This window comes from Uloborus diversus, chromosome 3 (genome assembly GCF_026930045.1).
Source record: "Uloborus diversus isolate 005 chromosome 3, Udiv.v.3.1, whole genome shotgun sequence".
Lineage (NCBI taxonomy): Eukaryota > Metazoa > Arthropoda > Arachnida > Araneae > Uloboridae > Uloborus > Uloborus diversus.
The window spans coordinates 80,659,129-80,781,024 of NC_072733.1; the positions used below are offsets into that span (position 1 = coordinate 80,659,129).

The following is a 121,896-nucleotide window of genomic DNA, read 5'->3' on the forward strand; positions in this document are numbered from 1 at the left end:
TCCATATTGTTTACTTCTATAGTTCACTCCTAGTTTTAAAAATAGTGGGCCCCCTCCTGTGCACGCCCGTGTGTACAGGTGTCTTCGAGTATTTATAGAACATTGTACAAAGAAAAACCTAATCCGTCGAGTTCAGAACCTCCTCCTCTTCTTGAAGCCTGCTAATTAGTATAACACAAATTTCAAATTAAACTGGCGGCATTGTGAAACAGTAAATCCAGAATACTGGTCCAGCTTGAGAAATTAGATACCAGTTACAACATATTATTAAAGAATATAAATTAAATCATCGGAGGAGGGGTGTTCTGTATTCATTTCTCCTTGGATTGAACGCAAAATATGTTTAAAAATTGAAATATATATATATATATATATATATATATATATATATATATATATATATATATATATATATATATATATATATATATATTAGGATGTCCCAAAAAAAATGAAAATCGTTTTTTTTTAAACGCATACCCTCTTATTCTTTTCCTTTTATATCAAAACCGTTGTGAAAAAAGTTTCATACAATTTGAAGCACGGTAACCCGTGCCGACTTGGGCCTAAAGGCCTAAACGTGTACATAGCACGTGTATTCATAAGCAAGCGAACGCTGGCGACGCGATACTTTGCGAAGCTCAAAACAGCTGTAAATAGTGCACAGAAAACAAATGAAAACAGAAAAACATATGTTGTGGGGGGGGGGGGACTTATCCATGGCAATTTGCAAACCGTCAAACGTGTCAGTACGAATACATTCCGGTCAGCGAGCGAAGTATAGTCGTTCCATAGGGAACGAAACATGGCAGTGGAATTGCAAAGTTCGAAAAAAGAGATATTTTCAACAGTTGTCGTGGAACACACCAAATTGCGGACTTGAAACTTCCGTCTAATATTCTAACGGAAAAGTTATGTCTGTTTTGTTTTATAACATTTGAGAAATAAATTTAACCATCAGTGAAAGTGCAAATCTCGCTATTCCGGAATGTATCATCTTTTGAGAAAAAGCACGCACTCCCACCAAATCGTTGCCAAATTGTGTGAATAAACTTAAAAACCTGTATCAAATTTGGAGAGACTTACAAAAAAATGCAAAGAAACTGCAAGAAGTATTCAGGCAGCGCCAACAAGAATTTGAGAGTAATTTAAGCAATTAATTGAATATTGCACATGCTGATGCACTTTGGTTAATCAAAATAGAGGAAGATGGGATTTTCTTGCAACTCCAAAGAGAGCCCGGCCGACGTGGTCACTTTAAGTGGAGTGGATAAAAAACTGACCGACAAATAGGAAAGGGCTCGACTTAGCTGTCAAAGAAGAAACAAGGCGCTTCGAATACGATCCCGCTTCAACATCTTCGGAATTGTATGATACTGTACAAGAAGATTCTTCTTCGAGCTGTAGTGAAAATATTAATTCAGAAGATTTCCTTGCAACATATAAACCAGTACCTGGAACAAGTATTCCAGAACTTGGAACAAGTATTATCAGAATCTGGAACAAGTAAATATGTAATGAGGAGCGATTTTATTACTCCAAAGTCAGTTGCTGAATTGTACAGGTGTCCAAGTATACGAGATTACGTCTTTATTCTTGAAGCTACTATTGACGCACTTGGGTGTAACATTGATGAATTTCATATAGATAAATCTTCAATTCAAAGAATTCGAACCGAAAAACGGAAGGAGCACGAGGAAAGAAAAAAAATTGGTTTTCAGTACGAGGGACCATATGTAGTGAATTTACCTTGGGATATGAAACTGTTGCCTGCTTTGAGTGCTCAAAAATCCAAAGAATATCGCTTATCTATAGCTATTTCATAAGGATGTGAGGAACAACTCATTGCTGAGTCTAAACTGGATAATTCTACTGGAAAAGAACAAATACAGGCTGTTTGAAAGGTAGTTTTAAATTGGAATCTCGAAGACAAAGTTCGAGACTCGAAGACAAAGTTCAAAACTCTCTGTTGTGATACTACAGCTTCCAAAACAGGTCCTTTAAGTGGTTCTTGCGCTATTCTTAAGCAAATATGTGATAGATAAATGCTTTCCTTTGCTTGCCGCCATCTATATAAGAACTGATCTGACCCACTGAAATACAGTGCTACTGAGGAGCTACGGAGTTGTTCCGAACTGTATCCTAACTTGGAAAATTTACTGGATTTTTACCGTGCTGAACTCACTAATATTACGGTCAGGAATGACTATCAAGAGTTGATAGAAATGCCTATCACAATTTTAGGTGGAGATACAGAAATTGAATTTAAAATAAGACCACCGGGAGCCATGCACCAAGGTCGATGGATGGCTCGAACGATTTACTCCCTAAAACTATTACTATTTAGTTCACAACTAAAATTAGATACGAAGGAAAATGAAACATTGTTTGATGTATGCTTAATTGTAGTAACGATATACGTGAAACCATGGCTTCAATGCATTTTGGCAGTCAAAGCACCCAGCAAAGATTTATGCTTTTTGAAAAAAAGTGTACGAAAAAGTGGACCCAATTATCTCAAAAGCTGCTCTACAAAAATTCATCCAGCTTTTATGGTATGATTAATAATATTTCATTCTTTGCTGTGAAAAACTGTCTCAATACTTAGAGCAGTAAACGATGCAGCTGAAAGAGCTGTAAAAATGATGCAGGACTTTCATGGTTTGCTTACAAATGATGAGGAATAAAAACAATTTGTGTTACGTTGCGTTCAAAAGCACCGAAAGCTCTATCCTGACTGCAAAAAGCAAATATTGAAATAAAAATATGTACAGTAATGTTTCTTGTAGTCTAATAGTGTTGTTAATATCTGCTTTAAATAAATTGATGTCGCGTGTAGTAAGGAATTATACAGTTAGTAATCTTTCCACTGTAGTCGCCGTACAGGATTTCAGGTCCAAATTTGACCTCAAGTCGGCACGGGTTCCCGTTATTTTATTGCAATAAAACTTTTTTCTCATGTTACTGAGGTGAAATGGAAAAAATTTGGAGGGTATGCGTATTCGATTTCACAATTTTTTTTTTCGCCATTATATCTTGGGACACCCTAATATATATATATATATATATATATATATATATATATATATATATATATATATATATATATATATATATATATATATATATATATATATATATATATATATATATATATATACACTGGTGTGCAAAAATTAAGGACGAAGTCGAAAAATTAGCATATCAGCTGAACGAAGAGGCAGAGCGGACAGAAAGACCAATCAGGAGATTAAGTAAGGTGATTTACGGTAGCACATGCGCAGATATGCAGGCAGACGTAATGGGGGAGTGTCTGAGTAGTATAAAGCATGTTGTCGGTGTAAGATCAGTATTTCTGGCAAAGAGATTGCATGCCGTATAGCAGTTAAAATCACACCGAGTTGCTGCCTCCGCGAGAAATGGCGAATAATCAATCTGTTAGACGACATGTGGATGCTTTTTCCCGAGATCGAATCATTGGGAAGTTGGAGGAAGGCCGCAGTGTGACAAGTGTGGCTGCAGAGTGCGGAATTGCTCATAGCATCGTTTCACGACTTTGGAGACAATTTCAAACTACAGGAACAGCTATCCGGGGGTTCAGTAGTGGTTGTCCACGAGGAACCACACCCGCAGATGACCGGTATATTGTCTTACAGGCCAGAAGAAACAGGCGGCAGACAGCGGGAGAAATCGCTAGACACAGGCGACTGGACGACCGATATCGCTTTTTACCGTGGGCACAAGACAGCACGGTGGTTTTCTGTTTGCACGACGCCCGGGGTAGGTATACGGTGTATACCTCTAACGCCTGCCCATCGACGAAGGCGTTCTCTGTGGTGCCGGGAACACCGGAATCGGAGAGACAATGAATGGGGACGAGTACTCTTTACAGATGAGAGCAGATTCAGTCTGAGTAGCGATTCTCATCGCCTACTCATCTGGAAAGAACGGGGAAGCCGCAATCATCCCTCGAACATCACCTGACCCACATCAAGGGTCAGGTATGGAAGTCGCGGTGTTCTCGTTTGGGGAGATATCATGCTTGGTAGTCGTACAGACCTTCACATCTTCGACGCAGGTTCAGTCAACGGGACCCGTTATTGTAACGAGATTCTTCTTCCATATGTGCGTCTTTTTAGTGGCGCTATGGGTCCGCTGTTCCTTTTCATGGACTGCAATGCACCATGTCATCGCACAGTAGCTGCAGAACAGCTCTTAGAGAGTGAGGATATTGAACGTATGGATTGGCCGGCACGATCTTCGGATCTCAATCCCAACGAGCATGTATGGGATTTTCTAGGCATACGCTTGGCAGCTCGTACCTTACCACCAGTAACGATTCGGGAGCTTCGATTGGCGCTGCAAGACGAATGGGCAGCAATGCTTCAACAACTCATTGACACCCTCATTCTCAGCATGGGCAGACGCTGTCAAACCTGCCTAGCAGTCGAAGGAGATCATATCCCCTACTAAATACCGGATGTTTCTTGCTGGACACCCATCACAGCGATGTTTCGGCCTTCAGTCGCATTGCGCTCCATGCTACTTTTTCAATAAAGCTTCTTTTTATCCCTCTGATTTCTCTTTTAGTAAGTGTTGCTTACATTACACATGTCCTTACGTATTGGGGATCTTACGGAATTAAATGTGTTGATTTGGAAAGCTTTTGTATAAAGTTATATTGAAAAAACCGTCTCGTCCTTAATTTTTGCACATCAGTGTATATATATACATATATATATTAGGGTGGTCCTTATTTATATGGGAAAAAAATTATTAATTCAGCAAGTGACGCCCCCTAGTTTTGCGACACTATAATAAAAAGTAACGCGTGCAAAATTTGAACTCGATCGGTCAATAATAACACGTGCCCCTAGGCTGTTGAACTTTAACACTTTTGATAATTTTCTCACAAATCTTCCGAGTTTTTACTTCAGACCAGTACATCGTTTTTCCTAGTTTTGCAGAATATTTTTACAGTGAGGTAGCACTAAAATTAATCTTTTTAATTACTTTATATCATCTAAAGATTTTACCTTGAATAAGAATGAAATAATGCTTTAGAAACTTTCCTTAATCGTACGCTTTTCTCAATGTATCTCGATAGTGCGTATTTTTTTTCGATAGTCTTGGACGGTCTGTAAAATAAGTTGCTTTGTGACTCTTTTTTGGTAAATTAGTTGTGAAATTCTTCCATTAATATTGTGCTTCTCTTTCAGTTGAATCATTCACAATTTTTAGTATTTTAACAATCTCTCTTCCCTTTAAAAAGCTTAAACATTTTGCCGTGAATCAGGATCAAATAGGAAAAAACCTTTTAGTATTTGCAACTTATCAAACAATTTTATTGACTCGTAATTGATTCTATAAAGAGGAAGATCTTTACTAAAAAAGTATTCCAAATCATCTACTGTTATCTGAAATTTGTTAAACAGTCATCAGACACGTCTTCCTTATCACAAGCAGTTTTTGGACTAGTCTTTTCCTATCTTTAAATTAATTCCTTCATCCAATACGGACAAAGCTACTAGTTTATCCCCTAAATACCATAAGTGATTTATGAAGTTTCCAACACTGCTTCTGCTGCATGTTTGTCGTCATTTTTTACGCTGCTAGTTTTTCAGACACATTATATTATTCAAAGGAGCCTCGATTGGGTTGCTGCGAAAAACCATATCTTCATACAGCATTTAATTGTAAAACAACTTTGTAAAACAGCATTGAAGGACTTTCTTTTCATGTAAGGTCATCTTAAATTGTTTCCTAAATGTAAAAATTTTCAAACAAAAATTCCTTTTGCCACCCATGTGGCTCATGGATAAGCTCCAGGTTGCCGAAAACATATCCCTGTAGGAGGAAATTCACCAGGAAATATTATTACAAGTTATGAGAATTCTCTGTAATCTTTCTAAATTCCGCTTTTTACGAACAATAATATGTCATAAACTTCGTCTTTTAGAATTTAAGTGGTGTGTACTTGTTTGAAATGTTATAAGTTCTGAATGATGGAGATCTTTCCACAAAATTTTGAAACGTTTAAATAATTGAATATCTGATCTAGAACTAAGAAAGGTAAGAACTTCTTTAAGGACACACTCTGCAGTACGATTTCAAGTGCATGATTATGGCAATCCAAATGTAATATATCACCGTTCAGTTTTTGCTCTAAAAAATTGCATGCACAATTTATTAGGTTGGTATTGCAAGTCGTTGTATCAAACACTACAGCTAGAAAAGTTAGCATTAAAGAGCTCATCTAAGATATCATATACAACTGAAGAAATATCTAAGCCATTCCGAGTAGCTGTTCAATATTAGAACCTGAAGCCATCACGGTAATATTGTCGGCATTCTTTTTAAAGTTACATCTGGATGTAGCTTCGTATCCCATTGAATAACTACAAAATCTAAGTTTAAATTCATGAAATTTAATTTTACCTCTCGAAGATTTTCTTTTGCTCTCTTAAGGAATGTACGATTGATCACTGGGTCATTTGGATTTAAATTTAATGCCTCTTCATAGGCTGTAAATAAATGAACAACATCTTTATCCCTAATATGGCATTTGTCTAACAGTGATGAAAGGCGAGCAGATATTAATAGTTGTCAAACTTTTTTGCATTGTGGTAGATCAGCTGTAGAAAACAAAAGTTCAACAGGTTAGGATAAATACCCAATTCGGTTTCTAAATCTTGTGAATTGCAAGAATATTATGATAATAAAGGACTGTATACTGAAATAGAAGAAAATTAATTTCAAGCATAGATTTCTACATTGCTCCGATCTGGATATTTTTTTTAAATTTATATTTTAGCTACGGAAAATACAGTTTATTTTTATGTTAGGTGTTATCGAGGATTTTTCGAAATTTATATTTTAAAAATTAAAAATTTCATAAGCATTTAGGTATGTTTATAACTAAAGAACAGCGAAGTAAAATGTAATTGCAATTACGTATATTTATAGCATTGAAACCTTGCGACTCTATTTTCCACACCTATTACATACACAGGGAATTTTACAAATCAACACCCCCAAAGCCTGGAGGAGGCAACTTGTTGTTGTCAAAGATCGTTCATTAATGGCATATAGAATCCCTTGTGTCCATCTTGATGGAAAGAAACGTTCCCCTGCCGCTTGGTTGGAACAAGCGCAGCAGAGCGGACCCAAGTGCGCTTGACCCAAGGCCATTGGTGTACATTTTATTCTCTGTAACATGTTAAATTTTACAGAATGAAAGTGAGAGAATGTTCGGTCTGGAAGTAGTAGCACCTTTTGAGGTTCAAAATTACTTTAAATATAAAACGTTAGAATATTTTTACATAAAAATGAGAAAATCCGCAATTTTTTCTTCCAAACTCAAAGAAGGGGGCCCTAGGGGCACGTGTTAATATTCATGGATTGACTTTAAAATTTGCAACGATCATTTATTTGTACAATTGGAACAAATTGAGGGGGCATCGTGTAAAATATCTGCAACTTCAAAAATAAGGACCACCCAAATATATATACTCTCTTAAAAAACTCCAGCGATTTTAACTCAGACTGAGTAAATTTTCACTCCTTTCCAGTGTCGAAAACGCACTTTCCTTATAGGAGTGAATTTCATTCCTTTTGCGGAGCGGTTATTTTCACTCCTTTTGGATAAGCTAATTTCACTCCCTTTTGATATGTGTTTTTCACTCTTTTTAAGACTAAATTAATATCTTAAATGAGTGGTTGCTTTCCGTTTTGGAAAGCCGCTATTTCACTCATTTTTAGAATAAAATAGGTAAAATCATTTCACTCTCATTTGGTGAAATTATTTTTAAACGTGTTTTCATGGTGCTTATGCTGTGTATTTGAATTTAAAACTGTTTTTAAAACTGTTATTTCATTTGAAAAAAAAATTAGTTTTTTAAGTTAAAAAATGAAAAGAAACAATGTTTTTAGTGTTTCCGAAGAGGATGCACAAGAACTGTATGGTAAGTACGAAGAATTTTCTTTTTTATTAAAACTTTAACTGGTAATATTTCTTGAACTACTCGTATATCGTTACAAATCACCCACGTGCAATATTACGTACATTTACGAATCTAAAGATTGAAATAAAATTAAAAAACCCACGCAGTTCCAAATAAATAGATTTAAAATTTTGTAACTCTAGATTGATATTCTCGGTGTGCCTTTTAACATTAATAATGTTTTAAAAGTTACATCAGTTCAAATTAATTTAAAAAGTCACTCATAAATTGTGACAAGATACGTTTGAATTCAATTTTGTTTCTTCGAGGCCATTCATTAATTACGTAAGGACAATTTTGGCAATTTTCGACCTTCCCTTCTCCCTATGTAAGGGTATGTAAGACTCCCCCCCCCCCCCATCTTACGTAAGATTCCTTTTTTTCTTCACAATGATAAAATAACAAATATTACATCACTGGGATCGTTCTTAAATTAACCATCATTTTTTTTTTTTAATTTTTTTAAAAACATTTTTGGGTAAAGAAATCTTTACTGTAAGGAATCTAGACCGAATGTTTTTCGACAAATAATTTTTGTATATGATGCGATAATAATTAAAAATAAGACATGCAAAACACAGTGCGATTCTTTTATTGTATTTTACACGTTTCATTCTTTGGAACACAAGTAAAAAACAGCTCATCCTATAATACATACTTTTACCTTCCTGAAGCAAATGAAATATAATATTTGCCAAACCCGTTGACCGCGGATTTCTAATATAAAATATCGGCTTGGAAAATATTACGTAAGAATGAATCTACCCCCCCCCCCTCTAAGCAAAGGTATGTAGAGAATTTTCCAACCCCTCCATCAGGACCCGGAATTAATGAATGGCCCGTTACACATATGAATGAGTGTATTATACAAAGTTTATGATACTCTTTAGAGTTTATTATACACAAAAACAATGTTTGATTAATTTAAAATATACGCAGTGGTTGGATATCCGACCATCGGGAGCGGATTCGGTATCCGACCTATAGATTTGCGCATGGTCGGATCTGTAACACCTGCCTAAAATATATATACAGTACACACACACCAAAGATGGTAACGACTGTTTCAAATGTCATATTTTTGATTCGATAAGCGAAATAAAATTGTTGATGAACGTTTCATTAATTTGGAAGAAAAAGTTACAAAAAGTTCGCCGTAACATTGCACGTGGGTGATTTGTAACGATATAGCAGTTCAAGAAATATTAACAGTTACAAGTTTTAATAAAAAAGAAAATTCTTCGCACTTACCATTCAGTTTTTGTGCATTTTCTTCAGAAACCTCATTCGGCAACAAATAGTGTTTTAATTCATTAAATGAAGACATTTAGATAGCGACATCTAATTGGTATTCGCGACCAACGTTAGTTAAGCCGAATGTGGAGGTATAGAAGATTCTCCCTAAATAAAATCACGTGACAGAATCGAACCAATGAAAATGTTTTTGAGTCCTTCTTTTAAAGAATGTTTTTATTTTTCGCTCTTCAAAAGGAGTGTTTCCGAATTTCACGCCAATAAGGAAAAGTTTTAGTCTTGGTTTTTTTCGTAAAGCGTCTTTTTTCGATAAAGCTAGCACTCAGAAAGAATGAATGCACCCGCAATAGATTTCACTCTTTTTAAGAGTTATTTTTTCGTTCTTTTGAATTAAGAGTGTACACGGGTATGCAAAAATTAAGGACGAGACGGTTTTTTCAATATAACTTTGTACAAAAGCTTTCCAAATCAACACATTTAACACCGTAAGATCCCCAATACGTAAGGACATGTGTAATGTAAGCAACACTTACTAAAAGAGAAATCAGAGGGATAAAAAGAAGCTTTATTGGAAAAGTAGCATGGAGCGCAATGCGACTGAAGGCCGAAACATCCCTGTGATGGGTGTCCAGCAAGAAACATCCAGTATTTAGTAGGGGATATGATCTCCTTTGACTGCTAGGCAGGTTTGACAGTGTCTGCCCATGCTGAGAATGAGGGTGTCAATGAGTTGTTGAAGCATTGCTGCCCATTCGTCTTGCAGCGCCAATCGAAGCTCCCGAATCGTTACTGGTGGTAAGGTACGAGCTGCCAAGCGTATGCCTAAAAAAACCCATACATGCTAGATGGGATTGAGATCCAGAGATCTTGCCGGCCAATTCATACGTTCAATATTCTCACTCTCTAAGAGCTGTTCGGCAGCTACTGTGCGATGACATGGTGCATTGTCGTCCATGAAAAGGAACTGCGGACTCATAGCGCCTCTAAAAAGATGCACATATGGAAGAAGAATCTCGTTACAATAACGGGTCCCGTTCACTGAACCTGCGTCGAAGATGTGAAGGTCTGTACGACTACCAAGCATGATGCCTCCCCAAACGAGAACACCGCTACCTCCACACCTGTCCCTTTCAATGATGTTCGAGGGATGATTGCGGCTTCTCCGCTCTCACCAGATGAGTATGCGATGAGAATCGCTACTCAGACTGAATCTGGTCTCATCTGTCAAGAGTACTCGTCCCCATTCATTGTCTCTCCGATTATGGTGTTCCCGGCACCACAGAGAACGTCTTCTCCGATGGGCAAGCGTTAGAGGTACACACCGTATAGGGCGTCATGCAAACAGACCACCACCGTGTAGTCTTCTGCCCACGGTAAAAAGCGATATCGGTCGTCCAGTCGCCTGTGTCGTGTGTCTAGCGATTTCTCCCGCTGTCTGCCGCCTGTTTCTTCTGGCCTGTAAGACTATATACCGGTCATCTGAGGGTGTGGTTTCTCGTGAACGACCACTACTGAACCCCCGGATAGCTGTTCCTGTAGTTTGAAATTGTCTCAAAAGTCGTGAAACGATGCTGTGAGCAATTCCAAACTCTGCAGGCACACTTGTCACACTGCGGCCTTCCTCCAACTTCCCAATGATTCGACCTCGGGTAAAAGCATCCAGATGTCGTCTAACAGATTGATAATTCGCCATTTCTCGCTGAGGCAGCAACTCGGTGTGATTTTAACTGCTATACGGCGTGCAATCTCTTTGCCAGAAGTACTGATCTTACACCAACAACATGCTTCATACTACTCCCCCATTACGTCTGCCTGCATATCTGCGAATGTGCTACCGTACATCACCTTACTTAATCTCTTGATTGATCTTTCTGTCCGCTCTGCCTCTTCGTTCAGCTGATATGCTAATATTTCGACTTCGTCCTTAGTTTTTGTACACCAGTATATATATATATATATATATATATATATATATATATATATATATATATATATATATATATATATATATATATATAAACATTTTATTGATTAAATAAAGTTATTTTAGTTTAAAATAACATTAAAGTAATATATTCAGCTATTAAAGTAGCGAAATATATTTAATTTACTGCTTTGCTAGGTAGTAAAACATTAGTAACACCAATAAATAAAAATTAACAGGCGGCAAAAATTAATCATCCATATGAAGCGAGAATTACCGTTCAAGACGAAAGCAAAACCTATGCTTTGAAAATACACCGGTCATGGAAAAACCTTGTGACCTGTGACGTATTCCGGCCGCTGTCGTAAAGCTGGATTACGTATCCACAACATGTGAAATTCAAAATTTCTTGGATTTCTCCGGGACCATCAATCAGATCCTGACCAAATTACCATGGGACCATCTGGGAAGTATACCCTTCCAAACAAAAAAAGAACTTTTCAAATCGGTCCAGAAATCTTTGAATTATCCGAAAACATACATAAAAAGCCGCAAGCCAAAATTATAACCTCCTTTTTTGAAGTCGGTTATTAAAGAAAGAAAGTCGGTTAATATTTTTCGCAGAATAGCCCTGAAGGGCTCTAGCGCCATTAAAATCAAATAAACCAACCAACTAACCATATTCTTTCTACTGTTCCAAGGTCATAAAGCTCCTATACAGCTGCATTTGGCTTCGTTTTTGCTCAATTGTATTTTACTACAAGTGTATTCTCTATTTTATGCCCGTGCAAATCTATTTTGCAGCGGTTTCTTCGCCATTTAATCCCCTGTTGTTTTGAGCAGGGTATGATATGTATCTTTCTAATTCAAAGAAAACATTTTTTTAGATTTGAATAACACCATAGATTATACAATAGACTCAAATAAGGTCAATTACGAGTCTGTAAATAAAACTATTGCATAAAATGGATATTAAATTACTGCGGGGATCAAAAATTAATATCGTTTCCCCCCACCCCCTTCAAAAACATGAATTTTTAAACGCTTTCTTTTTTAACCAAAGATGTAATTACCCTCGTTATGAACACCCTTTTGCCGTGTCGTTCACAAATTTTCAATCCTGGATAGATAGAAATTTATCGATTTTTGAGCATAATATCTGGAGATGAAAATTTGTCGGATATTCAAAATACCGTTTTTTTGTTACATAGATCAGAATAAAGAGAAATCAGATGGTGTGATATCAGATGAGTATGGTGAAATGAACTGCGTGGTCGTGCATTATCATGTTTTAGAATCACTCCATTTCCGCTGATAATAGTGGATATATTCTAATTTCCTTTTCTTCCACTTTCTGTGACAAACAACTCGGAAAATTTGACTTGCATCAAAGATGTCATTTTCAGATATTTTACTCCAAAATCAATTGTTTTTAATGCATTTGGGATGTTTTAAACTGTCATTCTAGAAGGCAAAATACTGTTGATAAAGAGGGTGATTACCTCGTGGATTAAAAATAAAAACCTTTCAAAATTTATTTGTTTGAAAAAAAACATTACTTTTCTGTCCCCTAAATATTTTCTACGGTCACTTCTTTTCGTACAAACTATGCGAAGTACAAAAGAGACGAAGTTAAAAATTGTGACACATGTTTAGCAAAGCTCTTCTGATTTTCTTCTAAGTCAGAAGTATCACATCCCCCCTCTGCCCCAACTATTGAAAAATGGGTACTTCCGGAGGGCGCTTACCTATACTGAATATCCATCTCTTTAGGCAGGCATAATTTATACTTAGCAGTTATAGGTGGCACTGTGCGTAAAAATTTAGTCGTCCTCCTCGTTTGAAGCCTGATGTCAAAAAATAAATTCAAAAGTTTTCTCGATTGCATTTTATTTGTTTTAAATTAATCGAAATCAACTTCACAAAAAACAATTAACCAGTATGCACTTAATGACAAGAAAAAATATCACTTTTCTCTGATAAGGATTTTTCTCAAAACCGAAGGAAAATAATATCTCTAATCGGAGGAATAAGTCACCGACAAACTTTAGACTCCATTACAGTAAACACCGTATTATCCCCGGAATAGGTTGGCACGGTAACCGCGGATAAGCGAAAACCGCTGATAATCCGAATAATAGTTTAAAAACGATACTACTGTATACACACACACACAATAGCTGAAAGTTATGAATAACACTCACGCATACAATTTAAATTTTTGCTAAAAACATTGCTATATTCCACCTATTAACATTGAATGTGAAAAATATACATATGTAAAAGCTAAAAAAGAACAATAACACAATCATAAGTTTAAAAAACATTTAATGACCGTTAAAAAAAATAGTGAAAAGACCTGCGGATAATCCGAACCGCGGATAAACCGACCGCCGATAGTCGGGAGTTTACTGTATTCACTTTGTCTATGAAATTGTAACTGTCTCTTTCTAATTTTCCCTGCAATCTTCGTGGAACTGGCACCGATTGCGGATTGCTTAAATAATAAACATCAACTGTTTCTTCATAACGAAAAAAGCAGACGTCCTTCCATGGAATAATTTCACAGTCATAATCGGGAACAAACGTAAACGAAAAACATGTATGCCTAAGGTAAGTTTTTGTATCTGATTCAAAAAAACTTCATACTTTCATATTAATGACATCTTTCTCGAAAAACAAAACCAACGTACTGTGTAACTCTACTATCACCTCTAGAGAGGCCCTGCTAGTATTATTTTCAAAAATAGTTACAGCAATAATATTTTTTTTTTACTTTCTGCACCAAATGATAGTTTTTCATAATGTTAGGAATTTCTTAAAATTCTAGAAATTTAGTGCAAAACGTCGGAAACATATCCTTTCTTTTTTGCTCCTACAACTAGCTAAAAAAATGGATTTATTTTGTTCTCAGTAATTTATTATATTTAAAATGTTGAATTTCATTTCAAAAAGTGCTAAATAAATTGTCCAAGATAATGTAGAGCTCATTGCTCATGTTTTTTCCCGGGAGGGGGAGGGTCTAGCTTTTGAAGATACTATGAAGTTGAGCCTTAGAGGAAGGCTTCACATTTTCAGAAAATACTAAATTAAATTTTCTGGACTCTAAAAAAATTGTATAAGTAGTAAAATAATTCGATTCAACTTAACCGAAAACTTTTTTTTTTCAAAGCAGGGACAAAAAGAAGAGAAACCAAGGTTCATACTTGAAAAGCAAGTGTGTTTCTCTGTATAATTACCATTCACATTAATACAGTTATCTAAGCTCTTGATGAGTTTTCTAGTACCAGTTGGGTCCAAGTCTCGGAATTTACTGTCTCGGTCATTTATGCACCTCACTTTCAGCATCTACAAAAGTCGCTCGAGGTGCAATTTTAACGAACTAAGCAGAAGGTAATCACATGAGGTAAACTCTACGTTGTAAGGTGGGTGGTAAAAAAAGGTATCATTGAAACTTTCTTTTTTCATGTGGTTCAAGCTGATGCGGAATGGCTTAACCGAAAGTAACATTTTTTAAATTATTATTTAAAACTGGGGACCGGTATTAATATGGGCACCCCTCTCTAGTGGCTACGAGAGGTGCTGAGGACCAGCGATGAGGACAGTAAATAATGCCATTTACTAATTTAAGATAGCGGAGAGCAGTAGAAAACATTTTTGCATGTAGTGTGGATTTAGCATGAGTTATTATGCAAATTGTTGTTTATTCAGAACTAAAAACTTTTAAAGGTTATGTGAAATTATTTTCTTTTCATGTTGTTTTGTTTAGTTAAAACTAATTTCAGAGTGATATCCGGAAAATGGAGATAGTAAGCTACTCTTTGAAGCACAACTTTAGTTACGCACGCTGTTACATTACACGAGATAGTGGCCATCTTTCTTAGGTGTAGTTGGTGTAAGTATGGGCCCCAATTTAAAGGATGCCCATAAATATTCCAACATTTTTTTTTAAAAAACAAAAATTATTTCTCAAGCGATGTAACTTGCATCTTTTGTGATGGAAAGTTCTCTGAAGACACTCGGGGAGAAATGTCGGAGAAATACGTTATGTGCCAAATGTGGCACACTTAGATTTTGCCAGAGTTTAAAGAGGAAGTTATGTTTGCGACTTCTGTTAATATTTTTTTCCTTGTAAAATAAATGAATTCTCCACCATTTTGCATAGTTTTATTCTGTTTTTAACTATTTTAGTGGCTTTTTTGAGAGGGTCCATACTTACACCCAACTTTTTCGGGTGCTTTTTTAAAACTGTCGTTTTTTAAATGAAATAATTGATGTTTATCATTGTTTTACCTTCTCGAGCTTAGGAAAGTTGTTACAGTTTTTAATTAAAGACAAAAATGTAGAAATTTTTGAATTGAAAGTATCTTTTAATCAAAAACCAAAAGAGGGTACTCATATTCACATATTTTCCTCTATAAATTTACTGAATCATTTTTTTTGTATCAAATAGAGAGAAACTATATTAAATTTAATGATTAACTAATATACAAGTTGATGTATCTGTATATCCAATAAAACAAAGTATTTCATGTGTTTGAGAAACAAAAGGTGCACTGCAAATAAACCTGCACAATTTGGAACACTTTGTTTCTGAAAAAGTGATCCTAATATGTGAATGTGCGCTATGAAGTGTTCTGAATAAGCTCCGTCAGAAGGAAAGTGTTCCGAATGTGTTCTGGATACTGAACCTCGAGTGCCAACACACGAGTCCAGACAGCAGATGGTTTGTCAACACATTTGAAAACATGTTTGGTCACATTTGGGCACACTTGTAAAATCATTGCTTTCTTTGCTGAAATGAGAATGGCTAGATAAAGATTGGTTGGTTGTACTATATACTGTATGTATACACTATTAAATTAAAAAACGTTATTTTTACTGTAAATTTTGTTACATTTTTTCAATATCCTCACTCATACACTTAATTGAAAGAACTTGTGCTTCAGAGGATGAAATATGTGACGTATTTCATCATGTGTGCCAAATTCTGCGAAGCTACGCAAAAAGTATTAGTAAACGTTCATGTCGATTTCAGAATTTTCATCTGTAACTGTTTTCGTCTGGTTTGGAATAATACAATGCAAGTTACTTATTTCCATTACTATTCATTACATTATGCTTAAACATTTGAAAATTGACTTGCACTCGCAGATCGTTGAGCTCCATATTTTGTGTACATTATGCGTTAGCATTTGTACATTAAGCACTTGTACATCTCTGAGCATTTACATTTTGTTTTAAATAAACTTTTATTCATCATACTGTTAAAGTTGAAAAAGAATCTAAATAACTAAATTTAAAAAGTATACAATTGTAATCCAGATGTTTGACCATCGATTATGCTTGGAACAAGGATCCCTAACCTTTATTGTTATTTGTTACACTTTATAAATTTATGAAATTTGAGTCTCACAATTTAAATTTAACACAAATGCATAGTAAAGCAAAAAATAAAAATGATGTTTGAATTTCTACTCTGAGCTTGAAATATATGCAGAAAGTTTTATCAGCTATCTTGATCTGATTTCTGAAACTAAAGCTTATATAGGCTTGTATAAATGCATGTGTGTCTCAGTACATATATCGGGCCTGGAATTGTTCAAAAATGGGACTGGGAAATAAAAAGTTTAAACCCACTGGGTTAGAACATAATTCTGAGAAATGTACCTTTTTTTGGCGTTATTTAAATCAATTTTTCAATTTGCTGTTCGACACGTTAATAAAAAATTTTATTTTTGTAAAATGACCATGTCCTATTTAAGAAAAATGTACAACTAGATGAACTAAAATTAAATAACATATGATGAACATTTTGACGAAAAATGTGTAATTATTGGATAAGTAAAAAGTTCATTCTGTTGCAGATATTAAAGAAATATTTCAATATTATACATATATTTCATGCAAACTATTTAACACTATAAAAGAGAGGTTCAGGGGGCCACAGACTGGAATACTCGCAATTTTCAGGGCTTTTAATTAAAAAATTCTAGTTTTAGCTTTAATAACGCAATTTTAGGCCATATTTTTAATGTTCATGCAAACGTGTAGGGATACCTTCATGAGATATTTGTTGAAACTGATGTTTTGAAAATAACGTTTAATCTGTCTTTGGGTGATGTAAAGGTGAGAAAACGATGGGGGGGGGGGGGGTCTAGAAAAATGAATTAAACTGGAGTTTTAAAATTGCAATTTTAGATTGGTCTTAAATAAACTATAAGGAGTTTCCATGAATGATCCCCTCCGAAAACGATTCAGAGGTGAAGAATTAAGAACATTTTTAGGGGACTTAACGGGATATCCAACCTCGATGTTTCAAAATTTAATTTTGAAAGTATTGTTTTAAGCTGAACTTGAAGACGTTAGAGGAAGGAGACTCGGAGAATCTCGCCGTAAATTTAAAAAAATAATAAACTGATATCTTAAAAACATTTCAGCTATATTTGATGATAAAAGGGAAGGGAGGAGGGGGGGGGGAATCTAATTCTAGAAAAAATATTATCAAAGATAATTTAGTGCTAAAGGGGACATATATTATTTGTGTTCAACTGATAAAGTTTATAAATGTAAAAAGAGCTTTTATAAATTACATTTTTATGGAATTTTACAATAGAACAGACTTGCATGTAAAAACAAGGATTCTGCAATACAACTACCCAGCAATGTGATGTAAATTTTAAAATCTGTGCATGCCTCAAATAAATTAATTAAAAAAATGTAGAGTTAAATGACTGTGAAATAGTAAAACTGTAAACGATTTCTGCAGATGCGTTTCAAGATTTCCTTTTATTAAAAATAAATGAACATACTTATGTTCAAGGTCGAGTTATGTAAGACTTTTTTGTGACGTCGTTTATATTTAAATTTCCAGACATTTGGAACTGAAATTCATTTTTTTCGTATTTTGAAAAGCTTTGAAACAATAAACCCACCATACACTAAATGTAATTAAACGTTCGATTGAAACAAAATAAGTCAAAGTTGACCAACACTCAATTAATTAAACTTTTGCCCAAAGACGATGAGGATTCCGCAATACTACTTTCAGCAATGTGATGTAAGTTTTAAAATGTGTATTTTTGTCAATTAGGTTAATTAAAAAAATATTTTGTTTCACCGCAAGATGTGTTTAGTAAACTGCAAAATAGGAGATCAGAGGTTCTAAGTGCATCAGTTTAAAATGTAAATTAAATACGTGTTTTAATTTTTAGCTGCATTAGGGAACTTATTTCTCCCTTGAGACAATTTAACTTTTTAAACAGCACTCTGTATTTCAAAATATAACTAAGCCAGTTTGACAAGGAATTTCTGTGAACTCGTGTTTTTATTTAAAGAAAATCGCACTATTGAAAAGATTCAAGGACAACTGATTTTTTTTTAAGTTGAAGTGACCCATTCAACTCAAACATAATTCGATCCAATCGAATAAGATTGTATCTCCCAATAGCACAGCCAAAAATTTGCATTGCCTCATCCAGTTGAAATTTCTCACTACTCTACTGGTAGGTAGCATTCCATCGAATTGAACACAATCGAGTTGAATGTGCTATTAAAAAAAAAGCAAGTTACGTTTAATAACTTTTGATCAACCTAATAATCGGATTTTCACAAAATTTTATTCCAGAAGTAATTCTTCAAAAAAATCATACTGAAATAACAATTTAGAAACTGAACCTAGTAAAATATTTGTCGCTCAATTTTTCACCAAGTGGACGTCCATTCATAACATCATTTCAAGGGCATATTAAACCTAACATAATTGATGATTCGATTCGAACGAATTCTATCAACCAAAAGTGAAGCCAGAAATTTTCTTTACTCCACCCAGAAGAAAACGTCTCGCTACGTGTCTGGTAGATAGAATTCGATCTAATCGAACATAATCGAGAAAAATATGCTTCTTAGTCGTCATTGAAAACAACACCGATTTGGCTCAAAAAAGAAAAAGTGTAAACGCTTCTTTTGGAACCTCTGTGCACACCAAAAACGGAGATGCACAACCAGACTCCACTCAGTCTACATACAAAATTTTAACTTATTACGGCATACAGTTTTTCAGTTATGCGAGATACATTAAAACCAGGTGTGAATTCGTGATTGGTTTTACTCGAACACCGTTACTTTTCAAGAAGTCCGCTTCCCCACAAAACTGGCCAAAAATCGTTATTCAATCATTTATCATTAGCGTTTCTAGTACTGGAACATTTACGGATTCACCTCTGATACATACGTACTTCCTGACGTCACGAGAAAACTTGTCATAATGAATTCAGTAATTATCGAAAGTGGGCATTTTGATTGCCCGTACATTCATATGCACTTGCAGACGGGTCGAAAACACTAAAAAATATCACACAAAAATAAGACACTAAATAACCCATCTGGGAATTAGTTGAATGTAATTTTTTGGCATTATTCAAATGAAATCGGTTTTTTTATTTTAATGCATTTACTCCTGTACTTTGCACAAGGAAGAAAAACTAAATACTAACTAATTGGTAATTCCATCTTTGCAGTGAAGTTTCACAGGAATGATTAATTATTAAAGAATTTAATTGCATTTTAATGGTATAAAAGATTACTACTTTCTTTAATGATCATTAAACATAAACCGAGCAGTAGACTACTGAGTAGCTAAGTAGTATTAACGTAAACAAATTAGATTTATAGACAGTAGTAAAAGAGTTTTTGTTTTTGAGGAATTATTTTTTTTTTAAATTACATAACCATTTGTTTTTGACACATTTTTGTTTATTTTCTAGATTAATGATTGGCTTTGAAAACATACTTATGGAAATTTATATTTCAAATTTAGTTGTCATTTCAGTAGTAAGTATAATTTTGTACTACAATTTCCTGCTACTTTTTTTGCTCGTTTGTCATTTTGCTGTAAACTATTCAATAGGTTTAGAGATGCCATTAGATTTTAAATTTTCATACTAATAATGCAGATTAATAATCATATTCACTCAAAGCCTAAACCCATCATCATGCCTGCAGTCTCAACAAAAATGAATTTCGTATTTTTTCTTTTTATAAGCTTCTTTTATACTTGGGTAGCACACATTCCGGGAGGATATTAGTGATCGGTAATTGTTCCGAAACATATCCTAAAAACTGTACTAAAACGTGTGTCACAAAATGTTTAGCGCTAGTGTTCAAAAACCATTCTTTTACACTATCCATGAAATGTCTCAAAAGTGCGCTAAAAAGGATATACATGTTCCGAACAGTGTTTCTAGAAGTGTTTTGAAAACTGACCGGAAAAAGTTCTAAAAAAGAGGACAAGTGTACGTGTTCAAAAAGTATTATGGCATGTGTTCATAAAACGGTTCTGATAACTATTACAAAAATAGTGTTCTCAAAAAGGAGACAAGTGTACGTGTGCAAATAGTGTTCAAAAAGTGTTTGATTATTTGCAGTGTGCATGTTGTCAGGGAATATTTTCTTGAGTTAATCATTATTAGTTAGAGGAAAACTATCAAACAATCAAACATCCGTTCCTTTTCAAAATCATAGCTATGCTTGACACTAACATATATTTTAATAGTAACGATTAAATCTCAAAACTTTAACTTAAAAATGTAATTATTCTGGGAAGTTTGTTAAAGTCGATATAGAAGTTGGAGACTTAAACGTTCAGTCTTTTTACGTAAAAGATAATTCAACGAGAATAAAAACATTGAAATATAAATATTTTAACATTAACCGTTTCTAATATTTATAAAAATCTTAAATATTTAGCTAACTCTAGCTCTTTTCACTCTTTCAATTAAATGGGAGGCATTCAGTTTTGCAAGTGCATTAAGAATTCTCTTTGGGACAGCCCTTTCCATAACATACTAAGCCTCCTCTCTTAAGTAATGGTCTTCCATTTGATCGCTTTGAAACTGATTATCTGCTATTCCCCGAGTTGGATTAGCAAGAAATTAGATTTTCTGATAACATATGACATAGAGAGAGAGAGAAAGAATAATATTTTGAGTTTAAAGATAGTAATAATTTCTTCACCTCTTCAACGATAGCATGTTTTTGAATTTCTATTACTCAAATAGATCAGAAAATGAGATATAAATACAAAATTAATTTTAAATTTCAGACATCATTAAGTTTATCCTATTTAGAAAATATGAGGTATCAGTGTGTTGACATTGTGTCATAACTAAAAATAATTCTTAATAAAATGAAACTGATGCAATGATTTAAGACTGGTAGTGAGGCAAAATCAAGCGACTGCATAAACATTTAGATTTCGACATTTGTATAGATATAATTTTGTTGATGCAATCAATACTAACTTTGACCAATTCATTACTATCCGTTTAATATATTTGCATTTGGAACTATGTTTTCGCTATTTCATAGAAGCTTGAAAATCATCTAGCGTACCACAACAGCTGTGGAACATACGGTAAGCTCTACCTCAGCAGCAAATTGCAGTTTTTCCGACCGTGGCGGGTCTCAATCAATTTTTGTAATCCCAACATCCCCCACATGGAGGAGGTTAGAAGGTACAAACGCAATAGGGCATGTTGCATGAAGTTTGCTGCATATGCATTTAATCCATCTTGATTAAGTTTGATTTGTTACTCGAGTTTGTTTTTTCTAAAAGATATAATACTTAGATCCATTACTAGGGAGGCATTACTTTGCAAGTTCAAATTAACTCCACGCATATGGTAGAAGAGTACTTATGATATATCACCACGGCAGTTTAGAACCGGTGTCTAGTTTATTCGTTCAAGCAACAAAAATAAAAATTGATTTGTTTGCATTGTCGCGAAAATATAACGTCAAAAGTAACATTTAAATCAGTTACGACTTCGTCACATCATTGTCATATTGATAACTAAACGTCTATTAATCGCCAGCTAAATCCTCTGGTGCATAGTCTGTAGCATTTTGCGGAATAAATGGAAAATTTAACGGAAAAACGGAGAGAGGAGTAGGTCAAGAGGGGAAGGAAGGGCAGGGTTTTTTTTTTTTTTTTTTGCACTTTTGCCAACTATTAGACTTTGACTTTATTGGACAAGCTTGCTTATTTGGTTTCAGTTGAAAATCAAGGGCGAAAACAGCGTTCAATTCCAACACTTCCCTATTTTGAGTATCGAATCCGAAACGAGTTGCTTCAACTATCCAGAAAAATCATTTCTGCAGACAATGCCCTTTAACTTATTACGGCAGTATAGTACCTCTACACCGAAGTTTAAGGTTAATTTAGCATGTGTAAAAACCAGATTTTATTGTAAAAATGCGAAATCCCAAAGTTATTATTTTTTTCTTTTTTTAAGGTATTTTTAAAAAGTAATAGTCTCTAATTGCACGGATTAATGTTCATGGACTGAGTTAAAACTTTGAAAATATCATTAGTATAGGTATGATGGATCAAATTAAGGTGGCGTCTCATAAATTAACTATAACTTCGAAAATAAGGACCACAATTCTGTACAATATATATTAATATATACAAACAGAGAAAATGAGATACATTGCGAGAAACATTACATTATTTTCCAGCTTTGCTGAAACAAAGGCTCACACATCTAAAAGCGTTCTAACAAATACTAAGTACTTTCAGTGGGAATGAAATGAAAAGTTGGGTATTTACCAAGTTCAATTATACACTGGCCTCAAATAGTTAAGGTACAACACGTTTTTCGAAGCTCACCATAAAAAAATGGCAGTAACAATAAAATGTATACTTTGCATGAATGATAATAACGAACTTTAAAACTATTTATGAAAAAAAAGTTGCTACAAGTTTTATTTTATAGAAGAGAGCATATTTTTACGAGTGGAAAAAAATATGCAAATGTCAAGTTTTCGTACTTTTGTGTAAGTTGTGTTGATTTCCAACTGTTTTTGGCAATAATGGTGACAATAGTCAATAGAGTTTAGAAAATGTCTCAGAGACGTCGTTTATCGATTCGTTAAGGTGGAGGGCAGTTAGATGAATGGAAATGGGATTGTCGCAGGCTGATGCTGCTAGGCGCTTCAATGTGTGTCTTAGTGTTGTTCAGTGACTTTAGGATCGATACCAATCCAAAGATTCTGTGTCTAGAAGACTATTTCAGGCCGACTCTACGAGCTATAACATCTGCAGAAGACCGTTTTCTATGTCTTTTGTCCCTAAGCAGAAGAACCACCACTGTGCCACAACTCTTTTCAAACCAATTTGTAGCGTTAGGAAGTAGAATCTCTGCTCCTACGGTGCGAAATCGTCTTCACAATGCAGGTATCTATGCAAGACGACCACTTGTGAGTGTTCCTCTCAGCGGACCACGGTGAATGATCCGCTTATGCTGGGTAAGAGAACATGTTTCCCGGAACCAGCAGCAATGGGCTTCTTTGTTCACAGACGAGTCCAGATTTACATTGGAGGGTGATTCAGAGCGTCTACTGATCTGGAAGGAACAGCGCACACTGCAAAAAGTAAACTGTTGTTTTTACAGTATAATACTGGCAGCTCACATTCCAAAGAAAAACTGTAAAATTTACAGTTCTAAACTGTAAAATTTGCAGTAATATACTGTCTTATATTAGACTTTTATTGCGAAATTGACAGCGATAAACTGTAAAATTAGCAGTAATATACTGTCTTTTAATGGAAATGCCCTGTGAAATTAACAATGACTTACTGTAAAATCAGCAGTAATATACTGTTTTTTCATGAAACTGCCCTGTAAAATTTACAGTATCAAACTGTAAAATTAGCAGTAATATACTGTTTTAGAAATGAATTGGCCTGTAAATTGAACAGAGATAGTATGTAAAATTAACAGTAATACACTGCTTTTTAATGAAATTGCCCTGCAAAATTAACAGTAACAAACTGTAAAGTTAGCAGTAATATGCTGCGAAATCAGCTTCACTGCTCCGTAAAAGCAGTAGTATACGGTTTTATAAATGATTTGTATAGTAAAATTAACAGCAGTAAACCATAAATTAAATAGTTATATATTTTTATGCAAAAGAGTTTTCTCCCCTATTGTTGTCTCTTTTCATAGCCGAAATCACTGCTTTTATAGCTGAAGAACAATATAGAAAAGTAAAGCAATTGATTCTGTAAGTATGTTGTAGAAATCAGCCTACATACGAAATCTGTTCCTTTTCTAAAGTTTTTCAACAACAAAAATGTTTTAGGCTATGAAAAGCAACAAGTAGAGAAATATAAAAGCATTTTACATAAAAATAATTAACTGCTGCTAAATATATGTTTTATTGATATTAATTACAGTGTACACAAAATAAATCAATGCCCGTCTTTATATTTTATAAACACCTGTTAAAGGAGGAAAAATGGTGCTTTTTCATTTCAACAAAAAACTTTTAGCTTTTATTGCCAACTTAAAAATTTACAAATAGAAGGAAATTGCAAGATATGGTCTGAAGCTTTATCTTAAGAACAATTATAGCTTTTTCATAAAACAAAACTTTTTGATCCATGAAGGTAGTAAAAATGAGAAGTTTTTTTATACATAGAACTGAAAACACTACATCGTATCTTCACTGAAAGTACTTTTTTCACTTTCAGCATTATTGTAATGCTAAAATGAGCAGCATAACGTGGGAAATGTTTTACAGTATGCAATCCATTATACTTTTAAGTTTATTTTTAACTTCATACATACAATTCCCTGTATTTATTTCCCTTTTCTGAAAAAACAGATTATTTTCATGGTTTTCTTCTTTTTTAATGTTATAAGTTGCACTTGTACCTACTTTATTTGAGAAATACTACTAACAAACGTTATTTCACACCATATGTGCAGTAATCAGCATTTAGACTGCACAGAATGGTTTTTATTGTAAACTGAATAATGTTATAGATTAGATAATACTTGATATTATTAACCTTTTAAAGTTTACATGGATGAAAACAATAAATATGTGACAGTTCAGAATTCCAGAGCTACTAAACAAAAACAATTTTTCACTCGGTATAGTAAAATCTGTCAATTTTATATAAAGTTTAACTTTATATTCTGTTATACTGTTTTCATGAGAAAAAACGAAACATTCACACCATTAAAAATCGCCAAATTATTTTATTTCGTATACATTACCTATAAATACAGATTATTACAGTGAAATTGCAGAAATTCATTTAAAATCGAATGCAAATGCTTTCAAGGTCAACATTTTTACATCACGAACTTGATTCTTCTTTATGACATCTTTGCCGACTTTGGAGCCATCATTAGGCCTTATATTATGAAAGCATCTGTCAAAATAAAAATTGTTAGAATCTCATAAAACTTGTAGACACCAAAAAACATGCATGGAAAAATCAAATTACGTAGGTATAAAAATACGCCCTAAAATGATTAAAATTATGACTCTGAATGATCTGAAATTAAGGTTGCCTTGAGAGTTGTTTTTATTTTGAAACTGCCAACATATACCTAAATTGTAATTGAACCGTTTATTTCAGGAACCAGTTAAGCGTAAATATGTTGTTTTAAGGAGAAAAAAAACTGTTTGGCAGCAATTTGCAAATTACGCATTCGTAACGGAGGTTATTAATGTTTAGTTAAAGTAGACCTAATCTGGATACTTTACATAAGAACTCAAAAAAGAAAAAAATAAAGAAAATAATATCTTACATTTTATCTTCCATGTAAAGAAATGCACTTATACTGGTTTTTGAAGTACAATTAAAAAAAATCCAATTATTAAAAAGTATATAGATGGTTTTTCTTTCTTTTTTTTTGGTAACCCATATTCCTTTTCAACACTTGTTAAACAGCTCAAACTATGTTCAACAGATACCAGCTTCATCTTTTTCTTTGACAGCTTCCCATCGTTAGAAATCTGAATGTAAAACAAAGTGTGACTTAAAGTAATTTTACGTTTAATTACTTAAAACTCTGTATGTAATTAATATGAAATATTTTACATACTTATAATTTTTCAAAATATTTTTTTTCATACATTTTATTCCACAAATGTGCTATTATATTGTTAAAATTTAATTTTTTGGAGCTTTTTTCTTAAGTACTAAGGAATCACATAAAAGAGTCATTTGAGTTGAAATAAAATAATACCGTAAGAACATTCTATTTTATGCCTCCATATTTAATCAAATATAAGATGTTTCATTTATATTCTGTGTCTTTCAAAATGGGGACGCCCTTCCCCCCCTCCCCCAATTTGAACAGCTATCGATGTCCCCATATAAACCATCAGTGACTTTTTTTTTTAAGTGGCACTTCTTTTGAGAGGATTTACACAATTTATCTTAAAGTTTTTCAGAATTTTCCTGAAATCTGGAAGAAACAATTCTATATTCCCAAAACCAAGATGGCTTAGTTCAAGGCAATTCAGTAAAAAATGAAAATCGGTCAGAAAAGTTGAAAGTTTTTAACAAAAGAATAAATCGTCAAACATATCAAAAAATTGAGTAAATCTGGTAGTGCCAGTTCCAATCATTAAGAAATTGTAAGTCCACATTTGGCCCGCCGTCTTTGTTGTAAACAATGCTACCCTTCTTGAAAATACTTTGCCAGAAGACCGCACCACTTTTTAACTGTAGATTTAAACATACTCTATTTGCAAAATAACTGCTTTTTATTCACATTGCAGTAAAAATAATAATTTTGTTTGATAAGTGTCACACATGTCTGAATATGCGAAGAAATACGCTGTAATATATCGTACTTTAAACTTTAATCTTTAGTGTTGCTCTCATTATGAAGTTGGCTTTTAATTTTGTTCCCTTAATTTTTACAAAAATATGTACAATAAACAATAAAGTACTTAACATTCTGTTTTGGTTCCTTCGATTTTAATAACATGTAAAAACAAAGAATCAGTGTTCCAAAATTTACTGAAAAATTTAAAAAAATAAATAAATAAATAAATGTACGTCTAATTTCGCTCTAGCAACAGAAATTTCTATATTCCGGTGATTCTTGATGTGATAATATTCAACTACCCGTAAAAACTAATATTGAACTACAAATTTAAAAAACTCAGACTTAAATGAATAGTATGCCAGATCCCATTTCAAACAAAACAAAATAAAATTCAGTTTATCTTGTTCCAATCCATAGTTCTTGATTGTAACATAGAACCTGACAAAGGTTCACAAAAATCAGCTTCAAGGGACCCAATATGGCACGCAGACCGTAGGATAGGCTTCAGTGGCTAAGAACGCTCTAAAACTCAAAAGAATTTGCGATTACAAATTACATCCGAAAACACAAAAATATAAATTAAAAAGGTACTTATAAACTTCCATTGCCGGCATTCATGTCACTAAGTGAATCATCGCAGCATCGTTCAGACTAGGGTCCTCCTTGAAATTCCAAGCGGAACACAACCGCGAACTGCCATCTTGATAAAATGACACAAACCATTATTCCATTCAGTTCTGGTCACAAGTTAAGAAGTTCTTTACATTTGCATACCACTAAACTCAAAAAATATTATTGCATTAGTAAATAAATTGAAATGAAAAATTCAAGCGGCTAGAATGAAATTTGTAGTTTAAATTTTTTTTTTTGAAATACCAAACCGCAACCATATAACCGGGCGCAAATTCAAAATGAAATCAATTGCAATGTTTTTTCCTCCGTGCGCTGGAGGGAGAGGAACAAAATATTCGCTATCAAATTCCTCCCTTCTTGGCACGGCAGCACACGGAAAAAAAGAAATACTTTAATACATGAATAAAAAATATATTACAGGCCATCCGTTTGTGTGCGCAAATTATAACTTAGACATAATGGAATAATTGAAACATTAAAAAAAATCTAAAAATATGTCATTGCAATTCTGAAGTCATTGCAATTCAAGCTTTACGTAAATTTTCCCTAAAAAAAGGTTTTGTGAAACAATCAGCTAAATTATTTTTAGTTTCAACAGATTTTATTCCAAATTCAATTCCATCAATCGAATTCCTTAGGAAATGGTACCCCACATCATTCTGCTTAGTTCTGCAATTTTCTATTGCAAATCTATAGAAATCGATCGCAACTAGAATGTCACAGTACAGAGTACTATTAATCAATTTAAAATTCTGAACTCTTTTCGTGGCCAATTCATTTAAAATTCTTTTGATCCATATAACTTCCTTAGATTGTTCACTAATTGAAATATACTCCGCTTCCATCGTTGACAGTGCTACGCATTTTTGTTTGAATGTACACCATATTATTTGAACCTATACAAAAACACTAGACCCCCTCTCCCTCCCTCCGCCATTGAAATGCGGTCGTCGATATTCGAGGCGTACTCTGTATCAGAATGACAATAATTTATTCAATTTACAGAAAAACTTAGATTTCAGGGATCCACAAACCCTTTAGCTTGTCCTACAAATCTCCTTTTTTAAACCCGCATATACAGTGGCTCCCAAAAGTCTTCGTACACCTATGACTTTCAACGAAATAGGCCCCAATCCATTGGTTAGAATTAATATTTCGGAATGGGTATTTAATTATAAGATCTATGATCAATTTTTAACAAAACTACATGAAAAGTTTTTTTAAAATATTGAAACTTAATTTTTTTTAAATCAAAAGCCAAAAAGTGCTGGAAATTTTATCTCACAAAAGTCTTCGTACACTTTATAAAATGTCTATATATTATTGAATAATCTAACTTTTGATTAAGTTGTTAATTAGTAGAATATCATACAGTATTCATAACACCTTTTAAACGTCTGGGAATAGATTTCATTCTTTTTCTTTCTTTTTTTTTTTTTTTTTTTTTTTTTTTTTGCGTAATTTCTGAGTAAGTGTTCAACCACACTTCGAGTCTTACTGTTTCTAGCTCTATTTTCGTTTTAAAGCCCTATTTTCGTAATCTAGCCTCCAGATATCTCTAAATACGTTACATTAAGTTAAAATCTGGAGATTGAGGGGGTATTTTCTAAACTTTAGGACAAGTTTCGAGGCGCTAGACGCAAACGTTGAAAACCGTGTGCTTCTTATCGTTATCTTGATGAAAAACAAAGTTGTTTCCAATAACTAAATTTTTGGCTAAGAGTTCAAAATTGGTTTTTAAAATATTTAAAGGAACATCATGATTCATTATTTCATCAAAAAATTACAAACTACCAAGTCCTGATGCTGATATGCACCCTCACACTAAAACACCTCCACTGTCTTGATTAACTGATCCAAATAAGTTCTTAAGAGTAAGTTCCTAATTTTTTCTTCTACTTACAGTTATACAACAATTTAACCAAAAATGTTGAATTTATTTTTATCTGTAAGTAAGACGTGATTCTAAAACTTTTTTAGCTTATTTATCATTGATTTTGCGACGAAAACGTAAGCTTTCTGTTTTTCGCACGACCAAGAAAATTTCTGCGGGAAGACGTCCCATTTAATCCAGCTAATCAGAGAACTTGGCGAACAATTTTAGGTGAAAATTAAATGTAAAATGTTTCATTTAACTCTACAGAAACTTTTACAGCACTCAAATGTGTATTTTTCATAAATTTTTTTAACTTTAAATCTCCGATCACGTTTTGTCAACTTTGCCGGTTGACCTTTTCTTACCTTGTTTTCGGTCCGATTCCGAAAGGAAGCATTTTATCAAGCACTTTACTATACAAACAAATAAATTAACTAATTTAGAGATATTTCAAACCAATTTACCACTACTGTGGGAAAAAAATTCAAATTTTGAATGGTGTTTGCGGTTTTTTACGAATACCAGCCATTTTACAGTAATAAACACAATATTAAGGAATAAATAAACAAAAAATTAAAGCCAAATGACTTGTAAGGGTCAACACAATGCAAAAATATCAATAAAACGGCATATGATAACTTTAATCATGAATTTATTCGAAAATATTTGAGTGTACGATGACTTTTGTGGCGTTTTATTTATCTGTCTCTTCGTTTTCTGACCCATTTCAAAAAGAAGATCCATCAATATTTTGAAAAAACCAATGGGTTGTATTTGGAATGACATAGGAATGATGTGAAAAAAATATTGAACTTCATATTCGAATTCATTTTCGAGTTATTTTGGTTTTTCTAAAAAATTTCAAAGTGTACGAACACTTTTGGGAGCCACTGTAGATACCCATTGCAAACATTAGTTTGGAAATGGACCCAATGTAGCTTATACACAAAAATTGAAAAGAAAGCATCAATAAAAAAAAGGAAATTGCTGGAGAGAATACTTGCGAAAAGTATCCCCCCCCCCCCTCCCCATACCTGGTGGTTACCTAAAATAACCAGTCTGGCCTTGAAGCGCATTATTTCGTTCTGCTTATCTGTTCTGCTGTGTTTTGCTAATCTTCACTTTCTGGCATTCTCAAACTTTGTTTCAAATTCGAAGGAATTACATCTTCGGAAATGTTAGTTTCTAGTTTACTTGAATTATCCCCCCTATCTTCATCAGAATCTGATACTTTTCTTGAATTATCATCAGAAATGAAATCAAAATATTTTGGGTCATATTCAATGTTATTTTCAGAACAATTAACCTCGGTTTCACGATTCGGACTTTAGAATCGTCGTGTCAATATATGCTTTGCCTTGGTATTTCTTCAACCAATTTAATTCTCACAACATGCTATTTCATGATTTTCAGGATATTCTTCTTCTACTTCAGATTTACTCAGAAGTGAAATAAAACGGTATACCTCTGTTTCCCGTTCCTATTTTTTTTCCCGCCCAGAATTTATTTTCATCGAATTTAACATTCAGCATTTCTGTCACTTCACTACTTTCGGGATCCCAAATTCTATAACCTTTCATATAAAACGCATATCCTACCATGACTCCCTGTTTAGCTTTCATATCCAATTTGCTTATTTTCTGTTTTAGAAGTGCAATATACGAAATACAGCCAAAAAACACGGGAGTGTTTAATAGATGGCTTTCTTCCCTCAAATAGTTTAAAAAAGGTTTTGGTTCTTCCTTTTAAAACCGCTCTAGTCCGTAAGTAGTGGAAGCACATAGCTGATTCGGCTCAAAACTGCTGAGGCAAACCCGATTCATTTAAAAGTGTTCTAATTCCATTCATTAATGTTTAGTTATAATGTTCTATGACGCTACTTTGTTAAATGGAGGATTTGTTGGTTTTTTCGATTCTTATGCTTTGGTCGCTAATTTAAATTTCAAACCGGGTGTTCAGAAGTTTCTTTTTGAAATCGAATTTTTCCCGTAATTTTCTCTGTTCTCTTTCGAAACCTGACAAAGTATTCGAAAACCTCACTTTTTTGAAAAATCGTCTATTATTGTGAAAATAATCCCCCCCCCCTAAAGAACTCAACTGCTAAGGAACCCATCGCATTTAAATGCAAAAGATCTTACCCGGCTTTGGCTTGAATCTCCGTTACAGGTTTAAACGAAATTCTGCAATTTTTCTTTTTACGGGGATAACAATCTGACATATTTTTACTTTTTATATGCAGTGAAAGACAGTGAAGTACAGAATCACATTTTTCAGTATTTTTAATATAGTTTTTTGTCTTCATCATAAACGCATTGATACCAAACTTTAAGACTCAAAGGATTCTTAAAGTTAAAACATAAGGAAACTGACGATTTCAAGGTTAAAACAGTTTCAAATTCTACTGTAGTTCTAGGTATCTACTTTTCTAAATGAGCATGTCCTTCAAGGCGAAGAAAATATGACAAATCTCAATTTGTCGAACGGAACTTACATATTTGCCGATTAATAAAATACTGGTGCATGCACAAATTAAGTACGCACAATTAAGTACAATATCTAATGAAATTTGGACATTCGAGAATTCAAAAATTTGAATCGTTACAATTATGTCCCCAAATTTTCCGAATCGGCAGACAAAGTGTTCCCAATATGGCAGTTTTGGGGAGGTCATAGTGACTTCCCGTGACCTCCCATCGAGTGCCATTGAATATGGTTTCTAAAATTATTTTTAAGTTCACAAGTTTCAATGCTATTAGTGCATTTTTCCAGAAGTAAAACTTTAATTTCTTACTGACCCGAATATAAAACTTTTAAAACACAAGGGTTTCGTGTTTGTATCTAAAGATGCTTATTTTTATTTATTTTTTATTTTTTTGGAGTGCTTCATTGATGATTTTTTTTAATTATAATTATTTTAGTTTTGTTAGATAAGTATGAAAGCTGGCTCCAGAGTTCAGAGAATTTTGAGTCTTTCAGAGTGGCAAATTCTTCAACAAAAATATCATTAAACTTGATACTGTTTGCATGTCTCTCGGTCACGTTGTTATTTTATTTATTTACATTGCTATAACGTAAAGTTTATCAATAAAATGGTTAAATGCAAACTGTTAAAGAATTTAAAACTGAACATAAGAAAGAAAAAAAAACAGAAGGAAGAAGTCAATCGCGATTCGCTAAAAATTTACTAGAAGACATAAGAATTTAAATTTTAAGTACTCACATGCTATATAACACAAAATATTATCGTAAACAAAATCTAATGTTCTAATAACTTTAAAAACGATAAAGAAAGGAACTGATTTATTTTTAAATCAAATTTGAGTTTCAGAAAATGTTTAAAAACTATCATACGGGCAGTAAAATATTCAGAATCACAACAACTACTCGGATTTTTGCTATAAACTTTGTTATATTTTTGTTCTCAAACTTTGTTTCAAATTCGAAGGAATTACATCTTAGGAACTGCTGGCTTCTAGCTTACTTGAACTATCCCCCCCCCCCATCTTCATCAGAATCTGATACTTTTCGTGAATTATCATCACAAGTGAAATCGAAATATTTTGGGTCACATTCAATGTTAATTTCAGAACAATAAACCTCGGCTTCGCGATTCGGACTTTAGAACCATCGTGTCAATTATTCCTTTGTTTCCCGTTCCTGCCCCCCCCCCCCCCCCACCTAGAATTTATTTTCATCGAATTTAACATTCAGCGTTTCTGTCACTTCGCGATTTTCGGAATCCCAAATTCTATAACCTTTCGTATGAAACGCATATCCTACCATGACTCCCTGTTTAGCTCTCATATCCAATTTGTTTATTTTCTGTTTTGGGTCCAATATAAGAAATACAGCAAAAAAAAAAAAAAAAAAAAAGTGAGTTTTTAATAGATGGCTTTCTTCCCCGAAATAGCTCAAAAAAGGTTTTGATTTTTCCTTTTAAAACCGCTCTAGTCCGTAAGTAGTGGAAGCACATAGCTGCTTCGGCTCAAAACTGCTGCGGCAAACCCGTTTCATTTAAAAGTGTCCTAATTCCATTCATTAATGTTGAGTTATGGTGTTCTATGACGCTACTTTGTCAACTGGAGGATTTGTTAGTTTTTTCGATTCTTATGCTTTGGTCGCTAAGGTAAATTTCAAACCCGGGGGTTCAGGAATTCCGTTATCGGATCTTTTCCGCAAATATCTCTGTTCTCTTAAAACCCGACAAAGTATTCGAAAACCTCATTTTTCTTCTTTAAGAAATAAACCGAAGACTTTCTTGAAAAATCGTCTATTATTGTGAAAATAACCCCCCCCCCCCTCTAAAGAGCTCAACTGCTAAGGATCCCATCGCATTTAAATGCAAAAGATTTTAACGGGCTTTGGCTTGAATCTCCGTTGCAGGTTTAAACAAAATTCTCCGATTTTTTTCATTTTACATGAATAACAATCTGACATATTTTTACTTTTTATATGCAGTGAAAAACAGTGAATTATAGAATCACACTTTTCAGTATTTATGATATAGTTTTTGCCTTCATCATAAACACGTTGATGCCAAACTTTAAGACTCAAAGGGTTCTAAAAGTTAAAATGTAAGGAAACTGATGAGTTCAAGGTTACAAGAGTCTCAAATTCTTTTGTAGTTCTCGATTCATCTACTTTTCAAAATGAGCATGTCCTTCAAGGCGACTAAAATATGACAAACATTGCATAATAATGCAAATATTCTACTTTAAATTAAAAAGCAGTAATTTAGACGAGAACGCAACACTGCCAGATCAGAAATGAAAAGCTGAAAATTTTAAGAATATAGCCAGGCACTGCCTGAACTTAATTAAATATGTTGGGAAGGCGTATAATCTCAATTTGTCGAATGGAACTTACATATTTGCAGATTAATAAAATAATGGTGCATGCATACGTTAAGTACGCACAATTAAGTACAATATCTAATGAAATTTGGACATTCGAGAATTCAAAAATTGCAACATTACAATTATGTCCGAAAATTTGCCAAATCGTGAGATAAAATTTTTCCAATACGGCAATTTTGGGGAGGTCATAGAGACTTCCCGTGACCTCCCATCGAGTGTTTTTGGATATAGTTTCTAAAATTATTTTTATGTTCACAAGTTTCAATGGTACTAGTGCATTTTTCCTGAAGTAAAATTTTAATTTCCTGCCGACGCAAATGTAAAACTTTTAAAACACAAGGATTTCGTGTTTGTATCTAAAGATGCTTAATTTTTATTATTATTATTATTATTTTTTTTTTTTTTTTTGAGTGCTTTATTGATGATTCTTTTTAATTATTATTATTTTAGTTTTGATCGATAAGTATGAAAGCTGGCTCTAGATTTTAGAGAATTTTGAGTCGTTCAGACATCAGAGTATTGTATTTCTAGAGTGGCAAATTCTTTAAAAAAAAAAAAAATCAGTAAATTTGATACTGTTTGCATGTGTCTCGGTCACGTTGTTATTTTATTTATTTACATTTTATTCATCGAATTATGTACAGGTTATAAAAGTTACTGACGCTATAACGTAAAGTTTATCAATAAAATGGTTAAATGCAAACTGTTAAACAATTTAAAACAGAATATAAAAAAGAAAAATCAGAAGAAAGAAGTCAATCGCGATACGATAAAAATTTACTAGAAAACATAAGAATTTAAATTTTAAGTACTCCCATCCTATATAACACAAAATATAATCGTAAACAAAGTCTAATGTTCTAATAACTATAAATACGATCAAAGAGGGAATTGATTTCTTTTTAAATCAAAGTTGAGTTTCAGAAAATGTTTAAAAACTCTCATACGTGCAGTAAAATATTCAGAATCACAACAACTACTCAGATTTTTGCTATAAAGCCATCGCTACAACTTAACAACTAAAAGAAATTGCAAAGTCAACATCAACGAATATTGGGTTACGAATTACGATTTCTAAATAAACACTGTTATTTTACATACATTCTCGCTGATAAAGAAAACTACATTTTGAGGAAAAGGGAATGAATAATATAACTAGCACTTACCTTTAACTTGGATTACAAATGAGCAATCCTGCCTCAGCACAGCCGAAATATCAACAAAAATGGCTGTCGATACCTTGAATTCATTAGTTTATAACCTTTTGCGCATCGTTTTGCGCAATCTAAAACATTTTTACAGTTTTTCTCCGTTATTTAGCAGAGCAGTATTAAACTGTAGGAAAAAACAGTATATTACTATGAAAACAACAATTATTTTTTTGCAGTACAATAGATACCATCAATCCAACACTGTTGAAAGATCACAGTTATAGAGATGGTGGAATCATGGTTTGTGTGGGCAGGGATCTCGCTCGGTGGTCACACTGACCTGCATGTGTTCCATGGAGGAACTCTGACTGATCTGAGATATCATGATAAGATCCTTGATCCATATGTCCGCTTATACGCTGATGCTATTGGTAATGACTTCATTCTGATGGATTATAATTCACGACTTCACCGAGTTCGGACTGTTGAGGAGTATCTTGCGGATTACAGTATGGGACGAATGGAATGGCCACCTCGATCTCCAAAACCTGAATCCGATAGAACGTCTTTGAGACTATCTTGGCAGACAGGTTGATTCTTTAAATCCTCCTCCAAGGTCGTTACATGAGCTAGAACAAGGCATCATCTGTGTCTGGTCTTTGCTTCCTATTCCGGTGTGCGACTTAATAAACAGCATGGAAAACCGATGTCGCCAATGAATTCAAGTTTGGAGGGACACATTCCTTATTAGAACCCAATTTTGTTTTGATTATACGGCCTTTTTCTCCATAACACTGTGACGTTCTGTTTATTTCAAGAATTGACTTTTCCCCAAAGATTGCTTTTTTTGTTGTAAATCGTTTTTTGCAATACACTTATACAAATTTCCATGACGCATTCAATAAAAAACTATTTAATGCACATATCCTCCGAATTTTTTGTTTCTACATTCATTCATTTGCAAATTAAACGCAAAAAACTGGTTGTACCTTAACTTTTTGAGGCCATTGTATCACAATTTTCTAAATGACTTGATGTTGTATTGGACCGATTTATTTTAATTAGACTTGACTAAGAATGAGACACAATTCTGTAAAGTGGGAAAAGTTTAAAATGTTTTAAGTTTAATAAATTCTCAGAGAAATTTTCGAAGAACGAGGCATTTTCCGAGTAGATCGATATGGTAAAATATTATTTTTACGTTTTGCGAAGTAATTAGAAACTTGCATTTTCGGGCTCATTTTGAGAACTGACAGTGTCTGTTTTTTTTTTTTTTTTTTTTTTTTTTAATGTTTGAAAACTTTGTTTAACTTATTCAATTTACTTCTTTGGGAAAGTAACTTAAAACACAATTACAAATTTACAGCAAAAGGAAGATTCGAAAAGTCATCATTAGTGAAATCTAATATAATTTTTTGTTTCGAACACGATCATTCAACTAAAAGTTGAAACTTTGTGAAGAGACAAATACATTTTAAGGGTTGCATGACCCAAAAAGTTTGCAAGGAAAGTTTTAAATTGCAGAGAGCTAAAATTAAGGGGTGACATGGAAATTATGCATAACAGTGTGTGTAAACTGTAACGTACAGGTTTCTAGATTTTAAAACTGGAGCTTTCTGTTTGTGGAGAGAAATATATGTATTAATATTGTAAAATTAAAAAAACAACTTGACTTTTCAATTAATGACCTTCAGCATTCGTTTGGAATTTGTTTAGGTAATATTTTCTAAAAATTAGTAAGTTGTTATACTATTCCGTAACTCAGCCGTACCGTAAAAGTGTTGATTAGAAAATGATGCTAAGTGCAATTTACGGTATGGTAGGAGTTTTGCTTGATGCGTCAGTCGATAATGCCGTTAAAGTGTTTATTTTAATGTCAAAATATTTTATTCAAAAAATCTTTAGTCCCACATTCAGAAAGATTGCTGGTTCTCTCTAAGCACAATTTATTTTTCATTTAACCAAAAACGTTTTATTATGCTTTTAAAGTGAACTAAAAATCATTAACCAATTCCTCAAATCATCATATAGATTTAAAGCCTAATTCAGGTTCAGAATTTCTTACAGACTGTACAGAAAAGTTTTGACTGTGAATTTTTATTCGTTATTAACATATGTACTTGTAAGTTTTAAAAGTAAAAACGTGGGACACACGCAACAGATAACTGACGAAATTACAATTTAATAATTTTATAATATTAACTTTTGTGCAATTTTTTTCATTGATAGACATTTTTTACATTTATAGTTATGAAGTAGGGGAGAGGGAGATCAGAGGAACGCGAGGTATAGTGGGATAAATGTAATTTTTCCTATAGTTTACTTAAAATTAAAATAGTATGTCATATTTTAGTTAACTTGTATGACAACGCCGTATAGACTAGCCACTGCTACATTTCATCTTGTCCGGAAGCTGTAACTCTTGTTATTTTTGCTAAGTTTAATTTTTTTAAAAGCGTATTTTTTTCATTTTTTGAGACTTAAATTGTGATTTAAGAAGCAATATAAATGCATTAATTTAAAAATCAAACTTTCTTAATTGCATACATGAATGTTCTTCATTTTATTAATAAAAAATGTACAATATTTGACTCTTGATTTAAATATACTGTTTAGACGGTACGATGGGTCGTGTTGATGAGGAAACAGTAGGAAAAAGTTTTATTTTACATCCAACATTCCCCACTATAAATGAAAAGTTTTAAAAGAATACAAAGTAGATATATTTTATATTATTCTGTATTTTGAGCGTGAAGATGCAAAATTAAATAATGAATGGACATTGATTTTAATTACGTTTTCGTTAAACTATTTTCAATAGTATTTACGTACGCGTAAAGATTGTAACTACTGGACTTTTATCTGCTGATACTATCATATTGTATTATTTGGTTCAATGTTTAAAATAGAGAACGTGTGGTTCAATGTTACCTCGGATGACTGTACGTGAAACAAATATGTGATATATCTAAATATATTTGTGCTGTCTCGCAATTTCAAAAAAAAGTAGCTACTTACTCTATAAGAAAACAGCAATCAGTGTTCCAACATTCTTTTTCAAAATATTTCTTACAGAAAATGTACCTAATCTTGCGTAATAAAACTATATCTCATTTTATGTAGAAGGATAAATGTAAAATAAGATTTTTCATCCGCATTTTATGAGCAGTGAACCCTTTTTCCGTACTCTTGAACGAAGGATTTCATGATTCTCTTCTAAACTTTGAACTTTACTCTTAGAACTAAATGAATTTCTTCTACATCTTTGTTCCCACTCTGATATCAAAAATCATTTTACTCTTTCTCCCCTTTGGGATTAAAGACAGAAATGCACGTGCATACTTGAGTGCGTAATATATTCAGCAAACACAGTTAAGTAGAAAAGACATGAATTGGTTAAAACGCATTTTGTAAAAGAAATAACATATCAGTGAACAGGGAATAGTTTCATTGTTACATAAGAGGTAGCAACTATTTGCCCGAATGTTTTCTTGGAGATCATGTGTTACATTGTTGGATGAGTTTGAAAAGAGAATGGTTGGCTCTAAAACGTACTGTGAATCATAATAAAATTAATTTTTTATTATTATATTTTTATCACCAGTACTTGCTTGCGCAATAAATGTACTACGTGTTTTCAAATTAGATAAGTAAAAGCCCTACACTAAGGAGCTTTACAGAGAAATTGAAACCATGTCTTCCCGGCAACAAAACCGGCCCAACCTGCGACATGCGTCACAGGTTTTGAGAAAGTCTGCAGACTATTTCTTAGTTGGGGGAGAGAAAACCGAAAATTTGTCAAGAAAAAACTAATAATTTCAGCTAACGAAGATTCGCACCTTATTTTCTGAGATATAATCCACAGGTAGCAGGCACTTGCAAAAGTATATTCTTTCTTAATATTTCTTGGTGCCCGTTCAGATTTTACGATTAACCTGTCGTTTTATCTTGCAGATTATTTTCTGATTTTCGATCTGAGTCGCAGACTGCAGAAGCAAATACGGTTACTGGGCATTTCATAAAGCTTGTTTTGAGTTCTCTGTTAAAATCATATTGTTAGCATCGATCCATTAGCAATGTAAAGTTAAACATGGTAAATCCTCTACTACAATGAAATAATTAGGATCAGTTGCGTTAAAAGGAAACATACTTTCAGTGTATTAACGTAAGATCCCATTCTTTCTTTTGGATCAATTGAGATATAAAGTTTTGTGCATTGTGTCCAGGGCTGCGGAGTCGGAAGAAAAATGGCCGACTCCGACCCCGACTCCGACTCCTAAATTTTGAAACGCCCGACTCCGACTCCAACTCCGACTCCGACTCCGGATTTTTTTAATTGTATTTTTCAATTCCCTCTCTCCCTTCAGGAGAAGGGGGGAAACCTTTAAACAGAGATTAAAATATTAATTCCTTTTTATGAAAAGTTCGCTTTTTTTTTTGTAAACCCAAGATGCATACAACGTTAGAAATTCAATTTAAAAATCAAATTTTCCAACAGTTACGAGTTTAAAAATGAAATGACTTAAAAATTCCTTTAAAAAAATTGAAAAGGAATACCTTGCCCCCTTTAATATTTAACAAATAGATATTGATCAAATCGTGTGTTTTCAATTTTTGAAAGCTGTAATTTGAGAGGAAAAAAGCTTTTTTTTTTCTAAGTCCAAGTTCTTGAGAGGGTGTGGTTTGCCCCGGGTGACACCCATGTGGTAGGTGACACCTAAAGTTAATTTCAGAGTTTATGAAAGGCATAAATACTTTAATTCTGAAAATTCTCCCGATTATATTTTAAATTATATTTCATCAATAAAATTTCAACGAAAATAGGGCACATATACGTCAGGAGCAAATTTTACACAAAATGCGGCGGTATACAGATTTATACGAATAGTTTTTACTATACCTATATTTCTTCTTCGCTAAATTTTTAATTTCAATTTTATTGGCTGCTTTAGAATTAACCTTAATGTGAAGATTTTAAGATTAACTGCAATTATTTAGTATTGTAATCAAGAAATCATTTATACTTATTTTGCTCCAAATTTTTTAGTGAGAACCAAACTTATAGAAATAGTCTTAATAAAGAAAAAAAAACATTAGATTATTTCATCGGATCTTTTGTATTCGTGTTTTCGCGCAAGAACTTATTTGAATTTGTCGATCACTCTCAAAAGTTTCCACCTGAGGTACCATTCAATTTTTACGGGGTTCTTTGAATCAGAAAGGAATGGGCCCCGACTGTTGATCCTTCTATTCTGCTTTTGAATTTATGATTTGCCTTATCTGTGTACGGTTATAAAACTATTTCAACGGTGTAGTTATTCAGTAGTACTTAATAACATTCTAAACTACTGGATTTATACATTTTTCTTTTTAGTTTTTTTGGTTTTTACGCAGTCGGGTTTTTTGTTTTTATTTAATAATTTTTTATTCGTTCAGTATTGAACAGTTCAAATCCTCTTAACCAAAGTTCCTGCGGAGAAAATTAAGGTTACTATAGATCCCGTACTTAAAGGCGGATTTGCTTCAAGGGTCATTCTACAGAAAACGTAACTTTTGAACGCAAATATTTTTCAATTTTGAAATCTTTTGTTTCCTTTTTTTTTTTTGGTTCTTACACGCAAGTGTTACTGGAACTAACTATAAACAATGGTCCAGCTATGTTCCAATTATTTTACTCATTAATAAAATAATAAAAATAATGCCCTGTTCACGGGAATAAAAAAAAACTTAATATTTAAAAATCAAAGCCAATTTCATATCAAAACAGTAATTTTGTTCATTGTACAAACTATCAGCTATTTTAATGATTAGTGGAAATATAATATTAAGCTATCTTAATTAAAGTACGGCTTAATTAGTAGTTTCAAATGTATGTTAAAAAATAGTATTTAGTAAATTTAAGGATATACTGGCAATTTATAATTTTGGTAGAATGCCTATTATTGATGTATTTCCCCTCCATCATTTATTTTCACCTCAGAAATAATAGCATTGATAAAATCTGTCATGGAGGTAAGGAATTTTTCATTAATATATGTCTAATAGATACATTTTTCAGGGAATTTTTTTCTTCGTTGATACAATCTGCACGTGCTAAGCATATGAAAACATGTTCACTTCTTTTTTTATAAATTAATTTACATCCCTGAAATTCAAGTTCACGGAGGGGTTAGATGTCAGAATAACCACACTAAGTTTTTGAAACACAATCTATATCGTCTTCTTTTTCGACAAAAATTTCACAACTTCAACAATGGCTGAAAATAAACAAGGGGCTCCCTCGTATCATGGGAAATAAAATTTGATGTCATTACTACCACGTGTTAATGAGGAATGGAATTTTGTGTTTAGGTAACGGAGGTGAGAATTTATTGTGTGACATGACTCCTTCTCCTACTAAAACAAACGAAAACACAATATAAAATATATATATATATATATATATATATATATATATATATATATATATATATATATATATATATATATATATATATATATATATATATATATATATATATATATATATATATATATATATACTTATACAGTAAGCAAACGTTTTTACGCTTTCCTGAAAAGTAGTGAAATTGTGACTTACATTAATCCGACTTTGAGGTACGGATATTTATTGAAACACTTCAATGTTTGTCGTCATTCCTTGACGAGTTATTTTCTAGTTAGATAATATTAACTAAGACGAAAATACAGCTTAGAATTTGATTTAAAATAAATAAACAAATAAGTAAAAGAAAAATTAATTAGGGGATGGTGCTGTACCCACGGACGGTCGTACCTACGGACGTTGGTCGGGAAATTCCGGGTATCGTCGAGAGGGATCCTAGTTGGGATTCAACGTGTGTCACAGCCCTCTCCAATACCCCAGAAAGATTCACCCCATCAAACGAACATTTAAGATTCTATCACATTTTTTCGGTTTTAATAGGATCTAAATAAAAAAAAAGTGAGCATTTTTTTTTCGTCCGTCGTGGATTGTATTATTCATTCTTGTTGCAGGTATCATGATTCCCTATATTTTAAAGGTTTTGTTTCTGACTTTTAATAAGTTACAGGATCCAGTTCAGCCTTCTCAAAATAAAGCATTTCCCTGCCTTTCAAACCATGACCAAACTTAATTCGATTCGCTTATTAGCGCCAACTAGTGGGACCATGGTCAAACATTACCAAAAATATTATAAAATTATCATGCCGTAGCACGATTTTCATTGTTCGTGACGTCAGGAACGTTACTCGATCAGTGAATTCGCTATTATATATATGAGGATTTCTATTTATTTGTTTCTCCGTAAAGCTGATAGGAAAAGAAAAAGCAACATTGTATTATCTAGTCTGTTCGAATTGTAAATTTAGTTTGTACTTCATATGATGTTTTATTATGCACTTTTTAGTTTCCTGGTATGTGAAGAAGCGTGATTGCTGTATAAATTTTGTATTTATTGTTACAAAAAAGCTGTTATCTAAATATTTTGTTCCCTAGAATTTCATGCTTTAACACCTACTGTAAATTTAATGTAATTGAATTTCTGAGTGCTTTCTTTTGGTCAATAAAAATAAATTATCTTTTAACTAGAGCGAAAGACAAGAACTGTTTACATTGAATATTTATTTGACCTTTTTATTTGATATACATATAAAAGACTTAGTACTTGCAAAATTGTTGAGCGTTTGATAGGGATAAGCTGATATTTCCAATGTAGATATTTATATAACTTTCTGCTGTTGATTTTATAAGACTTTATTTTCATAATTATTATTATTATTATTTGAAATGAAGTGTATGAAACTATTTCCTACTCTCCTAAAATTAAGTTAATTTTTTTTACAGCTAGATTTTAAAAGTGATACATAGAAGTGTTTGATATTTATATAGTGCATAGGAATGAAAAGTTTGACATTGTATAAAATTTGACTGGTGTGTGAAGTTTATTCCCAAATTTCTTAATGTATTCTTGAATACTAATGAAATGGTTTTGTATCCCTAAAGGGTATGAAAAAGTATCTGGATTATCTAGTGCATCTGAAGTGTAAATTTTAAGTCTTTATTTCAAAATAGCATGTTATGAACTTGCAAATTTTCTATGCAGATGTTAATAAACCTGATTTTAAAATGACTGTTGAGTTAATTAACTGAAATAATATATATTTCATGTTTCACCACCTGCAAAAAGTTGGATGTAATCTAAATAACTGTGTTACTTTGATTAATCCAAAAAAAAAAAAGTTCCAATATTAGATTATCGACATACAAGAAAAAAAATTTTGTGGTTATTCGTTTAATTAAAATTACACATTTGTACAAGCTTTTATTTGGTTGATAGGGAAAGAATTTTTGTTCCAAAGAAGTTAATGTCATCAATAAAGTAGCGCCCTCAATTAGTATATTCTACCCTTGATGAATTTCTCTTTCATGTAGCATTTTCTTTCTGACTCAAAAACGCCGCACGTCTCGAAACCGTCAATGATTTAGTGTAGTTTGTTTCACCTCAAAAAAATAATATCCTACTATTTTAAAACTATGAAAACTGACGTTCTGTGCATAAAAGAACATATCCATACATGTGCCCTAAGCAAGCAAGAACAAATCCACTTCAGCCAATGAGAAGCTGTAGTTTGGTCGTGTTACTCCTACAATGCATACATTGATTCAATGTGAACTACAGCATTTACAACTGCAACGGAAAAGTAATTGTAGTGTTTAAAAATATTTTTATGCACCTTACTCAATTGACACCAACCAGGTTAAGTAACAAGTTAATTACAAATCGAACTCTTAACGAGAATTCTGGTGGCATTCGAACTAGTAGAAAATCTGTAGGGGAAAAATTATGTTCAAGAGTTTTTGAGGAATCTAAAAGGACGAGAAAGTCACTGTAATTGCAAAAAATCGAAGAAAATTTATTTGCATTGGGATTTGAATATAACAAAACTTTTCAAGTTATGCAACAACTCTGTAGCTGTAACATTGCAAGTATAAAAGCCTGTTTTGTAGAGTATTTTTCGAGTTTAACATCTGCTTTAAATCACCATCTAGTGATATTTGCAGCTGTTGCAACAGATTAAGATTTGAAATTGAAACTACCAGGTTGTACATTACTTTGTTATTTTTTTTTGGGGGGGGGGAGTTTATTTAATAAATTGAAAAAACAAATTGTCCAAGCAAAGGAGAACGTATTCCAAACAAGTTCATGCAAAAAAAAAAAAAAAAAACACGCTTATCCACCCAGCAAAAAAGAACACTTCGAATATGTAACGTTAAATCTCATCAAAAACAACCCTGTTGTAAAAATTTCCCAGCGAAGAAAACCTTTAACTTTTCCGCACAAAAAAGAAAGCCTGCATCCTAAACCCAAAAACCCTCAAACATAAAAAGTTATGATATCTAGTTGCCAGACTATCATCCTCCCTCTTCTCCTTTTTCATCAGAGCTACTTCCATTAGAACCTCCTCCCACCTTCAACTCCTCAGAAATATGGATAGATCTTTTAAATTGTTTATCTTGTTTGGCGGGAAGCTTTTTGCTCACCAAGCAACCACTTCACTTTGAAAAACTTCCCGCCAAACAAGATAAACAATTTAAAAGATCTATCCATATTTCTGAGGAGTTGAAGGTGGGAGGAGGTTCTAATGGAAGTAGCTATGATGAAAAAGGAGAAGAGGGAGGATGATAGTTTGGCAACTAGATATCATAACTTTTTATGGTTGAGGGTTTTTGGGTTTAGGATGCAGGTTTTCTTTTTTGTGCGGAAAAGTTAAAGGTTTTCTAGGCGGGGAAATTTTTACAACAGGGTTGTTTTTGATGAGATATCACAACTTTTTGCATTGATATTATTACTTTGTCTGTATTTTTAGAATTGAGAACTTCAAGTCAGAATATTTTCAATAGAAACAACGCTCTTTTGTGTTTTTAAGGAACAATAACGGCTAGCCTAATTTTACGTCAAGTTATTTTCTGACTATTAAGATTCTATGTTCATTTTGCGAGAATTGGGCGGTTTAAATTTTATTGCAATCCTTGTATCCTCTCTGTTGCAAAGAAAACTTCTTGGATAATAAAATACTATATTTTAAATTATATTGTTTTCGAGTATTTTACAACTTCGCAATAAATTCAATCACAGTTTCTTTATTTGACAGATTATTCAACATTTTCATGAAGGTTTCTTAAAATGTTTTACAGCTTGAGGGCTTTTTTAATATAGCTTTTCACTTTTTGTTTAATTACATTTTTCTTAAATCCAGGATTATTTTACGTCTAATGAGATAATTTTAATTGTTTGGTGATTTATCTTTTTCTTGATAGAAGTCTTTGTCTTGTTTAATACCTAGTTTTGTTTAAAAGTTCATTTAAAAAACGAAACAACGCATGTTATCACAAAGCAAAAAAAAAAAAATAAGCCATTAAATATTTTAAATTTGAATGTGTCAGAAGATCTATACAACTTTACTCGATCTCAAATCGCGGATATCCCAAATTTGCCATATCGAATGCGCATATTGCGCGCGAACTAAGCTCTTTAAAAGTCTTGCTTAAATTAATTGCAAAATTTTTTTCAGGTAACAAATTACTGCAAAGCACGGTTATCCACACACGTATTTCATATATTTTCTATTCATTATGTGTTGTTTGTGAAAAATCCATTAATTTAGAAAGTAAGCAAACCAATAAAAAAAAGTGCTATTTTTCGCTTTCAATCAAAAAGTTATACGTATTCATATGCGTACAGTTTCATATAATTTGTCACGTAAAATATTGTAATGGTTTAACCCCAGTTTCGCGCCGACATTTAAAATTTCTTCCCTCCATAAATATATCGAAACTGAAAAACAGGGGGAAGGAAATTTCGTATCGGCAAAACTTTGGGGGGAGAGGACAGCATTCTAATCTTATTCATTAATTTGTTTCTCTGCTTAAGTATAAACAAACAACATAGAATCTGAAAACAGAAAGCCCAATCAGCTGAGTCTGCACGCATGCGCAGTCGCTGTGGCAAATTTTTGATATCCGCGATTTAACATCTAGTTACAACTGTTGGATATGTTTCAGTCTTGATTGAATTTCATTTCCTAAGACAACTTTGGAATAACTGTTAGATCTGTTCTAACCTTGCAATTGCAGTCTGAGATAAACAAACCCTATGAGCTGAGAGTAAGTACATAAGAATTTAGGGAAAATTAGAGAGTTTCAAACTTCAATTACTCCGGCCCATGATGTCCCTGGGGGTTGAATTTTTGTATATGTACTCAATGGCCCCCCAAGAATTTGTATACAAAAAATCATTACCGTAGCCCCCCGGGGGGCAGTGATAGAACCCCGGGAAGGTACAATTTGGGGGGTAAAAACGAGGGGGGAGGGGAGGGGGTGAAATGGCACTAAAGGCACATCAGTAGGGCACAACGAATGTGTGTGCGAAATTTCAGCTTGTTTTCTTTTTTCGTCTGGGCTGTAGCCCTGTCAAAGAAAGCGAAAACTTTTTTGAACAGCGATTTTATAACTTTAATACCTCCTCCCCCTGATCGTCCAGGGGATTGTATTTTGGTTTACGGCGTCAGGGGCCACTAGAGATTGAGTGTACCAAAAATCAATTCCGGGGGTCGTCATGGAGCTGAGAAACAGAAGGGTGAAAAACCCAAAAAACCCCAACTTGTTCTGTCGTGTAATCTTGTTCTTGGTCGCTTTTATTTTCTTTCGTCTTTGGCGGTGGATTTGCTTCTGTTGGCTGCTGATGTTTGGTTTCCTTGGCGGGGCGGGACGCTCCCGCGTCACGGGCGTTATCACGGGACGCTCCCGCGTCCCGTGATAACTCAATCAGTTGCAGATTTCTATCAAAACATGAAGTAAAATATTAACAAATTGAACAATATTAACAACTTTTTGTTGTTGTAAAGTCCACCATTAATTAAATAATAGTTTTATAAATAATAACTGTTTTCTTTTACATGGCACTTAATCAACTTTAGAAACTAAATGCAGCTTAAAAAATGACCCTGATTCCGGATCACGTTTTTCAGTTGTGAATTTTTTTCTCAAAATTGGTTATCAAGCTTGTTCTTTGTTCATTTGTGATAATTTAATACAATACTTTTGATATGGTTTCTCGCATTTATTTATCGATGTTCTGGCATCAAAATTCTTATCTTTAACATGTGAAGAAAGTGATAAGCATCTGCTATTCCCTCAAGAATTTCACTTGGAAAAATAAACATTAAAGTTAGACTGAGAAATAGTTCTTTTATTTGGTTTTGGAGTAAGGTTTTTGGAAATATATTAAAAATTTTATTTCTAAATTCATCAATGTAAATAGTTATGGTTCTTGGGAAAACAGAAAAAGAAAATGTTTTTATGCCACATCTATGTTGCTTACGTAATTAATGAGTGGCCACCTAAGTAATTTCCCTTCTGGATCACTGTGGTCACCATTTAAACTGTAGAAGCAGAATTATTCTTGCATTTCTATTACTTCTTCTCCCCTTTCCCAAAACCCATTAGTAAATTTCTGGAACACTTAGTATTTCAATTTTTTAAAAACACTGTTGAATTCGAAAGCATTAGAGCTGAAAATTAAGTATTTCCATGTAAGTATTTTTTTTTTTTTTTTCATTGCGTATTCATGCTTAAAGTGAAGCACACACACAAAAATAAAGAAGTTAACTGAATTAAAGATAACACAGATAGTTAGAAGCAAGATGACAATTTAGACCAATTTTATCCAACCCAGAATCATCTAAAACATTCTATCTCACTCCCAAACAAATGCGCTAGATGTCATTACTGTGTATCAAGATGACATGAAATGTACCTTGCCATAGGCAATAACTCATGCCAAAACTAAACGCCAACAATCATTTCTAATTTTCCAGCTAAATTTAGATTCTTTCATAGCTCGCTATTTCAAAAAATATGTGTCTCACTTACTAGGATAAGTGAGGCAAATTGCATTTATTCTTTCCTTCCAGGTTAAAGAAGGTTTAACGTGAAGGTTAACCTGAAAATATTCAGGTTAAATCTTCTTTCAGTTATGATATTCCACTTGGTCGGAGAATTTATAACTGTAATACTCTTTGTAACGAGCTGATGTGTGAATCACATGACTTCCTTTTACTCCAATTTAATGTCATTTCCCCATTACTGGCAATTTCAATGTGATTCAATATCTTACGCTCTAAATATCACCAACAGTGACCAAATTAATACAGATTTTTAAAAAACTCGCCAAATTTATCGCCAAGTTGGCGACAAAACTTGGCGACCAAAAGTCTGGCGATATATCGCCGTGTCCGCCAAATTATAACACCACTTGATTTCACATCAAAATTAACAATGATTACCCCCCCCCAAAAGGGGCGGAAGATCCCTTTAGAAACACCCGAATGCAACAAAAGGGAGAGGTGCACAACTAGACCCCACTAGGAGTGTACGTACTTTCTAGGACATACCGTTCTTCAGTTATGCGACATACATACGCACATCCGCACATATATACGTACATACAGACGTCACGAGGAAACTCGTTGTAACTAACTCGGGAATCGTCAAAATGGTTATTTCTCGTGTTTATACATTCTTAGGCACTTATCTACGTGTGGTCGAGTCGAAAAAAAAAACTCAATATTCAATCGGGGGTAAGTAAAATGGAAGTTAAGGTCGATTTTTGAGTGAAAATTTTTTCGTAATACAATTTGCACCACAAAAGAGGAATTGAAAAAAAAAAAAAAATCGTCGCCAAGTTGCCGAAAAAACTTGGCGACCAAAAGCTTGGCGATACGTCACCAAGTGTTTACCAAATTATAACACCACTTAAGTTTGCATTGATATTAACAATGATTTCCCCCCAAAAAGGTGCAAAAGACCCCCTTAGGAACATCCAAAAGCAACCAAAAGGGGAGGTGCACAACTAGACCCCACTACGAGTCTATGTACCAAATTTCAACTTTCTAGGACATACCATTTTTGAGTTATGCGAGATACATACGCACATACGCACATACGCACATACGCACATACACACATACGCACATACATACAGACGTCACGAGAAAAGTCGTTGTAATTACCTCGGTGATGGTCAAAATGGATATTTCGCGTGTCTATACATTCTTAGGCACTTTTCCGCATGTGGTCGAATCGAAAAAAAAACTCAACATTCATTTGGGGGTGAGCAAAATGGAAATTAAGGGCGATTTTTGAGTGAAAATTTTTTCGCGAATACAATACTTCCTTTTTTGTAAAAGGAAGTAAAAATATCAATCTGGTCCGTGATAATGTTCAATGTTTTTGCCAAAAAGAAGTTTTTTCTCCTGAATTAGAACTTATTCACATCAATGATAATATCAAACAATCTGATTTCCATGATCTTAATATTTCTCTTTCAGACAATTCAGTTCATATTGATCTTTTTGATAAAAGACTTTCCTTTCAATTCCATGTTAATCGTTTGATTTCATGGAATTCAAATATTTCTATTAAAGTTTTTCGTAACACTTTATTAATGAAATCAATAGAATTAAAACTATCTGCAACAGAAATGATTTTATCTCTAAAAATCTTGATTTATTGAAAAGTACTTTAGACTATAATAAAGTTCCCCAATCTTTTTATTTAAGTTACATTAGAAAAGTAAGGATTTGCCCCGCAGACTGAAGTATAGCGCAATTGTATTATTGCAGTAAGGCCACCTAAGCTATAAAGGTCTGTTGGGATCTATCCTGAAAATTTCTGATGTAATTTCCGATCCAGAATTTTTATTTCCTCTCCAGGTTTTTTCAACTCCAGGTTTTTTTTTCAACTTCATTTTTTTCAATTCCATGCTCTACTGCTGCCGTGTCTTAACTGCATTTTTGCCTGGCATTTGCAAGTCATTTCTTTTTCAGGGTCTAAATTCTGATTGCTACTTTCTTTTGAAGGTTCGCCCGAATACTCTTTCGTTCTTTAATTTTCAGGTATGTTTTCAGGTTTTATTTTCCTCCAAGGCTCTCGGGGAGGGTAGCAAGTTATTGGGGCCTTCCCTCTTGCTGAACAGAAAGAGCCTTGTGAACTTAGGGTTCCGGTCCTCCCCTTGAGAAAATGTCGGTCCGTGGTTCACCTTTTTACATTTTGGTGTTGTTTTTGTGTTCTTGATTTTTGCATTTTTCGATTTATTTTGATTGTTTATTCATGAATATGTTTGTACTGTTTTTTATTCCAGCAGCTTTGCGCTGGCATTACAGTACACTTTAGTATTTCTTCTTTCATTTTTCTTTCAATGTCTTTGAATTTATAATGTTCTTAAAATGTATCTCATCTTACTGATAAGGGAGAGAATATGCGTAAGGATAAATTAAATTAAAAGTTCTTACAATGTAGTCGTTTGGAGGACATTTATTTTTTGGATCACATTAATGCGCTTCATACGGAATACAACAGCTGTGTTGACATTAATAATGAGCAGCTTCCGATGAACTGTTTTAGAAATGTAAGATGAATTACATAATTATAAGGAAAGGTAAATCTTTCTGTATAAACGAAGATCTGAAGATAAGGTATCTGACGAAGTTGGTTTTGGTTTTCTGTTTGCATTGGTTTTCTTTTCTGTTTACAAAATTTTCACTAAAGAAAGAATAAAATCAATAAATTTCATTAAAGATTAAATTGCGTATATAAAAAGGACATTTATGAAAATCATGAAAATTATTATTTAACGTTACTTGCAAGTTATATTCTTCTGAGATTCTATTATTAACAGCCTGTATAAACCCTATACTAATTCATCTCAAGAAACGTTTTTAAAGTTAACTGCTGCTCAAATCATGTATGAATGTTTAGCAATGTTGAGTTTTGAGACATTAATTTACTTCTGCATTTCTTTATTTTTGTAGACTTAAGGCTGTTCATATAACGGTATCTAGAACGGTAAAAGATGCTTTGAAAACTATGTAAATTAGCTTGCTCATTTATTGGTGCTTCCACTGTGCTTTTATTTTTTGATAAAGTTTTAACTTAATTCTTGAGATGGCAACAGTCTTCCAATAATAGCATTAACACCGTTGCTATTTTGCAGCTTATTTCTGCTTAGCATTAACTTCCAAAAGTAGACTCAAATTTTTATAATAAATTTTACATTGTCTCTCGTACTGCCATACCAAATTACTTTTATTTAACTACTCGTATCCCTGCAGCAACGCAGTAATTTTATTTACTTTAAAAGCAGTCGGTTTCACAAAATAAGAACTGTATGAAACTATCGCTTTAATTTTCATAACTTGCAATAAATTGCAAATTATTATTTTTCACCAGGAAACGTTGAAACAGTATTTATTTCCTCGTGATCATTACAAAAATTTTGACATAAATTTCTTCTACAACAGAATGTACTTTATCCTACGAGGTATTTTTTGAGAAAGTATATGAACAACACGATGTGAAGAAAGATTCATTTTGCTACAATAAGGAGAAAGAATGACTAGAGTCGGATGTGACGGCAGTTTATCATCAGTTTCGAAATAATAACTTTAATTCAAGTCTTAAAATATATTAGTATTCTTCGGCTAAAATTAATTAATTTTTTAGAGGCATCTTCCTACTGAGTTCGGTGCAAAATCTTTTATTTAATAACGGAAATTAACTCCATGTCTATAATAACAACACACGCATATGTTTGAAATAATTACCTGATTATAGCTTTTAATATGGGTTATCAATTTCCGGAATGATAAAATAGTTAATTAAACGATAAATCTTGCTCTGTGACAATTTCTGTGACATTTGTTTTCGATTTGCCCAAATAATCATCCTTTTCTAAACTTCTAATATATCTTTTATAAATAAATCAAAACTCTGATACATTTTCTTTCAACAAAAAACAACAAAATTGAAATAAACCTTCTAATAAAACTCAGAGAAACTTGAAGTAGAATTCGAAGCTTTTGCAGATCATTATTCGCAAATGAAAAATTAATTTTATTTTTTTTTAAATGCATGCACATTTTATTAATTTAAGATATCTTTATTAATGATTAGAAAATGTGTTTTTTTTTAACGAAGTAAGTTTTTTAAATCGGATGTTTTCAAAATCTAACCTCCTTTAATCTTTTGTGTGCATAGAGTTTACAATGCTCTAGAGTGGAGGCTCCCAAATTTTAAAACTCTACATCAGTGTTCACAAGCCCTGTGTCTAGCGCGAGCTTTTCTCCAACAACTCTCTACTTTTCACAGCAAAGCCTTAGGATTTACATAATAGAGGGAAGAAGAGGTGAGTAATTCCCAAAGACACGTGTTTCTGTTCCTCAAAGAACCTATTTCTCAAGAGCAATTCTTCATAATGTAACGTGTCTGTAATCATTTGCAAATTTTTGACGTTCTTTTCATAAACACATTTTGTTGACGTGTCACGGTACCACTTTTTCGAAGTAACACTTTCAAACTATCTTAGCTGACACTTCATGCTTAAGTGTCTACATCTGTGTAGTTAGATAAGATACATGTCAGACGTCTTGTAGTGATATTATCAAATGTTTCCACGAGAAGTATGAATGTTATCTACTATTTCTTATCACAAATTCATACTGAACTGCAAAGAGTTAAAATAGTTTTCGGAGCTCTTTGCCCATCACTCAAACATGGATCTGAAAAATATTGGATGTTTTTTACTGTTGGTCTGTTTGTCACAAATCTATATAATCAAAGGAAGTGCCATCCCATTAAATGCTTCTATAGCAGATGCCAGAAGTAAGTTGAATTATAAATAAACTTAAAATGTAAATGCTGTGTATTCATCGCATGATGTTTAGAGGAAATTGTGTTGGAGGGAATTGTCTGGTAATTTGTGTACCAGAAGTCTTCGAAAAAAATAATTTATTTTTGACTGACACGTTTTCAAAATGTACACAATTATGAAATTTAATTATAAAAGCATTACCTATCTAAATTAAATTCCATTTTCGTTTCAAAAACTTATCCCCAAGTTAAGTAAAATGCTATGTAAACAGAAACTTAAAAGTCTTATACTTTGCCAATTGCTTGAAAAATATACTGAACTTATCTTAACATGACGATCTTAAGAATACATTACGTAATTTAACTGTTTTTCGAACAGTCTTCGAGCATTCTGTCCTTGTATAGGCTTTACTTCATCAAAGCAGTTGTTTGCTGGGTGTTGTAACTACAAAAAGAGAATCTTTCCTACGTAGAGAATGCTAAATTCTATTATAACTTGAATGTTTGCATTTATTTTCTTTCCTTCGGGTATTGCTTATAACATTATATTCATTATGTCCTTGTTAATAAATTCTATACTGACAAAGAAATAGCCACTGCACTGTAAAAAACAAATCCGAAACCTTACTGACTACTTTCGGGTAACGTTACTGGATCTTATGAATTTGCACCAATTTACAGGGAAAAACAAGTATTTTGGAGAAAACGTTTCACGAGTCACTGAAATGTCTCAATAAAAGCCGATTTCACACAGTGGGGAAAACTTTTTTCAACAACCAGTGTAAAAGTATATTCAGCTTCGTTATTGTTCCACCTTCTGCTTAGTTACGGTTCTTCTGGATTGACTGTGTTCTAAACAAGAGTAACATGCAGTCTGTGGATGTTGTAACTTAAAAGTAATTGCACGCAATAAACTGTACGGCATTTACTTGCAATTCCGTCTTAGCTTCGGCTATAATTCCTTTAAGAATTTCCCAGGTAAATCAAGAAGATGCCAAGCTATTACTATAAACATTAAAAAGTTTTCACTGAAGGTTTCTGAGAAATATGACTGGCTTTAACTAGGAAAGTTTCTGAATTCTTCCGAAAAATTCCAAGTTAATTGCAGGAAGGTTACTGACTTTTTAAGGGAAACTTTCTTGTGTTTCGCCAGATATAATACTGGTAGAAATTAGGCACATTAGATGCCCATTATTTTCCAGGAACGTTTCGGAATTTTTTTATGGTGTGCGGCAAAAATGTTTGTAGTCAATATCACTTTTTTTTTTTAAATACGAAACCCTTTTAGCAAGCAAAAGTAAGTTTAAGAAAATTTAACTTATCAACAACGGCGAGTGAAACAGTCATCACATACAATAGTTCCACTGTTAATTCAAAAATAAGGTTTATAAAATCGAATAGTCTTATACGGGGTGTTTCAGAACTCTTGGGCAAATCTTAAAGGGGTGATAGTAAACATCACGACAAAAAATATAATGGCAAAAATAAGTGTCTCAAACGTCTTCCGAATTAGAAAGGGGCCATTAAAGTTTATGGCCCAAAATTTCAAATGATCATAAAAAACGGAAAAATTGGTCGATTTGTTTGGGGTTTTCGCTAAAATTATTCCTTTTATCAGTGTTTTCTTGAAAATAAATTTTGAAGATGCAGTTTAAAAAATACCGATAGAGGGCGCGTTAGACTTTGGAGTAACGGAAAAATATTTTTTAACCGCTATTTTTGAACCTCATTAGATTTTTTCTAATGCTTGGACTTAAACTTAAATTTTCAACTCAAAATCAGAATCATTGGGCATGATTAAGTTGCGCAAACTAAACTGTGTCCACAAGTTGAAATACACTCTGTCACGAAAAAAATACATTAACATAGAAGGAAACGAGCGATCTTCACGAAAATTAAAATGGGTGTGGCCTATGACAAGATAAGGACATGATTACAAATTCAGAACAAAAGATTGTTTTATTAAGAAGTTATGACACAATAAAAGTTACAAAACCGTAAGTTGTATATCCTCCTCTAGCAGCTATATAAGACAAAACACGGCGTAATATCGAGTGAAATAGGTTACCTATGACCACTGGAAGTAAATCGGGATTTATCGTTGAAGATAACATTCCTCCTATCTGTCACAGCCCAGCTAATCAAGTGCAGCGAAAATCCAATCGAAGAAAATGCAACCCATCGCAATGGACAACGTTTCGAGATATCAGCGTCTTTCAGTATACTCTTGATACCATCAGTTTCTTGGAAAGTTTTAAACAGCATGGAACTAATGTTAGTTACCTTGTTGATACGGTAGTGGCCGCTTTTATGATGTGCCATCTGTGCGCTCATTTATGTTTCTAGAATGCCTTAACCAACCGCGATGGAGTGATTCATTTATTTCATATTGTTAAGCGTCCGTAGCAACTTCAAACTTTCTTTGAATGACGACACAGTTCTTGAGAAAAGTACAGGAGATTTATTTACAGCTATGTACAGGAAGTGTAGTTACAGCTGCTAAATCAACCATAGCAATTAGGCAAATATCAATTAACAACATAAACTCAACGGTTACACACGTATTTACTTCCAAATACACGAAAACACAGCGCAAAGGCTAATAACAGAGCTAACGGCTCAGACAGTTTAATAAGCAAAACTAACTTTCCCATTCAAATGACCCACGGCTTTTATACTGCTTTGGAAAGTTCGACAAAATTCTAAAACTTTCTACCAATTTCTCATAGCTCCTTTTTATTCATTTACGAATCTTATCATTCAGAAATAGAGAGACCGTATACATTAGTCGAATGTTAGGGGGTTGTATGTATTTTTACCAGAAACTATTTACAGGTTACGAAGACTATTTTAGATGAAAAATAATGGAATAAACGCCAAATTTAGCCAGATTATAACAAATTAATCATGAAAATAATTACTAGTTACAGAATTTGTTACATTGCCCCCTTCCTAAGGACTGCACATTCCGGGCAGTACAATCCCTAGAAAGGGTGCCAAATTTATATCACAAGTTTACAAATACACACATTAAATAATTACTAATCAGACAAAAAAAAATAATAGCAAGAAATATTACTAAACATTAAAAGCAAAAATTATCTACAACTTTCATGTTATCAACTATGGTTGTTTACATAAACACTCATGAGCAATGGCCCTAAAATGGGGCTAACCGATAATAATGTACAACCCTAGGTTTTGCATTAGGTGCTTTTTTGGATCCTCACTACAACGTCATTCATAGGGCCATGGTAGCCCGATCGGTAGAGTGTCGGATTCGGGGCCGGAAGGTCCTGAGTTCGAACCTCGATGGTCGAAGATCCACCGTCGTCATTAAAGGGGACTGGGCGACGTTAAATATGCTCGTGGTCTCAATGTCCTCCAAGTGAAACGATACCTCTGGGGGTGCTAGCACCAGGTAGCTATTAGCTCCTGGTCTAGTTCTAAATTCTCATTAACTGTTTGATCCGGTGATGGTGCTGCCATCTATCGGTATAAAAAATAATGGAGGCAAGGCACTTAGTATGCAGTCCTCGACATAAATACAGTTGTAGTCAGTTGTGACTCGGAATCGGAATCGGAATGTCATTCAGTCGGTTAAGGACTTTATAGGGTCAATCCCAATGCGACTGCAATTTGGCTGAAAACCTTTCCGTCAGATGGGATTCCTTAACCGCACCTTGTCACCTTCGTTACAACTGACTACAACTGTATTTATGTCGAGGACTGCATGCTAAGTGCCTTGCCTCCATTATTTTTTTATACCGATAGATGGCAGCACCATCACCGGATCGAACAGTTAATGAGAATTTAGAACTAGACCAGGAGCTAATAGCTACCTGGTGCTAGCACCCCCAGAGGTATCGTTTCACTTGGAGGACATTGAGACCACGAGCATATTTAACGTCTCCCAGTCCCCTTTAATGACGCCGGTGGGTCTCCGACCATCGAGGTTCGAACTCAGGACCCTCCGGCCCTGAATCCGACACTCTACCGATCGGGCTACCACGGCCCCGTCACCTTCGTTGAATTCATGTCCAGTGGACCTTTTGTCGTATCGGGTCTTCCTCTTCTTCGCTGCGATGTTAATTCGCTTCCGTGCGAAGTTATGAACGTCTTCCATTCGGGCCTAGAGATCCTGGATGTACTCCTCAGGCAATGAAGGCGCATCCGGAGGACGACCGAAGACGAGATCACAAGGTAGTCGAAGCTCTCGTCCGAAGCGCATCTGAGATGCTTCATATCCCGTAGTCTCCTGGACAGCACTGTGATAGTCCAGCAAGAAAGTAGCTTCTTGTCCCAATCCTGTTGATTTCTGGAGACCATAAGCGAGAGATTTTTCAGGATTGTGCGGTTAAATCTCTCCACCATGCCGTTCGATTGTGGGTGTAGTGGTGTTGTCCTAGTTTTCTCAATTCCGAGAATTTGACATATTCCCTTAAACACAGCAGAGATGAAATTCCTCCCTTGATCGGAATGAATCTGCAAAGGTGTTCCATATCTCGAGATCCAATGTTGGACTAGAGTCTCTGCTACGGTGGTAGCCTCTTGATCTGGAATGGGATACGCTTCGGGCCATTTGGTGAAATAGTCGATGGAAACAAGAATGTATTTGTTGCCATCAGCAGTTCTTGGTAGAGGACCCAGGATGTCGATCCCAATTCGTTCGAAGGGAGCTCCAACGTTGTACAGATGTAGCTTCCCTCTGCTTCTTTTCTTCGGTCCTTTACGAGCAGCACAGGCGTCACAAGAATGGCACCACTTCTCCACATCATGCTTCGCCTTGCTCCAGAAGAAGCGCTCCCGAAATTTATTGAGGGTTTTCAAGACACCAAAATGTCCTCCAGTCGCACTACTATGTATTTCTTTCAGAACATCTGAAATCCTTGATCGGGGAAGTAGTAACTGCCACCTAGATGTTTTGCCGTCATCAGATTCCCATTTTCGGTACAGTACGCCGTTCCGTAAATAGAGTGAGTTCATCTGGCTCTTCGTTCAGCTGATATGCTAATTTTTCGACTTCGTCCTTAATTTTTGCACACCAGTGTAAATTACATCTATGATCATTTAACGCATAAAGATGTTTTAAAACAAACTACTTTTAAACATTTATACGGTTATTGATTGTATCAGTGCAACGTTAAAATTATTTTTTGGATTTCTATTGGTAAAAAAAATCAGAAACAACTTTGAACCTTTAGGGGCGCTTCTAGGAATACTTAATTTTGAGCTTTAACTCCATTTTTTAGTAGAAAAATATTCTCTGGCATGATTTATTTCACTTCTCTTAGACGTAAAAAAGTATTGACTAATTGCATACAGTCAAGTAATTTTAGACACGAGCAATTTTTAAATCTGCCGGGAAGTTATTTTCCATCGCCATTTAGAGGGTTAAATAAAAACTTCCTCAAAATTGACACTAAAAAAATGATCACTTCCTGTTAATCTTTAATTTCGAGCAACTGCACCTTAAAATATTTAACCTAGAATGTGCATATACATAAGCTTAAAATCAGCTCATTCGAACTATTTCTACTTTATTTGCGAAGCTGATAGCCTTCGTGTCCTGAAAACATGTTAAAGCTAAGTGAAATATTGCTTAAGACGAAAGGATTTTCTGTTGATATAATAATCATATTATAACCATAAAAGAGTTACCTTAATTTATGCACAAGTTATTCGCTAGTACAAATTAATTTAAAGTAAAACTACGCTAATTTTCCAGCATACTTCTGATTACTATATTCGATTGACTAAATCAAGGTAACATTGTAGAAGTTTTTTCAAGAACCATAAGCAATGCGTTTAGAATAGTCTTATTTTGTGCAAAAGAAAAACTTATTGATGAATTATTGAGAAAAAAAGTATTATTACCGATGCTTATTTTGATTAGATCATGTATTGACACTCAAAGTATTTAACTGAAATTCCTCGTCAAGCAAACGTTTGAAGTATTGTATACAGCCAATAACACAACAAAGTGAGACGGCAAGTAGACAAGACGAATTCGCAATGTGATCAAATGAAAGGAAAGCTAATGAAATAAAATTGAAGCTCAATTATGAATTACATTTTTGAAGAAAAGCACCATTCGAAACTAGTTGGAATTTTTATTCAGACAATTTTGCTTCGGAATTATGCACAGCAAGCCTTCTTGTTTTATGCGATTGCAGCCGATATGAAATTCTTTCAAAATATGTCTAAAAAATAAGCCATAAGTAATATGTATAGTATAATAAAATGTAAGTAAAGATACTTTGGACTGCATGAACTTGGTTCTTATATACCGTGTTTTGTACATACACTGTTGAAAATTTTCCGGAAAATTTACGGTAATTCTTACTGGCATCCATGTTGCCAGTAACTATTTCCGTAAAAATCAAATGTTACTGTGAAATTTTATGGTTTCCTCGGTAGCCCACAGCAACCAATTGGAGCTGAAATCGCTTATTTCTCCGGTATAAATTACCGTAAAAATCAGCGATGCTGTAAGTCCGCCATTTTACAGTAACAATTACCAGAAAATCTTTTTGAATTTTTAACAGTGTAACTAAAAAAGGGATGTGACGGAAAACATGACACAAAAATAAATCTGTAGAGTAATGCTGCATTGGCATTAAAAGCTATCCAAACTTGCGATTTTTGTTGCTTTAGTTCTCGGAATACAACTGTCTGCTTTTATATTTAAACAAATTTCTGCATAAGCAGTTTGTCATATGATTATATGTTTTCTCACAGGTAACGAAATATGCATGAAAGAGCTAGGATGCTTTTCAATAACAGATGATTTTAAAAGTATCCTGCACAGACCAATAAATGTGCTTCCTCATGATAGGGTGACAATAAACGCAAGATGTCTCTTATACACCAGAAAGAATGCCAAAGAGGCTCATCATCTCATTGCTGGAGATAAGGACAGCATTCTTGAATCAGACTTAGATCCGGAAAACCCCGTCATTTTTATTGTACATGGATTTATGGATAGTGAGCTTTATGGGCCATGGATGGTGGTGAGTAAATTGCCAAAGGTTGACTTGGAGTGTTATGAAAAAAATTAAATCTCCTTTTTTGTTTTGAAACCATTGCAATACGTCACATAACTATTTTCAAGGCTTTTTTAATTCATTTTAATAGACATTTTAAAAGCGTTTTCTTTAATTAAAGTTTTTAAACAATGGATATGTTACATTATAATTATTTACATGTTAAAGTATAAAATGCAGTTATTTTATAGAATACCTAGTTATTCCATGAAAATAAATGATCGTGTAAATTAAAGTGTGTAATGTGTTATTAATTTGACACTTTAACTAGTTATTCTATGAAATAACTAGGTATTCTATAAATTAACTAATGAGAGACAGTTAAAGTGTAAAGTAAATAATTTATCTAAAATGAAATAACTAAGTATTATATAAATAAACTAATGATAAACAATTAAAAAGAAAAAGAAGCAATTCATCTAATTTATGCAGCGTATAAATAGTATTTATGGAAAGTTACCATAAAATCATTCGTTACAACAAGGATTACTAAAATGACCCTTGGAATCACAAAGAACATTATTTCTTAAACAAAAACATACTTACTCACACACTGTGTTTTACATGAACATTTTTTTAAATCCCTGACCAGTACCTAAACATAGCTGTAGCAACCGACCGGAGCGATATTTCTACATCCGGTACTTCTTCGATTTTAATTAATTTTTGTTCGTAGGCACTGAACTGGGATCGGGAATATAATTGTTTTATGCGGCCGATTCTTGTGTCCAATTAGAAAAATCCTTCTTTGGTTATTTTTATGATGATAGCTAAATTAGATATCGCATCACCTTTTCCTCTGTCAACTTCATGCACTAGGATACGGACAGTAAACCCCACACTGGCTTCAAAATGAGATTTATTCGACATTAATTTCATCTTTTTCGCTTGAATTTCTAAACGTTTTTCAGACTTTTCTCTTTCTCTTTGAAAATTAAGTTCATTAAAACACAATTTGCAGATTTTCTGCTCAACTTCATCTTCTGAAACATAATCTTTCGAACAAGATATATGGACAGGCTCCATACATTTGAAGTAAACTATATTTTCACTGCATTCTTTTAAACAGACAACACATACTTTCGCAATGGGATTATTTAATACTGTTTGTTCAACTACTTTTTCATTATCAGGTTGAGAAGAAACATTCATTGCAGTCAAAGTATTTTGTAATTGATCTTCGTCGACCAACGAATTAAGTGTGCTTCCTTCGGAATGGCAGTTGTTGATAGTTCAACTCTAGCTGCGCAACCAAACCATAGCCTCGTCGGTGGACCTTTTAATACCAGAATGGAACGCTCTGTTCTTCATAAACTGGATAAATTTTAACCCGTTACTCCACGAAGTTGACTGGTTGTCTTGCATCCAAGTCGTTAACATATTTTCTATGTTCTGATTGGCTCTCTCAACACTGCCTTGACTTTGGCTATGTCTTTGTTTGCCATGCATGATCTTAAGCTTTGGCCAAGTTACTTTTAAGTCATCAATAAGTTTGTTACAAAATTCTCTTCCATTGTCCGACTGCAATATAGTACATTGGCTCCCAAAAACAGGAATATATCAAGCAACTGTCCTACAACTTCTTCTTTTCTCTTTGTTTGAAGAGGTCTTAAAACCACAAACTTTGTAAGGTGATCTTGATAAACTGAAATAAATTTATAGTTTCCATCAGGTTGTGATTGAAAATCTATGAGGTCAATCTGACATCTTAAATTCATATGTGAAAAAATCACGGGTTTAACAATAACACCTTTTCTGCCCGCTTTGCGTTTTTGTTGACAAGATTCACAAAAATTCAGAAAAATCTTAATATAATTTTGCGTAATATTTTTGTAACGACGATTAAGTTCTTTTATCATTCGGTCTCTACCACCGTGCCCAATAGATAAATCCGTTTCGTACAAAATGTCAAACAAAGAATCACTTGAGCAATAAAACATTACGTCTGATGTTGCATTTGTTACTGGGACTATTAATTTTTCTACTCCTTGAACTTCAAGGACATCATAATGTTGAAGTAACCAATAATCACGTGGTATTTTCTTATCTGATGTTTTAGATTTCTTTACATCAGCTATCAAACTTAATGATTTTTCACGGGTGAGCAAAGAACTGTTCTCTTTCATACATCACGCTTATTTAGTAAAGATTCAAACTTTTCTTTCATTGCAGCTTTTTTTTTTTTTTTATTACTTAAAGAATTCATTGTTCAAGGCAATTTAAGGACTTGAAAATAACTGCACTTTAACGAAAGCAAACTAAATTAACGTAATAACAAATGACTAAATTATAAAAGTTAAAAAAATAAATGTATCTCAATACTTGATACGTGGAAACAGTATTTGACGAACAGCAGCCGGCAATATACGTGCAAGCAATCAATTAACCGGAATGAACTGGTGCCAACACGCTAAACAAGTTCTCTCCCTATGGTCTGGAATAGTTCATAAATGCAGTACGAGTGGAGGATGTAGATTATTTTACACTTTAACGGGCTGCAGATCGTTATTCTATGAAATAACTAGTCAAACCATGGAATACAAAACAGTTTTACACTTTAACGGACACGATCAGTTATGCCATGAAATAACTAGGTATTCTACAAAATAACGGCTTTCATACTTTAACGGTAACAGATATAAATAAAGGGTTTCACACCATTAACATCAGTAAAATTGTTTCACATCAAAGCAAAAGTTGCATACCAAGTCAATTATGTAAATCTATTACATAAAAAAGTAATATTATGGTAATTCAAATTGTGAAAGAATATAAAAATCTCTTTTAATCAACTAAATCCGGAGAAAATTTAATTTTATCACTTCTAATTAGCAGTCAAGATAATTAATTCAGTAACAATAAAGGAAGAAGATTAACCTTATTATGTTTAATGAAACTCTATAGCACATGAAAAATAACGCTCAGTACAATTTTATTTTAAATAAGAATTACTTTAAAAGTCGTCAAATTTATTTGCATTTGTTAGAAACATAGTGCATATGATGTAAAGTGTGTGGTGTCCGCTTTAAATGACTAAACAATTACTGAGAAGTTTTAAAATTATTTTCAACTCCTAAACATGCTTCTTAAAGATTTTAAGTAGTTTTTTAATCTGCCATGTTTATTTATCTAATTTAACTTTCCATTATTAGTAAGAGGAAAGTCGTGAGGGACAGGACAGTGCTGCATTTATGCCTAGAATTTGTAAAAAAAATATTTGTAGTTTGTCCAGTAGATGTTGTAGCAAGAATCTAAAGCTGCTTCATTAATTGGACGAACAAGAATCTTTTTTTCACATTTATGTTGCCTTAAATGCAGTACCGTCCCATTCCTCTGAACTATCCCCTAACTTTAGGAGTTTTACTCTAAAAGATGCTTTGAAATATCAAACCGGGATATTTAAGTGTTGACTCAAAATATTTCTCCATTTTGTGCAACTAACGCTATTCTAACAAAGTGTATATCTTTCTTTAAATACTAATATATTTTCTGTAAATATTAAGTTTGTCATAGAGTTTTTTTATTTTAGTTATTTCTCAAAGTCTGAATGTATCGTCGCCTCAGAACAACTATAGAAAATCTCACTATTATTTCTGGGATCACATGTGTTACGGTTTCTCTGAGGCGACGATATCTTAACCTGTTTTCCCTTTTAAAAAAACTTACAAAAGCAGTAGCAAAACTCTTTTTTTTTTCTTTTTTTTTTTTTTTGGTTACTGACAGATTTTTAATGTGTTTTGAATTTGTGTAATTCCATAAGTGACGAAATGACGCTTGAGAAAAGAAACAGTAACTTATGTAATCGCAGTGAAGCTGTATTAGAGATGACAGTATGAATGTATGTAAAACATATATTTCCTCTTAGCATGTCATTCTTAACAATTCAAAGACAACAAAATAATGAACAAAAGATTGTTTTTCTATTTTTTGGCATGTTTTCAGTAAAGAAATATATTTTTTTTCACCACAAAAATGTTATTGCTTCCCAAACTTGAAAAAAAGATACTTCGTACGAAAGAGATTACTCTCTAAAAAGTTATTAGCAGGTAACAGCCCTACGCTTTCTTCTTCACAAAAAACTACTTTCAAATTCTTATTTTTTAAAGGTGATAGCCTTTTGCATTTTTAAATAAAAGTTTTACGAGTCACCAAGCGTGTCTTCACACTCTTTTAATGTGCTTTTGTATTTTTCAGTTTTTATTGAAAAAGTAGACAAGGAAAAAAACATTTGCAAAGAAATTAATGAAAGGAATGCGTAAACTAAAGGAGAATTAATTACAGGAAAGCTAATGCTCATAAAATAGGTAGCTAACTAATAATAAAATTAAAACGAATATGAACGTAAAAAACGATGACTGTCCAGAAGATATGTCCGGATTTGAAAAAAAAAACTTTTTTATAAAGGAAAATGTAACTTATCGATAAAAAAAAGCACTTTATAAACTATTTTTCTACATAGTTGCTACCATTTCTCAGACATTTATCCTAGCAGAAAACAAAGTTGTCTATGCCCTCTTTATAGATAGATACCGCAAGTGAAGCAGCCACTGTTGAACACTGCTTGTTGTGCCGTCATTAACATCCTCCAAAATCTCACTTCAAGTTCAACTACAAGTTGAACTTATGGTGCTAATCCAGAAGGTGAGAATATGCTGGTGTCCTTCAAAATTGTAGTCAAAAACTCAGTTGGGACTATTTCAATTACTCTCTTTAATGTCTCGATCTCACACCTTTTGATTTCCACTTTTTCTTGAGATTGAAACTTGATTTTGGAGGTATTTTTGTGAAGGAGATGACGTTGCAAAAAGCAGTGTTCCGAAGTGGCTGTCTTCACTGGTGGCATTTTTCTAAGAAGAGGGAGTAGAAAAGTTTTTTCCTTATGAAGAATACTGGTTAAGATGTAGAAAAAGTTTTTGGAATGATCTTTCATGCATACATTTGCATTTTGTTTTGAGAAAAACGACATTTATATATACGAGTTTTTACAAATCAACATACTTTACGGACAGTCCTCGAAATTTTTCAAAAAATGAGCAAGGCAATCAATATTGCACGACATAATCAAAGCGTTACAATTTTTTTCTTTTTGGTGACTTTGTCAAAAGAATAAATTTAAACTTTTCAATATAAAAACATGAAAACCCTTTAATTATAACCAGGGATAGTTTTTTTTTCCGTTTACTCAATTATATAGTAAAAGTATAATTATTTCTAACTCAATTTTCAGAAAGAGAAAAGGCTTTCATTTAATACCATGAAGTGACATTTTCAAATACAACCAAAGCCCTAATCTTTGTTTAAAAAATGTATGAAATTGATAATATTTGAGGTAAAAATCGCTTTCACAAAGTATTTACAAAACTCAATTTCAATTTTTATTAATCTCAATAATGAAATTCAAACATATTTTCTTTTTTTCACTTTAAGATATACTTCTTTTTAAGGCTAAAACTTATTTTCAAGAAAAACACAAGTCGAAGGAAAATTAAACAAAACTGTTCGAAAGACAAACTTCAAATCATTATTCAAAATTTCGAAATAAAAAGTACCATAGCCATTATCAGCTAAGCCTTATCAGTTTATCTAAGCATTTTTATGCTCAATAAGTTTTCTAATTCGTAGTTCAATGCAATATAATGAATACACTCATAAATATTCGTTAATGATCACAGTTTCATAATTAAAAAAACATTTTAACTCTTTCTTTTGTTATTGAGTAATCAACAATAGCTTTAGAAGTGCGTCACGGTATCACAAATAAATACTTTATTAAATCATTAACTGTTCCTTTTAATAAACTTCAACTTTATTCGTTGATGAATATTAATTTTCTCGTTAAGTGAAATCTTGTTTTTTATACTATCTAGTTATTTAACAAAGCTGAAATGAAAATATTTGCATAATATTAGCATGTATCAGCTGTGACAAATAGGCAAAGACTTTTTTGAAAAATATTTTTTTCATGAAACACATCGTCAGCTAGGTCACTCCAGCCGAGAACTGCAGTTTCGTGCTTATTAGCACTCATCCGCCCGGCATAGGAAGTGACTGAGCTGGAGGGGGAAAACCTCTTAAGGAAACCAAGAGTGCCAAACAAACTGGTAGCTAATATAGAATTTAAAAAATAATAAAATATTTTTTTCGTTTTTAATGTTTCAGTACTTGTGTTAGTAATTACTATATGCATTACTCTTATATTGCTCAAATATTCATGAGGCTAAGAGCCTTTAAAAAACTGACCTACCAAAACTCGCAGAAGGGAAGGTAGGAGGTTCAACTGAAAGATTGAACACACAATAAATGCAACTAAAATCCGTTGTTTTTCACTTCATAGTACGTAATATCATTAAGTGATAAACAATGGAGGCAGTGCATCACCGAATACACTCTGAAAAGGAACAACAAGAAAGAATGTGCGCAGCGTCATGAAAAATGTAGGAGCGATAGTGATGAGACAAATACGCAAAATGTGGAAAAAAATACAAAAATTGCTAAAACATTTCCCATTTATTCATACTGTCTGTATTACTATAAATAATGCATAAAAATGAAGGTAAGCATTCCATGTTTCTTTTCACTTATAAATGTTTGATGTGTGAGCCTTTCCTAACACGACACACATCTAATCTGCATTCTAGATCGTTCCATACATTTTGGAATGTTTCACTGTCACTTTTTCGTAATGCTACACACATGCGATCTTTCAGTTCTTGCTATGTTGTAGGCAATGGTGGTGTATAAACACTATTTGACGAAACCCCATAAAAAACCACATGGGGATGTCTGGGGAATTCCTGTCTGGGGATATGGCTGGCCACTGCATAAAGGGTAAATCATTATCACCTGCACGGCCAACCCAGCCTTGTGGAACGTGCACGTTTAAGTAATCACGTACGTCCAGAAAAACTTTTTCCTTACAGCGCCGGTAAAAAATCTTAACATTTGGTTGGCAATTAAAACCTTTACATAACTTTTTCTGGCCATGATTTTTCTTGGCATGCTCCCTTTTGAATTGGAAAAATATCGAATTTTCGGTCACAATCTGGCCGATTACTCGATATTCGGCCAATTCACTAGGGAGCATGCCAAGTAAAATCATAAAAAGAAGTTTGCATGGTAAAGTTTTTAATTGCCAACCAAATGTAAAGATTTTTTTTTGGCACTGTATTTTTATGAATCATTTATAGTGGTAAGTAAAATAGTTAATGAAATATAAATTCTTAAAACTTGGATATTCTTTTATGCTAACCGTGTATTTTAAATACGGTCAGGTTGTTACGAGTTCCTTGTGGGACACTTCACACTTCACACTCCAGGGTCCCCCGAACCTACCACTATGGTAACCAACAGTTGGATGGGACCCTGAAGACAGCTCTGATTTTTTGATCCAGACCAGATGCCGAGCAACCCCTGGTCCAGCACCCCCAGAGGACTTTAGGAGAAAGAGCATATTTAACGTCCCCTTGTCACCATTAATGAAGACGGTGGATCTTCGACCGGCTAGGATAGGACCCAGGACCTTCCAATCATAAATCCGATACCTTATTCATCAGGCCCCCACAGCCGTCGCCGTGGGACATACGGACTGGCATTGTCCTGTTGTAATACCATGTTGAGTGCGACCTGAAGCAAGGGCAGAACAACAGACTCCACAACTTGTATGACGTAGCGGTCAGCTGTTAAAATTCCATCAATGTGTACCAGTGACATCCTGTGATCAAATATTATGCAACTCCAAACCATGATGCACGAAGCAGGACTTGTGTGGCGCTCGGTGAAATGGGATGGTTCATAGCCTCCTTTGGTTTCCCGCCATATTCGTCGACAGCCGTCGTTTCATTCCGTACAGAAACGAGATTCATTAGTGGAAAACATCCGATGTCATTTGATGGTCCAGGTACGATGACGCTGATATCGGCACGAGTACCAGACGCCTGTGTCAGGTAGGGGAGACAGGGGCAAGATGACGAGCCGGGCAAGATGAAGATGCCTTAATTTTTCCGTTTTTCACTAGGTAACAGCATCAACTGGATACTACAGGCTTTCCTATCAGTTCGTCGTTCAGCAATAGTATAGCGACGCTGAGATCGCCATATTTGTGCTAGTTCTGAAAATCTAATTGTTTACCGTATTCGAATTATAACTTTTGTTCATGTGTAAATAAACTCTGCTACAAATACAGATAAAATATATCGTATCTCTTTAGTATTCATGAATAACTTAGTTTAAATACTGCTTATTACCATTAATAAATGTTAATTTATCCCCTTCTTTTATGGCAAAGAAGACGATTCCGTTCAATCAGACAGTCCGGGGCACGATGACGGACCGAAACTCGGGGCATGATGACGAGCTCGTCATCTTGCCCCGTGTTTCGGAATTTATTAAACTAACTATGTTGTCTATTCTGTTAAATCACGTAAACGCTTATTTATCTGTGTGTTTGTCCACGCGATCTTGTGCTTCTATCTACTCTGGAGCTAAGGGACGCATTGAATAAAGGAAAGTGTCGTTCTAAAGCGGGTGACCACAGATTATTTATATACTAGTTGATCAAATGACTAATTGACTGAATGAAACCAAGCAAAGAATCTCCTGCTCTATTGATTATTGACATTCATAAATCTCACATAACTTTGCAGGCTATATTATTACTAGAAAGTCACCCGTCAAGTAATGACGGATGAAAATTGCTCCTACCCTGTTAAAACTACAGGTTGCATTCGGAACCTTTCAGGGGTGAAACGCTTGTTCACCAGCGGCAACTAATACGGAACCGAAATGGCACCTCTAACTAGGGTGAAAAACAAGCACCTTTTAAAAAATAGGCAGCCGGGGTGAAAAGAATGAACCTTCGGAGAGAGAAATGGCACCCTTACAGTAGATCCTCTTCCCCCCTACCCCGTATTGAGTGCGTTTTTGAATACAGTTGTGCTTTTTTTTTTTTTTTAATAGTTTTGTTTTGATTCATGATAGTCTAAGTTTTGGACACTTTTCACATTGGATGAATTCAGTACTGGAAATGATTAAAACTTGTAATTACAGCATTTAATCATATTTCAGAGTTTTCGACATAGTTAAGAAGTGCTCATTGCTTTACTTCTTCTGATCGTGCTCTAACTCAATGTTTCTCAACCTCTTTTCACCCACGGGTCGGTAAAAGCAAATGAAAAACATTGCGGACCTGTAAAATTTTTATCCTTTTCTTAAAAATAAATAATAATAATAATAATAATAACTCTCGGGCAGTTAAAAACTTGTTAAAAAATTCTGCCTACTGATGAAGTTTTTTTTCTTACAAAGTAATATTAAAAATGAATAAAACAATAAATATCTACCCACTTTACTTGGTGTCAAAGAGTTGTCACAAATATATTTCAAGTTAAAGACGAGTAATTATTTCAATTATCATAGTTAAGTTAATGATTATTTGTGAGAAAAACCGAAACTAAAGTGTAGAGGTACAAATATATTCTGGGATATTAAAGTTACGGAAAAACAAAATCGTTTCTCAAGCGTTCAAAATTTCAATCAAAATAACAATAAAATAAAATGTGCATGAAATTTTTCGACAGTTTAAAAAATCTAAAGAAATTCCTAACGCTATCCAAATATTAACCGCTAACAGAAAATGAATCAAACACTTGAATGAAAAAGCAAAAAAAAAAAAGCTAGACGGAGAGAGATTTTTATTTTTATTTTTTGTTATTGCTATTTTGCAGCAATCTACGAAGCACAAGAATCATTTTAATTTAGGTTCTCACTTGTTGATTATCGATAATCTTATTGCGGTTATTATTTTGGTGATTAAATGTTGCTTATCGAGTATTCAAGAAAATAATGATAGATATATTTAGTAGCGTTTTGAATGATGGAAATTTCACTACAGTAACGGTAAACTGAAACTATAAAACTAACGGAACTACGGTACCATAACGGACTAACGGTAACTGAAAAGCAGTAAACGTACTTTTAACTATGTTTGAAAACCCTAAAAGCTTCAAAGTGATCAAAAGCTGTACTTACTTGTTATTTTAAAGAATTATCCTAGAAAAGTTGAGATTTAATCCAATAGTGTACTTCATTCAATGTGAAAGACATAGAAGCCACGTATAGATGCAACCTATCATTCGTCCGCCATATTGAAGTGGTTGAATGGTAAATGTATGCCGGAAGCGCATGCGCCAGCAAGTCATTTTGCGATTGGTTGCTGTTTTCGCACCCGTCTGCGATTGTTTGCTGTTTTCGCACCCCTGCTCTATTTTCTGGCCAGAATGGTACCCTTGGGCACCATACTTTCACCTTAGGGGGAATATATTCACTCGTCTGGAACCCCTGGTTATAACAGTGTACTCTTCTACATTTTAACCAAGCAATTGCCTGTTTGATGATATTTTGATAGTTAAAATTTTAACCCGAATTCCAGTGGATTAACCCTAAACTCCAGTAGACAGCGTTCATTAATGACCACTTTTTGTTTCTTCTTCTAAAATGACAGTCTTGCCAGTAAAGCAGTTAAGTTACCGGATCCAGTTCGGACTTGTCACAATAAAGCCTTTCTCTGCATGTCAAACATTACCAAAAAATATTATCAAATTATCATGCCGTGGCGTGAGTTTCATTGTTGATGACATCAAGAGCGTTACTCGATCATTCGCTATTATATATTTGAGGATTGCAGTGAAAAAAACATTATCATGGTTGGGTTGCTGCTCCACGCATCGCATCATCTCTAACCCCTGAAGCGTCATTTTTCAGCCCACTAAAAATCTACTATAGCCAAGCATGTGACAACTTTATTTCATTCATCTAGGACAAATTGACGCAAACAAAAATATTGGTGAGTTTTTGAGCACCGCTTACTTCAAAGCAGCTACAATTGGAAACGCCGTTAGAGGGTTTATAGAATGTGGGATCGAGCCTCATTATTCTCTTGTTTTTAGCGGACTATGATGATGTTGGCAATGAAACTGAGAATAATAGTGCTAATATTTAGACCTTGGTAGTAGAAAATCAACATATAAACACTTCAGATACAGCATAACTTATTGCAAATGCCGATTCCGAGGCACCAAAGAAGCCTGTAAAGTATTTCTAATTTCAATGCATTGCCTAAAGCAACAGAATGTGAGAAAAAAAAGAAAAGCGAAAAACTAAGTTTAAATATTCTTACAAGCGCGCTCATGAAAGAAATGTCAGAACAAGGAGCAAAGCAAATTCAAAAAAAAAACAGGGAATATAAGCTTGTGATGCTAAAAAGGGAGTACAAAAAAACTCAAACTAAGTTATTCAAGGCCTAAGTCTATAAAATTCATCCCAAAAAATCGAGGTTTATCAATTTCAAAGGATGGTGTTATTAAGATCTCCTGCTTGTAAAGAGGAATATTGTGACCCTCCAACAGAAGAATGGATCCAGTGCTGTAAAAGCCAAGAGTGGTAGCATAAGGAATGTTCCAATTATGAAATCGGCATTTTTATTGTGTCTATTGTTAACTGCACAACTTCACGCTTCAACATTACGAAACAATGCATTTCGCTTAATTTTATACTTTGTAAGATGTAAAAGCACAGTTATATCATATGTTAAACTAGGTAACGTATTCAAAAGGTAAAATATGTTCAACCCTTTTCAGAGTTGTCATCTTGTCCCAGTATGGGCAAAATGACGATTTGTTAAGGTTATGAATAAACAAAAGTATCCTTCATTATTTTTATTTGAAAAATTAAATGGTAATATATTTGAAACTACAAAGGACTACTCTAACAGCTCATGTAAAATTAATTTTACCATCCTTAAAAATAAATGTATAAACAAAAAAAGAATTGTTAACATTGTCATCTTGCCTGGGTCTCCTCTATTCGTGCAAGTAACTGCACCACGCATCATGGTTCGGGTTGGCATAACGTTTGATCACAGGACACCCCTCTGGTATACATTAACGGCAGTTTAACAGTGGACTGCTTCGTCACACAAGTTGTGGAGGTTATTGAAATAAACAAATTAAAGTGCTGAGAGTGAAAAAACAACAATTAACTGTACCTGTTCGAATATTAGGAATTTAAAAGGGCAAACAAAGTTTCGTGTCTAACTTCACACTGGCGTATGAATGACTGGCGCTCTAAGGGTATTATGTGACCCTAGGTTGCATTGAAATACTGTTAGTCTTAATGACTACAACTCTATCTCTGTTTTTTTTTTCTTCTTCTTCTTCAAAGCTATTTAAACATCCCCATGTACAGCAGCAATGTAGCCTATGTTTTAATGAATGATTTCTATTTGCAGGATTTTTTTAAAGACTGTACCTACTGTTAAATAAAAACAAAAAGTAATATAAGTATTTAAACACGGTTTAGAACTAAAGATTTTTTAAAAAGCTGGAAGCATCTGTCAAAACTAGAATCGGTCAAGGAAACGCTTTTAGTCACAACTCCAGAGTTGAACTCTTTGGCGCTATTAAAAATCCTTCAAAGCTTCAAAATACCTTTTTTTTATCGCTGTTGCTTCACAATTGTTTTCTCTCTCTCTCTCTCTCTCTCTCTCTCTCTCTCTCTTTCAGAAGAACTTATGTCGCAATCGCTAAGAATCAAGAAATAATACAAAAAAAAAGGTTTCTCAAACAGCAAATAAACTGCTGAAATGAATATAAAAGGTTACTAAAACACAAATTTTATAACAACAAATAAGCTCATTAAAATGAATAAAAAACGATATTGAAACATAAATTGCCAAACAATGTATACAGCGAATAACAGCTTTAGACGGAGAGACTGGAATAATACTTCTTCTTGGAACTTAGCAGTTATGTGTTAAATATTTTTTCCCTAATGAACAGGACTAAGGATCTTAATCCGTTTAGTAGATATTTGTTGGTGAGAGTTCTTCGTTTTCTTCTTTTATACAAACCTTTAGAGTTAAATTTTGAAGTATTGAAAAGTTAAACTAAAAAACAAAATTTACAATTTCCTTCTTTTCTTAGTGATTTAATTTATTTTCACTGATAAAAAAGCTCGTTTGTGATTTTTAACAGCTGTATCCTCTCTTGTAGTGTTATTTGAATATTATTCAAGTTATTATACCTCTTTACCTTTTAGGGTATTCAAAAAGGTGAAAATAAAGATTTGATTTGCTATTTTTTACAGACTATAACAGTGTAGAAACGAAATATTTAATCCAGTTTATTGCGCTAAAAATTTTCGAAAGTTGTGTGCAGAGTACTGTACTTGGTTGAGCCTAATTTTTACAATAAATCGACTTGTTTTTCAACTATAACTTCAAAACTAGCTTCGCGAATAACATACTTTACACTTCAGCAATAACTTGTAACCAATGTATAATCTTGCTTAGTAATATACTATTGACATAATTTCTGAAACATTAGATAATAACTCCAACACATTTCTGCTTCGTTTAGTCTATGAAAGACGAGTTCCTAATGAGTGGAGAGTACAATATCATCATTGTGGACTGGAGTGGTGGAAATAAACCACCCTACTATCAAGCTACAGCAAACACAAGAGTAGTAGGAGCGGAAATAGCTTTAATGATCCAAACTTTAGAGGTATGTTCACTGTCTTTGTATCAATAGCAAAGATGCAGATTGCAAACTTCAAATATTTTAATAATGTGTAATTTAGTTGTTATTAAGTGAAGGAATTATAGTCTGATTTTGAAAATTTGCATTAATTTATTTTTTTTCAATTCATACTTAAGGATGGATAATAATATTTTGGGCAAAAACAGTTACAAAAGTAAATTAAAAATTATATACGCATCAATCCTGCTTATTGAACAAGAACTACGCAATGGAAATCACATTACCATAATATCTAATAAAATAATAAATATGCTTTATGCTTTATTGCTTTAACTTTCATGTAAATGAGCTCAACCAACTGGGAAATACTTCATCCATGCAAAAATGTAACAGTTTACGATTTGTATGATGTTTAATAAGCTAAATGTTAGTCATATGTTGTACAACAAAGTTAGTGCAATTCCCTGTTATTATCACAGCCTAATTACACATGTGTTAAGCACGTTCAATATGAATCACTCGATATTATGGGAAAACAAAAACTTTCATCGACTTTGATCGGTATTTCATATAAAGTGTGTCAGGATATTTTTCAAATGTACTTGTCTTTTACTGGTAACTGGTGAACGTTACTTGGAAATAATTCGCAGGTTTCTTATTTCGCAGTTTCCTTACCAATGATTACTGTCGGGACACATCTGATGATTCATTGCGTTCTATTGGCATTTACCGCTACATGTCGCTTATTTTTATAAAAACAGTAAATAAAGATAAAATGTTGTGTGCTCGTGACAACATATACATTTTTAAAACTATGTACGGATTTCTAAGAAACTTACATGCTTCGATGGAAAAATCAATCTTTTTTTTTCTAAATCCAATAAATTACTCATAGATGAACGATGGTCCCTTTATGTGACTCGTGTATATATAAATAATTTTACGATTGAAATTAAGTTAAATTCGCAAAATAAGGGAAAAGTACTAATTTATTGCGTATTTTTTACAACACTGTAGAAACTAAAAGGCATTAAGAGAGAAGACTGTCACATAATTGGACACAGTCTCGGATCACACGTGGCTGGTTATGCTGGAACAAGACTGAAAACATTAGGACGAATCACAGGTAAGATATCCTTGCAGAAACTTGAAATTTCCAGTAAAAATACTTGAAATATTTTTTATGAAAAAAACCTAAAATTAACTTTTTACGCTTTCGTGAGCAATTGTTAGTTTCAAAATGTTATTTCAAAATCATTTTCTTACTATCACCTTTTTCTTGCTAGTTTGAATATGATCCGACAAATATTGCAACAACCCTTTTGAAATGTTTATATATATATATATATATATATACATATATATATATATATATATATATATATATATATATATATATATATATATATATATATACAATAAAAGTGAAAAATATTGAAAAGACCACACCAAAAGCCCATAGATGCGCAACGCAGCAAAACTAAAAAGCCAAGTAAATATAAAATTCAGCAAACAGAATTACAAATATTGAACAAATTATATATAATTGATGATGATAAAAAGGAAAATTGCAAACAGCTATTAAATAGGAAATGATAAAGTATGAATCCAGAGCTCATCAGCCGTGGAGGATTCATTAATTATGGTAAAAGACCAAAAATTTAATTATGAACTAAAAGAGAATGTTTAAGCTCCAGTACATGCAATATAGAGTAACATTGGGCAAAAGCACCACATGCTAAACTAAAAACAATAAACTAGAGCTCAAACCTAAAACTAAAAGCAGAGGGTTTCGCCTCGACTAATTAGGTAAACAAGTTATAATAATTAGTCATCCACGGGGCAGTACCTGCCTATAACAAAATTATCTTACCTTGAAATCCATGTAAACAGAGCCATATCCATTGTTCAACCTGATAAAATCCTTTCCAGTTGTCAACGTAAAAATAAAATAAAAATAAAATTATATCCAAAAGAAAAATCCATAGACATATCGGGCGCCTGTTTCCCACGTATAAAAATTCATCCACCCCGGTGATTCATAAAAAATGGTTTGTCACGGTTGTATCATACATTTACACAGTTAAACAGTTTCAAAGGAAGCGAAATGCTCATCGAAGGCTATACTTAAGCAAATGTTTTCAACTAGATTTTTAGGGAAGTTATTATTAAAAAGTAAGTTTTTGAGTACTGAAATTTCTTGATTAAATGCAGAAATGGTATTGCAAATTCTTTTTATTCTGATAGCTTGCCAATTAATGATGCCAATAAAAACCTTTTTACTTAAGCAGGAGGAAAAATCTTGTAAGCTGTTAACTGTGAAATTAAATTCGCGCCTTTTATCATAGATTGTAGTGGAACAATTTGAGTCAATTTGTATGTTGATATCCAGGAAATTAAAACAAATTTGATTAGAACTAGTCTTTTTGAGCGATAATGAATTATGATAAATAGTTTTCCTAAGTTCAGAAAAATTTGGAAAATTTATACACAAAAGGTCATCGATGTACCTGCAACAATGAGGTGTAGAGGAAGGATCGTCAATTAAATATTTTCTCTCATAATATAAAAGAAAAAGGTTGGCTAATGTGGAACTAAAATTAGCTCCCATTGCAATGCCATTAATTTGTAGAAAACATGAATTACCATTTTTGAAAAGAATATTGAAAATACAAAATTTAAAAAGACCAAGAAAAAACAATCCATTAAAACCGTTTAACCGCCGAACTATTGACGGATGATCAAATTTGAGTAATTTTTTGAAATTATGTCTATTTGTGTCTAGTAAATACAGAAATAAAATAAAATTTCCAGAAAAAAATTTTTTACTATGATTTTCAGTGTGTTCCATTTTTGGAACATTGGCGTTTTGCATGAAGTTTTTTTTTTTTCAGAGAATTTTTTTTAAACTAAGAGGTTTTGAATGCGGTTTTTATCTTAGCATACTTTATTGCGGAAAAAATAATATTTTAAATTGCATTTGTGTACATATCAGAATTCAGAAAATCCAGTACTGAAATATCTAATGCCCATCATATGAAAGGAAGCATTGCTGGTGAAGTCGTTTGTCGCAATGGAAACATTTCTTAGTCGTATTTTTTTGCACACCGCGCAACGTCCTTGGGATGCAGATACAATATAATGTCCGTCAGACATTCTTGACCGTTTATGTAAATGACAACGAGGCCCTAGAGGACTTTCCACTCGTACTTTTTTTCTTAGGAGGTGAGTTGTTATTTCTCTTCGGAACTCTAAATGCTTCATCTTGACTTCGTGTAAATCACAATGAAGTAACCAACTAGCTACAACTGAAATATTCAGCGCATTACTAAAAAGATTCCCCCACCATTTTTTACTCCTCAAATGAGGTCTGTAGCTCCCTAAAAGTTTATCAAAGACGTCCACACCCCCCATTCCTTCATTGTTTCTCTTGATAAGATGAGGTTGTGGCACATCTATTTTGCATTTCTGCGCATTTGAGTAACATTTTACAGATGCAAGTGGCTCATGTGTATAACAATTAGATGCTACTGTAACCACTGCACTATCTCTCCAGCTGCACATGTACACTGATCCATCAGATCGATAGTTAAAATTTCCGCGATCTTCTTTAGAAAGGGTTTTTTTTTGCATTTCCGTGGACAATGGCCAGTTCGGTTTTCACGAATTGTTCCTGTTGCTCGTACACTTTTTTTTTTTTTTTGATAGCTGAGAAATTAAGTCATATGATGTAAAAAAGTTATCAAAGTATACTTCATGCTTAGACGTGTCAGTCAAAACTAATAATAGATCATTTACAACTCTGGATCCTAATTGCACATCAGGGGATCCTTCTTTTTTGCCTGAATAAATCTCCTTGGAATGTGGGTATCCACTTGAAGAGCACAGCATCCAAATTTTGAAGCTGAATCTTATTGGTTTTCATCTAATAAACATTTTAATGCCGACCGTAGTAGGGAACCATAGATTCATCTATGCTTAATTTTTCATGAAATACACCAAATTGTTGAGGCTTTTTACACAATTCTTCGTAAATAAGGAAAACTTTTCTTAGTTTGTCATTTTGTTTTAATTCATGGTTGTCCATCAAATGAAAGTTGTTTTTTATTTTTCGAAAACGATTTTGAGGCATAACTGTTAGTACAATTGGCACAGATGTATCTTCTGCACTGCTCCAATACATATCTTCAGAAGGAACAGAATGGTACCCACTCAATAGCAACAAACCAAAAAATTGTAGGATTTCATCTCTGTCAACATCTATTCTTCCTCAGTGATATTGCCTAGTTCATCAGGGGGTAATTGGCATATATCTACGTCTGACAAATCCGAATCTGACAATGTCTCTAAATAAGCCACAGCTTGTTCTACAGTAAGAAATCTTGTAGACATTTTTTAACATTTATGAACAGTTAGTATATGTCAAACAGAATTTCGTTTCGCCCGAAAACAAAGCTAGCGAATTATTGAACTGCATTTAAAATATGAAGAATAAAACTCGCACTAATATTATTTTTTATTATTACGTGACAATGCAGCTGTCCGAGCAGGTGTGGATTCGGAGCCATATAGTCCGTCAAACAGAAGACTGTTATTATTTTCTTTGCTAACAAAACGTCATATCCTTTCAAAATATAAACTTACTTGGTTTTGCCAACATCTACATCAGAGTACATTCAAAATGAGAAAAAAAAAAGGAACATATATTACGAAAAATGAAATTTCCCCTTGGAAGTCGAACGATTTACTTCTTGGAAATTTGACTCCCTAAAAGCGCCAATGTTCCAAAATTGGAACATGCTATTTTGAAGGGGTACACCTTTCGGAAATATCATTGTACATTTCTACAAGCATTTTAGAATCATACATTGAAGTATTTTTCACAACTATAATAAATATCATCACATTTTCTGAAAAAACCAATTTTTGGTAAATTTTATAAGAAAAAGTTGCAAAAAGCTATAAAAACACTCATCTTTGAAAAATCGCAATAAATAATTGAAAACATATAAACAATCAAGCAGAAAATCAAAAAATACTTTGAAATAAGACTAAACTGTGTTAAAAAAAACTTGATTATTTTAACGTTATTTCTTGGGAAAATTTTCACTTAAATATGATGTTCCATTTTTGGAACATTGGCGGGTAAACGGTTCCTTGACCGAATTAAAAAGTTCTGACACAGAGGAAAAAAGTTCAATGAGTGGGATATTGGTGAAGAGGTTTTCAAAATCAAAAGTTTCTAAGTTATTTATATCAAGCATATTAAGTAAATTGATCACTTCTACACTATTATTAACAATCCAAAACCAATTCTTTTGTTGAAGTATAAGTTGTTCTAGAATTTTTTTGAGAAACTGTTCAAGTTTTACACTCAGATTTTTTCCGATGGTGTTGGTGGCAGAGCATATAAAACGAAATCCAACAGGTGTTTTATGAAATTTTGGAATTGCATATAAGTAAGGTAAGTTAGCAGAATCAGGACGTGGCAATTTAAAAAGTTTGCAAGCAGCAGCAAATTTTTTGATGATGGAGGATCATTAAGTTTTTAGAAAATATAAGTGGTGGTTTTTTCTAGTTCATTTTTCAAAATATTAGCATATAATTTTTTGCAGCAGATAGAGTAATTAGAACTGGCTTTATCAACAACTGTAAAGACAAAGGCTTTTTTAAACTCATTAATGGCATTATTTTCATCAGCAGAGAGATGGAAGTATGAGGATTCTGTGTTGACAATATCACGTAAACGTGATTTCAATTCAATTAAAAAGTGGTGTCTATATTCAAGAAATGCATTAAGTGGAACATTAAAACTATAGGAGATTTTTCTTAAAAAATAATCAAGTTCAAATGAAAGCTTATTATAAGCTTTCAGGAAATTAATACGAAAATTGGCCGATATTTAGTACCCAAACTAAAAAGTTTAATGAGTTTTTTGTTTTGTAAAAAATTTAAATCACCGGTCAGAATATGACCAAGATCAGAGTTGAAGAAGATAGAATTAGAGAAATTAGCACAATTGCAATCAAAGTCCAAATGTTCATCAAAGTTTTTAGCAACTTCTTGATAGTTTAGTATTTTACTGAGTGATGGTACTTCTAACACTAGCTGTAATCCGTTTTAAACAGGGGAAATTGAATTCAAAGAAAAAATGTTTTCTTAACCTTCTTTTTTAACCGACTTTAAAAGAAGTCGGTTAAGGGTGGTCTGAATTAGTTCCCATACCTTCGTTTGGTTATATCTGCTCTTTAGAAAGAAATTTTTGGTTGGAAAATGCGTAATTGTTACAAGGTTTTCTGTGATGTTTTCTTACTAAATAAATGTGATTAATAAATATGAAAAATCATTGTTTAAAGAAATTGTTATGGTGAAGCAATAATGTTATTAATATTTATACTAAGCTTTCTGGAATAGAGGCTTTTCTGAAACGAGCAATATTCATTCCTTTTTTCTTTTTTAATCTATCTACCAGCATTTCTAATTGACTTAAAAAGAAAGACTCCATCACCTCTCAGTTTTTTAGTTATTTATTTTTTATTTTTTTTTTAATTTTTATTTTTTTAATTTTATTTTTTTTTATTTTATTTTATTTTATTTTATTTTTTTGCCTTTTTCTACATCTCCAGTACATTTAATGAAGTATTGGATTCGCGAATATTTTCAAGTATCATCGGATTTACCTGTTTTAATCTGTGCCATGCTTTGATTTTCTTTCGGCGACAGTCGTTGCAAAAGAGTAATATAGTTGAACGTGTATCGCTTTGATCATGATTTTTAAAATGGGAAAAAGCACTCAAAAAATTCAAACAAAATTTAACTTAATCATACCTCCCAGTTAGGAGCTGATGCTTAATAATGTTATAATGTTTAGCGCCAGTCGTTCATAGGATGTAGCGCTGTTGCTGTTGTTGTTTTTTTTTTTTTTTTTTTTTTTTTTAATAAGTACTGGATGTATGGAAGAAACTGAAAGCTTTTGTATGGAAGAAACAGAAGAAAGTTTCTAGATGGCCGTAACATACTAGCCGAAAAATATAATGGGACTAAAAAGAGAAAAAAATGAAATAACTTTTGAGAGAAAATAAAATAGAACCGATTTCAAAATAGAACGGCATAATACTAGCCATAAAAATTGTAAATTGCGCTAAAAATAAAGAATTAATTTATGAACGACTGGAAAAAAAAAGATGTGTAGATATGCAGTATATTACAACTGTCGCTCATTTGGAAGAAGAGTGCCACAATACGAAGAAATTAAATTTTACAGGAGAAGCGTTCGAATTTGAACTCTTCAGGCAATATGCATTAAGAAAAGCAAGTTTGCTGTGCTCTCCAGTGGTTAATATTAGAACATGGCTATCTGCGATCCCCCTGCCCGTGCCTTATACCGGCTCTCCAAACAAAAGTGAGAACAAAAGAAATCGCGAACAAGGCAAAGTTATCGTTTTCACAGCTCTCGGCGCTGCCTTTCTAGGGTCGGCCTACATGTAATTCTATTATGGAGACCTCATTTTTGCTTGCTTTTCAGCGTAAATTGCGATATTTCTTTCCGGTAATTTTTCAGTTCATGCATTATTAATCGAAACAGAACTTACGATGTAAAGTTGCACATTTATTTTATGTGTTCTACGTTTTTTTAATATAATTTCCCGTCCCGTACTACATTTATCTTCAAATTGAAATTTTGAATTTGATTTTTTATAGTTTGTACATATCCATATTCTTATTCGTTAGATCGCTAGTATATTAACAAAAATTGGCGAATCTTATTCGCATTCTTCACTTGTATCTTAGCATGCACATTTATTTACTATTTTGAAAATTCAATGTTTTTCGCAGCTGGTGCTATAACAACGTTAGTGTGCTCATTGTCTTTACCAAAACTAATTTTAGCATTTCAGACTATGTTTGAATTACGAATTCAAAATATCTTTTACTCTTATATTCGTTAAGCTTATATTCGTTAAATTATTATCATTATTTTTACTTCTTTTTTTTTTTTTTTTTGAGAAAAGTTGAATTTCTGTTATGTAAAATAGTAAAAGATAAATTATCTAAATTAATTAGGAAAAGAACTGTTTTTTAATGAACTGCAAATACTATAGCTTTTTATATACATCTCATTCCTCCTCCTCTTATTCTTTCTTTTTTTTCCCCCAAGTTTTCGTAGCAATAGGTTTTTCCGTTGATTATTGCTTTCATTTTTATACTGCATGATTATTTGAGTATGTTTCATTCTTAAAAAATAAAAATTATTAAAGCTAAACATGTGAGAAATTATAATAAAATGTATTAACAGCAAATGAAATTGATCAACGTTTTGTTCATGAAAATGAAAATTTGACGTAGGTGCAATTGCATCAGAACATCGAACTAGGCCCGCCATTTAGGGGGATCGGGAAGCCCCCCCCCCTCTCTCTTTCGGAAATTAATGCACTGCATGTAAGTGAGCGCGGGTTTTGTTTTTTGGTACAATTTAAATTGAGTATATACTATACAATATACACTCTTTTCCCCTCTCACCCTCTACATAAATTCGAAATGACGTTCTTGCATCTCAACTACATTTTAATTTAAGTTTTACTTTTTCTTCGCGCTACTGTGGATGTAATTTCAATAGCTATCAGAAGAGTCAGCTTCCATTCTGGCAAACTGGCTTAAAATAAAAGTAAGGAAAATGGAAATCAATTTTTTTTTCTCGGATATAGTATCTTCTTTTATAAAACAGAGAAAAAAGGTAATGCAACTTATTTTTTCCTAAAAAAGATTTTCCCACCACAATTTTTTCAAACATAAATTTGATTGAACCATGAATCAATTGTATTTAGTATTGAAATTCTGAGATGCTGTCTTTCTACACAGATCATCTTAAAGCACGAAAAAATCAGCCAATATTTTGGGCAACGTCAATGTTTTTTAAATACTTGAACTACTTTCAATCAACTACTTTTTATCTCACCGTCAGGATCTGAACCTAAGGTAACATACGCGTAAACGCATTCATTTTTTAAAGTTATACATCTTTGAAACAGAGAGAACTAAATAAAACAGGTCCGGATCTGCGTATCCGCAGACCCCGCAAGAAGGGGGGGGAGTCCTTAAGGGGTCCCACCAACCCAAGAAATTGAAAAAAAAAATAGCACTAAGACTTATTAACGCTGAAAAAAAAGCTGCTGGCTTCTGAGAAGTATTTGTAAGATTTTACAAAAAATGTTTTCTGATTGCAGTGTTTGACTGTCCCAAAGATTTTTCGCATTTCCCAATTGTTTGAGAAATGATATTCAAGCATTTTGTGCCACTTTTTCTAAAGAATTTTGCAGGTTCGGTTACTGAAAATCAATTGAAAAAAAAGGTATTATTCAATAAGCAAATGTGTCGGAAAACATTGAAAGTGTCCTAAATCAACTTTTCTCAATCTTTTTTGATTCGTGGACCGGCGAAGTCAGTCAAAAATAATCGCAAATCAGCAAATCCCCTCTTCGCCCCCTTTTTTTTCATTTTTCTCAAAAAAAAATAAATAAATATATATATATATATATATATATATATATATATATATATATATATATATATATATATATATATATATATATATATATATATATATATATATATATATATATATATATATATATAAATTTAAAAAAAAACTTCTACTCGCGGACTGTTAAAACAAACTAGAAAAATGTTTTCCTTTTTCTTTCCTTTTATGGCAAATAAATAAATAAATAAGAATAAAAAAAAACTAAAACTCTGATACCCTTAAAAATTTCTAAGTTTAGTGGACGGGTGGGGATATTCTTTTCTTTTTTAGAGATTATAATTCATAACTAATGCGTATATAAATGTATAAAAAAAACTTTACTTGGTTCTAAATAACGGTTAGAAAAATATTTATTAGTTAAAATTGTTATTTGTTGCATTAATCAAACATAAGTAATAAACAATGGCAAAAAACACAGAAGATTTCGAAATTAACAACAAAATTCATGTAAAAAATACCGTATTTTATATTATTGTTATTATAGTTCTGCTTTCTTTTTTTTTTCATTTGAGTAAGGAGAATCCCCCCCCCCCTTCACTTTTTTTTAAAACCTGAGAGAGTGAAAGTCTCTGAGGGTTAGTCCAATTTTTTCTGCGGACTGGTAACAGTCCGCCGGACTACCGGTTGAGAATCGCTGGACTACATTGTTATTATGTTTGTATTGTTTTCATTTTTGTATGGATCTCGTTATTTGTATTATTGCCGTTTATTTTGCACCTGTTTACGTTATGAAAATAAAATGTTCCCAAGTTTCTAAGAAAAAGCCCCTAAAAACTAATTAATAACTCCTTAATATGGATTTATTTTTTAAAAGTTTCCGTTTTCATGTATTTATATGTACTAACGTCAAAGTCTGCAATAACATGTAACTGCATATGTATCTGCATTGGTATTTAATCTGGGATCCAATAATAATAACAATAACTAATCATTCATTTGACAGTCCATTTGGCAAATGCAACTGTTCCACTCGCCTTAAAAGATTGAAAATATTTTTGGAATAAATTTTAGCATTCAATGCTGCAATTAAATAGTTCTGATATGTGTATGGTGAAGTTTGCTTATAAATAAAACAATAAATAATTATTTGAAGATAAATCAATGTAATAGTGCCTTGAGAAATCAACCAATTTATTTGTGTGTCAGTATAATTCCAACATTTCGAACAAGTATTCATTCATAAATATTATCTCAGATGATTGAAGTAATTCTAGACGCATAATATGAAAAATTTAATCCAAAAAAGTTTTCCCAAAGTTCATAAAAAGCAGAACATAAAGGAAGTTTCATGTGAATGTACAATTTCAAAGACCGCATGCGTTACGACTAAAAAACAATCTTTTAAATGTTTCATATGTATTATTAATGCGAACACATTACTGTGCAATGTAATTTGATGGTTATTTTGTTGTACCACACATAAGTAATTTTACTGAAGTTATTCCTTAAATCCCGCAAAGAACCCTAAGAGGTCAGCGCCAAATGACGGAAGTGGCAGAAAATGTAAGTTCTTGTTGCACGCACTTCTTCCCCTCGTAGGACAGTCGTTAAAGAAGCGCGAGGGGAGCAGTATCGCAAATAGCCATGGTTAGAAAAAAAAATCTGTCGTTATTTTCCAAAGAAGATAACGTCATTTGAATCCTTTTAAGCAAAAAAAAAAGAAAAGAAAATTAAAAAATTCGTATTGTGGCACTCTACATCTAAACGAGCGATATAAATTTTACAATTACTCAAGCATTATATCATGCAGTGGTATAATGCATTACTCTTGCATTATACCAGGAGTGCGATGGTAACTATACTTTTTTTATAATTTTGCACAAACTTCAAAAATAAAATTAGTGTTGGTGTTGCGTGAAGAATGACTTTGTTTTTTGCACAATTTGCATTTATATGAATATCAATAAAAAAGTAAAAAAGAAAAATTGCTTCAGCTCTGTTTTAAAGTCAATTCACACCTCTCCGCTCCCCCCCCCCTTTTTTTTCTCATCATTTTTTCCCCTCGCAAAGTTATATTTTCAAACAGAACAGTTAGTTGCTGGTTTGTATGCGAGGTTTGTAAACAATGTTAAACTGTCAATAAAGAAGGAGGGTAGTTACAAACAATAGTTACTGTTGAGTGTAGGAAAAGAGTAATTTTGGAACACAGTCAACACACACACAAACGCACAAGTTGCCATTTTTTTCACAAATGTCCTTTCTTCCCAGCCAAGAAAGTAGAATTCTAAAAGTTCAGTTAATCAAATCACGTATAGTGCAGCTCTGGTTAGTTGAGCTTTGACCTTGACTATGTTTACCTGTTTTAGGGGAGTTTAGTAAAAAATAGACACGGTATTGGCTCGGATTTTAGTTAGAATATTTTTAAAAAACTACTAAGAAAGTTTCTCAACTCAACTAATGAATTGGTGGCTTTGCATTCTTAATAATTACTTTCATTTTTGAAAGTGATTCTAACAATGATTTCTAGCCTTGACTTCTAAACAATTTTTACTAATCAGTTGCATCTTTAAGAATTATTTAGTTTTTGATTACTTGAATTGAAGTACCTAGAAGAAAAGGTGTCTAATTCAAAAATTTGGAGGTAACCAGGTTCCGCCAAATCACAGAGGACAGATTGATAAAAAAAATACTTTGAAGATTTTTTTTTTTTTTCAGAACAAAAATATTTCAAGAGCCATGTCACTTTTAACTTTCCCAAAAATTCCAAGAAATAATTTGTCTGGCATGAAAAATGTTTTAATATATTTTACAAATGGTATAATAGAAACTGTCCTCTATTTTGGAACAATAGATGTTACTAGTAGTAGCCTTGGTAAAGCACTGAGATTTAGAAAATCTTTTCAATAAAAGCTTACCTGGTATTGGAACTATGCATGCATTTTACTCAAAACTTTAAAAAATCGACTTATATATATTTACTTGATCGACTTACATTACTACTTACATATGTCATTGCTTCATTTGATAAGATACTAAGTATTTTTTCATGGTTTGAATGGTTTTAAAGGTTGAAAAATAAACTTTTTTGTTTTATTTCATTAATAAAGATAAAAATAAAAACATCAAACACCAATACACTTAATGTTCGAAAGACTGCATAAAAATGAGTGTTTGGTTTTTATTTTAATCTTAAAATTCAAATTTAAAAATGTTTAAAATGCATTTAAATGAGACTTAACGTTTTCTTTTAATCTTGAAATCCAAATTAAAAATGTTTAAAGTGCATTTCTTCCCGTTTTCTTACATCAGTTTATTAAAATGGATCAGCCCTCTAGATTTATAAGATATAAATCAATGGCTTCATAGTTTCATTACACTGAACCTCGTAGTATAAACTTCAATTTCAATAATTAAGAAAAAAATTCGGTTGTGTAAGAGATTTTAATCAAATATTTTGACTAAAATATTTTAAGCAAGAACAATCAGTTTTAAACCTTATTAAATCTAGGAAATTAAAACATGCCTTTAGAAAAAGCGAAGGTATTTCATTATCAAACTTTTTATGCAGTTCTTCATTTAATATTATCATCGAGATCAAAGAGATTTCGATTTTAAAAAATGGCAAATATTATTTTAATATAATTAAATCAGAACGAGGTCGGCTTCATAGAAGCATCTAATTTCCAGGGAAAAGTTAATTTTCTTCGCGTAATCTTCTTCTTGTCAAACGTGGTAAAACTGCGTAGGTGAAATATTTCTTATTAAAATACAAAAAAAGAAGGTTCTGAAGAGTTATTGGCTGCATTTGGCGTAATCTGATCCTATTTTTAATGAAAAACTTTGCTTTAAACATGATTTATTTTGCTTGAAATACAAGTTTTTCATACACCATAAAAATTGTGTTTTCGAAGTTCAATATTTTCAGTACAATTCATTTTTTTTTTTTTCATTACAAAATAAGAAAGATAGTTTTTGAATCATTTTGGCCAATTGAACGTTCCATAATCCAAGATTGCTTGTCAGAAAAATTATTTACAACTCGATTATCAACATTGCCACATGTAAAACGTTGCCATGTTTGAAGAATTGAGCTATTAGGCTTGTAGCAATTAGGCATTAATATAATCAGAATTTCAGTGACTGAAATTATTAGACACTTTTATTTTACATGCATGCCATGGGCGATAAATTCGCTTCCAAAAAATCATAAAACATTTTTTGGGCAAAAATACAAGATTCGGTGTTTATCCGCTTGTTAAGCATTAGATGGGGTTCAAACGAGACAATTTTTAGATTTAAAAAAAATGGGTTTTTTGAGTAATCTCACTTCAAACATTTCTAATTTTTGAAAATTTTCAAAATTTTAAATTTTACTTCCAAGGCTGTATGCATTTAAGAATTATAATAAAATATGTTATGAAACTATTATATAAAGGCTTTAGACTACCATCTCCGTTTAGTAAAAAAAAAAAAAACTTTTTTTTTCATGGAGAAAAAAAAATCATGAAATCGGTAAAAATGCAGTTTTTTCGCCACAAAAACATTTTTTTTTTTTTACTTTATCAAAAAACCTAAATAAATTTCCAAAAACGATGTCTAGTAGATATATGGGTCCTTATTTATTTTTAGAAAAAAGAATTATTCAAATAGGTTAAATATTTTGAAATAGTGTCCATTTCAAATGGAGTGTTTTACTGGTTTTTTCCAAAATGGCGGATTTTGTGCAGAATTTTAGTAGGCTGTAACTGAAGAAAAAAAATTTTCTTGCAAAATCCTTTTGGGATATTTCATATGTCCTTTAGTTGTAACTACTGTAATTTTTTCAAAAAAATCGGTGATCGTCATGTGACAGGCGCTCCCTGATCTGAAATGGAATGAATGGCTCAAAGTTTTTATGCTCGTATAGCTCTCTACTTGTAATTAGTTTTCTTTTATTAAATATAAATCATTCCTCATAGGTTGTGATCCAGCTGAGCCTTACTTCCAGAATATGCCACCTAGTGTAAGGTTGGATCCTACTGATGCCGATTTTGTGGACGTCATTCATTCAGATGCTACGGACATCATGTTTATCGGTACGTACTGTATAAAGATGACAATGTATTTGTGGAATTATTTTTACCAACTATTCTACCGGTTGGAAAGGAGAGCATCCGATTTATATGTGGAAACGGGCACATTTTTTTTTTTTTTTTACAGGGATGCCAATTTGCTGAACTCAAAGCAGTTACTTGTCGAAATGAATGAAACACGTACATCAAAATTACCTCGATATTTTCCCTTTTCACCGGCTCGACTCTTTTCTATAAAATCTGGCTAATTGGCTTTCTGGCTAAAAGGCTATATGATGGAACAGATGTCCGGAAATGATGCTTGTAAATTGGTTTCATCAAAGACATGATGACTGGTGAGGCAAAATAGCAAAAGGCAGAAACAAAAAAGTACAAAACATTTCTCAAAAAAAAAAAAAAAAAGAAGAAGAGCGCTCAAGAAACGTAAAAGAGTGTACAAAATTGAAAACGATCGCATGACAATAACTTGGTACACCAAAAGGATAACAAAATGCGCTTAGAGAATAACATGGCTCATCGAAAGGGAAACAGTACACAGCACCATGCTAAAGCAGGCTATCTAACAGTCCACATCTAACTATTGTGCGTTCATGAGGAGAAGAGATTTCGGAACGCCTTCCCGAAAGCAAAGCTAAGTTTAGCGCGGGGGTGATCGCTACCGCTTTCAATTGAGACAACCCTAAATTTGGCGGGCATTTAAATTTGTAAAAATGTCTTTGTGTTCTTTCCTTTCGTTTCTAGCTTCGCGTAATTGTCGTCTACGGGGAATCTATACTTTTTAAACTGAAAATTTCAGAACAAAAATATTGTATTTACAAAAAAGTAAGGTATTTTGTTTTCCGAATGAAACATTTCTATTAAGGATAGGCTTTCTGAATTTTGAACGATATCCTTTTAAACACTAACGTCCTATATTCGAAATTGCAAGTGCGCTGATGAAAAAAAGGGGGGGGGGGGACAGGAAAACTTCATTGCCACACAGACTGTGGCATTGAAATGCTTAAGGGTTGCGTTCGTTTTGAAGACTTAATATCTCTCTCCATCTCCCTCTCCCTTTTCTTGAGGGGGGGGGGGGGGAAGTGACTCAGTAGCTCTTACGGGTTGGGTCTTTTTGATGCATCTGTATGAATTGTACAAAATTTCAGATCATATAGAGCGGATATACAGTCAGTAGATCTACAGTAGCAGTTATTTTGGAAAAATGATGAAAGCATTATTCAAACAAAAGTTGCCCCCACTCTCCACCCCCCCCCCCCAAAAAAAAAAAAACTTGGTTGAACCAAAGGCGGGGACTGACCAGTTGTTCCAGAAAGGATTTACATGTGAGAAATAAAAGTAAATGCGAATAAGAAAATCAATCTGAAATATATTAATGCAATTGACTATTAAAATCAAGGCTATTTCTCTAAGTATTGCATGAATATTAATGTTTAGAAATATGTAATAATTTGCGATGCGTTTTAAAAAGTGTCTTTGGTTTGAATACTGTTTTAAAATTATAGGTTCATCGGTTGGGTCCGGCTTAAGAGATGACGACTACCCCCAGGGCGAGTATTTTCAAGGCGGGGGGGGGGGGGGGAGGTAACCAACTTCGTTTCTGGGGGGGGAGGCAGAAACGAAGTTAGTTATAACACTTCAGTACACAGTAGCCTAACGTAAACACGGATTGTCCATAAAGGACGTTACACTTCACCTTAGCCTCTCCCCTCGTCACATCTCACGCAATGTTCGATGAACATATTGCTATAACGAACGCTTTTATTTGGACCAAAATATGTGAAGTCATATTTCTTATAATCCCCTCCTTCCCCCTTGAGACTAACTGTCCGAAGTTCATGAACCCCGAACCCTCTCTCCCTACCCCTTTCAAGCGTGACATCATTTGTGAACGACTCCTTAGGTTTGCTCTAAGTCACCAAAATCGCAGTAACAATTGTTTTAAGGGAAAAGACCAGCTCCCCCCTCCTTCCTGGATAGCTCTAGTCACAATTTGTTTATGATCATGTATGTTTTTAATAAAGAATCATATCGCACTCCGGCAAGGAAAGTGACACAATTCAAAATCTGGGAAAACCGTACCGGCTATTGATTTAAAATATAAATTTAGTGCTTTTTCTCGACATAAAAACCGTAAAGTTAGCTCACCTAAATGGTGCGGGGGGGGGGGGCGTAGAAACGATTTCATCAATGACACATCATTAAAATTTCATAATTTGGAAGAATATTTTTCGAGCTTAAAGTATGCATTATGTATCTATACTTCAAAAACTAATTAATAAACATCACATAATAAGTTGACTGCGCATATTGTAATGTTTGAGACTAAATCACTTAAAATTACTATTGCGTCAAACCTGAATTTTCTCCATTGCTGTTTTTTTTTCTTGTGGTTGAATCAGTTTCCTTGCCAGTGTGGGATATGTTGAACAATTGAATAGGTTGACTATAGCAACGTTTCTTGATAAAAATAACGCATTTTACATTCAGAGCCAAGGACGGATCCAGAAACTATTCAAGGAGGGGCCGATTGATTTCACACCCTTACCCTTTTATAAATTCGCAAACCTCCGCCCCCCCCCCCTTTCCAAACACCGTGAAAGATCGTCTCATTTCAGTTATTTTGGGAAGGGGAGGGAATTCCTTTTCTACAAAATTGCGGAGGAGTGTACCAAACCCCATCCCTTTCCTTAACGCCATCAAAGGTGTCCCATTAAAGTTCCTCTTTTTTTGGGGGGAGGGGGACTTCAATTTTCCAAACTTTCCTGAGAAGAGCCCTTGAACCCTATAACCCTATTTAATATCATCTAAAATCTTCTAAAATTGAGTTTTTGGAACTTTGAAATACTTCCTATACAAAGTTCAGATCTCTATCAGTAATGTGTTAAGAATAAGATATGTGCTACACTTTCATTTTCCAGACAGCAAGAGCTTCGTGAAACTATTGAAGATAGGCTAAAACAATTTTCAACTTCAGTATCAAAGACATACCGTGGAAGAGTTCTGCATCTCGACTCAAGGAAGGGGCGGTCGCCCCATCGCCCCTCCCTTGTGTCCGTCCTTGTTCGGATCTGTATTAGAATACGGGCAACAAACTTTTGCCTATTTTATGATCCCCACACGTAACGCTGTTCCGTAAAAGTACTGGAAGAACTGAATTACTTTTAGAGTTATCGAAAAATCTTGAATAAAAAAAGCATGTATATTTTTTCGTATTTACAAAAATAAATAGGTTAAAACAGTAACATAAAACGTTGTTTCAGGCACTTATTCAATTATTCTGTAGATAACCATATTGGCATGTGAAAAGCTTTAATTTTTGTTTTGTTCCTTTTTTTATTTCTGAAGACTAAAAGCCATATTGGAAAAAAAAATAGTACTAAAGTATTGAAATGTGTCACACAGAGTGCAACTTACCTACCGAGGCTTCCAACATTGTTCGTAGGCTTTAAATGTGTATGGTTAAAAATGAAGTGCCTAGGAATCGAAATAGTAGTTCAATACTTTTTCATACTGTCTCTACATGATTACATGAATTCAACATTTTTTTTTACAAAATATTGACTGTTTGAAATGGGCCAAAAATGAGGTGACAGAGAAATATTTTCAGAAAAATTCGAAATTAAAGTTATCGTCTGTCGTTTTCTTTCTTTCTTTCTTTCTTTCTTTCTTTTTTTTTTTGTTATTTTTTCAATGCGGTGATGGTTAAAAAATCTTTTGGCATTAATTTTTGCTTGTTCACTTTACAAATCTACGTATTATTTTAAAAATGACTCGTATTCGCAAAGTAACAACAAACACAATTCGAAAACGCATTAATTCTTCATTATATTCGAAGGAAAACAGTTCGAAATATTGCAAAAGTAGTTCATTTATCCCTAAGCACTGTGTAATTATTTAATAAACGCTTTAAAGAAGAAAATCGGATCGAAAATAAGGTGAGAAATGGTTGACCAGCAAAGTTAACAATATGCGATTAGAGATTTATAATTAGAATACCTATGAAAAACCCACGTTTGAGAGCTGTGAAAGTTTCAGCAGAATAGAAGGAAAAATTCTCCTTCCAATTTCACCTGCAACTGTTCACCGTGTTTTCAGAAAATGTTTACTTAACGTGAAAGACAGAAAGTTTAGGATTTCCTTCGAAAAATCAATGATAAATTAACCCAAAACGTATAGAAATACACTGCAAATCTTAAAATACTTTTAAGTCGAACAATTGTCTTAGTAGCACACCTTTTTTTCGGGAAAGAAGGTGGGAGGTAAATTCTTAGAAAATTATAGAACACTCCTCTTCTTACAGCGCGATAACGATGGCCAATTGCAACCTTTCTCAGTGTTGGTCTGAAGCCTCATCCCCAAAAGACGCATATAGAATCTTCCGATACCACGTGTTGGGGGCGTGGCCAAGTCTCAACTAGTGAAAAACGGACAATAATCAAGTGTGAATCACGTAAAGTAATGAACTCTCGCAAACTTCATAACAGTTGTCGACTAATTGATGAATTGTCATTATTAAAAACTCGATGAGTAAATAAATTTTAATAAAACCTTAAATTGAAGTAAGTATGTTCGAAACTAAGATGTCTCTATTTTGATTTTAATTTCTCTTCCAAATAAAGATGTGGGAAAATATTTCTATCTCGTCCGATAACCAAAATATTTTTTTCTTATTAGTCATTGATATTTCATTGCACAATAAAGAAACTTATCACTAATCAGGATTATGTACAAATTCTGAAACATGAATTGTTGCAACAATATTGAGTTTAAACTAGTCTACATTTCGAGTTTGTGATTTCTAAGAAAAATAAAATGAGATAAAAAGTTTATATCAAAAATTATTCTTGAATAAATCATAAAGGAAGATAAAATACTTTAAACTCTACTGCTAAGTTCATACATTTTTTACCCATCTTCAAGCACTTGAAATTTCTCTGTAATTCCCGAATTCCTTCAGATTCTAAAACTTAAGAAGATTTTCTGAATGTTCTGCTTGGCATGTTATTTTAAGTACTTTCTAAAACATATTTTTTTTCTGTACCAAAAAAATCTAAATATGGCCTCAGATCAATGCAAGAAAAAGATATTTATCGAAAAACGTTTCCTGTTTATGAAGACATTTCTAAATGGATTTTCAAAATCTGAAATTCGAAATTCTCTTCCTTATTCCGTCGATGTCAAAAACATCGATGAGATTTGGACGATCGTGAGAGGTCAAAATTTATTCCTTGCACATGAGTTCGAAATTATTGATTTATTCCACCGTGTAGTGAAGCAGAACTCTAAATATCCATTTTATCTCCGCATTATATGTATATATATATATATATATATATATATATATATATATATATATATATATATATATATATATATATATATATATATATATATATATATATATATATATATATATATATATATATATATATATAGAGAGAGAGAGAGAGAGAGAGAGAGAGAGAGAGAGAAGGCCTAAATTGTGGACGCTTTTGGATTTTTTTTTTTCACTTTGTACTCCTAACACTAATGTTACGGTTTACAAAATGCTGACATGCAAACCCGTACAAATAATTTTCAAAAGAATTTAATTCTGAACTAAATACAAAATAATAAAATTCAAATGTTTGCAGGAGAAAAAATAATAACTTTAATTTAAAATACAAACAGAGTAAGGAAATGGATTGCAATATCTGACTTTCTTGCCTAGCCACTGCTCTTGTTCTCGGAACCAATCAAATGTTAGTAACTGACTGCGGAAGCCGCGGCCATCAGGTTTACAGTTAGAAAAAGTCGTTGCTATATTTTTTTCATTAGACCGAACACTTGTTTCTATGTAATCAAACTTCAATTACTGCCACTTAATTTTTTTTGTGTTGCAAATATTTGAATTTTGTTTTGCGTAATCAGTTAAGAATTAAATCCTCTTTGAAATGGTATAATGAACTCACATTTTGTGAAATGTAACTATTTCTATAAGCATACAAGTTTTAAAAATTTTCCTAAGTGCTCATTTTCTAGCCACAATTAAGTATATATATATATATATATATATATATATATATATATATATATATATATATATATATATATATATATATATATATATATATATATATATACCGTAAAATGGTATAACTATGGGCCACTTTTCAATGTTTTCAATGAAAATTCCGTGTACATCTTTGATTTAGAAATTTAGGGACTTTAGCAATGGTAGCTATACATCTCGTCTTCGGAATGAAATGTTTAAAAAAAATCTAAGTTTACCTAGAAAACACAGCAAAAACTTGATCTGGCCTATTGTTGTCTGAGACTACATGTTGTCCTTTGCTTGAAACAGTATAAAGCTTTTTTTAGTTCATCATTTACCTTTTTTTTTTTTTTTCAATTTTTTAAGGTTTAATCATCACATGTCGTTTTGAGTGATTTATAAAGTTCAACATGGTAAACGTAGGAAACGTTCTGTATTATCTGCCTAGGTTTTGACATAGAAAAATTTGAAAACTAGAAAAATCTCACCAACTAAAAACTAAGTACCTATAAATAGTTTTCAGAAAATATGTAGGTCTGAAAATTTTTAAACGAGACCAAAACAAAAATTGAAAACTAAAATGCGAAATCATATTTCATGTTCTAAATCTCAAGAAAATAAATAATTTTTAAAAATTATCTCTGTTTGTATTTGGTCCGGATTTCAGTCAGCGCCTTCCACAAAAACTCCTAGTATGGGTTCCTGAGTACGGGCGATAGGACGATTCGCAAGCCTTCTTCTGTCCTTTCTTGCCATTATTTACAATAAGCAACACAAAATATTACGAAAGCATCCCTACAGAAAATAAAATGAAGCTCCAAGCCAATAAAAACCGTGAAAAATAGGTGGCCCATTGTTTTACCCCAACATTGCCATTTTTGATTAATGTTGAGGTCTTGTGAAAACTACGAAACATTTTAAGTTAACAAGCGGCTTAATTCATAACTGTCAAATTAGAAAAGCAAATCTGAACTTACCAGCTCTTGGAAAACAGTATAAGTGGTCTGCCCAAAGGAGACTTTTGGCTCTTCCACGAGTGAATCGAATCACGCACTAAGAACGACTAAGTTATTTAAGGCATACGAAAACTGACTATCTCTGATGAAGCGTCTTTAACTATTTAAATGGTTACACTACGTGGTGATTCTTTTTGGAGTTCATAAGTTTGAAAAAGAGGCTACTAGATAGCAAAACTATCACCATGGCAACAGTGGCCCATTGTTGCCCCCCTTGGCACAAAGTTGTACCTTTTTACGGTATAGATATATATTTATATATAATGACATTATGGCATGGGTTAGCAGATAGACGTTTATAGAAATTAGTCATAGCCTTTTAATTTAAAAAATATTTTTGAATATCTATCCAAAGAATAAAAATAATCTTTAAAATCAACACAAATTATAGTAACTCATAAAAGTTCATGTAGATCGAATGAATACCTGCATCATAAATTAAAATTACTTTTATTAGGCCAAATTAAGAAAAACGAACGTATTTAAACAATTACTATTACCCAATCAATTCTATCACACATTTGCTTTTAAGTAAAAATCTCATCACATGAATGTGTTGCAGAATTTGAAGGATTTGAACAACGATTTTTTTTCTAGGTTTTGGAATGAGTCATAAGGTTGGACACATAGATTTTTTCCCTAACAATGGCAGAAACCAACCTGGATGCAAGACGGATAAGTTCAAGTCTTTTATTACGGAAGGATTGAATGAAGGTATAGTTTGCATGAAATAATCATTTATACATATGTGTTAAATTAGGAAGTAACTTTATATTTTTTTGAGGCTGTAGAGTTACACGTTTTACGTTTATCTTCGGAAAAGCTATTTTAAGTTTTAAGAGCAAGAATCTGAGAAAATGTCACGCTTGTGATTCATGCCATCTCAGATTTTCTCCAAAAAATTACCAGTTATTACGTATCTTATTAAAAACCTAAATCCATAGATTTTTTTTCCTGAAATTGAGTTGTTCAGTTTTTATGGGCCCCGAAAGGCCAACGCGCGCCAGACAAAACTGAGCGGATTTATAAGACATGGAACTTGCTATGAGCGAAATTTGTTGCCGAGAGTACAATTTGCCTCCAAATTTTTTTTTTTTTTTTTTTTTATGTATGAAGGATAGAAGGTTCAAACTTTACAAAATGAATTCTATATTTGTGGCAAGTTATTGCCGCAAGGTCAATGAAGGTCACAATAAAGTGGCATTTTTGACGTTTTTTAGCATTTTTGAGGTCGAAAAACAGATTGCACCTTTCAGTTGCCACGGCAAAAGTACTGTGGCTTAAAAGGCAAGTATGTGTACTTTGAAAAAATGCATAAATTAACTGAGGTAAGTTTAACGTGCTTTAGTAACATGAGGCCAAAACAGCGAAAATGTCACATTTTACTGATATTCAAACTGTCATAAATCCTTGCGCGAACAACATATTGAAATATTTTTTTTTGTCCTTATCATGCCCTATTATTGATCTTACCAAAAGAGTTAACTCCACTAATGTGAAATGCTTTAAATTTTTAAAAAAAAAAATAACTTTGCCTATTTTTGTCGTCATGGGTTTTTCTTTCTTCTTACTATTTCCCAGAATTTCTGGTATTCTAATAATATAGTTTGCAATATAAATTGATGTTTTGTGTTCTGTGACACATATATGATATTTCTGACATTCATTTAAATTAACATAAGACATTAATAACATTTAAATTTTGCATATTTCAGTGCAAAGTAATTTAGTCAACATTTTGAATGTTATTATATTGAAAGTTATTTTTTTTTTTTTTTGAAATCAAACATATAGTTCCATCTAAGACTCCTGAATGTGTTTTTAGCACGGTACTTTAAGCGGATAAGTTTCAGGCAATTTCTTTAAAAAAAAGTTTTAAAAAAAAATTTTTTTTTGAAATTTTTGTGCTCAAAGCTGTTATTTCTTCTTTGAAGCTACTTATTTGAACTATAACATTTTTAAAATTCTAATAAGAAATAAATGTAAGATAAATTAGTTTTTGTGTGGGTTTTTTTTCAAATAATTCGCCAATTTAGCTCAGAAAAAAAACCAACAGAAATCATAGCCAGAAATATGTATGTCTTGCCCGAAAATTCGTAAGTTTACAGTTTTTACCTGCAGACAATGTACTTGCACATTTAAAACAGCCAATGAGTTATCAATTTATATAGCAAGAGGCGAGCACAAAATTCTTGAACTTCTCTAAAGAATGGATAAAGCTAAAAATAAATTTGCAAAAATAATGGAGAGTATTACAAATAAAAAAAAGCTATCCAATTATCAGCTCTTCTAAAAGTGCGACTGCATCGAGTAGCTATGCAATGTTTTCAAGTCAGGTTTCACAATATGGATGGGCGCTAAAGCCCCCCCCCCCAAAAAAAAAGTCACTTGGCTAAACCAAAGTCAAAAGCAAGTTCTTCTTAAGTGTTCAACAAAGGGAAAAAAGGAAATAAATGTACAGCTAATAATGTTATAAAAATTATGAGATGTTTAACTGTTCAGGGTAAGAAAAAGTTTAGCCCAGAAGAATATTTAACACAAGAACAGGTTATGTCCTATTTTAGCAGAATTAAAAGGACGGCTAAATATTTTGATGCTGAAATGGATGACGATGATGAACTTTTCATGTCACAATTGAAGAAAATGAAATTGCTAAAAAAGAAAATACCAGGAGCGAAATCGACCTTTTTTCAGATGCAGAAAAATATTTATTTCTCTATTCATTTTATGACTTTGCGCCTAAACATAAAAGTTGTAATTGTGAAATGTCATGTGCAAATTCAAATGAATGTCAAATGTGTCACAGAACATTAAAATATCAATTTATACTGCAAACTATATTATAAAAATACAACAGTTTAAGCAAATAGTATGAAGAAGCAAAAAACCATGACGACAGAAATAAGCGAAGTTATTTTTTCTATCTTCTTCTATTTTCTTTTTTTTTCTAATTTTAAAACATTGGAAAATCAACTTCAATAGTATGATTGTTCTGATATTTCGGATTTAATTATAATGTAGTGGTAAGAATACAAAAGTCGAGAAACAAGAAAAAAGAATTTCGTTTTGCTGCGAATTATGTTACTGAAGTCAATATAGATGTATATTTTAGAAGTTGAATCAATAATGTTTTAAAATAAACTTTGTCAAAAACAAAAGCTGATTTATGTCACATTCATTTCTTATTCGAATGTTAAAAATGTATAAATGCGTAGCTTTAAGAAGAAGAAACAGCCTTGAGTACAAAGTTTTTTTTTTAAAAAAAGCGTTTTTTTTTAGAGAAATTGTCTGGTTACTGATCCGTTTAAAGTGCCTTGTTAAAAACACATTCAGGAGTCTTAGATGGAACTATATGTTTGATTAAAAAAAAAAAAGAATTTTCAATATAATAACATTCAAAATGTTGACTAAATTACTTTGCACTGAAATATGCAAAATTTAAATGTTATTAATGTCTTATGTTAATTTAAATGAATGTCAGAAATATCATATATGTGTCACAGAACACAAAACATCAATTTATATTGCAAACTATATTATTAGAATACCAGAAATTCTGGGAAATAGTAAGAAGAAAGAAAAACCCATGACGACAAAAATAGGCAAAGTTATTCTTTTTTTAAAAAATTTAAAGCATTAATTTATGCATTTTTTCAAAGTACACATACTTGCCTTTTAAGCGACAGTACTTTTGCCGTGGCAACTGAAAAGTGCAATCTGTTTTTCGACCTCAAAAATGCTAAAAAACGTCAAAAATGCCACTTTATTGTGACCTTCATTGACCTTGCGGCAAAAACTTGCTACAAATTTAACATTAATTTTGTAAAGTTTGCACCTTCTATCCTTCATACATGAAAAAAATTTGGAGGCAAATTGTTCTCGGCAACAAATGTGGCTCATAGCAAGTTCCATGTCTTATAAATCAGCTCAATTTTTGCTGCCACGCGTTGACTTTTAAGGGCCCATAAAAACTGAACAACTCGACTTTAGAAGAAAAAATTCTGGATTTAGGTTTTTAATAAGATAAGTAAGAATTGGTAATTTTTTGAAGAAAATCTGAGATGGCATGAATCACTTCATAATGCTAGGCGTGACAGTTTCTCAGATTCCTGCTCTTAATGCTTTTAACTATACTTTGTCGCTCAAATGTTTTGATTAGGTTCCTTGTAACGCATAAAATTCAGATAGTACGTCGATTCTTCTTTAATATCGCAATGAGATATCTGATATTGCATTGAATTTCGCAATGACAGAAAGAAAAAAATTTGTTTAATATCTGGTATGCTTAATTTCTAACTTTGCTCAAGACACATAACTTCAGAAAAATATAACGAGCAAAGTTTTCTACAAAATTCGAGCCGCTAATAATCCAGTATAATTTCACACTAAAAGTACTTTCATTTTAAAAATTTGAAAATTAATTTCATTTTCAAGTAACCTGCATTTCATTATCACAATGTTAATTCATTGCCTTTCTTGAACGCTTCAATTTTATACACATACCATAAATACTTTGAATATTTACTAATGCTGAAAAGGAAAGAATTTAGTGCTACATATATTTCATTCAATGTTTTGTGAATGTTTGATGTATGATCTTGCGTAATTTTTCATTTTAGCTCCCATAAACACATATGAAGTACCTAGCAGCGAAAGGGTGTAACAGCCCAAATTAAAAATTTGGAGATAACAAGTACAAATTGTAGAAGAAACTATCATATATTTTAAGGGAGGAGATAGCATTAGTAGCCTTTATAGCTACTGCCGTAATAGCATGATATAGTAAAACGTATCAATGAAAACCTACCTAAGGTTTGAACTTTTCACGCGTTTTTCTCAAAACTTAAAAAAGTTTATTTACATCCTTTGCTTCATTTTATTTACATCCTTCTCCCTGCCTCATATTGAAAGAGATTAAGAAGTTACGAAAATCTCATTGCTTGCAAATTCTTTACCCCAATAGCTATCCTTGTCGGATTAGTATTTCCGTATTTAATTAAAAAGTGAAACATGAAGTCGAATTTCCCGACTTCAAATTAAATGGCACTTTCAAGGAAAAAAAACTAAACTCATGCAACGAAAACTGTTTTTCATTACTTGTTACGTGGTTCTTAAAATAACAGTTACGTTTCAGTTTTCAGACCAATCTTTATACAGTCGAATGCTATTTCGGCATTGGTAGTATTAACAATGGAGTTTTCAATTAAATACTGGAACTGAAAGAACCCATGAAGAATATTGTCGAAGAATTGATGCTCTAACTCTTCTAGGAAAAGTTAGATAAGTAGCCTTAACACCGGATATTAAACCCAGTAAAGCATGCTTAAAGTTGCGTCTAGCAAAGCAGAGAAGCAATCCTTTTTTTACATTGATGAAGCGATTAAATATAATAACGCAAGCCATCACAGAAATTTCAATTTTCCTGGTGACGAAAACTGCGTTTACATATTTTTGGTAAAAATTTAATGAAAGAATGCATAGTCAAAACTTACACAATATTCAAAGAATGTATTTAAAAAAATGTCGGCATTTTATTTTATTTTAATAGTTAGCATGAACACAGTTAAATTTCCTCGAACTTCAATAGCATGCTTTTCTATTAAACTGCTTGCCTTATCAAGGGCGTGAACTTTTTTTTTTTTCTAAAAGCATTTTTCATACGTTGCTTAGTTGGGATTACTTCAGCTATACTAGATGTCTAAAATAGTTGATGCTTTATGGTGTAATAGGAAACAGTGGTTTGAACTCTATTCGTGGTAGATATAGGGGTTGCATTGTTTCACAGTTCCTAACTTTTTTGTTGCTTTGCGGCAATAAGGTTGCACGTTTTTATGCCTTGTATATTAATAGCTTTGTTATTATTCCTTTCGTATTAACGTTAAGTGCATGTTTATTCAACACAAATTGATATCAAGCAAAATTATTGCATGTGATTAAGAAGACTAATTATTTACGGGTGGCTTCCCTCGGGACGGATTATCCACGGCCTTTCACACTTCGAAAAAAAAAAAAAACTTTTTTCGGCAATTGTTAACTTAATGTAGATAAATGCACGCATTTTAACTTTACAAGTGCAAAATTTATTTTAGATATTCCTATTACTTTCTTCTCCTCCCTCCCAATAACGTCAAACCTTTTAAGATCACCGAACTCTGAGTAGTTGAAACCTGATTTTTAACTCTACACTATTTCCTGCTTTAGGTATTCACTACTTACTGATTTTTAGACCTACTCTACTTACGTACGTAAATGAGTGACCGGATCAGTTTAAAAAAAAAATCATCTCCATTCCGCTTTGAGTTTTTGTTTGTAACCTAGCTTGATCTGTTTCAGATAATCTGCTTTCACAGTTTGATCGCGCATGTGTGTAATCTGCATGAAAGGCTCTTCCCTATCACATTACACATTGGGCGGAGTAGTGCTACTGTTGTCTGTAGCATTTATTTAAGCTGCATGTATCACCTTAGATGTTTCTAAATGAGTAACGCCTTCTTGACCATCATGAACCTTAACAGTTCGCTTCGTAACACCCGTTTTTCAAATACTGGCTTTTTAAGGTCCACAATGGGGAATGGTCGACTCATTCCTCGACGCTATGAAAAGGAAAAAAATGCACATCAATTAAATAAAAACAAATAATGGAAGTCTTGATTTCTTATATAAAAACAGTAGTTGTTCAAAATGATGTGAAACAAATATTTTAAAAAATGATCATTGCCAAAAATTAGTTTTTTTTCTCACACGCATTTCTTGCATAGTAAGGCATTATGTACATAGCAGAAACTAAAATTTAGCAAATACTGCTAAGTGATGTATGAAAGTTCTAGAACGATGTACTCTGATAGATAGAATCAGCTTATAGAAGCGTAATGATATAGTACGCACCAGTATCTTTCCATTTATTTATTGCACTTTTATATTAATCTTCATATCAGTTTTTTAAAAAAAACTCAGGTTTGTGCTTTAGTTTTCTATGAGAGATAGTTTACTGATAAAGGATTCATAATTGCATAGCAATGCCAAAGCGTAAAAGCAATCTTTATCAGGGCTGCGTTGTCGGAGTTAGAATGATTTAAGTGTAAAGTAGTCGAGTCAGACCATCGAGAACAGACGAAATGGAGGGAGGGAAGACTTTTATTCGCGAAACAAAGACACCAAATCATGTGATAGATTTTAAAGCGAAGCAATGGAAGAAATCAGTTTTCTTTCGCTAGTTTCACGCAAAACGTGTCAACCATTCGTCGTTGCTAAGTCACGTGACTTGAGATCTTTGCCCAAGCTTTTGCTTAGCCAATGATTGGACTTGCTTCCTCCAGTTATAATTCCTGCTCTAAGAGTCAGATCCTTTTCCTCAAAATCCGCAACTCTGCCAATGTTTGCGGAGTTGAAGCCGGAGTCGAAGCCGATCTTGAGGTAAAGGAGAAGGAGTCGGAGTCAGAGTCGGTGATTTAGAACCAGTAAAACCTTCAAGTACCGAAATCATTATAAGACGCTGTCCGACCCTATATTACTGAGTAATTCTTATTCGTAATTTCGTGTCTTACACGTCTTAGAAATTAATGTGCCCTAAATGCCTTAGGAAATAACCCATGATAGCTTAATGATTTGAATTATGACATACAGTGATACAATACGACCTTTTCAGTGATACAATACGACTGGCATATGTTTGGTTAACTGTTTACATGTGGAACTTGATCAATGATAGCATCACCCCTGTTTGAAGTGACTGCTACTTATTAGCTTGTTCGCAAGAATGTTTTATTCACAATTCTGCTTCTATGCAACCCCTGCGTTACAGTTCACCAGAATATGACGTCAGAAACATAACACCCCGTTATCAATGAAACAGGCATAAACTAATTATTATAATATTCTACCCTAAATAGCGTACCCAAAATTGTTTTTTCTCCAGAAAACAATTAACTCAATACAATGTTAGAAAATGTCTTGTGTTATTTTTTTTAATGCAGTGTTCATTGGTTCAAGCATATTCATGCAAAATACTATTTCGAACGCTTAAAAAAAAGTTAATTCAACAAGAAATACAATCCATTTTTCTTTTCTTTCATGTTGTGAATGATTATGAAACGGTTATTATCAGATTTAAAAGTTAATTTTAAATTAATGTGGGATAGTGAATACTTAGCTCATTAAAATGCATTTAAGCAGACACACGATTTCAAAATTTGAGACTCAAATATTAGGTTACAATGCACTATGAAACTGTCCTGAATTGAATTTGAGATGGAAATGTTAAGACTAGTTGCAGATGTGTACACACAGTTTGAAATCAAGCCTTAAATGTTATTAGCCTGCTCATATTCAGCATACATTTATGCATACTATGCGAAAGGGCATATGGAGGGAAATAAATTTTGAAGATTCTGTAAAATTCGCAATAAAAAATATTCATTCTGCAAGGAAATTCATTTTTCTTCAATTTTTCTGAAAAATAAATAACCAACTATTGATACAATATGAAATACTGATTTTTTAAAAAGACTAAAATTGTTTATATTTACTGTGAATAGTATCAGGAAATGCAAAAGTAAAGCAAAACAGAAAAGTAAATAGATATTAAATTTTAGAATGTAAAAGTGAAAGGAAGCTATTGAGATTAAAAGAAAATATTTGTTGGCCAGGTTCAATGCCCTATGTGCCTATCCTTTTTTTTTTCTATTTGTGATCCATTCGCTTTCTACGAAATTCTGAGGGCATTAACCGATTAGAACTTTGTGGGCTTGAAAGAGCATCAAATGTACCTCAATTATTTATTTCAATTTCTTGTTTGGAAAACTTTCAATGGGATTTGAACAGTTCACAAACTTGAACGCACTAATCTCTTGAAGAAAAATTTTGCATTAATAGTTTTGATGAAATGCATGGAGTTGGCTAGACAAAATTCACAATAAATGATTTTTAATGTAAACTATGTTGATAAAAGATTTTATGAAATGATTGAATTATGGTTTTTGTACAGCCTAAAAGTGAACATTAATTTATATCAATGTAATTTAAAGCTTTTATCTGAAACAGTGCTTGCACTAAAACCAAAGCTTTTGAGCAATCTATAAGAAGTAAATACAAAAAATTAGGTAACTCCTTTGCAAAAAATTCCTAAGTCAATTCGAAAATTATAGTGGGTACGGAAAAAGAAAGCGTAAATACTTCTAGATCTAAATTCTTAATTTGAATAGTATTTCCGTTGTTCCTGGTATTTATTTTAATAGTATTTTATTATTATTGTATCTAAAAAATTGTTAGAATAAACGCAAAAGATGATAAACAGTTTTATTCCACAAACGAAATTTTATTGATAAAAAAATATGTATTGAAGTCAAAAAAAAAAAAAAAAAAAACCTGTATAAACCGAGGTAACCAAATTGGTCAACTTTATAACAGTTTCATTGAGTTTTATAATTAATCCACTTACATTTGAACTTTGTTTTTATCATTACCGAAAAGAAGGATGAAAATACGAGCTTGACGGCACATAAAACGTAATTGTGGTGTGTGTTCAGGGTGCTACATAAAATACTAACCTTAAGTTTTATTGCACATAAAATTTGCTGTCACGTTATAACTACGTACCCAATACTACTTTCATCAAACGCGTTTCAACGGCAGAAAAGGGGAAAATTGGAAGATATTTCTTTTCATTTCTAAAAGCATTCATTAGAAAGTTGAAACGCAAATGGCATTTTATTTTTCGAGAGCTTGACGAGGCAGGATTATGCAAATAAAAAAAGATATTTCTTCTTTTCCTGGGGGAAAGCAATGTATATTTAGGAATTACTTTTTTTTAGTGAAAAGCTTTGTTTTTAACATTCTTCATCAATTCAGTTTGTAGTAAAATTTTCTGAAATTGAATAACGTTTTATGCTCAAAATATATTAAAACCTGTTGAATTTTTAGTTTCATTTTCGTATTTTGAGTCTTTAGATTGCACAGGACGTCCGAAAAGTCCCTGATACATTTTAAAAATATAAATATTTAATAATTACTTGAGAAAGAGAGTTAGCTTTATATATTCACAAAATTGCCAGATTTTACGCACTTTAACCCGTTGCACAGAATTAGAGTGCGAATATCTGTATAACCGTAAAGTGTCTACCATGCAGGTAATGTGCTATTTCTGTAAAATTAATCTGTCGGTAACCGCCCAGTTGGAGTTAAAGCGTCTCATTAAATTACGGTATCTTACTTTAATTAAGATAAATACTTTTTCAATAGAGCGTTTTACGGCATTATATTAAAGCACCATTATTTGAATCTGCTTTACCACAACACTGATTATGCAGCTGCCATTCAAACATGATTAATAATTAGCAGGAGTGAGTAATTATAATTATTTCCCTATGCAAGTTTATCGAAGATACTCATTTTAAAGATTATAACCATTTTAATCCTTTTATAAAAGCGATAAAGAATATATAGTATTTCTCGTGTGTCCGCAATCTTTATCTGAGAAATACATGTATGCAGTATAACAATTTTTACCAGTAAAAGGACAGAGCACTTACATTTTGTCATTACGTTAAATGCTAAGTAAATAATCAAAAAAAAAAAAAAATATCAGTTGAAAGCGCCATATAAGGCCAACTTCAGGTTCAATACCTAATATCTCGCTCATTTATGATTCAATTGGCTGCAAATTCTGCACCTTCATCATATGACTCATAAAAAATGAGAAAAAAAGTATTCCATGTGAAAATTTAAGTTGCAGTTATGTTTGTCAGCAATTAAATAAAAATCTAACATGCAGGTAAGTATGCAATCTTAGTTTCATATGCTAATTTATTCATAACGACTAAGAAAGAGACACGTTTAGCTGTACGTTCCGATATTATTTATTTTTTAGTGCTCTGTTACACAAATTATAATGCATTCAAATCCAACATGGCGATAAAGGGCAACGGCGCTCACGTAAGCTGGTGAGTATATGACACCAGTTGATGGATTAAAACCAGCTCACATTGAGGACTCTCAGCTGTCTGAAGATGATGGTAATGAACCAGATAATTTGCTTCCAATGGAATAGGAAATGTGGACAAAAATCTGCTGTTTTTGTGGTGAATTCAGAAGAGACAACGAAACATGATTTTGTTGTACTCAGTATGTGGTTACAATATTTTAAAGTAGTTGCGTAAAGCCTCATGTACTGGTAAAACACATATGCACTGGGGTGCAATCAGCCCAGATACTGTTCATTTTCCTAAGCCGAGACTTAGCGCCAATTTGGGCATGCGGCAGGTCTGCTGAGATTTTATCAAAATAGGGAAGGAAACCCGGAAGTAAAAGGTTCAAAATAACGTGTTCAAAGACAACAAGTGCGAGCGGTAAGTGTCCATCCTCAACCTATCGCCCCTCTTTGAAATGAAATCTCTCCTGAGTGGTAGTCTTTGCTTTTGAGAACGGACAGTAACTACATATGTAACTTTCGGGTATTAAATGTTATACTCAAATTTTGAGCTCAATTACTCTACCATGTCTGGCATGACCGCTTATTCAGTGGTGTTGTTAAATAAACGATTAAAAAAATTCTCAAATTTTCATGCAAGTTAGTTGATTTCAAACTGTTCATAAGGCTTTGTAGTTATACAGCTTTAAAAATATACATATATTGCTGCGTTAATTTCAGCAGCTATTCATGTTTTCCTTAAAATGAGTGGCATTCCCCTACTTTCTTCTAAAGCTTTATGATTAGTCCTGCTTATATCTTAAGAAAAATTAGAAAATTTCAAAGATCTACTTATTCCAATGCGTTTTCTAACTATTTCTTTCAGGGGCAAGACGCTTTGCAGCTTGTAACCATCAGCGCTCCCTAGATTTTATGCAACACACTATCAACTACAAGAAGATAGTCCCTGTAGGTTATGAATGCACAGATTGGAAGGATTTCCTTGATGGCAAATGTGCTGAATGTGGATCAGACACGAAAAGATGTGCTATAATGGGAATTAGAGCCGACGAGTATAAACAATTTAGAAATAATTCTATTCAACATGCTCTTTACCTCAAAACTTCAGGAAAATCTCCCTTCTGGTGTAAGTAAATTATCATTAGCAATATTATGAAAAAAGTGAGAGAATGTGTTATATAGTCTATAAAAAACAACTTTTCATGATGAAAATGACAGTATGAAAGAAAAAACGTATTTTTATATCGTTATAGATCTAAGGATTGCTTACTAAGTAACTAAGGACTGCTTACGTTTGAGAATAACAATTTTGTAGCAACTCTTTCTGCAGTTGATTCAGGAATCACATATCGTTACTTTAATTTTAAAATCCGCAAAACTAATTTTTGTGATTAGGAGGTATTTTTGCATGACTAGCTGCAGAGTCAACTGGTGTAAATAAAAACAGAGTTTTAATGTTTCAACTTTAGATTGGATAATTTTTTTTTTTTTTTTTTTTTTTTTTGGATGAATTGAGATTTTTTTTTTCCCGGTATACACATTTTTTGAGAGTAACTGGGTATGAAAAATATTGTCTTTTTCGACAAGTTATTAGCGAGTGATATCCTATTTACATTTACCCCCGCGTATTTTCATTTATTCCAGAGACTGGGGGGATGGTGTGGGAAACAACGCTTTCTTTCTCCATGAGATGAAATAGGTAGATAATCACAATATGCAAAATCAGTTTTGAAATTCTGCGGCTCATAGTGCACTTAATAAATTCGCCAAATACAACCTGAAATCATTTTAAAAGAACAAACTCACAGAAAATTAAACTACGCTTAATATGTACATGTACACCACAAAGCTGAAATTTACGTCAAAACTTCATCTTACAAAAATTATTTTTAAATTAAAGAAAAACGCCTTCAAAAAACTCAGGATCTAAAAGGCAACAAATAGATAGTAAAATTTACGTAGGATTTTCTTCCCCCATACCACAAATCAAATTTATTTTCCAATTGAGGCAGTGAGAAGCAAAGGGATGTAAGTGGCAAAATTAAAGATTTGGAGATATCCAGCGAAAATGGAAGAAGAGCCTTCCCTCTGTCTTGGAGCAAGAGATAGTATCTGGTAGTTGCTGCTGTGCAGCATGATTTAGAAAAAAATCAATGAAAGCCTATCTAGGACTTCATCTTTAAACGTGTTTTACTCAAAACTTGAAAATATTCACTTGCATCCCTTTACACTGCCTCAATTCCAGTATAAAAGTCAACTAAACTAAACACCCAATTAAAAAATAAACACTAGTGTTAATTACTATACGATAAACTATTTAAAAAATTAACTAATTATGTTCGAAACTCCAATAAACTATAGAGGACGCTGCAGCCATACTCTCTACTGGCGGATGAAAAAGGTAAAACAAACACACGCCATAACTTATAACTTGCTTTGACTCTTAGTGAATGACAGTAATTTTTCATCGTGTTTGTGGGAAGCTTACTTTTCTATTCTTCTGAAATTACATTACACCATAAACTGTCTGAAGCCTGTAATTTACCCCAAAGAAAACACGTGGAATGGAATGTTTTACCTTTTTCTTTAGTATTATTAATCACCGCAAGGTATCGTATTCAAGCTCTGGAGTTGTGAATACAATTTTTTTAGTCTTTAACCACCTTTTAAAGTTGGCGTATGAGGTAGAAGTTTGAAAAGATTATAAGTGGTCGTATTAACGTCTCTACTTGTCACTAGATGGCGTTACACTCGTTTGTGTTTAGTTAAATGATTCCTTAATTAAGGATTCGGTAAATAGTCAGTTATTTATAGGAGGCATATATAGTAAGTAGTCAGTAGTTTATAGGAGGCACCGACTTCAAATGGTAATTATAAATTAAGAAATTGTATATAATTAGCTAGGTATCAAAATCGTATAATAATTAAAATCAGTGTTTATTATTCAATTGAATGCTTGGTTTAGTTGATTTTTGTACTGGAATTGTAAAATAAATTCGATTTTTGGTTTAGGTAGGAAAACGTATGTAAATGTTACCAATTATTTTTTACTTTTTAATTCCTGGGTGTTTTTGGAAGCCAGTGTTTCTTTATTTAAAAATAATTTATTACTTGTACTGACTGATAAAAAAGCAATACGTTGATCTAAAATTTTTACATATACTTTTCTGTTTAAAAGTTTTGACGATATCCTTTAAAAAGATGCCAGTAGTGAATATATGCACCTATTGAAATTTCAAAATCCTGAAAGATAAATAACATTCGAGCTAACGTCTTGATTATGATCAAGTCCTGACACATCTTTGTCGCTTGTAATCGCTTGTGAGAGAAAGAAGAAAGAAAAAGCAAGAATAATTATGTGCTAGTTTAACACTTCTCTTCAATCGCCTAAATCATTATAATGACGCAATTTTTTTCGTTTCAGAGACATATAAATTTTACAGAAGCGATAAGCTGTTGTAAACGTTGAGAATAAGAAACTTGATATTAAAGCAACGTGTCAAAACCCAAACTTGTTAAAAGCTTTGAGTGTATAAGATATGTTCTTTAAAATAACATTATTTATAAATATCAGCATCACATTACATCATTAATTAAATGAAAAACCAAGTTTTACTTCGTAAGGTGTACATACAGGAGCATATTAATTTAAAATTCAATTTTCTTTTTGCTATTCCGTAGTAGTGATTTTCCGCGCCATTTCGTTTATCTTTCTACCTGACGATAACTTATAAAATGATATACTGCATGATCTCTTAGTACAATAAAAAACATTTTGCTATTTGATAATTCAGCCATTAACTCTCGATTTTTTAATAGATAAAAGATAAATATTTTCCAGAAGAACCAAAGCATTATCTATAGAAGGAAATGCTTTACTTCTAGATAAAACTTGATGTTTTAGAGAACAATGAAATTATTTAAAACACAGATTCTTAAATTTTCAAATTGAACTATTATAATAAACAATATGTCTTGCTTAAACTGTCAAAATAGTTTTTTCTCCAAATACGCATTTAAGTAAACCTCGCTGTTTCTGAAAAGTACGAGCTATTTATTATGAAGTTTGCATTTGCATTTGGCTGACATGTTTCATGCAAGATGGGTAATTCTTTTTTTAAATATTATGGAAATTTACTTCTGTCATGCTTTCAGAGAGAGAGAGTAATTCCATAAGATTGAGAACACTATTAAAGTAAAGCAGTTTCTGAAAATACTTGTCATTTCTTTTTTGATTTCGGAGAAGAGTAGTTATACTAATATACTACAAAGAAAGGGACATCAAAAGTTTAAATGAGTAATGCAGTTATCAGGAGGGAGAATGAAGTCTACAGCACCATTTTTTCTTGTATTTATTGAAATTCGACTCTAGTATATGCTTACAAGTTTACATGTATTAAATTATTCATTTAAAAAATTAAAGTGTATGTGCGCAGGTTAGTCAGAAAGTTGGTTGCACTACTTCGTAAATATGTTCCGTATATTTTGATGACACTGTGTGGCAACACATCAGACATGTACCTTTATCGGCGCTAACGTGAAGCTTTAATCAACAACGAAGCTTTGTATTTCGTACACGCTGCGCCGAAAGCTCTTTCGCAGAAAGATTTTTGACGCAAATCTGCCTCAAACTGCGAAAATCTTAGTATGCCATTAATTTTCCCTCAAATTTTTAAAGTTTTTTTAACTGCTCAAAATTCAACATGAAAGGACAAACAAACAAACACACATACACACACATACATATCTATATATATATTTGTATATATGCACACAGTTGAAAAGGGAAAGGATGGCAACGATTGTAGCTTTCCGACTTGTGGAATAGAAGAGGGAACTTTCTGTCAGTTTTCAAAACTTTTATGACATTTTTTAAGTGTGTTCACATGAAAAAAATTATGCATTTTTACATAAAAATATCATTTTAATATGATTAGCGCTGTTAATCTTTGAAGAGTCAGGGGTATTACTGACCTCCAATTAAAGTTACTGATTGTGTGTATTATCTACTTACCGTATTACCCGGCATTATCCGTCATTTCGGAAAAAAGCGAGGTTGACCAGCATGCCGGGAAATTTGAATTTTCCGGCATGCCGCATAATTTGATGTTTATTTTGCAACAAAACAAAAGTAAATTTTCCCATTCAGTTCCAATCAGAAAGCCAACCACTGTAAGGAAAAAAAATAATTAAATCCTGGAAGAAACTCTTTTTCAAAAAAAAAAAAATGTGTATTGCATATAATATGTGCTTGTTATTTGTGGTAGGTCATTATTAATGGATTTAATTAATGCCAATAAAGTAATCGATTCAGAAGCAATCATCGTTACTGCGATTTTTACATATTTTTTTTAAATAAATTAATTCAGGTTCCTTTCAGCGAGGTAAGTTTAATTTTTAGCCTACTTTCCTAGTAAAAAAGTCAGAGAAAGAAGAAAAAGGCATGAAAGAAGGCTTAATGCATTTTGAAAATATCGCGAAAAACAAAAAACAGTCAAAAAAAAAGAAGTAATTAAGTAGCCGTCGAAAAATTAAAAATTGGAATGTAGGGTATTGAGATAGGGAAAAATTTCTGTCGGTCTGTCTGTCTGCCGCCCCCCCCCCCCCTAATAACTTTTGAGTGAATGGTCCGATTTGAACTTTTTTTTTTCCAAAGATGTCGGCGATGACACCTCATTTCTATATTTCGCTTTTTGATTTGACCTATATTTCGTTCAATTTTGAACAGTTCAAAAAAACTTAACATTAGCGCCTACGAGGAAATTCAAGGCAATTCTGAACTTAGAGGCGAATCTGCTTCGAACAAACTTCGTTGGAAACAGCTCTTGACGACAAACTCCCGGTTCCGACTCCGAGAATTGTGGGGCACCTGACTCCGACTCCGACTCCTGTGCCTGACAATTAGTCGGACTCCGACTCCCCGACTTCAATTCTGACAAAATGAAAAATGACTGAGGAAAAATGACTGACTCCGATTTTTGGACATTCAACTCCAACTCCGACTCCTTTATCCCAAAATAAGTCCGACTCCTACTCCACAAACATTGGCAGAGTGGCGGACTCTAAGGGAAATGACCAATTCCAACTCCGAGTCTTTGAATTAAATACCTTCGGCTCCCGAATCTGACTCTTTTATCCCAAATGACATTGACTCCGACTCCGACTCCGCAGCCATGGTTTTAACTGTGAAATAACTATTGTTAATATGACTTGTTTTTATTTTCACTCTAAAGTTTTAATTTATGTATTCAGTTTTCGGTGGATAAACTCGAAGTCCTTTATGTTTCAACATAAAGATATGAGCAGACATTTTTTTTTTCTGACAGTGAAAATGTTTTCTTTAAGTTGACATTGTGTTGTTTTTATTTATTTTGAAAAGCACATTAATTCATTTTAAAAATTATTTTTTTGGCAACAGGTAAAAAAACAAACGATTTTTTTTTTTTTGATATGATGTATTTATTTTAATAAGCTTATTAATTTTAATTACATTTTTTTTTCTTTTTGAAAGCCGTTAAAAAAAAATTTTATTGGAAAAAAGTGTATTAGCTACTTTGTTTAAAAGGTGCTGCTATGTTATTTGTTCGTTTATTTATTTATTTTTTACGCATATAATTTTTTAGATGAGTGAGACGTAATTTATTCCTAGAAATCAGCTTAAAATATTAAAAAAATATGCTTGAAACAATTTGCGATTTTAGTTAATTTTGAGAATATTGATCTGATACTAGAAAGTAGATATGGGTTTACGAGAAAGTAGGCTCGTTTAGTTCTAGACGGAACTTCTTGTTATCCATTGAATAGTTATAGTAAATTCTTTAACACTGGTTTAGTGGTGGTAACGTACTGCTTATGTTTGCTTACTTTTAATTTAATTTTTATAAAAAATTTTCGTTATTAAAGAATATTTTTCTTGTTAAAATGACAATTGACATTGTAGGTGAATATTTTTACTAAATTAAACAATTTTTTTAATTCTAATTCGATGTGTATAGAATTTATATTCGTTTTTAAGCTGAACATTTATTTTTTATCGCATTTATTTTTTTCCGAACCTCAATTTTTACGGCATGCCGGAAGGGACCAGGCAAGTGTTATTGAAAATCTGGTGACCCCCGAATTTTGCAGCATGCCGGATAATGCGGGGTAATACGGTATTATTGAGGGCAATCTTTCATATGTTGCGTCACATGAGATGTTTAAGGTTCAATTGCGCAAAATAATTTTCCCAGAGTTTTTTTTATTTATTTTGGAAGCTGTGGAATTGCACCAGATGTTGAAGTTCAATGAACAAGATAACTTTCTCTCTCTCTCTCTCTCTTTTCTTTTTTTTAGCTTTCATTTTAAACTACAGCATAGCAAAAAAAAAAAATGGGAACGAAAATCAAGAAAAAAAATGACGCCCATATGGATCTTTAATGGTGTGTTTAAAACCTAATATTCAATTTTTTTTTTATTATGTTGTATTGCGTACAATCTCTCCTAGATTTACTTTACACATATAGGAATTAGATACATCAACAAAATGTTAATGACAGTTTAAAAGACATGTGATCTCATTTGAATCATCTGTGCAAATGTTTCTGCAAAATATTTATTTGAACTTTTTATAGTCCATTTAAAAAACGTAAAATAAATTAGTTATATGCCCTCATAGTTCTTAAGTTGATAATAATGTCTGAAACGAAATTTTTAAAAGTCACACGCTAAACAATGCGAATATATATATTTTTTAATATCAAACGGCGTTTAAAGGTTGAAAGATTTAAGGATTGTGTGTTTCCAAAAAAGGAAGACCAAATAATCACATTTTATTGTTGAAGAAATTAGAAAATAATTGCTATATTATACCTTGTGAGTTTTCTTATTTTCAATTCTTTACCTTCTTATTTTAGTATATCACTACCAAATAGCAATAAAATTATTCAAACCACGGACATCGCATAAGGATGTCAAAGGCACACTGGACGTTACTCTTTTTGGAAAAAAAGCTGATGAATTAGTTCATGTGCAAAGCACGTAAGTTTTCCTCTAAACTTTACTTTGTCTTTGATTATAGGTTTAAATATTGCTTAGCATAAATGTTTAGAGGTTCAAATTACAGTCGGTTCCGGTTAATAGGATCACATTGGACCTAGGCCCGTTTGTTCCTAATAACCGGGTGGTCCGATTAAGCGAACAGGACTTGTAAATCCTGACCTAACATACTGTGCACAAAACATTTAAATGTCCTTATGATTATTGAGAGCCCCTGTATAGTGAGCATACACAGAAGAAAAACTGCTGTTAACGAAATCTTTCCATTAAAAAATAAATTAAAATAAAGCGAACAATATGTTTACACTCGTTTAACAACGTGTTCAGACCGATACGGTTTTAGTAGTTATTCCTTCCAGTCAGTATCGATTCAATTTCGATCAATCCTCACCCAAAAACTAAAAAATATAGAAAATATTCAAAAAATATTATTCATAACGTTTTACTTTTTATTAGGGTACAAGAAGCTGCTGAAAAGAAATACTTTTTAGGTTTAAAAAGTAAGTTCCTGCAGAAACGTAATACAAAGTATACTGTACACAAACCGCAATATAATTCAAGTATGAGTCCAAACGAGAAACTTTTCAGAAACTAGATTAAGTATTATCCGAAACAATTTCAGCGACAAGTTCAGTATAGTCCGAGAAAGTCAAATACTAAAAACAAGACGATTAATGACTAATTCCACCAAATCGATTCTGAGCCCAGAATATGAGGACAATTATATGCTATCCTATACGAAAGAGGTTTGTTGTCCTGGATTTGTGCCGGCATCAAAGGTCGAGGTTTTGAGATTATCGGAACCAACGAAACGAAATCATAAGTAGGTATAGAAGCTCAACCACATTAAGCTGATGCACTGAAATTGAACCTAGCAGCATAATTGCAAACCAGAATCGATTCGTAAGTTTTGATTGAACTTGAATCTCTGAGCTGTAGAATCATTACGATCCACTACAGGGTTTATCTGCTGATAAAGATGTGTAAGTATATTTGTTGCAATAGTACTCGTTAATGAATTAACTAAAAATGTATAAAATATCATTAAATAGAAAAAATAGGCAAAATAAATTTATCAATCAGATTTGAAATAAAATAAATGCAATTTTACAAACTATTAAAACATTTGAAAAATTGCAAAAACTTCAGCAATACCATTCGTTTCATCATCGTAAAAAAAAGTTAAATATTAAAACAAAACAACAAAAAAAAATTGAACATGGTCTAAGCATTATCCACATGATTTTATAGCAGGGAACTTATGATATACAGGGTGGTTTAGAAATAAAGTGAGGTTTTTAGAGTCTTCTAGCGAGTAAAGTGTAGGACAAAACATAGCCAAAGTTCATGGGCGTACATAATGAACAATGCGATTTTGATTTCTAAAATAAAACGAGCTGATGTGTGCATCACATGACTTCCTTTTACTCCAATTTAATGTCATTTCCCCATTATTCGCTATTTTAATGTGATTCAATATTTATTCTCTAAATATCACCAACAATGGCCAAATTGAAACCAAAAAAAAAAAAAAAAACTCCGCCAAATTTGTCGCCAAGTTGGCGACAAAACTTGGCGACCAAAAGACTGGCGATATATCGCCAAGTGTCCGACAAATTATAACGCCACTTGAGTTTACATCGAAATTAACAATGATTTCCCCCCAAAAAGGTGCAAAAGACCCCCTTAGGAACATCCGAAAGCAACCAAAAGGGGAGGTGCACAACTAGACCCCACTACGAGTCTATGTACCAAATTTCAACTTTCTAGGACATACCATTTTTGAGTTATGCGAGATACATACGCACATACGCACATACACACATACGCACATACATACAGACGTCACGAGAAAAGTCGTTGTAATTACCTCGGTGATGGTCAAAATGGATATTTCGCGTGTCTATACATTCTTAGGCACTTTTCCGCATGTGGTCGAATCGAAAAAAAAACTCAACATTCATTTGGGGGTGAGCAAAATGGAAATTAAGGGCGATTTTTGAGTGAAAATTTTTTCGCGAATACAATACTTCCTTTTTTGTAAAAGGAAGTAAAAATGGTAAAAAAAAGCGTATCAAAGAGGCTGTCCATAAATGACGCCACACTTCTTTTTAACACTTGTGACACCCTCCCCCCCCCCCCTTCTTCACAGAATGTCCCACTTTACTTCACCCACTCCCCCCTCTTCGTCACATGTCACAATATTTTCCAAAAACATATTATAAAATAAAATATGTGTGATGTTAAACTTCTTGTTGCCCCTCCCTCCCCCTTGTCACTTTTTTTTTCTTTTTATGTCGAGCGTTTTCAATTCGAAACTCAAAAAACAAGTTAAAACTGTGTAAACTATACATTAATACAAAATTTTCTTATAAGAGTTTTATCAGTGTGAAAGTTGTCTTTTACATCGTTCATTTAAATTACACAAAGCATTTCAAATAGCAATAACAAAAACTGGGAACTTTGACATTTTTATCTTAGTTAAACCGGCTGGCCACATTTGACTAAAGCATTAAGTTGCAAGCACAGATAACCCGAAGAAAAATATTCTGCTTTCAGTATTGCAACATGTAATTCCGAAAATTTTGTGAAATATTTCTTTTTCTGCCAAATTTTTAAAATATCATCCCCGGCAACGCAGAATGACACAATCTCTCACTGATTGAGGCATTCAGACAGAGAGATTTTAAGTTCTTGCCTTTAGATATGCAGTAGTTTAACATATGTTTTGGGATGTGTCACTCCAGGGCTCAGTAAAAAACTAAATTATTTAAAACGGTTTCTAAATTTAATTTCATACACTTGATTAAATAAAGTATTTCTGCAGCAGCATTTACCTTAAAATTTTTGTGACTTGTATTGGTATTTCAAAAATCAAACTATTCAAATAGTATGATTCAATGATTGCTTCACTCTTACACATTAAACGATGAGTTATAATTGAATTGCAACACAAATTCTATACTATTTTTATAAATGAACAAAATATTTTCTTAGATTCGAAAAAGAATATTTAAAAACATAAAACCTAAAATTATAGAAACGAATTTTTTTCTGTTAGTTAAATTATAATTAATGATTGAAACAATATTTAAGAGATACATTTCAAAGTTCATTGAACGCTGAACACGTGCTTTGGAGTTATAAAGAAGTCTTCTTTTTCAATTCATAAATATGTGAGTTTCGGGATGTAACCGATTATTTACATCCAAAAACTCGCAAATTGATGAACTTCTATAGTTTTGAAATTAGAGTTGTAAAACCTTGTTTGTTTTATAAACGTTTTACTTTTTAATCAGAATGTATCACTCGCGGGTGACTAGCACCCCCCTCCCCTTCCCAAGAAAAAATGAAGCATAGAAAATCAAGATTTTAAGTTGCACTACTTTTTTACTTCGTTTGTACTCAAACACTGCAACGTACTCAAAATGTTTTGACATGTTATTATTCCTGTTTACATTTATAATCAAAATGTAGTTTTTTTTATTTGGCTCTTTTGTCGTCGGGGAACGATATTTTCTAGCTCTGATTTTGCTGTTTTTCCCCCTTTCTTTTTTTCTTTTTTTATTTTTAAATATATTCCTAATTTTCCTTGCACTGAAGAATGTGTAACTCCGAAATTCATGTAAGCGAGTATTTTCATTGTGAAAAAAAAAAGGTTGATTAACTCATGCAAACAGCCGAAGCAAAAATAATGCTTCACAACTAATAAAATTTTCGGTTTGATGACTTAATCCTGAATGAGTTAACTTTATTCGAAAAAATGTATTTCTTTAACATCATCCTTTTTTTTCTTTATTTAAATAGTTCAGTAGTTTATATCAGGGCATAAGTCAGTGGGTAAAGGGCGCAACCGCGTTCCCGTTCTGATTTATTAGCAAAACCAAACTTTTTCCATCATTTCTAAGAATAGTTTTTGTTATTATTTTATTTTTTATCATGGCACTTTTTTTCAATACAAGATGAATGATCAATTTACCTTTCGTCAATTTGTCAGGAAGTGTTTGGAAGTTTTAAAAAATTATTTTGTTTTTTTACACATGTCGTGTATCCACACGTATATTTTAATAATAGAGCCAATATTGGAAAAGAGTTTGTGGTTATGTAACACAATAGATGACGTTGCTTTTAGGAGAAATAAGAATTTGCTCTTTAACCAGTTAATTTCCCAAGCCTGTGAAAAAATTACATATTTTACATTATAATTCCACTACATTCGTAATCAGTTGTATAATGTAGTATATCCTATTTTTTTATGTTTCCTTCAATTTGTTGAGTTCCAGCTTTATTAGAGTAAATTCATATTAACTCATTTTTATATTAATATTTTCCAATAAGAAATAGTTTTTAGAATGAAGAAAGAACAGACTGAAAAGTATCAGAATTACAATTGTTGAAATTGCCTTCGAAAAGAAATTTATATTCAAAAAAAGCAGATTTTGTTAGTCTTAGCTACATCATAAATATATTCAACGCAGATACTTATAAACATTGTTAACGCTGTATAGAATTAGAAGATTTTTACCTTTCAAAAATCTTGAAATATTGAATTCTAATAGGGGCTCATGAGTACAGGCGCATATAGGCACAGAATGCTTGTCTTAGGCCCTGATTGAAATAAATTTTAAAAAAAAATTCATTATTGTATGTTTCACTTGAATTTCTAATTCCAAGTTCATTTACAACTTTATTCATTACTTTTAAAAAAATCCATTTTGTATATAAATATTAGAAAAATTGAACTTAATTGTGTGCTTTTGATAAAAAGTTAGAATATTTGTAGAAGTGACAGAAAAACATTTTTTTTTATCCCACCTTACGAAGGGAACAAATGTCACACGTTTTCTTTCATGACAGCAATTTTCAACCTTAATTCCCTAGTTAAGGGAATTACTTTTCTTACTTTACTTACTTTTATACATTTGTTTCTTACTTTCTACTTTTCAGAGCGGCTGATTTCTACCACGGAGCTCGTTATCAGTACCTTGTTACAACTGAAAAGGACCTTGGAGATATCAAATCTGTCAGTATAAAATGGATTAGTGCATCTAAAAATCCAATTGATTTGATCAAAAAACCACTGCTTCACGTAGAGTATGTGACAGTTATACCAATGAATGAGATTGAAAAGACGTAAGTAATGCAATTCGGTATTTGTTTAAAACATTTTCCTTGTTTTCAACTAAATGTGTTTGGTACATGGGATGAGAAAACATACATTAATTAAGTCACATTAAGCTCTTTGTTATGTTTTCTGAACTGTGCTGCTATTTTTTATTTTTCAAATTACACTTCAAATCCTCATCTGTTTTGAAATGCTCAATTTTTTTCATATTCATTTGAAAGTATTGCGTGATGATGATTTCAAAGCACCATTCTTTTTGATATAACATATGATAAATTTACTTTCTGTTAACGGAGTACAATTGAAATTTTTTAGTCATTATTACAGTTTTGAAATTGTAGCTCAAAACTGCATAACAATATTGCGAACAAAATTCCAGTTCGTTTAAGGGTACTAAACCAGATGATGCTTAAAGATACTAATTCTGTTAGTGTAAGTTGCATTTATTGTAAAAGTTTTAAGTTCATGATCATTTCAGTAAGAAGACAATCCCTTAACCAACTTTTAATGTTAGAGAGAGAGAGTTTCATATAGTATATTATTCCTAAAACTCCGACAGATTTTATGTGTCTCTAGTGTACTATTTAAATGTGTGTGAGAGAGAGAGAGAGAGAGAGTTTTTCGTTTCTTCTCCTCTTGTGAGTGTATCAGTGTTGCAGTTTGAACTATCGGCTGAGTCTAAGTTGCCGAAATAGAAAATGTGACATAGATATGAGACAATACATTATGTACAATTGAAAAAGGAAAATATTTTGTTTAAAGGAACCTTCCCAGGTAGTGCAAGTAACCTTCAAACACTTTATAATAGTTTACACATCGTTAACAACTATTTCAAAACGTTTATAAAACGAATTGTGCTACCTGGGTTTATGATAGAGTACTTAGCTGTTTTCAAAATTTTGCAAATTTGGACCTTTCTTAAATGCGATAAGCTTTATGATTTCTCTGAATTTGCAGTGATTAAGGAATAAAAATAACCGAATAACAAACGGAGTCCAAAAGTCACTGTAATCTTTTATCTACCGACATGCTTAAATTTTAAGGACATTAAGTTACGTATAATTCTTCTTTTTTCTTTGAAATATTTGTTTGATGTATAGATTATTAGATAAATATTTGTTAATAGTATGGAAGAACTCAGAAATTACCTTCATGTCCTGGAATGCATCATGCTTCAGCTAAATATAATGTAAATTAATCAACATTTTCTGAAATTTTGCATTAATCCTTTGTACGAAAGCTTACAATTTAAAACTGTATAACATGTTTACTCTTATATATTATTCCGTTTTTTTTTTTAAATTACTTAATTCAAATTTCAACTACCATTTATATTATTTATCAAACACTTATTTTAAAACTTTTTTCTTATTGCAGGCCTAGAGACATGACGAATCGAGTATTCTGCGGTAAACCTGATAAAGGAATACCACAAAAGACAATAGCATCTTTTCTGAGAGACGACAAGTGTCTTAAGTTTCTCTAACTTCAATATAATGTAAATAAAAAGAAGCTTACCTATGTTTGGACTTTCTGCGGAATAGAATAAATGCTTACCCATATAACCTCCTATATTATGTTTCATTTTTTAAATCATTTGCTACAAGTCATTTCAACTTGTGAATTAGTAGTGCATAATGGCTACGGTGTTTTTGAATTCTGACGTAGACAGGTTAAATTTTGAGTAGCTCTCAAATTAATTTTAATGATTGCTTAAAATGATAAATCTTATTTCTAAAACAAAAAGTAAGTAATTGTAGTCTATGTGAAAGCATATGTCGTTGCAATTTGTCTCAAATTGTGTTTACATTTATTTATGGACGATTTTTGAAGGTAATATAGATTTTAATGTCTTCTAGAAATGTCTTAACATTATTCACAAACATGAAAGCCTTTGTTTCAGCAACATTTTTAATGTAAAGAACGAGTAAAAAATGTAAAAAAAAAATGCACTCATATTATACCGACCTCAATATACACAAGCAACACGTATAAGGAGTTTGTTATCGTAATGACTCTTGCAAGTCTCAAACAATGTGAAGGAGAGCAGCGCACTAATTGATTTATCACAATGATCTTTAGGTGTTACTTACTATGTGTAATCGCAGGGTAACGATTGTTAGAAAGCGCTTGTTACTTTACAAAGTTACTTATTTTTACTTGTTATTACCATAAAGTGCATTAGTAAAACGCAAAACGCCTTTTATCAAAAACAATAAGAAATCCTTTTTCATCTATACACAACCGAGTCTACTTTTATCAAGTTGTTTTAATACTGGGTTTGCTTGCTGTCATGTTGCTTTTGTACTACTAATACATGTTGTTGTTGCTGTGTGGCGTGGTGGTCCCGGGTTCTGAATCGCGGTGGCCAGTCGGAGGATTTTTGAGATGCAAGAAATCGTCAGCGCCCATGTCGCATGATTTTGCGGCATGTGAAAAATTCCTAAGGTATTCGTTTGGCTCTGAATTCCCTCCGCAAAATTAAATCCCTAGTGCAGCTTTGCATCGCAAAGAGCCCAAGTGCTTCCATCTGGTAGGAAACTTGACGTCAAAATTACCTGTGCCATTGATATCCGCA

The 121,896-nt window shown here is 32.7% G+C and overlaps 1 protein-coding gene across 1 annotated transcript; it reads left to right on the forward strand.

Annotated features, from left to right (window-relative positions):
* Positions 1 to 52,929: 52,929 nt before the first annotated feature.
* LOC129218584 (pancreatic lipase-related protein 2-like) lies at positions 52,930 to 120,882 on the forward strand. The gene is made up of 10 exons (XM_054852898.1): positions 52,930 to 53,060; positions 59,790 to 60,061; positions 73,507 to 73,653; positions 74,647 to 74,755; positions 88,069 to 88,185; positions 95,830 to 95,946; positions 107,022 to 107,282; positions 114,052 to 114,175; positions 119,141 to 119,326; positions 120,696 to 120,882. The coding sequence occupies exons 1-10, from the start codon at positions 52,952 to 52,954 to the stop codon at positions 120,802 to 120,804; spliced, it is 1,551 nt and encodes a 516-aa protein (XP_054708873.1). The 5' UTR covers positions 52,930 to 52,951; the 3' UTR covers positions 120,805 to 120,882.
* Positions 120,883 to 121,896: the final 1,014 nt, after the last annotated feature.

Coding starts and splice junctions, on each gene's coding strand:
- LOC129218584 (XM_054852898.1), top strand. CDS start 52,952: ATGGATCTGAAAAATATTGGATGTTTTTTACTGTTGGTCTGTTTGTCA. Junction 73,654..74,646: donor TAATGATCCAAACTTTAGAG/GTATGTTCACTG, acceptor ACAACACTGTAG/AAACTAAAAGGCATTAAGAG. Junction 95,947..107,021: donor TACGGAAGGATTGAATGAAG/GTATAGTTTGCA, acceptor TATTTCTTTCAG/GGGCAAGACGCTTTGCAGCT.